This window comes from Pelodiscus sinensis, unplaced genomic scaffold, assembly GCF_049634645.1.
Source record: "Pelodiscus sinensis isolate JC-2024 unplaced genomic scaffold, ASM4963464v1 ctg38, whole genome shotgun sequence".
NCBI lineage: Eukaryota > Metazoa > Chordata > Testudines > Trionychidae > Pelodiscus > Pelodiscus sinensis.
The window spans coordinates 214247-356762 of record NW_027465857.1 but is presented as its reverse complement, the minus strand read 5'-3'; the positions used below and the strand labels follow the sequence as shown (position 1 = coordinate 356762).

The following is a 142516-nucleotide window of genomic DNA, read 5'->3' as shown; positions in this document are numbered from 1 at the left end:
GGCAGGGAAGTAATTGTTTATGTTATATGTAATAGAAAGGTATATATCTTGGCTTTTAATTGTTTTGTATTTGAAGAGCCGCTTATGGATAGCTTCCCTTGCAATATTGCTCGAATAAACTGCCTCTGGCTACTTGTTGCTTAAACACAACGCAGAGTGAAGGCTTGTTTTCTTCCACATAAATCAGGGTTACAACTGCAGTATTAGCAGTCTAAGATACATATGCTATTATTTCTATACGCAGCGGTTAATATACTCACACCCAATCTTAATAACCTGGTGATAAGACATGAAGGATGAGCCTTGCCGCTGGTACAGGAGCTCAGGTACAGGTTTTCGGCTGGGATTGGTGCAAAGGCTAATTCTAAAAGCTTAGTAAAGCTAACTTTAACAGTTTACCTAACTGACTGGCTACGTCTAGAATGGCACAATTTTCCGGCAGAGTTGGGATTCAAGCAGAGGGTCAAGTTGGAGTCAGGAGCCTGGGGTAGGCTGTAGAAGCAGGGATTTGAACAAGGAAGGACTCAGGAGTCAGGGAATAAGGCAAAGCACAGTGTAGCAGCAAAACAGGGAGCACCTAGTTCAGGGGTGGGGAACCTTTTTTAGGTTGGGGGGGCACTGACCCACAGCAAAATCAGTCAGGGGCCACACACAAGTGAGAAGCAAACACAGCCCTTACTGACCTGCCCCCCCCCCACGTGAAAAAAGAGGGGGGGGGGAAACCCTCACCAACATGGCCTCCACTGAGAAGCAGGAGGAAAAAAAAGACACTCCCCTTACTCCCCTGAAGCTCTAGCCCTGGATGGAGCGGGGAGTCACAGAAACTCAGGGCTTCCCCCAGGGCAGGATTAACTCTTTTGGGAGCCCAGGCCTAATGGGGGGGTGGGGCCAAAAAAGAGGGACTCAGCGTGCAGCAGGGGGCTGCTGGGGAGCGGTCTGGGTTTGGGGGCACAGGATCTGGTTGGGACACAGGATGCAAGAGCAGCCTGGAGGCATGCGTTTTGGGAGGGAGGTAGGGTATAGGAATGGGCTGGGGGTGGTGGGTCTGGCCAGCTAATGCTCCAGCCACGGTACCCCCTGCCCTGCTGCAGGGCAGGGGCAAGACCAAAGCCTTGCAGGCCACCTCAAGGCAAGCTGCATCTGGCCCATGGGACATAGGTTTCCCATTGCTGACCTTTTTTGCTTGGACAACTTCCTATGCCTCCTTCTGGCTGGAAAGGTGAGTCTGAGCCAGCTGCAAAGCTTGGACATCTCTAATGGGCAGCTTCGTAGGCGACATCTCTGGTGAGCTAGGGCCACAGTCCCTGCTTGCTGCTGGCATGAGGCAGCAGTCTAAAGGTTTCCTTGGGGGGGAAAACCTGTGAAGCCAAGTTTAGAACTCGTGAATCCCCCACATGAGCTCTGTATCAGCGGCCTGGAAACCTAGCCTGCTGGGCAGGCCTGTGTACATGCTGAATGCGGTGCAGGGAACTGCAGCTGCCTAACACCTGGTGCACAGGGGGATTTGCCTACCTAGCTCTCCCGCACTAGCAGCCTGAGCTCACTGCCTGGGGAACCATTCAGACACTTCAATGCCAAGCCTCCTTTAGCGTGCTGCAGCTCCATTTGTCCTGCAGCTCCATTTTCACCAGGATCCAGGCCCTAGTAGTCCAGGAGGTATCTGAGCCTTTAGCTATCATCTTTGAAAAAGCATAGAAGTCGGGAGAGATTCCAGAACCCTAGAAAAGGGCAAATCTAGTGCTGATATAAAAAAAGAGAAATAAGACCAACCCAGGAAAATACAGACCAGTCAGTTTAACGTCTGTGCCAGGGAAGATAATCAAGCAAGTAATCAAGGAATTCATCTACAAACATCTGGAAGATAATAAGGTGATAGGGAACAGCCAGCATGGATTTGTAAAGAACAAATCATGTCAAACCAATCTGATAGCTTTCTTTGATAAGCTAATGAGAATGGTGGATAAGGGAGAAGCGGTGGATGTGGTATACCTAGACTTTAGTAAGGCGTTTGATACGGTCTCGCATGATATTCTTATCAATAAACTAGGAAAATACAACTTATATGGGGAGACTATAAGGTGGGTGCATAACTGGCTGGATAATCGTTCTCAGAGAGTAGGTTATTGATGGTTCACAGTCACGCTGGAAGGGCATAACAAGCGGGGTTCTGTGGGGGTCCGTTTTGGGACCGGTTCTGTTCAATATCTTCATCAACGATTTAAATATCGGCATAGAGAGTATGCTTAGAAAGCTTACAGATAATACCAACTGGGGAGGGGTTGCAAGTGCTTTGGATGATAGGCTCAGAATTCAAAATTATCTGAACAAACTGAAGAAATGGTCTGAGGTAAACAGGATAAAGTTTAATAAGGACAAATGCAAAGTACTCCACTTAAGAAGGAACAATCCATTTCACACATACAGAATGGGAAGCGACTGTCTAGGAAGGAGAACGGCAGAAAGGGATCTAGGGGGTCATAGTGGACCACAAGCTAAATATGTGTCACGCTTTTGCAAAAAACCAAACATGATTCTGGGATGCATTAACAGGTGTGTTGTGAGCAAGACAAGAGAAGTCATTCTTCTGCTCTACTCTGCGCTGGTTAGGCCTCAGTTGGAGTATTGTGTCTGTAGTAAGTTGAGGTTCAGTAACATGGAGTCAGCAGGCCTAAGGCCTGTAACATGAAAACAGCAAAAGGCCTGCAATCTAGTGAGCAAGACTTTGGTTCAGTAACTCAGCTACTCGTAATTGTGTAAGTTAGGACACAGGGAGGCACGGAGAACACTGTAAGCCGAAAGGGAATAACGGACCATCTTAAGGAATGTCCTGGTACAAAAACTTCCTAAACACGAATGCACATACTGATCTAGGTTCAGGACTGGGTCGAGATTGACAGCATGAAGGATAGTAAGTAAGCCCCCCTTCCGTAAGGTGAGGGGTGGTAACTAGGCAACAGAGGGTGGTAACCTGGCATGTAAAGAAGTGATGTAAGTTGTTTGTACCTGTCTATAAAAGGACACCGCAGAGGGTGCTCTCCGGCCGACCTGTGGGGGGGGGGGGGGGGCGCACTAGGCGCCTGAACGGCAGGTGTCATTGCCTGAACTTACAAAACGCACAGTAGCTTAACTCTGACTAACTGCTGTTAGTATCTGTTATATGGCAATAGGCCTGCCCGGTGTTGGTACCTTGTCAACGCGGGCCATAGTGCCCAGTGGTGTAACATTGTACTGATCTGTTACCAACTGGTAGAGCTTCGCATTTGACAATAAACCTGCTCGATTGATTTCAAACCTTGCCTGCATCTGTCGTTTCCGGGGCCTCTCAGAGATCTCCTCTGTTGACCCAAGTGCACGGGGTCTAACACCCTAGATAAAGGGAGTACCGATTGTTACGCACGCAGCCGAAAGTTTATCATTACCGACGGAGTAGAGGTCCTGTCAGGAGCACGCCAGGACGACCCTGACCAGACGACGCTGACACTGACAGTTCAGACCACCGAAGGTACCAAGGTACGAAAACACCGAGGTATGACAGTTCTGGGCACCACATTTCAAGAAAGATGTGGAGAAATTGGAGAGGGTCCAGAGAAGAGCAACAAGAATGATTAAAGGTCTAGAGAACATGACCTATGAGGCAAGGCTGAAAGAATTGGGTTTGTTCAGTTTGTAAAGGAGCAGACTGAGGGGGAACATGCTAGCAGTTTTCAGGTATCTAAAAGGATGTTGTATGGAGGAGGGAGAAAATTTGTTCTCCTTGGCCTCTGAGGCTAGAACAAGAAGCAAGGGGCTTAAACTGCAGCAAGGGAGGTTTAGGTTGGACATTAGGAAAAACTTCCTAACTGTCAGGGTCGTTAACCACTGGAATAAATTGCCTAGGGAGGTTGTGGATTCTCCATCATTGGAGATATTTAAGAGCGGGTTAGACATCTAACAGGCATGATATAGACTGTGCTTGGTTCTGCTGTGAGGGCAGGGGACTGGACTCGATGAGCTCTCCAGGTCCCTACCGGTTCTAGTGTTCTATGAGTCTATGATTTAGTAAGCTTGGCAACCACATAAAATGGAGCTTCACAGCCAAGCACTGGCAGGGTTAGTCTTACACTCTGAACTACAGTTGGCTCCAAAGACACCGTTTCTGCAGCACTCATACACATTCAAACGTGGCTTCAAACACAATCAGACACATGCTTATGCCCCCCCCCCCACACACACACACATACAATTTGCCTTCAAACACACCCACTTGACCGCATGATGCCTCTGTTCTTACAGTGAACTCACAGAGCTTAGCTCTTGGGACACACATACCTCCAAGATCCCTTCCTCTCCGTACAGCATGGGCAGAAAGCCCAGGTTAACACCTGAGGGGCTGTGGGATAAATACCAAGGAGACTCAACAGCTGTGGGGGTAGGCCTCAATAGCTTGACCAAAATCTGATATTGTACGCAATGCGTCCTACATCAGAAGCAAGCTCCTTAAGCAAGTTGAGCAAGTAACCACAATGCCATTAAGCAAAAAAACCACACTGCTTGCAATGGGTTAAAAGGTCAAGCAGATGTTACCATTTAAGGGTAAAGTGGCTTACTTCCTCTTTTTCCCTGTAAATTTCCACTCTGTCTTTGTGAGAAGGTATAAATATATCAGACTTTTGAGTGTAAGGTGGGGCCTCGTATCGGTAAGGGCTGACTCCCTGCCGTCTGCAACAAACCCCCCCCCAAGCTGGGTTATTAAAGTGGTTTTGTCTGACTTGAACCCTAAAGCTAGCATGTGTTTATTCCACAACAAAGCCATTAACACTAATGCTTCAGCTCACACATCAGGTTTTACTGTCCAGATTTAGTCAATCATAATTGCATATTTACATGTAACTGTTGTGTGCCCCACCCCAACACACTTTACATGTCACTTGTTTCATTGAACCTGGGAGCTCCTAGAGGTAGGGACTGTTTCATGTTAAATGGCTGGTGCGTCCAGGTGCCCTCCAAATTAATCATATCAGCAGCAGATAGCGGCCCCACCCAAGGCCAGGCCCTTTGTGCTAAGTGCTGTGCACACACCTAGCAAGACTATCCCTGCCCCACAGAGTCTCCAGTCTAAACTGATAGGACAAGGATGGGAGGCATAGAGAGGTCACGTGACTTGCACAAGGTCACATAGCAGATTAGAGACAGGCTGAGGTGGGAACAGAACCGGTCTCCTGCTGCCCCAACCTATGTGCTAGCCACCAACCATGCTGGCTCCACAATAACAATCATGTTACATGTTTGGTGGACAATAAGTGACATAGCTTCACACTTCCCAAAGATGCAGGCAGACAGGGATTCTCAAGGTCTTAGGGGAATGTTCTGTGCTTCGCCAGAAAGCCACACAGTGCCAATTCTCAAGCCAGTCTATTTATTAATGCTCCTACCTCTCTGTCCTTGAGTTTCATGGCGAGCACCAGCTGATGTCTGTGGTTAGTAAGGCCTCCTGGTAATTTCCTTTGGAGAAGAATGCAGAGCCCAGATTCACATGAGCTTGGCATTCTCCTGTCTGGTCACATGCAAACAAAACAAAAGTGAGCTAACAAAGGGTCTTTGAAAGAGTCCAGACAAGAAAGTGGAACACATCATGCAATGGATGGCAAGAGCCAGGCTCAGAACAACCCTGACACACACAGTATGGAGTCAAAATTCTCCTCTTCCCAGTCCTTGAAGAGGGAAGGAACGTAATTGTCTAAATTAATCCCCAGACTCCACTTTAACCTCACCTCAGTCCCTTATTTGCCTTTTTCATGTTTCCTTTTGGATGAAGATGTGAGCAACCTGTGCCCGTGAAGGAGCAGGGCTACATTGCACAGGCTTGATCTAGGTATGGTATGGACAAGCCCTGGGCCAGCATTCTCAGCAAACACCCACACCTCTGCCAGCACCCCCAGGCCTGCCCTACTACAGGTTGGACCTCCCTGGCCCAACATCCTTGGGAGTCGATCAGTCCCAAACAGGGAAGCTGCCAGATCAGAGGAGCTCAATGGTGGCCCCTCTGCTGTCCCCGACAGCAAGTCTCCACTCCAGTAGCAGCAGAGCATCCAGCATTGACTGAGAGGGGACCAAAAAGGCGGGGTGGTTGGGGTTAGGGGCAGGGAAGAGGCAGGGCAGCTGCGGAGCCCTGTGGCTGGGGGCCAGGAGCAAAGCGACACGGGGCTCTGCAACCACCCTGCCTCTTCCCTGAGCATCCCCTGTCCCCACTCCTACCCCTCTCTTCCTGAGTTTGAGCACTGCAAATGAGCTATTAGCAGCACTCCAACAGCTCTGGGAGAATGGGTCAGAAGTTGCTGACTGTGGGGCCTCGCTTTTCCCTGGGAGTGCGCCAGCCCAGGCGCACCCATGGTGCCAGATGACAGATGTTGCCAGACGACAACTGTCTGGACTATCAATGTCCAACCTGTATCCCACTTGGGAGCCTTCATATAGCTCGTCCCACTCCCCTAACCACTTACAGCAGTGATACACCCCACACCGTGCTCCCACACCCTGCTGGACCTATAGCACCCCAAGTCATCTACATCCCACCTTGCATAGTTACCTTTACCCAGGGATTTTCCTCCATCTCCAACTCTGGAATGTGCCGCCTTCCCAACCTGTTCTGTCTCTTGCTAATACAGCCCTGTCAAACTGTGCCACAGGGTTTGGCAATTTCACCAGCAGACCAGGGCCGTAGTTCTGACAAGGGTCTGTCAGAAATTTCAGAGGGAGCTTTAAGAACGCACAAGTCAGGGAAATTCTATCCCTGCCAAGACGTTGTATTCAGCTTTGTCCAGCATGACCATGGCTGCGCACATCAGCATTTCTGTTTGTGGATCTGCTAAAAGTGATGTGCTTGTATTACATCTTGCAGTTTGGCTTACATCTAGGCTGTGTCTACATTGGCAAGATTTTGCACAAAAGCGGCTGCTTTTGCGCAAAAACTTCCTGCCCTGTCTACACTGGCCGCGAGTTCTTGTGCAAGAACACTGATGTTCTAATGTATGAAATCAGTGCTTCTCGCGCAAATACTCTGACACTCCTGCTCCGTAATAAGACCTCTTGCGCAAGAAGCCAGTGTAGACAGGCAGCCGAGACATTTTGCGCAAAAGCAGTCTAAATGGAAAAAAGCCCTTGTGGCCGCTTGGACGCTCCGTACCTGCAGGCAGCTTCCAGACTTCCTGGTAACCCGAGCCCCCTTAAAGGCAGACGCAGCCTGCGGAGGCCAAGAGGCAGAAGCAGCTTTGCCAGCTCTGCCACGTGGCTCTGCTCCCTGCAACAGCCACCAGACTACCCAGGCTGGCAGCTCCAGGGGGAGAACAACCCGCACCCCCAGCACAGGAGGCCCCAAGGGGCACAAAGCGGCGTGCCCCTTCCTGGTCCCCAGGGGAGATCAAGGCCCTCCTGGACCTCTGGGGAGAGGAAGAGGCCCTCCACAACATCCGTGCCCATCGGCGGAACGCGGACATCTTCCACCAAATGGCCCAGGCACTCTCTGACCAGGGTCATCCAGCCCGGACCCGTGAGCAGGTCCAGGCTAAGGTCAAAGAGCTGCTCCGGAGCTATGTGTGGGCCAGCGAGGGCCAGGGGGTAGGAGCCGACACCTGCCCCCATTACTACCGGCTCCACGCCATCCTGGGCCAGGTACCACCACCCCACGGACCCTCAATGCCGGTGGACACCTGCAGGCGCCCCCCCCCCCCCCCCCCATCACCAGGCCCAGTGAGGTGGAGGAGGAAGCACAGCTGCCCAGTGGGTCAGAGGATGAGGCGGACCAGGGGAGCAGCATCCTTGGAGGCTGAGGAAGGATCCACTGGTGAGTGTTGCACTTTGCACTCACAAGGGCGGGGGCAGGGTGGGGCGAGCCAGGCACCCGGAGGGGGAGAGCATGTCACTCAGGCCGCGTGAGCTGCACGCTGTGTAGCATTAGGCAGCAAGCAGCACGTGTAGCCTGGTGACCAAGCGGCACGTGGCCGCGGCAGGCAGCTGCAGGGCACGCCTGGGACCGTGCTGCTCACACACATGCGGCAGGACCAGGGGGAAGGGTGGATGCCGGCTGGAACCAGCCAGGGCCCCAGGGACTCAGCCCAGAGCCCGCACCTCCGCAAGGGTGCAGCACGCAGAACGGCAACACTGTCCCATGCCTGGCTGTGAGGCACAGTCCGCTGCTCCTGGGAAAACCGCAGCGTCACAGCCCTGTGAGCGTGGCCTCCACCGAGCCCCTCGCCTGCTCCCGGTGCCTTGGCTGGCTCCCCGAGGGAAGTCCCCACTGCGGCCGCACATGTCCCTGGGCTACGTGTGTGAGGGCTAGCGGGAGGGGGAGGGGGGGAAGCGCTCGGGCCGGCCCTAGGGTTGCCTGAGTTTTGATGCAAGGATGGGACACACCCCAATCACCCCTGGTTCCGTCCAGGAGACATCCCACGCGATGGGGATCTGAGAGCCCAGACCACGTCTGCCAGATGTGCTCCCAGGCACTGTGTGGGGATGCATCTCGCTCCCTGTCAAACACCAGTGATTAGCCCAAAGCCTCACAGCCTCCACCAGCAGGGAGTTCCACAGGTGAACACAACACAAGCACCCTCCCGCCCCCCACGGGGCCAGGACACAGACCGGTGGTTACAACACATGGAGGAGGACCCTACTCCGGGGCGGTCCTCCTTGCAAACATACAAGACGGGGGGCAGGGGGGTAACTGAGTGGGCCCAAGCCACACTACTGTGGGGTCACCTGGGCTCAGGGGTGGAGGGTATGAGGTGTGGGGACAGTGGCCGGCCTGCCTGCCTGACTCATCCTTTCTTCTCTTCCCTGCAGCGGGACCAAGCAGGAGCGGGGGACCCTTCAGCCCTGTGGCAGCGGCACCCCCAGCTGCCCAAGCACCAAGCTAGCGGGTCCAGCAGCGGGACCAGCTGCTTCAGCGCCACGTGCAGGCCGTCAAACGGGTGGAGGCAGCCATCGCGCTGGGTGGAGGCGGACCTGCAGTGGCGCCAACAGGCCTGGGGCCCCTTCCAGGCCCAGTGTGTGCACATGGCAGATGCCATCTCCACCCTCACCGTGCACATTGGCCATGCCATTCTTTATGGCATGGCATGGCATTGCCTCATGCACCCACCATCCCTCCCATAGCACTGCCCCTGCTCTCTCCTCATAGACTCATCGACTTTAAGGTCAGAAGGGACCATTATGATCATCTAGTCTGACCCCCTGCACAGTGCAGGCCACAGAATCTCACCCACCCCTCCTAGAATAATCCTCTCACCTATATCTCAGATATTGAAGCCTTCAAATAATTTGAAGACCCCAAGATGCAGAGAATCCTCCAACTGTGATCCGTGTCCCATGCTACAGAGGAAGGAGAAAAACCTCCAGGGCCTCTGCCCATCTACCCTGGAGGAAAATTCCTTCCAGACCCCAAATATGAACCCTGAGCATGTGGGCAAGACTCACCAGCCAGACACCCCGGAAAAGTTCTCTGTAGTAACTCCTATCATCCCACCATTGACCTATTTACCACCGATAGTGAAAGGTCACTTAGTTACCAAGATCATGTTATCCCATCAAACCATCCCCTTCATAAACCCATCTAGCTTAATCTTGAAGCCAGATAGATCTTCTGCCCGCTGCTCCTGCCCCTCCTCCTCCTGCAATGCCCCCTCCTGCTCCTGCCCCTCCTGCTCACCTCCCCGTGCTGCCTGCCCCCCCATGTGCAGGTCCGCCCCTGCAGAAGCAGTCGCAGGGGCCACCCCTCCCAGCGGTAGCTCCCCCTCCCAGTTAAGAGCCTTCCCCCTCACCCTACATCTCCCCCTCCCCATTGTAAATAAAAAGTTCAAACGTTATGATCCAAAAAAAACTGTGTTGGTTGTTAATTGGGAGGTAAGGAGAGGGGCGGGGATGTGAGGGAGTTGTCAAGGGAGACAGCGGTGACCCTACTATGGGGCCTGGGAGAACATGTCCGTCAGGGCCTCTCGGATGCGCACCCCATCGTGGTGCGCCTGGCGGATGGCAGCTGTGTGGGGCTGTTCGAAGGCCTGGCCCTCGCCTGCCATCCATGCAGGGAGGAAGGTGTGATGGACCGGGCCGTGTCTGGGCACAGCTGAGGGCGTCCGCTCAGGGCGAATTGCTCGAATCCGGGGCTTCTTACAGCCCCCGACTGGTGACCTTTCCACACAGGCCACAAACCAGTCCCACAGGGCGCTTCAGCTGCCTGCCTGAAGCCTCCCGAGCAAAACCCCTCCGACACCCCAGCAATATCCGTGCCCCAGATGGCCCCAGGCCTATACACAGGTGGGGGGGTCCTAGCACCCAATCCCACCTACCCCGAACAAGTCCTGTCCGGTTCCAAGAAACCAGCCACAGATCCCTGGTCAATTTACCCTCTGGACCTTACCCACAAATCACGCTGGGCCAATCCTTTAGAATCTATATCTAAAGGTTTATTATTACAATAAAGAAAAGCATGAGAGTAAGGTTATTAAAGTACAGTACGTTACATGCACCGAATCTCCCAGTTCTCGATGCAGGCTCTAGCAGAGATGTTGCAGCTGCTGGTTTAAAAGTTCTTATTGCACATCCTACGATCAGGATGGGTTCACAGGTCTTCCGGGCTCTTCAATCCCTGCAATGCTGCCTCTGGGATGAAGTGCTGAGCTGAGAACAAAATGGCATCGACCACATGGCCTCTTTATACCCCCTTCCTGGCCTCTTCTGGTCTCAGCCGGTCACCTGGTCCTCAGCCTCTCTCTGCTGGCCGCTCTTAGGTGTCCGCCCTCATGCTTTAGGTGTGTCTTTGGGCCATCAAGTGCCATTGTTCCACAGGGCTTCACTACTCAGCCTGTCCATAGCAATGCTTAACCACATTCAGAGAAATATTCAGCTTCCACACAGATTACAGATCTACACACACAGACATTATATACTTACATAAACAGCGTACACAGGATCAGAAAACAACAAGCTCCCATTCAATACCCCACATGGCTCCCTTTCATACCAATTTCTGGGGCCAACACCCCCACCTAGGGGTGCAGCAGCGATCTGGCTGCTTCCCTCCATTTCGGTAATGTGACAGAAGGCCTCCCCCCTCCGCTCCACAAGATTGTGGAGCACGCGGCCACTACTTCTGGGACATTCTGCTCACCCATCTCGAGATGGGTGAGCAAACAGCGGAAGTGGGCTTTCAGACGTCCGAAGGCGAGCTCCACTTGGTTGCGGGCCCGGTTGAGGCGGTTGTTGAACCGGGCCCAGTTCTGGTCCGGCCGCCCCATGTAGGGCCGCATTAGCGAGGGCAGCAGGGAGTAGGCCGCGTCCCCCACAATACACGTGGGCATTGGCACGTCCCAGACAGTAAATCACCACCGGGGGAAGTAAGTGCCCGCCTCCAGCCTCTCAAACAGGCCGGAGTTGCATTGTATGCGGGAGTCATGTGCCCTGCCGGACCAGCCTGCATAAATGTCCAGGAAGTGGCCATGGCGGGCCACGAGGGCCTGGAGTACGATGGCAAAGTACCCCTTTCTGTTTATAAAATGGGCCGCTCGATGCTCCGGGGCCCGGATGGGGATGTGGGTTGCATCCAGGGCTCCCCTGCAGTTGGGGAACCCGAGGGCAGCGAAGCTGGCCAGAGTAGCGTCCATGTTGCGCAACCAGATGACTCTCGGGAGCAGGACATCGCTGATGGCATGGACGACCTGCAGAAGGGTGCAGAGAAACACAAGGGAACACATCACATAAGGCAGGGTGAGTGTGCACTCCCTTGGCCCCCCCGTGATGCCCTCTGTCCTCACACACACACGCACCAGGGCCCCCATCGACCCACGGGCCCCGCCCCCCCACCAGCAGGCCTGTGCAAGGGAGGGACGCCCCAAACCTCTGGGTGACCCAGCCTGGAGTCTTGCCTGCCCCTGGGCATGGAGTGCAGCAGCCTACCCCCACCCCCCCCCCCCAACTCCCCCTGGGACTTACCTCCATGACGATGACACCGACGGTGGATCTGCCTACCCTGAACTGGTGTGCCACCGAGCGGTAGCTGTCCGGGGTGGCCAGCTTCCAGAGCGCGATGGCGACCCTCTTCTCAACGGGGATGGGCGCCCGCAGCCGGGTGGTGGCTCTCTGGAGCGCAGGGGCGAGCCAGGCACACAGCTCCAGGAACGCATGCGGAAGTTCCGGAGCCATTGCTGGTCGTCCCATTGCCCCAGGACCAGCCGGTCCCACCAGTCCATACTGGTGTCCAGTCTCCACAGTGGCCTCTCCACCCTGGGGTGGGGATGCCACAGGGACGCCATGGCCTCCCTGGTGAGGGAGTCCAGAGCGACCTGCTCTTCGAGGTCCTGGACGAGGCGCACAGCAACCTGGAGCAGCAGCTGCAGGCACTCGAAAATGGCCAGAAGGGGCCAGAGGAGGCACAAGGCCACCCCTGGCTCCATGGCACAAGAAACAAGCTGAGATAGAAAAATGAGCCAAAGGCACTAAAAGACACAAGGCAGTGGTGTCCAAAAAGGCATAGAGCAACCACAAATAGAACTGCTATGGCTGTCAGTCCCTGCAAGAGGTCCTATAGCACGGAGCAGGAGAGAAACAGCTGTCCGGGGAGATCCCTTTAAGCACGTGTCTCAAAGGAGCTCCAGCCCCGCCCCTGGAAAGGGCTCGTGCCCTTTTGCCCTCTTCAAAATGGTTCCGGGCTTCTGCTTTTGCGCAAAAGCGTCCCGCCAATGTAGATGCACTTTTGCGCAAAAGCGCATCGTTCGTAGAATGAGTCCCGGACCAATGTAGACGCTCTCTTGCGCAAATACTCTAACACAAAAAACTCTTGCGTTAAAAGTATTTGCGCAAAATTATGCCAGTGTAGACATAGCCCTAGTGATCTCAGCCAGTTCTGGATATACTGTGGTACGCAGTATTTCATTCTACCAATATCAAGGTTGTTGCTTTCAATGTTACTGCATATCCTTTCCTGTATTATGGGGCATAGTGAATAGCAGTGCCTAACCTACCTCCCCTGCATTGTTTGTTGCTGTGCACAATTAGCATGCCCCTTCTTTGTCTGCACTCTCACTAAACAATCACAGGTTTCACTCTCTCTCCATATGCCAGTCATTCCAGGCGTCTAATTCTTTCTGGCACACTCCTCAGAACGCTAGCTCTGCTTTCTCCTTTGAGATTGGAAAATTGGTAAGGAACACACCACTTAAGGTGAGAGCATGCCATTAATTTATAGAATGATTTTAAATCATTACTTTCCATCAAATGCCTGTGCACACTCATAGCTTGTTTGCTTTTTTGACAGCCACTGCACAATGAGCAGTGGTTTCCGTGAGCTGCCCACAATAATGCCCCATCTCTCTCCCAAGTTATTACAACTGGTTTAGAGGGAACACTGATGCAGACAGTCCTGCTGGCAAAAACACATTCCTTTGGGGGAATCTGGGTTAATTATGCCAACAGTAGAATGTTGGTCAGTTTAAGCTGCATCACCACTAGGACACATTGCCAGCATAGCTAGACTGGTAGAACTATGCCAGCAAAGTATTTGTAGTATAGATTATTTGAGCACACCCCCTGCAACCAACACACTGATGACCTAAGGAAATTTTGTGTTCAAGTCTCGAGGGGAAAAACCAGCTCACAGACACATGATGCCATAAAGACATCCCCTGAGTGTCCCTTTAGCACATACCTGGGAAAGCCCCGTCCCCCCAATAACCCACCCCACACATTTTTAATAGACAAGAATGGTTGTGTGGCTCAGTAGCCTGTGAAATGGCACAGCAGCTCCAACACTAACAATGCCACCTTTCATTTATCCCACTGCCATTCCTGTTAATTTGCACCATTTACATCAATTCCCCACTAACCCAGGAGGTTCTGCACACATGTGGGAGGGCGATTTCATGTAACAAGACTAAAAAGGGTTAGAAATGCAGCCAGCTTAACAAAGTGAGAATCATAGCATCATAGAGTACTAGGACTGGAAGGGATCTCGAGGGGTCATCGAGTCCAGTCCCCTGCCCTCATGGCAGGACCAAGTACTGACTAGACCATCCCTGATAGACATTTATCTAACCTACTCTTAAATATCTCCAGAAATGGGGATTCCACAACCTCCCTGGGCAATTTATTCCAGTGTTTAACCACCCTGACAGTTAGGAACTTTTTCCTAATGTCCAACCTAAACCTCCCTCGCTGCAGTTTAAGCCCATTGCTTCTTGTCCTATCCTCAGAGGCCAAGATGAACAAGTTTTCGCCCTCCTCCTCGTGACACCGTGATACCTGAAAAGTGCTATCATGTCCCCCCTCAATCTTCTCTTTTCTAAACTAAACAAACCCAATTCCTTCAGCCTTCCCTCATAGGTCATGTTCTCTAGACCTTTAATCATTCTTGTTGCTCTTCTCTGGACCCTCTCCAATTTCTCCACATCTTTCTTGAAATGCGGTGCCCAGAACTGGACACAATACTCCAACTGAGGCCTAACCAGCGCACAGTAGAGTGGAAGAATGACTTCTCTTGTCTTGTTCACAACACACCTGTTAATGCATCCCAGAATCATGTTTGCTTTTTTTGCAACAGCATCACACTGCTGACTCATATTCATCTTGTGGTCCACTATAACCCCTAGATCCCTTTCTGCCGTACTCCTTCCTAGACAGTCACTTCCCATTGTGTATGTGTGAAACTGATTGTTCCTTCCTAAGTGGAGCACTTTGCATTTGTCTTTATTAAACTTCATCCTGTTTACCTCAGACCATTTCTCCAGTTTGTCCAGATCATTTTGAATTATGACCCTATCCTTCAGAGCAGTCGCAACCCCTCCCATCTTGGTATCATCTACAAACTTAATAAACGTACTTTCTATGCCAATATCTAAATCGTTGATGAAGATATTGAACAGAGCCGGTCCCAAAACAGACCCCTGCGGAACCCCACTTGTTATACCTTTCCAGCAGGATTGTGAACCATTAATAACTACTCTCTGAGTACGGTTATCCAGCCAGTTATGCACCCACCTTATAGTAGCCCCATCTAAGTTGTATTTCCCTAGTTTATTGATAAGAATATCATGCGAGACCGTATCAAATGCCTTACTAAAGTCTAGGTATACCACATCCACCGCTTCTCCCTTATCCACAAGACTCGTTATCCTATCAAAGAAAGCTATCAGATTGGTTTGACATGATTTGTTCTTTACAAATCCATGCTGGCTGTTCCCTATCACCATGCCACCTTCCACGTGTTTACAGATGATTTCCTTAGTTACTTGCTCCATTATCTTCCCTGGCACAGAAGTTAAACTAACTGGTCTGTAGTTTCCTGGGTTGTTCTCATTTCCCTTTTTATAAATGGGCACTAGATTTGCCCTTTTCCAGTCTTCTGGAATCTCTCCTGTCTCCCATGATTTTCCGGAGATGATAGCTAGAGGCTCAGATACCCCCTCTATCAGCTCCTTGAGTATTCTAGGATGCATTTCATGAGGCCCTGGTGACTTGCAGGCATCTAACTTTTCTAGGTGATTTTTAACTTTTTCATTTTATCTTCTAAACCTCCCCCCTTCCCACTAGCATTCACTATGTTAGGCATTCCTTCAGACTTCTCGGTGAAGACTGAAACAAAGAAGTCATTAAGCATCTCTGCCATTTCCAAATTTCCTGTTACTGTTTCTCCCTCCTCACTGACCAGTGGGCCTAACCTCTCCTTGGTCTTTCTCTTGCTTCTAATGTATTTATAAAAAGTCTTCTTGTTTCCCTTTATTCCCATAGCTAGTTTGAGCTCGTTTTGTGCCTTTGCCTTTCTAATCTTGCCCTTTCATTCCTGTGTTGTTTGCCTATATTCATCCTTTGTAATTTAGCCTAGTTTCCTTTTTTTATATGACTCCTTTTTTATTTTTAGATCATGCAAGAGCTCATGGTTAAGCCAAGCTGGTCTTTTGCCATATTTTCTATCTTTCCAACGCAGCAGAATAGCTTGCTTTTGGGCCCTTAATGTCCCTTTGAAAAACTGCCAACATTCCTCAGTCTCGATTCCCATGGGACCTTACCTATCAGCTCTCTGAGCTTACCAAAATCCACCCTCCTGAAAGGAGTAGGAACAGGGGCAGAAGCCTCAGTGGAAGAGGCACCGGGATGCAGTGCCTCCTCACAGGGCAGGGGGATCAGTAGTGGTGGTAGGGGAAGTTAGTCTCTCCCCAGCGCCAGGCCCTGGTGGCACACGGAACGCTGCACAGGAAGCACATAGTGATGGGAAACAACTGGAACTCCCACCCACTAGAAGCACCCAGGGGCTCAGTGGCCAATGACTGAGGTGCTGCTGATGGCTGGTGTGACGGGGCACAATGACCCCACCACCGGGTCGGAGCCACGGTGGAGTGGCGCGGTCAGCTGCCCCCGCGCCACTGAGGCACATGCTCGAGCTGCGTGCCGGGCGTTTTAAATGCCGGCGTCGCGGAGAGCAGGGGGGAGGGAGGAGTCAGGCCGCCATCCGGGAGGACGCCAGCTTGCCCTACAGAGGACGGGAGCGTCCCGCCCTCCGAAACTACAGCCAAGCAGGCTGCGGTCGGCCCTGAAGGGGCCAGGCCCAGAGGAGGGCCAGAGGTGCGAGCGCCTGTTCCAGGAGCTATCCCAGCCGTCCGGACGCCAGGAGGACCTGCGGAAGCCACCAGGTGCGACCGGCTGGGGAGAGATCAGCCCACGGAAGGAGCGAAGAGCGGTGACCCTTGGCGTGGGTAGGAAGGGGCCCAGAGTGAGCAGAGTGACCCGAGTGGTTGGCAAGTTTCAGGGATTGTCCCCATCAGTCATGTAGCGGCGGCTGCCCCTACACCTTTAGGGCTCTGGGCTGGGACCCAGAGGAGTGGGAGGGCCCGGATTCCCCTACCCCCGCCCAGCAGTGAGACAGAGTCTGCGGAGATGGGCGGAACTGATAACCAACTGACTAGTTACTGCACACGTACTGTTCATAGGGCCGAACTGAGGACCCTGAGGGTGGTCAAGGGCAGCCAAGGGGTAAGGACTGGTGATTGCAGTAGACGGTGGACCCTGGGATTGTGCTAGGGGTCCGCACGGGGCAACTGAGGTAATCCCAATAGGGGGGCGGGGAGGAAAGGCACAGCGGGGCAATGCAGAGGTCCCTTGCAGGGAGGCCTAGGGGAGAGTGTCACAGTTGGCCTTGTCTGAAACTCTCCCTGAGGGCCTCCCGGATGCACACAGCCCCCGATGGGCTTGCCAGAAGGCAGCGGTGCACAGCTGCTCAAAGGCCCTTGCGAGCTGCTCGGCCTCTACCCTGCCACTCTGGCAGGAACGTCTCCCCCCTTGTTCTTGCTCAGATAGTGCAGGACACAGCAGGCCACCACCACCTGGGAATGTTCCACATGCTGAGGTCCAGGTGGGTGAGCCTGGTGTTGAAATGTTCCTTCACAAGGTCTAGGTGTCCAGTGCAGGGCTTCATCAGCCATGGGAGCAAAGGATAGGCTGCATGTGTCGTGGGGGATGCATGTCCACGTCCCTGATCCTGATGGTGCGGCCAGGGAAAAAGTGCCGGCGTGCATCTTCTGGAACAGACTGGAGCTCCTAAAGACGTGGGTGTCCTGCGCCTTCCCCGATTGCCCGATGTTGATGTTAGTGAACCAGCCTTGGTGGTCAACGAGGGCTGCAGGACCATTGAAAGGTACCCCTTCCAGTTGATATAATCGGAGGCCCGGTGGTCGGGGGCTGTCAATGCGGCCCCCCGTCCCACAGTTGGGGAAGCCCATGGCAGCAAAGACAGCCATGATGGGGTCCACATTGCGCAGGATGGTGTTGATGGCCCTCACCACCTGTAGAAGGATACAAACATAGAATCACATGGTTGCCATAGCCCTCAGGAGGTCCCTGAACCAAACCCCCTTCCCACACCAGGCCCAACCCCAGCTTACCCCATCCCCAGCAGGGCTTTGTGAAGGCGGGACTGCAAAAACTCCAGGGAGGGAGAGTCCACTCCCCCTTCCCTAGGGAACTCCATTCCAGCAGTTCACCACCCTCCTAGGACACTAGGAAGAGAGGCATACCTGCATGAGCACAGCCTTGACGGTCAATCTCCCCACACCGAACTGGTTCCTAAAGGAGCGGTATCTGTCCAGCGTGGTGAGCTTCTGAAGTACCACAACACGACGCTTCTGGTGGGGATGGCGGGTTGCATGTGGGTGTCCCATCGCCGGAGGGCAGGGGCAAGCCACTTGCACAGCTCCAGGAAGGTGTCCTTCTGCATACAGAAGTTCTGGAGCTACTGCTCCATGATGAGCCGGCCCCACCAGTCAAAACTGGTGTCCCAGAGTCAGAAGCAGCGGTGCACGGTGTGCAGGGGATGGTGGGAGGGGCTGTGGTGCATGAGCAGCATGTGGAGTGGAGTGAGGATGTGCCCCAGAGTGAGCTGCTGGTCCTGTTCCTGCAGTGCCATGTGGGCAGCCTGCAGTAACTGCACCAGGAGGTGCGGCAGCAGGTCCAAGAGCCAGTGAGTGCTTTGCAGCAGGTCCGGCTCCATGGCTGGAGTGCTGTGGTGTGCGCAAGGGCAAGCAGAGCAGGTAGTGAGAAGAGGTTGCTGTCCCTCGAGGAGGTAGGCAAAGGTGAAGCGCCCGAGACACGACTGTACAGGGGGGTCCCTTTAAGCACGAGCCTCAGCTAGCCTCAGGCAGCAGCTAGGAAGCGACTGCTGTCCTCATGCCCTGCCCGGAGTGCTTCTGAGGGGCTTTAAATGTGATTCAGGTGCCAGTCAATATGGACGCTCTATTTAGCTACAGCTCTGTGCTATTTCAATGGGCATTTGTAGTGTGGACGTGGTATTTCGAAATAGCTATTTTGGGAGTTGTTGTTCCGAAATAGTTTATTTCAAAATACGCGTGTAGTGGAGACAAACTCTCATTGTGTAGCTGCAAATTTTTCCATTAGAAAATCCAAATTCTAGCAGTTCCCAGGAAGACTAGCAGGAGAACCCTGCTGAGAAAAGGGGTAGCAATGGCAATGCCTTTCCCAGAGGAAAATCTGAATCTCTGTGCTTGGGTGTTGGTGAATCACAAAGATTCACTGAGAAAATGCAGGTATATTTGTAACAGTTACGTCTGCACACTCATTGTGATAATAATTCAAGACCTTCAGCTAGTTTTTTACACGGGTTTGCTGTTCACAGGTAACCCTTTAGTGTCCTCTTCAGTAAATAGCACCTTGATGCACGCTCTGCCACATTCACTGCACTGTTGCGTCTCTGGGAGGAGTTAAACAAAGCAAGCACAGTCCTGGTAAGAGGAAACACTCTCCAACTGCTCTGAGAACAGGATGCTGCCCTGTCAGCTCCACTCTTGTCTTTGGCTCTTGAGGGTATCACTGGTCTACAATTTTTTAGAAGTCGTCTGCTTCAGAGATACAATGTGCTATTTATTATGTATGTTGATGTGCTGAATTCAAATATGACAATTAAAACAACTGATTGGCTACTGTTTCCAAGATATTTAAGTTTTTACATTTTACGTCTATGTATATTGTGTAGATAGTAGAGTTTTAATCATAAATTGTAAACCTAGGTCTTTTCATGTGTTTATGGTTGCTTTATTTCATGTGTTTATGGTTGCATGATATTTCACCCGTCCTGTTTATGTAACACTTTAAAAATCAGCAAAAGGGTTATATAAATACCCTTCTCTGTGGGGTACTGGGCGTATAGCTGATGGAATGTTTGGATAATGCACAGTCCACTTTCTCTTCTTTGACACACCTTTCCCAACTGGAGGCACCATGCAGAAGTAACAATTGCTGGTATGATCTGTTGGCTCTCTCCAAATCATTGGCACTGCAAAAGGCATAGATTTCCTTTTCCTGTTCAGCCACTGGCGAAGATTTGTTGCACAAGTGTTGCAGCATATGTGTGGGGCCCACCTCTTGTCCTGATCGCCAATTTTGCAGCCAAAATAAAGGTGATAGGCTTTCTTAGCAGAAGTTATCTGCACTGTTCACACAAGTACGAGGCATCTCTGCTCACTTTGGCTAAACAGAAATGTGTCCCTTTGCAAAATCAAACATTGACAAATAAGAGAGCACGACACTGTATGATTTCTAGAGCTGATATAGGGCAATTTGTTCAGCGGAGTGATGCAAGCTTCGTTATGATTGCATCATCCATGACTTCTGGGAATAACATGATGCAATTCATATCATGTATGACGCAATACCAGCTTCAGATTGCATCATTCATTGTTTTGCCTAAAAAGCAAGTACTGTCCAAACCCAGTCATAGATTTATTCATAGATCCAGTCAAAGATGTATTTTAGTCATTTCTGGTTTAAATTGAGATCCCTTCCCTTTATAACTCACTTATCCTCCGCCATTCCCAAGTCAAGGGTCGTATATACTGACCCAATAGCATATCTTGAAAACTAGAGCCAATCAACAATTTTAAGCATCATTTTCGTTCTCAGTGACCCATAATTAGTAAAGTTTGACTGCATTTATTTCAGAAGGACAATATTAAGAAAAAATAAAAAATAATATGGGAAATGTATAGACATGAATATATACTCTCTTTTCCATTAGCAAGCGTTGATTGGGTCTATAATTTTAAATGAATTAGATGGAGGCAAAATTAATTTAATTAACCTTTAGTACAAATGTGTTCTTATTGAACCAAACAGGCAACTGCACTGGAAACCAAGTTCCATGTTAATTTGATTACAGGCTTGATTTAAATCAAAGAGAAACCCAAGCAACAAGGAGTGTTTGGTATGCAGTGGCCACCACTGTGTGATCTCAGAACACTGTCTTTTGCACCACCATGCACAATTTGGGGGTGGGGGGGGGGTGTCTCTGTTTCTGCATTGAGGCTTGGTCTACACCTAAAAATTAGGTTAACCTGGTTATGTCAGTCAAGGGTGTGAGAAAAACCACACCCCCAACCAAGACTGCTATGCTGACCTACTCTGCGTTCATGTGACACTAGAATGCTTTGGTTGATATAGCAACTGTTGTTCAGGAAGGCGGTGTTCCTACACAATGGAAAAACCTGTTTTGTCACTCTAGGCTGCATCTACAGTATGGGGTTATGCCAGCACTGTCTCCATAGTATACACAGCCTCAGTTTCCCTTCTGTATAGCAGCCAGAGACACCCTATAACCCAGTGCACCTGTGTCACACCAACTGGACTGCAACCTTTTTGCCTGAGGGAAGAGACCAAGGACATGGATTCTGTTTATACAGAAACCCAAACAATCAGCAGGGGTGAGAAAGGCTGTCCAGGAAAAGGACAGATTGTTCAATGGAGGGTTAGCAGAATAGCATGGTTAGACAGCTGGCCTGGGGACTCTTGCCCACTGAAGTATTTGCAGTGGGCATAGACTCACTTGACTCATACCGAATTGTGAGCCACATTATGATTGCTGTATCCACCCGTGGGACAATTGGCTCGCTAAATGCCTGCACATGCTTTAGCAAACCTTCTGCCAGACAGCACTACTGCTAAATCAGGTCTGGTGGACATCTGCCCCACTTCTTGCTTATCACAATGGAACACCAGAAAGGAAATTGGATGGTGCAGGACACACACACACACACAGGAATCTTTGAGCAGCTGAATGGAAGTAACCATATCTCAGTGAACCCACTCCTTACTACTGTCAAACTGCAGGTGTGGCAGCCATTGTTCACGAGTCCCTGGGAGGGAAGTGATGGAGAATGCAAGGGGATGAACCAGCTGGATGAGTCCTCAATAACACCCACTTCTCAGAAGTCCAAATAAAGTTGGATAGCCGGCCCCAAGACAGAAGGACCAGGCTGTCCAGCATGTTCTGAGAGAAACCAGGAGACAGGAGAGTGTCACACACTGTGCTTCTCAGTGGCCCCTCCGACAGCCCCCAAAGACCACTTCTGGAGGAGGGAAGTACCAACTGCTGCAGTAGCAGAAAGTAAAGCTGTTGAGAACCTGCACCCCCCCCCCAATTCTATTTGGGTGTGTCTAGACTACATGGCTCCGTTGACGGAGCCATGTAGATGAGTTTACTAGACATAGCAAAATGAAGCGGTGATTTAAATAATTGCACTTCATTTACATCAAAATGGCCTCCGCGCTGTGCCAACGATAAGCTGATCCAGGCATACCGGATCGGTCGACAAAGGCTTCCCTTATGCCTCCTGCAAGGAGGTTTACAGGATCTGTCGAAAAAGGCTTTCTTTCTCGACAGATCCCCCTCTAGACTGCCACTTTTTGCCGACAAAGTGCTGAGTTGGCAAAATGTGGTGGCCATTTTTATGCAAATTAGGCACGGGATATTTAAATCCCTGCCTCATTTGCAATGTCGACCTGCCTAATCTGCATCCCTCTGCCGACAGAGAGCTGCAGTCTAGACATACCCTACATGTGGAGCCCCACACCCAGCTAGATTTCATGAATGCGCCCAGACCCTCTCATGAATCAAAATAGTGCAGAGTTATAGCGCAATAGCGCGTCCACACTGATTAGCGCCTGAATCGCATTTAAAGCCCCCTGGAAGCACTCCGGGCAGGGCATGAGGGCAGCAGTCACTTCCTGTAACTGCTGCCTGAGGCTAGCTGGGGCTTGTACTTAAAGGGGCTCCCCTCTACAGTTATGTCTCAGGCTCTTCTCAGCTGTGTCTAGACTACATGGCTCCATCGATGGAGCCATGTAGATGAGGGTTGTAGGCAAAGGCAAATGAAGCGGCAATTTAAATGATCGCGGCTTCATTTAAATTTACATGGCTGCCGCGCTGAGCCGACAAACAGCTGATCAGCTGTTTGTCTGCTCAGCGCGCTAGTCTGGACGCTCTCCTGCCGCCATCAAAGCCCTTTGTCGGCAGCCCAGTTATTCCTCGTGGGATGAGGTTTACCGGGGCTGCCGACAAAGGGCTTTGATGTCAACAGGGAGAACGTCCAGACTAGCGCGCTGAGCGGACAAACAGCTGATCAGCTGTTTGTCGGCTCAGCACGGCAGCCATGTAAATGTAAATCGCGGCTTCATTTGCCTTTGCCAAAAAAACAAATCTACATGGCTCCGTCGACGGAGCCATGTATTCTAGACATACCCCTCCATTGCCTACCTGCTCCAGTTCCTGGCACTCCTCCTCGAAGTTCCTGTTCAGGGAACAGAGGCACTCAAGGTGTTCCTGTACAAGGTTGTTGCCTGGTCACCTTCTCCTGCAGCTCTTGCAGGGTCGGCAGGTGGTGGCAGCACACTCACAGCTGGTCCAGCTATGAAGAAAAGTGACAAGGGCAATCATCGCAGGAGACACTGTGCATGAAGCCTAGCCCTAATCTCTGAGCTGGCACCGAAGGTCTCAGTTCAGACACTGGCGATGTGCTTCCAGCAAGGCCATATGTTGCCTATGTAGCGGGCACTTTCCTGCAGGGTCACTGACATCCCAGGGGACCCTCACTACCCCCACGGCCCAGGGACAAGCAAGCATTGGAAGGTGCCAGTCAGGCCAGGAGCCTGCAGGTGGGAGCGATGGGGCGGCTCAGCTTCCCTCCATGTCCTGAACATCCGAGTTTAGCAGTGGTGAACTTCTATCCACAGTGAACTTCTATCCCTGCCCGCTGGATGGGGGGGAGAAATGGTGTTGGGGGTGTCTGTGAGTGGCAGATGCCACTTGCTGGAGAGAGTGCTACTGGGTTCCCCATCTCTTCCTCCCCTGGCAGATTCCCATTCAGTGGATTAGTGTGCGCTGCATCACCCCACTTGACCAGCAGTGGATGCTGCCTGAGAGTGCAGGCATGAGCCCTTGCCATGTGCAGTACTGCTGTGAGTTTCCAAGACCCCATCCTCCTTACTGGTGGCTTGTTGTGGGAAGGTGTCCCACCACAGAGGGCGGAGTAAGGCAGGCCTGTCCAGGAACCTTGTGAGAAGGAGCGAGGGGTGTGTGACAGTGTCATGGTGCTCAGTGCTCCGGACAGGCGCTCCATGTGCACCCACGTTCACAGGCGCGTTGTATGAGCCCCAGGCCAAGAAGGCCGAGCGAGGAGCATGCAGCTCCCTTGCCGCCCACCCCCACGTGTGTATAGGGGAACTGATAGAACGCACCTGAAATGCCTTTCTCGGCTTCGTCCAAGCCCTGGGAGACATCCTGGGAGGAGGAGACTAGCTCCAGGCAGATGACGAGCTCCTGGCTGGTGGGCATGGCGTCCTGGCTGGCCTGTTCCTCCTCCTCCTTGTCATCAATGTCATTCTCCTCCACAGTCCCGCTCTCATGCAGGCTGATGATGGGTGTGTCTTGGCTGGTGTCAGGAACAGGAGGAGTTCTGACCAGCACCCAGTGACTCAGAGTTTGCCTTGCACCCTGAATCTTCTCTGGCCCATCACAAAACCCCTTTCCAGGCAAACAGACAGACTCCTTAGGTAAATGGTTAGAGACGTTCTCCTTCCCTTTGCAGCTTTCCACACATATACTATGAAAGTTATGTGTCTCAGTACACACAAGGGTAGGATCCATTCCCTCTTTGATACAAGTTTCCACCTTTGCAATAGGCACCATAACTACCTCATGCTCTCCTTTTGCCCTAGCTAAGGTAACACCCCAATCACACAGAGTTGTTTCACCCTCTTCCAGCAACACACCAGCAACAGGCAAAATGCCAGGACCAGAATTGTTTGATCACCGGGATCCTGCCATGACACTAATTGGATTTAACCAGGTTACAGCATCATTCTCCGCAGCAGACACAAACTTAGGGCCATTCCCTTCCTGGACTTCAGCTGTATCCAGAACCAACTCTGGGACAACTGCACTATCCTCACACATCACAGGCTGAGAGGTACCGTCTTCAGACACAGGACTGGAAAGAAACCCTTCCCCCATAGGTATGCTGATCGTTTTCCGGGACAGTCCCAATTTTTAATCGCCTGTCCCGATGCAGCAGTGAAATGTCCCGGAAAGCCCCGAAGCTCCGAACGCAGCTAGAAGCAGCTGCACGTTGCTGATTCCCCTCCCCCTCCCTCTCCCTCGGCTGGGGCAATAGGAGCCTGGAACATTTCCTGGAGCCATTCCCTGTTGCTCAGGAATCTGCCAATAGGAGCAGTGCCTGTTGGAAGTACATGAAAGCAAGTCAGTGGCTGGAGGGAGAGGGAGGCGGTTGCAAGGAACTGGTGTGTGGTTCAGCTGGGCTGTGGGGGTGGGGGGTGGGAGGCGCAGTGCGGGAAACTGGCACGTGGCTCAGTTGGGCTACTGATGGTTCCTCTGATGCCGACAAGTCTGTCTTCACCCATGCCTCACCCTTCCTTTCTTGGCCATCTGGCTCTGAGGATAACCTTTGCACCTTTATCTCGACACATACATAACACTTTCACACATAAACAATCCTTACAAGGACTTTCAAAGAAAAGCATAATACCACAGCATCTCATATTGGGCAAAGCAAAAGGCATTGTAAATCAAACAATTAAAACTCCAGCCTTCAGCATTCCTCTAATCTCATTAACATAGACACAATACCAAAACTCTGTCTCTCTTTACTTACTAAACTCACTAAACTTAAAAAAAAAGAAATGCATATTTAACTAAAGGGCTTGCTTGATTAATAAAATGTTAAATATGTTACTTACATTACTACATTATTAAACCTAAAATGCAAATATAAAAAGATATAACATTCTCACTCCAACACCCCATCTCCCTCTCAAATCCTGCACTCCAGCCCTATCCCACTCACTGGCAGCCCTGTCCCACACACTGAACCCCTCATTTTTGTCCCCACCCCAGAACCTAAGGGGATCCATAAAAGCCAAGGCCAGTGAGCACAGCTCCTGCTCTGGGGCTGAACCCCACACCTGCCCCTTCTACTCTGACCTGCACCACATTCTAGGGGGCAGGTCAGTCCCTTCCCCCCCCAATAGTGGACTCAGGTCTGGAAATGCCCATCGTCGCCCTCCTGGGGGACAGAGACACAGAGGAGGAGGAAGAGGAGGAGTTGGACGAGGCCAACACCATCACGATGCTCACCCTGGAGCCGGTACTCCACACCCTGGATGTCTCCCAGGCATTGTCCAAGGCTGGGGAAGGCACATCAAGTGAGTGGCAATACTTTCCCTACACACACAGGGTGGAGGTGGTGGACGGTGAGGGGCTGGGACGTGCTCCTTGTTTGGACTTCTCAGCCTGGAGATCGTGCAGCAGGCTGTGCACGTGGGTGCATGTGGAATGTCAGTCTGGGGCACACAGCCCCAGGAGGCTGTACCAGAGGACCCTTGTGCTATTGGCCACAGGGTCTTGGGAGGCCTGCCACACTCCTGACACTGGGGTGGGACACCCTCCCATCACAAGCCACCACTAGAAGGAGGCTGGGGACATGGAGGCACACACACACTCAGGAGTGCTGAGCATGGCACACAGGCATGCTCGGGGCAGCACCTGCTCCCAGGGACAGCACAGCGAGGCACAGGAGCATCTGCTGCTCACACATACTTCCCCCCAGCACCCTGCCTCCCTCTCCTCCAGCAGGCAGGGATACAAGTTTTCTTCCCATGGGATGCTGCCACTGCTGGACCCAGCGTGTGCGTGGCATGGAGGAAAGCACAGCCACCCCATGGCCCCCCTCCCTCCTGCAGGATCCTGGTCTGCCTGGCACCTTCCCATGCCTGCTTGTCCCCAGTATGTGGGGATAGTGAGACTCCCCCCCCCCCCCCCCCGGACATCTGTGCCTCTGCAGGAAAGGGCCAACTGTCCAGGCCCCAGGTGGCCTTGCTCCAAGCACATTGCCTTCACCTGAGCCGAGAACAGTTGGTCTCAGCTCACAGATGAGGGCAAGGGTTCAGGAACAGTGTCTGCAGAGATGACTGACCGTCTCTCTCTTCTCCACAACTGGACCACCTTTGAGAGGGGGGCGGTCGACACCACCTGGGACAGCCTCCCAAACCCGAGTGACCCGCTGGTGCAGGAGAACCCAGGATGAATTTGAATGGGAGCACATCTCCACACAGTGAGCCCTGCAGCACACCATGGACTGGAGGACATCCAGCTTCTGTGAGAGACCTGGCAGGAGATGCTGGAGCAGGGCCGCACCATTTGCATAACTATACAAGCACTCATCACTGGCATTGTGCCTGCCCCAGCTCCTGCTTCTTCCCCTAGCCCCCCTCCCCCTCTCCATGGCCGCCAAGGTCCCTGCACCCAAGGTGGTGGGACCACCAGATCCAGGTGCTAGTCCCAGCCTCCCCTCTTTCCCCCCTCTCCTCCTCTCTCCAAGGTTCTTTCCCCAGTCCCTCCCCTGTTACTTCCAACCCCCCCCCCCCAAAAAAAAAACCCAAAGCATTTATTTTTTCCAAAACAAAAAGTGTGCTTTATTGTCTCTGTGGGATAGCAGGGGAAAGGGAGGGATATGGGAGGACAGGCACAGAAGGGCAATGCACAGGCCCCTAGTGGGGAGGTCCAGGGGAGAGTGTCACTGGGGACCTTGTGAGAAACTCTCCCTCAGGCCTCCCAGATGCGCACCCCCAGTTGATGGGCCTACCAGATGGCAGCTGTGCACAGCTACTCAAAGGCCCTACAGAGCCAGCCAGCCAGCCAGCCTCTGCCCCCGACCCTGGATTCATTATCCAGGGCAAGAGAGGGTAGGCTGCATCCCCTACAATGCACATCGGCGTATCCATGTCCCCGGCCCTAATGGTGTGGTCGGTGTTAGAGAAGAAACAGGCGACCCAGGAGTGGATGGAGTAAAAGGAACTGCTTTCTTGCCCACGCATGTTTACCTTGGACATTCAACACAATGTTCGAGTGGTCACATTGTTATTAGTCAGAATCTTTTATCTATTTTAGTATGTTAATTCACGTCTATCACTACTTTCCCTAAACCTTATTTAGTAATGTTAAATCCCATAAAATGAATATCAATAAGCAAATTACTATTTATAAATGTAAACAGGGTCAGGATAAGCTCTACCCTGACATCTGGTGGTGAATTGTGGCGAGTGGTGCAAAATGACTTCAGAGGTTGATCTTGTTTGCATAGGCACACCCACCCGGCCTAGTATGAGCTCACAGCAGTCCAAATGGTCACTTTGGCCACTGTGGGATCCCCAGTCTCTCTGTTCTTGAGGCAGGGGGGATAAAGTGTTGTTACCCTGATTATGTGAATCAAGGACAGTGGAATAGTGGAACTGTTTTATGACCGAGGGATTCGCCATCAACTAAGTAGCACTCGCTAGACAAGGGGCATGGGTTCCAAACCCAACAAAGGGGGAGAGGCTGGGGATAGGTGTTTGTATATGCCCCCCCCCCAAAAATCTGAGGGCCTGAAACATCAGCTGCACTCTTGTCTCTCTCCACTGTGGAATATCAGAGCTAATTTGGATTCTATTAGGAGTCTAGTTACAGGCTGCTGAGCTGACTTCACTTTGGGCTAATGGTGCACTAGCATTGAGGCTCCTCTACTACGAGCTGAAATTGCTAAAGAACTGAAATCTGCTATGAGCTGAAATCACTGAGTACTAAATTGCTGAGCTGCTAGCAGAGCAGTTTGTGGGAATGACCCAGCGGAGCAGCTGGCAGGAACAACCGGCTGGTGGAGTGGAATGAGACGGAGAGGCAGAGCAGGGCAGTTTGCAGGATGGCTGGAGTAGCTTGTGGGACAGCAGGTGGAGTGTGGCGGAGTGACTCATGTTAAAGGCAGCAGCAGAACCTTGCGGAGAGGCGGGGCCGTCGGCAGACCACGTAAGGTGTATCAACCCCCCGCCCCACCCAGGTTGGGAGGTAAAAACCCTGCCAGGTGAACTTTTGAACCCTGGGGCGCCACTGACCCAGGACAGAGACTTTTGGGGTGTCGGACTTTGGGTGATTTTTGGGATGCTGGACTCAAGAGACTCTTGGGCTGCGTCTAGACTGGCATGCTTTTGCACAAATACTTTTAGCAGAAAAGTTTTTCTGCTAAAAGTATTTGCACAAGAGAGCGTCTATACTGGCATGTATCTTTGTGCAAAAGATTTGCTTTTGTGCAAAAGCACCCGTGCCAGTGTAGATGCTCTCTTGCGCAAGAAAGCTCCAATGGCCACTTTAGCCATTGGGCTTTCTTGCGCAAGAAATTAACGTGTCTGTCTACACTGGCCCTCTTGCGCAAGAATACTTGTGCAAGAGGGCTTATCCCTGAGTGGGAGCGTCGGAGTATTTGCACAAGAACCACTGATTTTGTACAGTACAAATTCAGTGCTCTTGCGCAAATACTCGCGGCCAGTCTAGATGCAGCCCTGGACTATGTCTATACTGGCAGCTTCTTGCGGAAGAACAGTTGTTCTTCCGCAAAAACTTGCCGGCTGTCTACACTGCACGAGCATTCTTCCAGAAGTAAATTTACAGTCTAGCATTGTAAAACAGGGCTTCTTCCGGAAGAGTTATTCCTCTCCCCATGAGGAATAAGCCCTCATGTGCAAGAGTTTTTCCAGAAGAGGGCAGTGTAGACAGGCAACATGAATTTCTTGCACAAGAAAGCCCTGTGGTTAAAATGGCCATCAGAGCTTTCTTGCGGAAGAGAGCGTCTACACTGCCATGGATGCTCTTGCACAAAAGCACATGCCAGTGTAGACACTCTCTTGTGGACGAGTTTTTGCACAAGAACTCTTCTGCAAAAGAGTTCTTGTGCAAGAAGCTGCCAGTGTAGACGTAGCCTTGGGGTATTGGACTCTTGGGGACTTTGGGTGATTCTTGGCTGGTGGTGGGTCTTTGCTCATGGTTTGGTCTATGAATCCTAGTTGTGGTGTTTTCCCAATTTAATGCTGATGTCAGTTACCTCATGTTATTAAAGATTTGCTGCTATACCAAGGCTCTGTGCTTGGGAGATTGGAAGAATTGCCTCTTTGAAGCTCCCAGGGGTGTGTGTAAGATTTCCCAGGTCACTGGGTGGGGGCTCGAGCCGGTTTTGCATTACGTTGTTGGGAGGGGACCCCTAGGTACTGAACCCGGCCCTTGCTGCTATTAACTCGGCCTAGCAGAAGGGTTACATATAATTTCTAATTAAATCAATAATTTCCTATACTACAAACTAACAGGTTACAGAGATTACAAGGAATCTGACCCTGAAGATGTTATGCAGAGCCAATGCGGATAAGCAAAAGACACAACAAAGTAAAGCAGCTCCATACTTATCTGGTTTCCTAGGCTACAGAACAGAGAGAGCAAGGTTATATAGCAAAGATAATACTGGTCTCAACTGGACCCTATCTTCCCAAACTACAAAACAAAAAGAAAAGGCATGTTTAAGGATAATGCTGTGGCTGACACCTGAACGACTAATGGAGAGCCATTTCAGACCTATTAATTTTTTACACCCCCCCCCCCCAACAGTCAGGGAAAAAAGGGCCAGCATGCAGCTTCTGGAAGACGTGCAGTTTCTGAAGATGCGAGCATCGTGTACCTTCCCCAACCACCCAACGTAGATGTCCATGAACTGCCCGTGGTGGTCCGTGATGGCCTGCAGGACCATTGAAAAGTATCCCTTCCCATTGATGTATACAGATGCTGGTGGTCGGGGGCCTAGATGGGGATATGGGTGCCACCAATAGCACCCCTCCCGCAGTTGAGGAAGCCCATGGCAGCAAAGCCGGCAACGAGGGGGTCCATGTCACCCAGGTTGATGATCCTGCGCAGCAGGATGGTGATGATGGCCCTCACCACCTGCAGAAGGAGACAAACAAACAGAGAATCACAGGGTTGACAGACACACACACACACACACACACACAAAGGCACCAGGCTGAATGAAAAGAAATGCGTGGAGCAGGGACCAACTCAGTGCCTTTGCGCGCAGCTTCCCTAGGCTGTGCAATGCAGAGCAGCAGCTGGGGGGATGCAACGAATCAGTAAGCTCCTTGTAGCCCATTGGGGGGCTCGCGGAGGGGTTCCTCCCCCTCTGGGTCAGTGGGAGGCCACTCCGCCGATGTCCGTAGAGCCCCTTTTAGTCCTAGGCCTCAGGCCAATAGTGAATTGATTTTAGTATTGTGGACCAAGCCCCAGTTCATGGCGGGTTGTCAGGCAAACACAGTTTTAAAGTCCAGCCCTAGTTCAGGGAGGGGTAGCAGGCAAACAAACAGTTTTAAGGCCTGTTTGAAGCATCCAGTTGGATCCCTTTGCTCAGGGTCAGCAGTGATCCGCACTGCAACGTGCTGACCACCACTGTGGCCTCACTATACTGGGACCAGCTCTCCCTGGGCCACTTCCATCTCCCCCTCCGTGAGTACCTGGGTTTTCAACAGGTCTGCCAGGTGGCTGGGGTCTGTCGGCACTGTCAAGTCTGCTGATCCAGGCCACTCTTCAGTCCCCAGCCTCTGGTAGGCATGGGGATCTAGGCCAGTCCCCAGCCTCTGGCAGGTGCAGGAACACCAGGCAGTTATCCATTTCCTCTGCTGGCTGGGCCTTTACTGACCTCCTGGCCAGGCCTTTGATAGTCCTGGCCTTGCCTCCTAACTTCTGGTCAGGTGAGGGAGTGGGGCCAGGCTCTGCCCAAAAGGGCACGTGGAGGGGTTCCTCCCCATCTGGGTCCGTGGACACCCCCTCAGTGCTTGGCTCCAGCAGAAGAAAGAGGGTAGCTACTCCTTTCCTCCTGTGCTCTGGAGCACCCTCCCTTCTTCTCTACCCTGTCCTGCTACTGCTCCTGCTGTCTGGCACTCTCCCTGGCCAGCTCTCTCCTGTGGCTGCCTGCCTGCTTTCCTCCTGTTGCTGGCCCTCTCCCTCCAAAGACTGCTGTCACCACCCACAGCTTGCTGCTGTCGGGGGGGGGGGGCTGCCGGCCTGCCCCCCCCCCCCGAAGGGAGATGTGAGGAGGACCCCACCACCAGCACCCGCCACCCAGAGACCTCCCCTGGTTGATTGGCTGCCACCTGCCCGCTGCTGCCACAACACCTGCAACCCTGCCGAGGAGGAGGAGAACGACCACCATCTGGACTGTGGAGGGGGTTTGTTTTCTGAGACTGAGTTTTTTTAACATCTGTGCTCTAGGGGTGGTGGTAAATTGAATTGCTGTGGGGAGGGCTGGGGGCAGAGGCAGGGAGCCCTCCCCTCAGACATGGATCACTTCCATGTCGTAGTCCTGCAGGAGCCAGCTCCGCCTTGTTCTGCTGCTGGACGACTATGAGGGGGCCGGCGTAGGCCCACCCTCTGTGGTCATACCAGCCCTGCCACTCCCCTGTGGCTCTGCCCAGGGTCTCTCTGGGTGGGCCCATGAGCTCAGTGAGCCCTTCCCAGAAGGCCAGGACGTCCTTCACCCCCAACTCTCCATCCAGGGAGGTCTCCCTCTCCCATAACTCTCTCAGCAAGCCCAGGGGGCCCCTCCCCCTTCTGCACCATGGCTCAGTTGGGGAGAACCTGGTGGATCCTTGGGGTACATCCCTGTGTACAGACAGCAGGTGGGACAGGTACTCGTCCCAGTCCTGCGGGTGCCAGTGCATAAAGGCCTTCAGCATCTGCTTCAGGGTCCCCTGGAACCTCCCCACCAGCCTGTTAGACAGGGCACCATACGCTGGTGTCCAGGAGAACCAGGCCCCGTGCTTCTGCCACAAGCACCAGAGTGGGGCCGACATGAAGTTGGACCCCTGGTCCGTGAGGACCTCCTGGGGGAACCCCACCCTGCTGAAAATGGTCAGTAGTGTGTCTGCCACCGTGTCTGCCTTGATAGAGGGCAGAGCTACGGCCTCGGGGCAGTTGGTAGCCAAATTCACTGCTACCAGGATGTATTTTTTCCCTGTCCGGGTCGCCTTGCCTATAGGCCCCACTATATCTATTGCTGCCTTCCAGAAAGGATCCTCTATGATGGGCAGGTGCCTCAAGGCGGCTTTCCCCCACTCTTGGGCTTTCCGAGCCCTCTGGCAGGAGTGGCAGGCCCGGCAGTACCACTGCACAGCCGCAAATATCCCGGGCCAGTAAAAAGCCTGAAGCAGCCTCAGCCGGGTGCGCCGAATACCCCGATGCCCCGTGAATGGGACGTCATGGGCCAGGTGCAGCAGCCTGGGGCGATATTTTTGGGGAACCACCAGCTGCCGCTGGACCCTCCACATCCCCACCTTCCCTGGGGGGAGCCATTCCCAATACAGGAATCCCCTCTCCCACAGGAACCTTTCCTGGCAGCGTCTCCCCAGGGGTTGAGCTGCGCCGAGGGCAGTCTGGTCCCTCAGCTTCTGTAAGGAGGGATCTGCCTGCACCTCAGCCTGGAATTCAGCAGCTAGGGCAGGGACAGGGACCTGTTCCCCCCGCCCCCCACCTGGGTACAGAGTCCCAGCCCTGCTGGGCCCCGTGTCTGCTGGGATGGGGCCCTGCACCCCCTGCAGGGAGCCTTCCCCTGGGTCAGGGTCGCCAGCCCCTCGCTGCCTCTGGCTACGGGTGGTTACCAGAGCATTGCAGGGTGCTTCTGGCCAATCCTCTAGGTCTCCCCCCATTAGCACCTCAGTAGGCAAGTGCTGGTGCACCCCCACTTCCTTGGGGCCCTCCTTGGCCCCCCACTTCAGATGCACCCGGGCTACGGGCACCTTACACGGGGTTCTGTTTATGCCCTTCAGGGTCAGCTGGGTGTTGGGCACCATGTGGTCTGGGGCTACTACATTGGGCCGGGCCAGCGTCACCTCCGCCCCCATGTCCCAGTAGCCCGTCACCTTCCTGCCATCCACCTCCAGGGGCACAAGGCACTCGCTCCGCAGGGGCCACCCTGCCCCCACCCGGTACACAGAGAAATCCGCCTCTGGAGCATCAGGTCTCCCAGAGGAGCTGGACTGAGCAGCCTCACCCTCTGAGCTGAGAGTGACCTGGAAGCCTTTGCCCCTGGGGCAGCCTGCTCCTCTTCTAGCCCCACTCAGTTAACCCCAGGAAGTCTCGAGTTGTGGAGCCTGTCCTGGTGACTGGGGCACTGAGCCCTCTTGTGGCCCAGTTGCCCACAGCGATGGCAAGTCACATCCCGTGGGTCTCCTAGGGCTGGCTCCATCTGGGAACTGGCTGTCTCTCTGGGGGGGCAGATGGCTGGACCCTCTCTCTTGGGCTCGCTCTGTAGGTGATTTCCTCCATTGCTCAGCTGAGAACTGGTCTCTGCATGATTCCCTTTCTCTCTGGGACTCCCTTTCAGACCCGGACTGGTTATCCGTGAACTCATCAACCAGCCTCCCCGTGCCATGGGGGTCCTCTGGCTTCTGGTCCTTGAGCCACAGCCTCAGGTTGGGCAGGCATGCGTCATAGAACTGTTCCAGGATCATCAACTTAACCAGGTCCTCTGCGGTCTGGGCCCCCACCCCAGCAAGATATGACTCCACAGCAAGATACGACTCCGCCAGCCAATAGAATAGAGAGGGTTTATCGCTTCTCAGAGATACAGCACGGCCCGGGTTTGATGTGGATATAGGAGTAAGGGGCAGGCAGCCTTAGACCCCTTGAGGGCAGGGGTACACAGGCTCCTGATCCCCCAGTGCTTGACTTAGTCTGTTTTCTTCATGTTCAACATGGACAGCCCTTGGTGGGTAAAGAACAGGTTAGGAACTATTTAGAAAAGCTTAAACATACACAAACCCATGGGTCCGGACTTAATGCATCCGAGGGTGCTGAGGGAGTTGGCAAATGTCATTCAGGAGCCTTTGGCCATTATCTTTGAAAAGTCGTGGAGATCGGGAGAGATCCCAAATGATCGGAAAAAGGCAAATGTAGTGCCCATCTTCAAAAAAGGGAAGAAGGACGATCCAGGGAACTATAGGCCGGTCAGTCTTACCTCAGTTCCTGCAAAAATCATGGAGGGGATCCTCAAGGAATCCATTTTGAGGCACTTGGAAGAGAGGAAAGTGATCAGGAATAGTCAGCATGGATTCACAGGAGGGCAAGTCATGCCTGACCAATCTGATTAGCTTCTATGATGAGGTAACTGGCTCTGTGGACATGGGAAAGTCAGTGGATGTGATATACCTTGACTTGAGCAAGGCTTTTGATACGGTCTCCCACAATATTCTTGCCAGCAAGTTAAGGGAATGTGGATTGGATAAATGGATGGAAAGATGGATAGAAAGGTGGCTAGAAGGCCGGGCCCAGCGGGTAGTGATCAACGGCTCGATGTCAGGATGGCGGTCGGTTTCTAGCGGAGTGCCCCAAGGTTCGGTTCTGGGACCGGTTTTGTTCAACATCTTTATTAATGACCTGGATGAGGGGATGGATTGCATCCTCAGCAAGTTTGCGGATGACACCAAGCTAGGGGGAGAGGTAGATACGCTGGAGGGCAGAGATAGGGTCCAGAGTGACTTAGACAAATTGGAGGATTGGGCCACTAGAAATCTGATGAGGTTCAACAAGGACAAGTGTAGAGTCCTGCACTTGGGACGGAAGAATCCCAAGCATTGTTACAGGCTGGGGACCAACCAGTTAAGTAGTAGTTCTACAGAAAAGGACCTGGGGGTTACAGTGGATGAGAAGCTGGATATGAGTCAACAGTGTGCCCTTGTAGCCAAGAAGGCTAATGGCATATTAGGGTGCATTAAGAGGAGCATTGCCAGCAGATCCAGAGATGTCATTATTCCCCTTTATTTGGCTCTGGTGAGGGCACATCTGGAGTATTATGTCCAGTTCTGGACCCCCCCACTACAAAAAGGATGTGGCTGCATTGGAGAGGGTCCAGCGGAGGGCAACCAAAATGATTAGGGGGCTGGAGTGCATGACCTATGAGGAGAGGCTGAGGGACTTGGGTCTGTTTAGTCTGCAGAAGAGAGGAGTGAGGGGGGATTTGGTAGCAGCCTTCAACTTCCTGAAGGGAGGTTCCAAAGAGGATGGAGAGAGGCTGTTCTCAGTAGTGACAGATGGCAGAACAAGGAGCAATGGGCTCAAGTTGTGGTGGGAGAGGTCCAGATTGGATATTAGGAAAAACTATTTCCCTAGGAGGGTGGTGAAGCACTGGAATGGGTTACCTAGGGAAGTAGTGGAGTCTCCATCCCTAGAGGTGTTTAAGTCTCGGCTTGACAAAGCCCTGGCTGGGTTGATTTAATTGGGATTGGTCCTGCCTAGAGCAGAGGGCTGGACTTGATGACCTTCTGAGGTCTCTTCCAGCTCTATGGTTCTATGTTTGCTCAGCCAAGACTAAACACAAACCCCCAGCAACTGGTCCCTTAGCCCCCAGGCAGCTCCGCCTCCTCCATTGTCCTGCTCCCAGACCCAAGGTGAATCTTTTGTCACCTGGACCCCAGGAGGTGAGACTCTGACATACTTCCACAGTGAGTCATGCCTGGCCTCTCCCCCCTCATGCAGAGATAGCTGCAAAGGGGGGGGAGACTGAGGTACACCCCCCCACACACACACTACAGCACCCCCCACTACATCACACCCTCCTCCTCTGCCTCCAACCTTGCAGAGAGGAGTGGATGCTGGCTCCTGATGCCATTGGTTTCCCATTCATGTCTTGCCTCCTCTGGCGCCCTCCCTCCCTGCAAACAGTCCAGCAGGAGGGAGTGGTTGCCTTACCCATCCCCCTCCCTCCCCAATCGTGACCCCCCCTTTTGCACCCCTGCCCTCCCTTTGGCACCCCTCTCCTCTGCTTCAGGTTCACAGAGAGGAGTGGTTGCTAGTTTCCCCTTCCTCAGATTCCCATCTGTACCCTGCCTCTGCTGGCACCCTCCAGTGGGAGGGAGTGGTTGCTTTCCCCAATCGCAAACCTGCCCCCCCACGTCCCCCTGCATCCCTGCCCCTCTCTCTAGCACCCTCCTTCTCTGCCTGCAGCTAAGCAGGGAGGAGCGGTCACTGTTCCCTTCCCTCAGTCTCCCTCCAATTTGGCACCCTCTTCCCCTGCATCAGTCTTAGCAAGGAGGAGTGGTTAGCCTGCCCCCATCCACTTCTCCAACCTTACCCCTCCCTTCCATTGACACCCCTCCCTCCCCTGCCTGTTGCCCGGTGGGGAGGAGTGGTTGATCCACGCCCTCCTTCCATATGATCTGTGCCTCCTCCACCCCACCCCCCGCTGTGATGGAGAAGATCCCTGCCCCCTCTCCCAACCCCATTGACCCCAAGGTTCCCCTAGTGCCACTGAAGATCACTGCAGCTAACCTCCCGACCCCCGGCCCAGGCTCCACCGCTGCCATGGCCAATGCTCCCCCTGATTCAGGAGGACCCTCCATTTTGGCCAGTAAAAAGGGCCATGGGAAGAAAAACGGCAAAGGCCCTGCCCGGAAGGCCAAACCCTCTGTGGCTGAGGCTGCTCTGCCTACTGTGGCCCCAACACCCGCTGCAGCCCCTCCTTCCCCTGTCGTTCCCCCAACCAGCTCTGGGGGGCGTTCCACCTGCAGCCCCCAGAGCGTATGCCTAGGTGGCTGCTGCCACCCCCCCATGTGCCGCCGCATCTTCAGCCCTGATCGCCACCTCCAGCTCCATCCCTGGTGGCCAGGGCCCCTTCCCCACCCTCACCAGGAAGCACAGTGTCCACTGCCTCCTGGTCACCACCTTGCCCCACGTTGAAACATACATGTGGGCGTTGACGAGGGTGGTGGGGTCCTCGGCCATGGTGGCAGCCTCCAAATGTATAGAAAGGTCGTCTTCTTCCTTTCCTCGGTGACTGCCACCCAGGAGGCTGTGGAGAGGGGCCTGGTGGTCGGGGGGGGAGGGGGGGTGAATGTGCTCCTCGAGCCACTGGAGGACCTGGGCGTACGGGTGGTCCTCACCTCCGTCCCACTCTTCCTCCCCAGTGCTGCCCTGCTGCCTGCCCTCTCCACCCTGGGAAGGCCCTGTGACGGACCAGGCCGAGTCTTGGCACAGCTGAGGGCCTCCGCTCAGGGTGAATTGCTCAAATTTGGGGCTCCTTACAGCCCCCAGACTGGTGACCTCTCCAAACAGGCCACAAACCAGTCCCACAGAGCACTTCAGCAGCCTGCCTGAAGCCTCACGAGCAAAACCCCTCTGACACCCCAGCAATATCCATGCCCCAGATGGCCCCGGGCCTATACACAGGTGGGGGGTCTTAGCACCCAATCCCACCTACCCCGAACAAGTTCTGTCCGGTTCCAAGAAACCAGCCACAGATCCCTGGTCAATTTACCCTCTGGACCTTACCCACAAATCACGCTGGGCCAATCCTTTAGAATCTATATCTAAAGGTTTATTATTACAAGAAAGAAAAGCCTGAGAGTAAGGTTATTAAAGTACAGTACGTTACATGCACCGAATCTCCCAGTCCTCGATGCAGGCTCTAGCAGAGATGTTGCAGTTGCTGGCTTAAAAGTCCTTGTTGCGCATCCCAGGATCAGGATGGGTCCACAGTTCTTTCCGGCCCTTCGATCCCTGCATTGCTGCCTCTGGGATGAAGTGCTGAGCTGAGTCAGCCACATGGCATCTTGTGGCGGGGACCACCCGCCTCCGCTCCCTTTCCCCTGGGGAACAAAGCGTTAACCCCCTGCCCAGCGGCCTAGTCCAGCGCTCGCAGCAGGCCCAGCGGCCTAGTCCAGCACTGCGGGGTGGGGTAGGGGGGTCCGGGCCCTCCCTCTCCACTGGACCCCAACCCAGGGCCCTGATAGTGGTGGGTGGTTCCCACCACTGGCTCAGCGGGGGATCCTCCCCCAAAACATGCTAAGCCCACTGGGGGGGGGGGTTTCCCGGCCCCTTGCCCTGGGTTGCTTCCTACCCCCAATCTGGTAGCCGACGGAGGTCCCACCTGGCGATGCTGGGTTGCCGGCAGCGTCTTCGTCCGACGGGCTTGTCCCTGGGGCAGCAGCACCGGGCGTTCTGCAGCGGGGCGGGTGGCCAACGGGCGTCGGTGTTGAGGGCGGGCTCGCCCCGGGGCTGGTGGCAGAAGCAGCAGCGCCTCCTCCGGCTCTGGATCTGGCGGCAGGTCCGGCGGCGGGCCTGCAGCTTGGGCCGGAGCTCCTGCCTCCCCAGCGTTCTGCCTCAACTGAGCAGCCCAGCAGTCTTTTATAGCGAGGCTGCACTTCGAGCATGCCCAGTAGGGCTGTGGGGGAGGGGCGTGTTCTGCCCAATAAATGGGCTCCCCTTCCTCCTGCTCAGTGCGGGGCAGGTTAGCCCTGTCACACATCTTTATACATCCTTCCTGGTCTCTTCTTGGCTACAGCAGGTCACCTGGCTAGCGGCCTATCCCTGGGTATGTCTACACTACAACGTTAATTCGAACTAACTTAGTTCGAATTAGTTAATTCGAACTAAGATAATTCGAACTAACGGATCTAGACTAAAAAAACCAGTTCGAATTAGCGTTTTGCTAATTCGAACTAGCATGTCCACATTAAGTGGACCCTGAACCAGGCTTAAGGATGGCCAGAAGCAGTGCTGGCAGGGCATCAGAGGAGGACTTAGAGCGTGAAGATGCTGTCTCAGGCTAGCCGAGGGCTGCGCTTAAAGGGTCCCGACCCCCACCCCGGACAGACAGTTCTCAGGGGTGCCCCGCTTGCAAAGCAGTCCTGGCTTGGAGTGCCCGGAGTACCCATACTGGGCACATCACACCACTCGGCCATCAGCCCGGCTGCACTTGCCGCAGGCTGCCATCTGGAGAGAGGGGGCAATCGGGGGGCTGCAGGAGAGATTCCACCCCAAAAGCCCGCAGAGCCAGCCCAGTCCTCCCCATCGGGGGCTCGTACCCCATTCCTCCCTCACCTCCTTCCACTTACCCTTCCCTAGCCCCCCTTCCTGATGTACAAAATAAAGGACAATTGTGTTCAAAAATAGAATCTGTCTTTATTGAACAAAACTGGGGGAGACTGGGAAAAGGAGGTGGGAGAGGGGAAGAGAGAGGCTGGGAGAGGGGAGGGCAACTAAAATGATCAGGGGTTGGGAACAGGTCCCATATGAAGAGAGGCTAAAGAGACTGGGACTTTTCAGCTTAGAAAAGAGGAGACGAAGGGGGGATAGGATAGAGGTCTCTAAAAGCAGGAGTGGGGTGGAGAGGGTGCATACAGAAAAGTTCTTCATTAGTTCCCATAAAGAAGGACTAGAGGACACCAAAGGAAAGGAATGGGTAGCAGGCTTCAAACTAGTAACAGAAAGTTGTTCTTCACAAAGCAAAGAGTCAACCTGCGGAACTCCTTGCTGCAGGAGGCTGTGAAGGCTAGAACTAGAACAGAGTTTAAAGGGAAGTGAGATCAAGTCATGGAGGTTGGGTCCATGGAGTGGTACTAGCCAGGGGGTAGGAGTGGTGTCCCTGCCCAAGGTTTGTGGAAGGCTGGAGAGGGATGGCACGAGACAAATGGCTTGGTCACTGTCTTCGGTCCATCCCCTCCAGGGTCCCTAGGGTTGGCCGCTGTCGGCAGACAGGCTACTGGGCTAGCTGGACCTTTGGTCTGACCCAGGACGGCCATTGTAAGCTCAGGGCTCATAGTCGGGGGTCTCAGTGGACCCCCTTGATTTTCATGCACACCTGCTCCTGGGTGGCCAGGCTGGCAGCTCTCCTGCCCTAGACGGCCACTTTCCTGTGCCTAGTGCGGAGGTCGTGGACGAGGTCCACGATGTCCGCACTAGACCAGGCGGGTGCCCGCCTCGTGCGGCCCCGGGCAGGCTCCTGGGAGCCGCCAGCCTGGTCCCGGGAAGAGGCGGAGGGCTGGGTGGCAGCGGGTAGCTGGTTCGTGCCATGCCAGGTGCAGGGTCTGCTGGCTGGGTGCTGGCAGGCTTGCACCTGGCACGGGCACCGTAGCCAGCCCGTGCCCCTTTAAGAGGTCCGGGGCCGGGAGGGGGGCAGAAGAGTTTCCCTGGTGGTGCCCAGAGTGGCCACCAGGGAAAGCTGGGGAGGGCTACCCTCCCACTAGTTCGAATTAAGGGGCTACACACCCCTTAATTCGAACTAGTAAGTTCGAACTAGGCGTTAGTCCTCGTAGAATGAGGTTTACCTAGTTCGAACTAAGCGCTCCGCTAGTTTGAATTAAGTTCGAACTAGCGGTTTGCCTGTGTAGCGCCTATCAAAGTTAATTCGATCTAACGTCCGTTAGTTCGAATTAACTTTGTAGTGTAGACATACCCTTGGTTAGGTGGATCCCATCTCTTCCTAACAATCCTTGTGCCTGAACAGCGTCCCATGGTCGAAGAAACCAAAGCCCTCTCTGCGACACCACCTGCGCAACCACACATTTACGTCCTCAACTCGACGATCCCTACCTGGACCTTTTCCTTCAACAGGGAGGATGGACAAGAACACCACTTGCATTTCAAATTCCTTGATCCTTCTTCCCAGCGCTACATAATCTTCAGTGACCTGCTCAATGTCATTCTTGGCTGTATCATTAGTTCCTACATGGAGAAGTGGGAAGGGGTTGCAATCCGAAGGTTTGATCAGTTTTGGAAGACTTATTAGTTATCTTTTTTTCTTGGATCTCAGGGAAATTGAGACCGGACAAGTGTCTGGAAGTCACAGAGATAGGTTTTACAGAGTTTACTCTACTGGCCGGCTCCCCATCTCTGCACTCAGAGTGTTAGGCTGGGGAAATGAGCCATGACAACCCCACTTTGTATCTGAGCCATAAGCTGTACCCATGAGAGGTGCTGTACTCCATAATAGAAAAGGATGCTCTTGAGGTGAAATGGTCTGTGGAGGCCCTGAGGTATTACCTTTTAGGGAGTCAATTCATGCTAGTTACAGACCATGCACCATTAAAATGGCTCCACACCATGAAAGACACCGATGCGTGAATCATGTGCTGGTACCTGTCACTCCAGTCTTATGCTCTTCAGGTGGCACACCGGCCAGGGAAGGCTCACACTGTCAACTTCTTTTCACAGGCTGGGGAGGACAGTGAAGGGGCATACAACCAGGAACCCCTCTTAAGGTGGAGGGTGTGTGACAGGGTGTAGAAGCCCCACACCGGGAAAGCTAGGCTTAACCAGGCTCACCTGACTGAAGGAGCCCTGCCTGCACAGCCCTGCTGGGCATGCTCAGACTGCAGCCCAGGTATAAAAGCCTGGAGAGTGGCTGAGTCAGGGCTGGCTGCCGAGGAAGCAGGAGGGGCTGCTGGAGCTCTTGCAGGTGAACCACCAGAGGGACTGGAGCTGGGAACCAGCCAGCAGGTCACTGGCGCCACAGAGGACCTGGAGGAAGGACCCTGGGAGGGAGTTCAGTGGAGTACGGTAGGAAGTAGTCCAGGGGAGAGATTGTGTCCTGAGAAGCACAGTGTGTTGCCATGGGATTCCCTGCTGAGCGAGCAGCGGCCACTGCGGAGGAGAGGGCGGCAGGGTTAGCGATGGGACTCAAGACAGGGCTTACCCCAGGGAGAGGTTCTCTCTTCCCCTGCTGTCCAGCCCCTGTCTTCCCTCACCCTCCTACGGCTGCCCTTGTCTCCTGGCTCTTCTCCTATTCAAATCCAGCCCTCCTCCTCCGAGAGCTGGGAGCTTGTCATGGGGAGGTGCCGCAAGCGAGCCTGGCATTCCACCCCATCTACTGAAGGGGAGGATACCCTCCTTGTTCCTCTAGTGGTGGACATCAGAGCTGGCCCCTCCTGAGCCCCCAGACGCTTCACAGTGCCAGGGGGTGACCGCGGTGGGTGAATGCCTCCCTCCCGGAGTCCCTGCAGGGGGAGACCATGGAGGATACTCCCTCTGCCCCCTCTTTTACTGTGCCTGCTGTACCTCCAGGTTTGGGTAGAGGGACTAACGTCACACCACCTTAATGTTTACACCCTGACATCTGGCCCGGAGAGGCTCCGCTTCTTCCAGCGGGAGTCTGCCTTCCTCAACTCCCTGGATCCTCATGAGTGCCTGGTCCTGGGCGGGGATTTCAACTGCACCCTCAAGGACCAGGACCGCACGGGGACCGAGCAGTGCCAGGCCACTGCAGACATCCTCAGGGAGATAATAGACCAACACTCCCTGGTGGATGTCTGGCGTGACCTCCACCCGGACGAGGATGTGGCATTTACCTTTGTCCGGGTGGAGTGTCAAGTGTCGTTTCACTCCCGATTGGACCGCATTTATCTCTCTCGTCGTCATCTCTCTCAAGCCAACTCATCCAGCCGGCCCCATTCTTGGACCACCACTTGGTGGCAGTGACGGCCTCTAATTCTTCAGAGAGGAATTTCCACAGTAGCTTGCTGGAGGATAGTGATAGAGATGTAGCCGTGTTAGTCTGGGGTAGCTGAAGCAAAATGCAGGACAATGTAGCACTTTAAAGACTAACAAGATGGTTTATTAGATGATGAGCTTTCGTGGGCCAGACCCACTTCCTCAGATCAAATAGTGGAAGAAAATAGTCACAACCATATATACCAAAGGATACAATTAAAAAAAATGAACGCATATGCAAAGGACAAATCACATTTCAGAACAGGAGGGGGATGCGGGGGGGGGGGGGGGGGGAGGAAGGAAGGTAAGTGTCTGTGAATTGATGATATTAGAGGTGGGGAGACTGGGATGTTTGTGAGCTAATGGTATTAGAGGTGATAATTGGGGAAGCTATCTTGGTAATGGGTAAGATAGTTCGAGTGTTTGTTCATTCCTTCCAGGAGAGTGTCGAATTTTAACATGAATGACAGTTCAGAGGATTCCCTTTCAAGTGCAGATGTAAAAGGTCTTTGCTGGAGCATGTGGGCTTTGTAGTATCCTTCTGGGAATTCTGGCTGGCCTGGTGGGGGCAGCAGCCTGCCTTTCCCTCGGCACACCGGTGGTAGGATGTTGGAAAGGTGCACGTGTGGCTCTTCTGTCGCGACTACACCTGGGGGGCCAGGGGGTTTTAGAGCTGAAGAGGCATCTGGCCACCGGCCCCAGAGATCCATCCCTCTGCAAGAGAAGCGGGAGGAACTCCGGGCCCTCGACGACCTTTGTGCCCGGGGCGCTTTTGTTCGATCCTGCATCCATCTCCTCCGGGACATGGATCGCGGCTCCTGCTTCTTCTATGCGCTGGAGAAAAAGAGGGGGGCTAAAAAGCACATTGTCTGCCTTCTAGCAGAAGATGGCACCCCCCTCACGGATCCGGTGGAGAAGCACGAGAGAGTTCGAGCCTTCTACGCCTCCCTTTTCTCCCTGGATCCAATTGACACCCACAGTGTTCTCTGGGACAAACTCCCCGCAATCAGCGCGGGCAACCAGGACTGGCTGGAGCTGCCTCTCCTCTCTGGCCAAGTTCTCGGAAGCCCTCCGTCTCATGCCCGCCAACAAATCCACGGGAGTTCTACCCAGTGTTCTGGGACGTCCTCGGCCCAGACCTTGCCAGCATCTGGCCCGAGTCCTTGGAGAGCGGGGTCCTCCCTTTATCATGCAGGCGAGCCGTGCTCACCTTGCTGCCTAAGAAGGGGGACCTCCACAACCTTCGCAATTGGCATCCCATCCCACTCCTCAGCACGGACTATAAAATCATCACCAAGGCCATCTCACTAAGGTTGCGGTCCATGCTGGCGGACATGGTCCATCCAGACCAGACCTACATGGTCCTGGGCCGCACCATCTTTGATAACCTTTATCTGGTCTGGGATCTCCGAGGGTATGTCCGAACTAGGGGGCTAGTGTAGGCGTTCGAAGTTGCAAATGAAGCCCGGGATTTAAATGTCCCGGGCTTCATTTGCATCTTCCCGGGCGCTGCCATTTTTAAATGTCCCTTAGTCCGAAGTCCATGCCTGCGGCTACACGTGGCATGGAGTAGGTAGTTTGAATTAGAGATCCTAATTCGAACTACCTACTCCATGCCGCGTGTAGCCGCGGGCACGGACTTCGGACTAAGGGACATTTAAAAATGGCGGCGCCCGGGAAGATGCAAATGAAGCCCGGGACATTTAAATCGCGGGCTTCATTTGCAACTTCGAACGCCTACATTAGCCTCCCTAGTTTGAACTAGGGGGCTAGTGTAGACATACCCCTAGAGCTCGGGTGTAGGGATGGTCTGCCGTTCGCCCTCCTGTCCTTGCATCAGGAGAAGGCGTTCGACCGGATGGACCACGGGTATTTCCCGGGCACCCTGCAGGCTTTCGGCTTTGGGCCCCCCTTTGTGGGGTTTCTCCAGGTGCTGTAAGCTTCTGCGGAGTGCTTGGTCAAACTCAACCGGACCCTAACGGCACCGATCAGCTTCGGGCAGGGAGTACGTCAAGGCTGTCTGCTGTCGGGTCAACTGTATACTCTGGCCATCGAGCCCTTCCTCCGTCTCCTTCACAAGAGGTTGACAGGGTTGGTGCTCTGTGAGCTGGAGATGTGGCTGGCCCTTTAAGCATATGCTGATGACATGCTCTTTGTGGTCCAGGACCCGGGCAACCTGGCACAGGTGGAGTCCTGCCAAGCGGTCTATTTGGCAGCCTCCTCCGCCCAGGTTAACTGGGTCAAGAGCTCTGGCCTGGTGGTTGGGCTGGGTGGCAGGCGAGCTCCCTCCCACCCATGCTTCAGGCCATCCGGTGGAGCGTGGGTCTGCCGCTCTATCTTGGTGTCTCGCTGCTCTGACCCTGTCTCAGCCTCTGTGAGGTCATATTCTCACTGTAATTGTATTAAGGGACTGATTTTTTACTGTTTGCAATTACAGTGGAGTCTCGATTATCCAACCTAAACGGGACTGAAGGATGGTCGGATAATCGAAATGTCGGATAATACGGAAAATACCTTGCGGGGTCCAAGGTATTTTCCCCATCGGCTGCAGCTCTGCAGACGCTCAGCTGCTTCATGGGGAGCCGCGCTGCCCCCGACCTCCCTTATCTCTCCCGTCCAGCTGCGGGGCACAATTGCCTTGGGTGGCCACAGGCAGGTCGGATAACACAGAATGTCAGATAATCGAACTCTAGAGTACCAAGATTACTTTTTCCTCCTTTTGTGTGTCCCATGTACTGTTTGTTTTTTTAAAATCTTGGTTTCCTCCCCAGTCCTCTCTTCTCATTGGTTCAGTCAATGAGTGGACTCCCTTTGCACTCTACAATACAGGTTTGTAGTCGGTTTGCCTGTCCGGAGGGGTTCCTCCTCCTCCGTGTCAGTGGGCAGCCAGTCAGTGCCCCACTCCACTCCCAAGAAGGAGAAGAGGCAGCAGGGAGTAAGAGCTGCCCTCTTCCTTCTCCCCCTGCTCCTGCTCCTGCCTCTGCACCGGCCGGAGCCCTCCCCACCCAGCTGCCTGCCTGCCCGTCTGCTGAGGCCTGCTCCCCCAGATACCGCTCCAGCCACTGCTCCTTACCACCACCACTGCTACCACCACCACCAGCTGCTGCTGCTGCCTGAGGGGAGAGGGGGGGCCTACCGGCCGCCCTCCCTCTCCCCTCCACCACTCCGGAGGAGAAGGACCCCACCAGCACCCACCACCCAGAGGCCTGCCCCACCTGGCTGTTGCCCGCCTGCTGCTGCTGCTGCACCACCTGCACCCCGCCGAGGAGGACAAGGACTGCCAGTCGGACTGTGGAGGGGGTTTGTTTGTTAAGACTGAGCCTTTTATCTGCTCCTGGGGTGGTGGTGGACAGAGACACCAAGAGGGGGGCTGGGGGAGAGGCGCAGAGCCCTCCCCCTAGTCCAGCTGCCCCCCCCCCATACCACCACCCCCCACCAACCCTTGCACCACCAGGACTCGCCCCTCGGTGGGGCTGGCTGTTCCCCCCGTTTGTATCACCTGGGACTGTCTTGCTGCAGCAGTGGGCGAGGACTGAGCCTCCCACAAGCTCTTGTGGGTGTGCTCCCCCCCCTTGGACTTGGCCCCCCCTACCTTAGTAGTGTCTGGTTGGGGGCCCCCCTCACCCTTGGTTTCCTCGCCCTATTCCCCTTTGTAGCAGCCTTGCCCACCCCACTCTGTTAGCCAGTTCTGTTCTCTCCTCCCTCCCTCCGTTTGCTGACCAGCCCCGCCCAGCTTCAGTTTGTTCTACCCGCCCCGCCCACATTTGGCCGGTGCTCTGTTTCCCAGCCCTTGCTTGCCTTGCCCCGCCTTGTTCACCCAATACCCCTGCCCCCAGCCTCCCAGTAGTCCTGTAGCCCCACCCAGAGTTCCGGTCCCCGCCCCGAGTGCTTGTGCGCCCCCCGCTTTTTAGTTAGTCCCCCCCCTGCACATCCCCCCCCTCAACAGCCCCATAGTCCCCTTTGTACCCCAGTGCAGCCGGCCCCCACCCTGCACCCACTACCTTGCTTCCTGTCTGCCCTGCTAGCACCCTCCTCCTCTGCTCCCAGCCTTGCAGGGAGGAGTGACTGCTGGTCTTTCAGGCTCCCTAGTCTATTACCCCTGGTAGGACCCTCCCTCCCAGAAATGGGTCGGTGGGAGGGAGTGGTTGGTTCCCCCCTCCCCCGCCTATTCCTTCCCCCTCCCTCCCCAATTGTGTACCCCCTCTCCTCGGGTGTCCCTCCCCTACAATAGCGCCCTCCTCCTCTGCCATAGTCTCAGCAGGGAGGAGCGGCTGCTAACCCTCCCTTTCCACGGTTGCCTTCCCCTCAAACTCAGTGCCCTCCCCTCTTCCACAACCTCTCCTTTCACTGACGTCCTCCTCCCCTGCCTGCTGCTTGGCGAGGCGGAGTGGCTAGTCCTCACCCTTCCTCCTTGTCATCTGTGCCTCCTTCCACCCTCTCCCCATGATGGAGGAGGCCCCTGCCCCTAGTGGCCCTCAAACGACCGCTGCGGCTGACCTCCCGCCCCCTGGCCCGAGCCCCGCCGCTGCCACGGCCGATGCCCGCCCGGTGCAGGTGGACCTTCTACCTCGGCCGGTAAGAAGGGCCGGGGAGGGAAAAAGGGTAAAGGCCAGGCCCAGAAAGCTACACCTCCTGTGGCCGTGGCCGTCCCGCCCACTGCGGCCCAAACGACTGCTGCAGCCCCTCCACCCCGTTGTTCCCTCCACCGGCTCTGGGGGTGATCCACCTACAGCCCCCAGAGCGTACGCCCAGGTGGCCGCTGCCGCCCCCCCACGTGCCGGGTCATCTACCCCTACTGCCGCCTCCAGCTCCATCCCTGGTGGCCGGGGCCCCTTTCCCACCTTGACCAGGAGGCACGGCGTCCACTGCCTCCTGGTAGCCGCCTCGCCCCACATGGAAACGTACGTGCGGGCGTTGGCGAGGGTGGTGGGGGCCTCGGCCGTGGTGGCGGCCTCCAAAATGTACGGCAAGGCGGTGTTCTTCCTTGCCTCGGAGGCCACCGCCCCGGAGGCAGTGGAGAGGGGCCTGGCGGTGGGGGGCGTGCACGTGCCCCTCGAACTGCTGGAGGACCTGGGTGTATGGGTGGTCCTCACCTCCGTCCCGCCCTTCCTCCCTAATGCTGCCCTGCTACCTTCCCTCTCCACACTAGGGAAACCCATCTTGACCATCAGCCCTCTCCTGCTGGGCTGTAAGGACCCCGCCCTCCGCCACGTCCTGTCCTTCCGCCGGCAGGTACAGCTGCAGCTGCTGCCGGCGGCGCGTGGCGGGGAGGCGCTCGAGGGGTCCTTCCTGGTGCCCTACCAGGGGGCCCTCTACCGAGTCCACTACTCCTCGGGGGAGACCCGATGCTTCCTCTGCCGGGCGATGGGGCACGTCCGGAGGGACTGTCCCTTGGCCGAGTCGGAGGAGGCGTCCAGGCCCCCCGGGGCCCGTAAGGGCACCGGTCCCCCTGGTAGTCCGGCCTCCGCAGACGCCCCTCCTTCAACCGACGGCCCTGCTCGGGAGCCGGAGGTGTCCCCTCCGGCGTGCCCGAGCGGGCAGGCGGGCCCCGCCTGCCTCCATTCGATCTGTGGCGCAGTTGCTGCTGGGCGAGGGAGAGGGCCCCCTCCAGGTGGAGGTGCCCCCCTTTCCCAACCCTTACCACAACGCGTGTAGCTGCGCGGCACGGGGTCCGAACTAGCCGGCATTTAAAAATGGCGCCGGCCGGCTTCATGCAAATGAAGCCCGGGAAATTCAAATCCAGGCTTCATTTGTAACTGCGGATGACTACATTACCCCGCTAGTTCGAACTAGCGGGGTAGTGTAGACATACCCTGGGAGAGTTCTCTGCAGCTACAGAGAGGGACAAGCATGTCTCTCTCTCTCTCCAAGACACCATTCCTCATTTTCTGTAAGTAGGGTAAAGTTTAGGTAGTTAAGTAGATAAGGCTTTGGTATAAAACTTCCCCCAAAATCTTAAAAACCTAGATCTTGGGAATAAAACTTCCGCTGCCACCACCCAAATGTTGATAAAGAAATCAGGGGAAAGATCATTTGGGAAATCTCACCCCTATTATAAAAATCAGGGCACACAATTAACCACTGCCAGGTTAATAAAAAGAAACGAAAGAACTTTTATTATTGCAACAATATTCCTGTTGCAAACATAATGACTAGATGGGAAGGTAACAAAATATACTCATGGAGAAACTCCATGGGCCTAGAACTTAGTTACAAAGAAAAGCCAAACATCTCTTAAGCAGTGCCAGATATCGGATCCCATACCCAACCCTTAAAACAATAAAGCCTAACGAAACTACCTAAACTTTTCCCTACTTACAGAAAATGAAGAATGGTGTCTTGGAGAGAGAGAGACATGCTTGTCCCTCTCTGTAGCTGCAGAGAACACACCCAGAGAGCCAAAAGGGAGAAAGGAAAAAACCCAAAATCCTTTGTCCCAGTTTGAAAGTCCCACCTACATTCCTACTGGTCACTCTTCTGCCGTGATTACTCCCGGGGCGCCAGCCGGCGGAGGGATGCGGTGATAGAGCAGTTGGAACGGGAGGTCTTGAAGCTTGAGAGGCGCCTGGCGTCCGCCCCCGAGGATCCACTCCTCCGCGAGGCGTACCGGGAGAAGCGGGAGGAGCTCCGAGCCCTGGAAGATCACAGGGCCCGGGGCGCTTTTGTCCGATCCCGCATCCACCTCCTTCGGGAGATGGATCGCAGCTCCCACTTCTTCTATGCCCTGGAGAAAAGGAGGGGGGCAAAAAAGCACGTCACCTGCCTCTTGGCGGAGGACGGCGCCCCCCTCACGGATCCGGCGGAGATGCGTGGAAGGGCCAGGGCCTTCTACGCCAGTTTGTTCTCCCCGGATCCGACCGAAGCTGACGCCTGCAGGGCGCTCTGGACCGAGCTCCCGACGGTCAGCGCGGGCGACCGAGACCGGCTGGAGCTGCCTCTCACTCTGGCCGAGTTCTCGGAAGCCCTCCGTCTCATGCCCAACAACAAAACCCCGGGCATGGACGGGCTGACCGTGGAGTTCTACCACGTGTTCTGGGACGTCCTCGGCCCAGACCTCGTCACCGTCTGGGCCGAGTCCCTGGAGAGCGGGGTCCTCCCTCTGTCGTGCAGGCGAGTGGTGCTCGCCCTGCTACCGAAGAAGGGGGACCTCCGCGACCTACGGAACTGGCGTCCCGTCTCGCTCCTCAGCACAGACTACATGGTCGTAGCAAAAGCCATCTCGCTGCGACTGCGGTCCGTGCTGGCGGACGTGATCCATCCCGACCAGACCTACACCGTCCCGGGCCGTAGTATTTTTGACAACTTGTATCTGGTCCGGGATCTCTTAGAGCTCGGGTTTAGGGACGGCTTGTCGTTCTCCCTCCTGTCCCTGGACCAGGAGAAGGCGGTCGACAGGATGGACCACGGGTATCTCCTGAGCACCCTGCAGGCCTTCGGCTTCGTGCCCCATTTTGTGGGTTTTCTCCGGGTGCTGTACGCCCTCGCGGAGTGTTTGGTCAGGCTCAACTGGACCCTGACCGAGCCGGTCAGCTTCGGGCGGGGGGTACGTCAGGGGTGTCCGCTGTCGGGCCAGCTGTACGCTCTGGCGATCGAGCCCTTCCTCTGTCTCCAACGTAGGAGGTTGACGGGGTTGGTGCTTCGGGAGCCGGAGCTGCGGCTGGTCCTGTCGGCGTACGCCGATGACGTGCTCCTCGTGGTCCAGGACCCGGGCGACCTGGCGCGGGTGGAGGCTTGCCAAGCCGTCTACTCGGCAGCCTCCTCCGCCCGGGTCAACTGGGTCAAGAGCTCTGGCCTGGTGGTCGGGGACGGGTGGCGGGCCAGCTCCCTCCCACCCGCGCTACAGGCCATCAGGTGGAGCGCGGGTCCGCTGCTCTATCTGGGCGTCTATTTATCCGCCACGCATCCTTCGCCGCCGGAAAACTGGCAGGGTTTGGAGGCCAGGGTGGGTGAGCGGTTGCGGAGATGGGCAGGACTGCTCCGGTGTCTCTCCCTTCGCGGGAGAGCGCTGGTACTCAATCAGCTGGTCCTGTCCATGCTCTGGCACCGGCTCAACACCCTGCGCCCGGCCCCGGAGGTCCTGGCCAAGCTCCAGAGGGCAGCTTTGGGGTTCTTCTGGCCAGGACTGCACTGGGTCTCTGCAGGGGTCCTGTCCCTCCCCCTGGAGGAGGGGGGTCAGGGCCTGGTCTGCATGCGTAGCCAGGTCCGGACCTTCCGCCTCCAGGCCCTGCAGAGACTCCTCTTCAGTGCAGGTAGTCCGGCATGGGGCACCTTGGCACGCGCCTTCCTCCGCCGCCTCCGAGGGCTCCGATACGACCGGCAGCTCTTTTTTATCCACCCGAGGGGTCTTCCGCGAGACCTCTCAGAGCTGCCGGAATTCTACCAGGACCTCCTCCAGACCTGGAAGCTGTTCTCGGCGACCAGGTCTGTTGTGGCCACCGAGGGAGCAGACCTCCTCGCGGAGCCCCTGCTCCACAATCCAGCCTTGTGCGTGCAGGTGGCGGAGTCTCCCTCGGTGCGCCGGAGGCTGATCCTGGCAGAAACCACCATGGTTGGAGACGTCCTGGACTACGACAGGGGGGACTGGGTGGACCCCCGAGCGCTCGCTCAACGCGTGGGGCTCTCCACCCCCCGAACCCCTCTGCGCCTACTCCAGGAGGTGAAGGCGGCTTTGCCGCGGCCCGCTCTCGACTTCCTGCAGCGGTCCTTGCGAGAGGGTACGCCCCGCCCCCCCCCTTCCTGCAAAGCCTCCGTCCCTTATTATCGGGTCCCTGTTCCTCAGGCCCCCCCGGCCTCCCCATCCTTGGACCCCCAGCCGGCTGTAAAATCTGCAGCCGGTCTGTTTTCAAACCGCGCCAAGGCAACATTTGTACACACTCGTGCTCCACACCCTGCATTTCCCCACCCTCGTGTCCCGCCCTGATACCAAATGGCGGGACTATCTAAGACCCATAGAGGGTGGGGAACCCCGGTGGGCCAGCGTCTATTCCGATCAAATCCCGCGGCCCATCGGGGATATTAGTTGGCGGCTCCTTCACGGAGCCGTGAGCACGGGCGTGTACTTGGCGCGGTTTACCCCAATCCTGGATGCCTGCCCCTTTTGCGGCGTGAGGGAGAACCTGGCGCACGTTTATCTAGAATGCGCCAGGTTGCAGCCCCTATTCCGGCCCCTCCAGAACCTCTTATTGAGGTTCTGGCTGCACTTTTCCCCTCACCTTTTTATTTATGCACACCCAATCCGTGGCCCCACAAAGTCGCGAGACCTCCTCGTCAACCTACTTCTGGCCCTAGCAAAGGCTTCCATTTACAACAGCAGGAGTAGGATGTTGGACGAGGGGGTTCTCTGCGACTGTGGGGCCTATTTCCGCTCCTCCCTTGTGTCACGAATCCGGGCAGAGTTCCTCTGGGCGGCGTCCACTGGCTCCATCGACAGCTTTGAGGAGCAGTGGGCGCTGTCCGGGGTTCTCTGCTCGGTGTCCCCATCCGGTTCCCTAGTTATAAACCTTTAGCCCGCACTCCTTGCCCCTTTCGTTATTATTTGTCCCCAGTAATTAATTGGACACGGGTCCAGTCGTTCCTCCCGCAAGGCTGGGGGAGGGGCTTTTAGAAAGTGGGCGGGCAAAGCCCGCCCACTCGCCCGTCCATCAAATACCCCACTACAAGGTTATTCAGAGTATTTGCTTAATATGTGTTCATTTTCCAAGTATTCTCTTCCCTGCTTTTCATCAACTCACATTTCAAGACTCATGACACAATTATCCAAATGTCTCCTTTACTGAAGCCAGATTTAAAACAATTCACTCTCAGCTGCTCTAGAATCACCATTAATTTCACCTTTTCCCCATTGACTGTATTTCCCTCTACTATTTTTACTTTTGGTTGGTACATCTATTTTTGTGTGTCCCATGTGCACAAGGCCCACATGGGGCAAGGGTACAATTCAAGGTTCTGAGCACTTGTGCTAGGTTAGTTCCAGACAACCAATCTTAGCATATCGGAAAGTGAGCTAGTGACACCAAACAAGGGAAACAGGATACATTTCAGTTTGTCACTGATGGTGTCATAAATGGGAACGGCTAAGGAGAGTCTGACTTATCTGAAGAGTGAGGAAAGGGTTAAGCAACTGGAGGATTGCTACTGGGGAGGGGGGATTCGAGCAGTCAGCCATTAAAAATGGGAAAGAGGGGTTTTTCTCTCTCTTCTTTGTTTGAGATCAGAGCAGCTTCTCTCAGGTATTGAGGGAGATGGGAAACGCTTCTCTCTCTCCAAGAACCGACTTCTTGAAATGTGTAAGCAGGGAAAAGTTTAGATAGCCCATTAGGGTTTATTGTTTTCCTTGTTTGGGGGTTTGGAAATCATTTCTGAGCTGGTTAATTGTTTTCTCTATTGTAATTAAGGATTACAGCCCAGGGACTTTCCCTGAGTCTAAGTTAATTCATGGCTAACTACCACCTAGCCAATTTACTATGCTTGCAACAGTAGTTTTGTTTTGATGATAAGAGTTTTCTTTTGATTTTGATTAACCGGTATTGGTTGATTGTTGTATCCTTAGGACTAAAGTGCCTAGTGACCCGGGAGGAGTCCATTGTTCTCTGCGGATTCCCTCTTTGTTTTCCCAACTCCAAGCAAAACGGAGGTTGGGGGCAGAGCTTTACCTTAGGGGAGGAGATTCCCAAGTGATCTCTCTCCCAGGAAAAGGGTTTTTATTTTATATTTTCTTTTAATCACTTGGGTGGTAACAGCGCAGAACCAGGTTTTTTTTGGTTTTTTTAATATCAGGGGGACTGAGATTGAATAAGTTTGTCTTTGGGAATCAGAGACAGGGTTTGCAGTGTTTATTCTGCTAGCCGGCCCCCATCTCTGTATGCAGAGTGCCAGGTTGGGGGATTGAGCCGTGACAGATGGTGTCATGAATAGGAGCTGCTAAGGAGAGTCTGACTTACCTGGAGAGTGAGGAAAAGGTTAAGCAAGTCTGGAGATGCACCTGAGGGAGGGGGCTTTGGGCATTCAGCCAATGAAATGCAGATAGGAATTTCAAACCGAGAGGGTTTTTTTTTCCCCTCCCCCTCTTCCTTTCTTTTGAGATCAGAGCAATTTTCCCCAGGTAATAGGAGAGATGGGCTCTCCCAGGAACAGACTTCTTGAAATGTGTAAGTAGGGGAAAGTTTAGCTAGTCCATCAGGGTTTATTGTTTTCCTTGTTCGGGGGTTTGGAAATCATGTCTGTGCTGGTTTAATTGTTTTCTCTTTTGTAACTAACCATTACAACCCAGGGATTTCCCCTGAGTCTATTTCACTCCGTGGCTTTTAACACCCAGTCATTTATTATGCTTGCAACAGTAGTCTTGTTTTGATAATAAAAGTGTTTTCTTTTTGTTTTGATTAACTGGTATTGGTTGATTTTTGTGTCCTTAAACCTATGTGTCTAAGTTACCCGGGAGAAACAGAGCCCCATTGTTCTCTGTGGATTACCTCTGTTTGTTTTCCCAACTCCAAGCAAAATGGAAGTTGGGGCAGGGGGGAGAGTTTTGCCTCAGAGAGGGGGGTTCAAGTGACCTCTTCCCTGGAAAGGGGCTTTTTTTTTTTTTAAATTTACACTTGATGGTGGCAGCAAACCAACAGTCTTTCTTTTGGGTCTCAGGGAAACTGAGACCAGACAAGTTTGTCTCTGGGAGGTACAGAGACAGGTTCTTACAGAGTTTATTCTGCTAGCTAGCCCCCATATCTACATTAGAAGTGCCAGGTTGGGGAACTGAGATGTGACAGATGGATACTAGATTAAAGCTATGGTCACTATGAATCAGTCTCTCCCAAAGTCTCCCACTTTTATAGTCAGCTGTGATAATACAGCAGCATTTCCATTATTAAATGCAGACTCCATCAGAATTCTTGAGGTTACTTTTATCAACTGATTTTTTTAATAGTGTTTCATTAAAGTACACTAGCTGCTTATTGTTTGCGTTCTTCTCTTAGCAGCATTGTGGCCTGTTGTGTATTATTAGAGTGCTTTTGGGCATCCCCGATTTTCTTCTATGATGGCAGATTTTAATATTTCCTCCCAGTGCTCTTTACTTGCTAGATTTCTTCATTCTTCACAACTTACTGTCTTGCAATCTCACTCACTTGTACTGCTGTGTTCAGCAAATCCAAAGAATAGCACCAGGCTTTTTGATTTCCTGGTGTTTCTCCCTTCCTGGAATCCACAGACATCCATGCACAACTCTTGTGAGGTGGGGAAGAATTATCATCTCTGTTTTACTGATGGGGAACAGATGCTGAAAAGAGTTAAGTGATGTACCAGAGCTGGGATTTGAATACCAGGACTGTAGCTCTGTAGCTACCAGGTTCTGCCAACCACAAGGCAAGATTTCCAGCACCCCCAAGCCTAGGTGAAACCTTTTCCAAATTCAGAGCCACTCATATATATAGACAGACACACACACACACACACACCACAACAGAGGGGTCATTTTCAAATTATTTATTAGGAATTTAAAACTGAAATCTAGAAAAAGGGTTACAGGTGTGGCGAGAACAAACACTGGAGTATAATAACTTAAAGCTATGTTTTGAAGTCAGTATTTCTTTTTAAAAAAATGCCCACCCTCAAACTGAAACCCCAGCCTCTGGGCAGCAGCAGCACTGGCTGGAGAGTGAATCACAGCCCAGTGGCAATACAGTGGAGCTGGGAGGTGTGTGGAAGGGGGCACAGAAGCAGCTCGGCGCATGTACCAAGAGGGAGGAAAGCGCTGTCTGCAGACCCAAATTTAAGTATACAGAATAAAAATAAACCCAATAAAATTCAGCTCTTCTTTCATTAGGAAATATTAAAAAAACAGAAACAAAAACCACACAGACTCTTGCCTTGGTAACAAAAATTATTGCTTTGTGTTTTCAGTACTAACCCATTAAAGTACCTCTTACTAAACAGAACTCTCCAAAAGTATTGCTGGGTCAGGCACGGCCCATGCTGCTGGCCTCGGAGCTAGCCACAAGGCTGCAAGGAAAGCGGGAAATGGAAGGGGGAAAAGGGGTCCATGTGGATACTATTGTTAGGCCCTAGAAAAATAGGCCTAGTGCAGTTATGCTAAAGCAAATGTAACAAAGATTTCTGGGTAGTCCCTGGGCAGAACTGGAGATAGGTTCAGTCAGGGATGCACCCTACACACTTGCTCAAGTTGCAAAATGAGATAAGTAAGAAGCTGCATTTTTGTACCTGCTATGATGAGGAACAGCTTGTTTTGAGAACTGATAAGGAGACTCCCTGTTTCTGCTCTCCCCGTTTGTTCCAAACTCCCTGTTTATGTTCTCCTTTGGCCATAACAAACTGTCTCCTTATTGCCCAGTACCTGTCTTTTGGGCTGATAAGAAATTGCTGATGCATTATGAATTGCTTAAGGCCATGATGTATAGTTGACCAGGTGTGCATGGATACTAAAAGTTTCTAACCAATAAAGGGGGGTGGGTCGCTTGGGCAAATAGTCTATGACGCGACGGAACTGTCTATATAAGCCTACCCGTTAATGAAATCGTGGCTGGTTCTCTTTGGAGACAGGCCAATCTCTAGTGTAAGTGCGCACTATTCAATAAAGAGCTTGTGATTGGATCTTGCTGATGTTGCCTGTCTCTTTGTGGTCAGACAACGAACAGAGGCCGTCCGGGTTCGAATCCCCGACACTATAGACCAGGGCTACTCAACACGCGGTCTGCGGCCCGTTTGTTTGTGGCCCGCGGTGCAGTTTAGGTTTATGTGGAGCTCAATACGCGGCCCGCGGGTGGGAGCCAAAACAAAAAAGGAGTCAATATAATGGTCTTCTGTTGAGATGCATTTTAGTAGTTAAATTCCTGGACTGTCATTGCTCATGAAAAGTGCTGTCATATGGGTAGAAATCGGGGAAATGTTGCATTTCATTAATATCAGCAGAACTGACGTAAATGGGGCCTGTGTGTTGTGTAGTCCTGCCTTAATCTTTGTATTCATGCCTGTCAGTGTGAGAGAAGCTATTTGCATATACATACAGCCACACTTAAGTTGCAGCCCTTGGCATGTGCTGTGAGTGTCATTGTGGCCCCTGGGGCTTCCAAAGTTGAGTAGCCCTGTTATAGCCTCTTCTCCCAATCCTCACTTACTGGGGCTTACTTTGGGCGAAGAGAGGGAATGATTTTTAAAATTTAAGATGAAGCTGCATTATTTCCTTGGGAAAAGTGTTAGGCTGCATCTTAATAAAACACTTAATCACCCCACCCTTAACAAGGTCTTTGGTTCACTTGAAACAAATCCAGACCCAAACATGCCCCTTAAATTCCTCCTTTGAGGCAACCCCACAGCAGAGGCCACTTGTTAACAAGGGCTTGGGCAGCCTCAGGAGAAGGGACCATATAATCAGTTTACAGAACAGAGGACAAACTCCCACAGATTCCAGAACACAGAGGAAAGCAAAATGGAAAGCCGTGATTCTAGAATTCATATGATCCCTGAGAAGCCCTTTTCTCACCTTTCCCCCATAGATCACCACCCCTAGCACTTTTTTCTTCCTAATTAAAAAAAAGACTTTTCCCCACACAATGCTGTGCAATTCAGAGAACAACCACCCCACCATCCCATCCCCCTGACAGTGAGCCCTTCCCAATGCCCTGCCCCCTAGAGGATGATTCCCTTTCCCACCACCTTGACACAAGCAATACTACTTGGAGAGTCAATCCTTTCAAAGTAATGAAGACAGACAGGCAGTAAGTCCTTTGCCTAGCCAAACCAGATGCTGGCACTTAGGGAGCCCACTGGTGGAGTCTGTACATCAAGCAGCTGAAATCAGCTTTAACCGGCTCAGCAAAATAGCCGATGGCTGGTAAGTTTCATTCCCTTCTCCCCCTGATTCATATCAGAGGTCTTAAAATCTTACAGTAAAAGGTGTACAAAAAAGAAAGGAGTCCTGTCACAGTTCTGCTGGAGAATATTGCTCACACTGAGGTGCCAGGTTCAAGAACCTGGAGCTGCTCCTTGGAGTCAGGCTGCAACTAGGTTCACCTCACAATATTTACATATTATACACTAGGAAAAATACAACCCAATGTAAAACTAAATCTAGGAAAACAAAAATACTTTCAGCTGTAAGGGTAGTGTTTTTACTTAGCAAAATATACATTTGTTTTGTTCTGAAACCATGTCCTGCCTTTTCAGATCCTTGGAGCTTCACACATTTGAAAGCCTCACATTTAGAAAACAAAAACTAAAAAATGGTTTCTTTAACAAACAAAAAAAAGTGTCAGTTCTGCTCAGCCTTCTTTCTCTCTCTCTTACCTTCAGCACTGCATTCACATTACATACTGTCCTTTAAAAAGGTTGACAACAACAGAATTGAAAAGATTCAAAACAATTTCAAAGCCAAATAAAAATACTAATTAAAAACTACCTAACACGATCACAAAAAGTCAATTTATAAAATGTGTCTACTAGTTCAGGAAAGAGCAAACAATGAAGAGGAGGGTCAACCCACCCCCCAAAAATCTCTCTCTCTATATATACATTTTTTTTCCTGCAGGACAACAGCGTGATGTCATCATGTCCTTTGTGTTGTCCCCCCCCGCATTCAGAGGGAGAAGTGGTGTCCGTGGGTCAGGGCAGAACAGGAACCCTTCACCATTGGGACTGGGGTGATTTCTCCCCGCCCTTCAAGAGCAAGGCTGGGGCTTGGTGTGGGTGTGGCAGGTGGCAGGGCTCCAGTGGGAGAGGGTCCCAGCCCAGCCTGGTCATTCTCCTGGCCCCTCCTCAAGGGTTACCCTGGGCTCCCTGCTGGCCCCCTGCTCCCCTGCAAGAGGGTCAGGGGACGGTGGCAGCGTCTCATGACACTCTGGGGCCCTGGCAGGAAGCGGCTCCAGCTCCCCGCTCCACCGCCTGCTGCCGGGCTCTGACTCCTGTCCCAGTTCCCAAAACCCTGCACCCCCAGCCTGCTCAGTCATGCCCCCCAAGCTGAGATCCCACATCCCCAGCCTACTCACTTACCACCCTCTTGAGACCTTGCACCCTGAGCCCCCTCACAGACCCCCTCCACTGAGACCCCGCACCCCCAGCCCACTCCTGCTCCCTCCCCCCCAGCCAGACACCTACCCCTAGCCTGCCCCCTCCCCCCTGGCCAGAGACCTACCCGCAGATAGAGGGGGGCTGGCTAGCATAGCGAGCAGGGGGCACAGCCCCCTAGTAAATATTTAAAAAAACCCTACTAGCTAATAAAATAAATAAAGAAGAATCGGTGGGCTGGGGGAGGGAGAAACATAAACCATCAGTGGTTAGGAAGAAAGTGAGATGATCTCTGTGGGTTCAGTCCAGTGTGGTCTGTTCAATGGGAGAGATCAGGTCAGCAGGAGCCTGGCAGCCAGCCGGCAGTGTGCAGTTTTATTCAGTAAAAAGGAAACCTTGGCTCATCTCCCAAGGCTCACCAGATCCTCCAGCCCGCTGTCCTTGGTTAGGTCACTGGGGAATCTGCAGGAGACCAGCAGAGGTGGAGGGTACAGGGGTTGGAGATAAACCAACAAACACTAACAACTTATTTTTTGTCTTGTCTGACACAGCCATGGGGGTTACCCAAACTTTCCCCAACACACGATTGTGCTGGCACCTGGGCAGTAGCATGAAGATTGCGCCTGACTGGCAATGAAGTGGAACACAATGCAACTGCCCCTATTTTTAACCTGAAGGTGTGGGCCAAAGGGACAAGCCCCAGCATTGCAATGCAGCCTGGCTTCTTGGGTCAAGGAGCACTGTATGCTAAGACCTGTGGGCTCCCTGCATCAAACTTCTGTATTTAAAGAAGAGGCTAATTACATGCTGCAAACTGAACTCAAGCTATCCCTGGATGAAGAGAGGCAGTCACACCTTTTCCCTGGAAACATCTGCCCTACTCATTTCAGCCACCAAACTTCTGACACTTTTGAGGCATGCACCAGTATCCTCCAATAGCTTCTCTTCACCCCCTTCTAATGAACACTGCTGGAACTGCACGTAGGGTTTCCCCCTCTCCCACCTGGGTGTGGAAGCCTCTTTTCTCTCCACAGACTGCCTCAATGGAGAGGAAACACCATTCCAGAGATGCAGCACTCTCAGCAGCAGAGAGATTTGCAGAGTTAGTGGCATGCAGGGCAGTGCTAAAGGTGGAAGGGGCATGTCCTTCCAGAGTGCCAGGGAGAGCGCTCACATTGCCTTAGGATTTTGGCCAGTTGTGCATGTCTATTTCCTGTCTCCATCAACTCCCCAATTTCTACCAGGTCTCCATACTATCCCCTCCATTTCCCCCACTCCACACCCTTCCCACCTACTGCTCCCCCTTCTCCCTGCCACCACTGGGCACAGCCACTTATTCTTTTGGCCTCAGAGACCTGGCCTCCTTGCCCTCACCTTCAGATGAAGTCCCTGAATGTCAGCCCAACTAACAGGAAACTCTGTCACTGAATAAAATCCCCTCCTTTGCAGGCTCAGGACAGGCCAGTCCTATAGCTTCACTCCTCTCACACCCCTCCTACACCCTTCTGTTCAAACATCTTACCTCCCGCCTCCTTGGTCGCTAGCTTCAGTGGTACCCATTGGTAAAAGCTGTTGCAATCAAGGGACCCTACGGAGAAAGGGTTCAAATTCCACGATTAGACAAACAAAAGGAAAAGGGTTGAGTTCATGACTGTGATTTGTCCATCCTTCCCTCCCCCCACAGGCCTGACTGGGATGTCAGTCAGCTCCCTGAATGTACTATTCCTAAGGACGCTGCAACCTCCTTTAGGGTATGTCTACACTACAAAGTTAATTCGAACTAACGGACGTTAGTTTGAATTAACTTTGATAGGCGCTACACTAGCGCTCCGCTAGTTCGAATTTGAATCGAACTAGCGGAGCGCTTAGTTCGAACTAGGTAAACCTCATTCTACGAGGACTAACGCCTAGTTCGAACTTACTAGTTCGAATTAAGGGCTGTGTAGCCCCTTAATTCGAACTAGTGGGAGGCTAGACCTCCCCAGCTTTCCCTGGTGGCCACTCTGGCCAACACAAGGGAAACTCTATTGCCCCCCTCCTGGCCCCGGAGCCCTTAACGGGGCACGGGCTGGCTACAATGCCCGTGCCAGGTGCAAGCCTGCCAGCACCCAGCTAGCAGACCCTGCACCTGGCATGGCTCGAGCCAGCCACCCGATGCCCCCCAGCCCTCCCCCTCTTCCTGGGACCAGGCTGGCGGCTCCCGGGAGCTTGCCCGGGACCGCAAGAGGCGAGCACCCGCCTGGTCTAGTGCAGACATCGTGGACCTCGTCCACGACCTCCGCACTAGGCACAGGAAAGTGGCCGTCTAGGGCAGGAGAGCTGCCAGCCTGGCCACCCAGGAGCAGGTGTGCATGAAAATCAAGGGGGTCCACTGAGACCCCCGACCCTGAGCCCTGAGCTTATAATGGCCGTACTGGGTCAGACCAAAGGTCCATCTAGCCCAGTAGCCTGTCTGCCGACAGCGGCCAACCCTAGGGACCCTGGAGGGGATGGACCAAAGACAGTGACCAAGCCATTTGTCTTGTGCCATCCCTCTCCAGCCTTCCACAAACTTTGGTCAGGGACACCACTCCTACCCCCTGGCTAATACCACTCCATGGACCCAACCTCCATGACTTTATCTCACTTCTCTTTAAACTCTGTTCTAGTTGTAGCCTTCAGAGCCTCCTGCAGCAAGGAGTTCCACAGGTTGACTATTTGCTTTGTGAAGAACAACTTTCTGTTACTAGTTTGAAGCCTGCTACCCATTCCTTTCCTTTGGTGTCCTCTAGTCCTTCTTTATGGGAACTCAGGAAGAACTTTTCTTGATGCACCTTCTCCACCCCACTCATGCTTTTATAGACCTCTATCATATCCCCCCCTCCATCTCCTCTTTTCTAAGCTGAAAAGTCCCAGTCTCTTTAGCCTCTCTTCATATAGGACCTGTTCCAAACCCCTGATCATTTTAGTTGCCCTCCCCCTCCCACCCTCTCTCTTCCCCTCTCTCACCTCCTTTTTCCAGTCTCCCCGAGTTTTGTTCAATAAAGAGAGATTCTATTTTTGACCACACGTTTTCTTTATTTTGTTCATCAGGAAGGGGGGCTAGGGAGGGGTAAGTGGAAGGAGGTGAGGGAGGAATGGGGTACGAGCCCCCGATTGGGAGGACTGGGCTGGCTCTGCGGGCTTCTGGGGGTGGAAGCTCTCCTGCAGCCCCCCAATTGCCCCCTCTCCCCAGATGGCAGCCTGCGGCAAGTGCAGCTGGTCTGATGGCCGAGTGGTGTGATGTGCCGAGTGTGGGCACTCAGGGCACTCCAAGCCAAGACTGCTTTGCAAGCGGGGCACCCCTGAGAACTGTCTCTCCGGGGTGGGGCTCGGGTCCCTTTAAGCACAGCCCTCGGCTAGCCTGAGACAGCAGCTCCACACTCTAAGTCCTCATCTGATGCCCTGCCAGCACTGCTTCCGGCCATCCTTAACCCCTGTTCAGGGTTCACTTAATGTGGACATGCTAGTTCGAATTAGCAAAATGCTAATTCGAACTAGTTTTTAGGTCTAGATGCGTTAGTTCGAATTAGCTTAGTTCGAATTAACTAATTCGAACTAAGTTAGTTCGAATTAGCGCTGTAGTGTAGACATACCCTTAGATATCTAACTGGAATCAGGTGGCCCCCATGCCACTGTGTGGAGGGCTCTCAGCACCCTGAGATTTACATGGAGTGATACAGCCCTCACTGTACAGATCTCCCACTCAGTGGAAATATGCACTCACTGGACTGTCTCTTCAGAGCTACCTAATATCCCCCAGCAGAGTCATATGGAATCCCCAGGCCTCTCCCAGCTGTAGTCCCACATTCTATAGGAAAACATGTAGTTAGCAGATGTTTACTCTGCACTCTCCCCCTCCCTGCCCAAACATTTATTATTCCTGGGGATCCATGTGCGTTCTACCCTGGGGAGTTGTGGGTTTCATTCTGACGATGAGGATGGTTGTGGTCTTTCTGAACACTTAGGGGCACGGAGTCCGAACTAGCGGACATTTAAAAATGGCACCGGGCGGAATCCCGGGCTTCATTTGCAACTTGGGTTGATTACATTACCACCCTAGTTTGAATTAGGGTGGTAGTGTAGACATACCCTTAGGGTGATCAGCTGAGTCATGACCAAATGCTGGGAAAGCTGTTTCCACAACTCATGAGTCTCACCCTTGAGGTGCGCGTTCCATCTACCCAGAGAAGTGTAGCTGTCATGACCAGGCTATGATCAGAGTGAGGTAACAAGCCCTTGGGTAGCTTGGACCAATTCTGTGGAGGGCTTGGATGACTGGGACCAAGACCTAGCACTTGACTTGGTGTTCAGTGGGGAAGCAGTGTCGAGAGCACAGAGCTGGGGTGATATGCATGCAGCAGCCTGTTCAGTAAGCCAAGTAGGTTGTTGCATTAGGAACCAATTGGGATTTTTTTAAGCTTAGTGTTTTTAAGCTTACAAACAGTATATTGCAGTAACCAAGCCTTGAGGTTGCCTGCAGCCCTCGTGGTTTGGGTATTCAGAGCTGTAGCAATCACCATCCCAATTTCATGACTGATACACACCTCACCTCCTTCTACTCCCCAACCTCAACAGCTGGTGTGAAACACTCACCCCTAAGCTGTGGCCAAAGCCAGTACTTGGAGCTGGACTTGCAGCACTGATGTAACTGCTAAGCCCTGAATCCTGATTGGCTGCTCCATAAAGCTCTGCCATTGGCCCAGGACTGGTAGTGCCCAGAAACCCACCAGTGCGGCTCACAGTAGAACCTAAGGGAGGAAGCAAAACTATATGGTTAAGATACCAAAAATGCAACCCCGTCCCACCCCCCTCCTGTAGCCCAATGCAAACCTCGGTCAGGTTGCTTCACCAGGTAGGAAAGTGGCAGTTACCTGTCCCTCGCACTACTGCTGCTGCAGCTGTGGCCGCCGCCATTGGTCCATACGCAGTAAGAGGAATTGCTGAAAGAGAAGGAACAGTCATCTCATAGTGGCAACAGGGCAGCTTCCTTAGCAGGCATCTTCAATTCTCTCTGGGAAAGAGAGCTGCCAAAAAGGCGCATTAGCTTGGCATATGTTACCTACTGTACTTGGGGTGGATAAGTGGGAGAAGCGTCATACATGATATGAATTGCATCATGTTATTCCCAGAAGTCATGGATGATGCAATCATAACGAAGCTTGCATCACTCCACTGAACAAATTGCCCTATATCAGCTCTAGAAATCGTACAGTGTCGTGCTCTCTTATTTGTCAATGTTTGATTTTGCAAAGGGACACATTTCTGTTTAGCCAAAGTGAGCAGAGATGCCTCGTACTTGTGTGAACAGTGCAGATAACTTCTGCTATGTTTGTGGTGAAGTGACTTTTGGGTTAAGAAAGCCTATCACCTTTATTTTGGCTGCAAAATTGGCGATCAGGACAAGAGGTGGGCCCCATACATAGGCTGCAACACTTGTGCAACAAATCTTCGCCAGTGGCTGAACAGGAAAAGGAAATCTATGCCTTTTGCAGTGCCAATGATTTGGAGAGAGCCAACAGACCATACCAGCAATTGTTACTTCTGCATGGTGCCTCCAGTTGGGAAAGGTGTGTCAAAGAAGAGAAAGTGGACTGTGCATTATCCAAACATTCCATCAGCTATACGCCCAGTACCCCACGGAGAAGGACTGCCGGTTCCTGATGCACCAGAATCATTCTCACTTGAGTCAGACGAGGAAGAGGAAGAGGATGAAACTTCTGGTCCTGAACCATCAGTGTCACAGGACCCACATTTTCTCCCATCCTCCTCCTCTGAACCACACCTCATAACACAAGGTGAACTGAATGACCTTGTCAGGGATTTGGAACTACCCAAGAGTAAGGCAGAGCTCTTGGGCTCCAGACTACAGCAGTGGAATCTCCTGGCAGGTGATATTAGGGTTTCCATGTTCCGTGACCGTCAAAAGGATCTTGTCCCATTCTTCTTCATGGAAGGTGATCTTGTAGCCTGCAACAACATCGATGGTGTGATGGCAGCCCTCAACATCGTTCACGATCCAGATGAGTGGAGACTGTTCATTGATTCATCGAAGACGAGTCTTAACGCTGTTTTGCTGCATAATGGCAATGTTTTGCCATCGATTCCAGTTGGTCATGCAGTCCATATGAAGGAAACCTATGACAACATGAAACAACTTTTGAGGTGTGCGAGGGGTTCGGGGTGCGATCACCCCCTCTCCGCCCGAGAGGGGGGGTCTGCGGACCCTTTCGTCCTCTTTTGGTCCCTCGTCGGGCCCTGGGTCCCCGCTATGGGGCCCGAGCCCTTGGGTGCGATCACCCCCTCCCAGATGGAAGGGGGGGGTCAGTGAACGCTAAAGTATTTACCCGTCCTTGCGGGATGGGGCCGGAGCCCCTAGTCCGAGGTCTCCCCCCTCGCGGGGTCCCGACTCGTGCTTTGCTCTCGCTACGGTTTTTAGGAGCGGGATGCTCCTCCTGGAGAGGGAGGGGGACCCGGTCCCACCCTCTCTCCGGGTCCCAGCCCGGGGCCCTAAGCGTCGGGGCCTGCTAGCGCCCCAGCGTGGTGGACGGGGGTCACTCCCTCCGTCACTCCGCCCCGACCCCCAGAACTTACCCTGGCTCGGTAGCTCGGATCCTGGGTCGTCCGGGCAAAGTCGCTGGGGAGAGCTCCCTTGGCCGTGTTCACTCTCGGCTTGGCCGTTCCCTCTGAGTCCGGCGTGGTGGGGTTTGGCCCTCGGCGGAGGAGGGGCTGGTTGACCGCCGGCGGTGATGGCTGTCCCTATGGCCCCGGGGCCAAGGTCTGGCCGACCGCCGGCCTGGGTGGCGCTCGGAGTCCGTCCTCGGTCGGGGGCCGCTCCTCCACCGCTGCGAGAAGGCTGCCCCCAACCGCGCCGGCGGCGAGCCTTTTCAAAACGGCCCACCGCGCCGGCCGCTGCCCGGGGCCCCTCCCCTTCCGGCAGCGCGCTGGCCTCCGCCCCCACCGCACGCCTGTCTCGCTCCACCTCGCCCCGCCCCCGCCCCGCGGGGCCTCAAGGGAGGGGCCAACGCTTCCCTGCCAGCACAGGCGCGGTGGCAGGTGGGCCTGCTAGCTCCTCTGGCAACGCTGGGGGGCTTGGGACCAGCCGCCAGTACCCGGTGGGTGGTGGCTCCGGCCGGCCTCCCGCCGGGGCAGTGACGGCCTGTCACAAGGTGCATAAACTATGACCAACATCAGTGGCAGCTTTGTGGCGATTTGAAGGTTGTTGCTCTCTTGCTTGGTCTGCAGACTGGATACACAAAGTACTGCTGTTTTCTCTGCGAATGGGATAGTCGTGCAAGAGATTCCCACTACATCAAGATAGATTGGCCACTCTGACAGTCATTGGAGCCTGGGAGGAAAAGTGTTCAGCATCCACCACTTGTTGAATCAAGGAAGATTTTGTTACCACCCTTACACATCAGGCTGGGTCTGATGAAGAACTTTGTCAAGGCCATGGACAAAACACAAGCAGCTTTCAAGTACCTCTGTGGAAAATTTCCAAGGTTAAGTGAAGCTAAGATAAAGGAAGGTGTCTTTGTTGGTCCTCAGATTCGTGAACTTCTTCAAGATGATGCATTTGACCACTTGAAAGTAGGAATAAGAGATCCTCCGGAATAGGGCTTTATTCTGGAGGATCGCGCCAGTCTGGACGCTCTTTTCCGGCTTTTCCCCAAACCGGAAAAAAAGCGGCGGCCATGTTTATTTAAATCCCGCAGGGGATATTTAAATCCCCCGTGCATTTCCCTATTCCAAAGTTCTAAATTAGCATGGCTATTCCGAAGAAGGGGCCAGTGTAGATATAGCCATACTGTGCATTCTACAGACCTTTAAAAATGTGGCCATGGAAGGAAGATTCTATGGGAAAAGCAGCACCAAGAATACACAGTACACAAACTCAGAGGTCTGAGGAGCTGGGAGAAAAATTAGGTGTTTATACTTTGGGGAAATAGTCTTTTGACCAGTCCTTACAGAAATCTATCACCCGGCCCCCCATTACACTGTGCTCAACAACCACTACTGAGGAGTGTAGCTGGGAGCTCCACCACACTCAGGGTATGTCTACACTGCAGCATTTTTCTGGAAAAACTATACTTACGTCCACACTGCTATTGCGTTCTTTCGACAGAAAGTCAAAAGAATGGAGGTGTTTTTCCGACAGCGGTAAACCTCTTTCTGTAGGTTTACAGAAGAAGCCTTTTTCTGAAAAAGTTTTTTTGGAAAAAGAAGTGTGTGGACGCAGAAGAGGGAGTTTTTTCGAAAGAAGAGGCCTCCAGGAAATAACACAGGTGCCCTGGTGGCCACTCCATCCATACTAATCACAACTTACATGAGAGATAGTGTCCAATCAATGTGGACGCTATCTTTCGAAAAAGCAGATTGCTTTTTTGTTGCGCTTTTGCTGTGTGGATGCTCTCTTTCAAAATAAGCTTTTCCGGAAGAGCTCTTTCAGAAAAGCTTCTTCCGAAAGAAGCTTGCAGTCTAGACATAGCCTCAGTGCTCCTATACCATTTCCTGCATAGAGAACCTGGGACTTAGGTAGCTGTGAACTTCACCATACCCAGTGCTGAAATATTATTCCCTAGATTAACTCCCAGGATCAAAGTAGCTGCAAGACCCCCCAGCTCCAGTGCCCTGCGCTACAACAACTCAGGCTGGGACTAGAGTAGTGGATTTCTGAGAATTCACCTTGCTAGCAAGAAGTTTGCACAAATGATTTAGAATAGAGATTAACACCTGGCTACAGAACGAAAACAGTAGGGAACAGCAGCAGCTCAGAAGCTAGAGAATCTGGGGATTCAAGCCCACTTGCCCTCATCATACATGACTTGCATCTCTCATCTGCTCCTGTGGGATATGCATGGTTAGTCCCCTCTCCACCCCTCGCCCCCAGACCCTGCTTTTGATGTAGCTAGTGCAGATGGAAGAGGAAATGAAGAATGTTTCCAGTCTCACTGCACCAAGCTATGAGGCAGCGACACCACTTGAATAACCCAAAACCCCTTCTCCCCTTCCAGCTCGTGAGTTTTAGGAAATCAGTGGGACTGACCTGTGAGCTCGGGGAGGACGGGGGCACTCGGGAGAGGGGTCCGCTCTACACGGAATTCTAAAAACGAAATGTAAGACAATTTAGGAACTTGTAAAAACTCCCCCGAGGGGGATCTCGCAGAGACACAGCAGAACTGGGACTTTCTGGATGAAGCCCAAGGCCAGAGTTGGACAAAGTCACTTCAGCTCTTGACCTTTAACTCCTTATTTTCAATGAATTTCAAGTTGGTATAAGGTGCTGGATTGACCGCGCTGGAGACTGAAAGCCTTTGCTTACCCCAGAACAGAAACAGCACATGCAGGAGCAGTGGAAGCTTTCCTTACACTGCCCAGCCCAGACGATACACCTTAACTCTGCCCTGGAAGCACCATCTCTAGGGTTGAAAGGGGAGCTGTCTGTTTGGCCCAGCCAATCCTTGATCTCTCAGCCACAACTGCCAGTTGAGCTGGTGGTGACTGTGACAAGAACACCTGGTTCACTAGGATTGAGACCCAGTGCCTGGATTCACGCAAACAACCAGACAGCAACTCTCAGTCGCCACCAGTGTAGGCTGGACTCAGACTGTCAGCCTAGAGGTGAAAGGTGCCAGAGCCTGTTGCCAGTCCCCTAATGTGAGGCCTTTCTACACAATCCACTGGGGGTTAGGGACAGAGGAGGGCAGTGGACAGAGTTGCCACTTGTCCTGAGAACAGCACGGCAGTCTTTTATAGGATGGCGCTGCATTCCACTCTGCTTGTGTGGGAAGGGGAGGGAGAGCAGGCAGCCAGCAGGAAGTTCAGAGCAGCTGCAGAGCATCATCAGGGTCATAGAAGTCATAGAATCATAGAATCAAGGGGTTTGGTTCGAACTAACGTGTCCCGGCGCGCACTTCCTGGTTCGAATCAGCTGTTGAGCGGAGCAACGTGCCGGCAAAATCATGCTAATGAAGTGCAGGATATTTAAATCCCCGCTTCATTAGCAATTTCGGTCGCCTACATCTGCATCCCTAGCTCGAACTAGAGAGCAAGTGTAGACGTACCCTCAGTCTCTCCTCATAGGTCATGCGCTCCAGCCCCCTAATCATTGTGGTCACCCTCCGCTGGACCCTCTCCAATGCGTCCATATCCTTTCTATAATGTGGGGCCCAGAACTGGACACAATACTCCAGATGTGGCCTCACCAGAGCCGAATAAAGAGGAATAATCACTTCTCTAGATTTGCTGGCAATGCTCCTCTTAATGCAACCTAATATGCCATTAGCCTTCTTGGCTACAAGGGCACACTGTTGACTCATATCCAGCTTCTCATCCACTGTAACCCCCAGGTCCTTTTCCGCAGAACTGCTACTTAGCCATTCAGTCTCCAGCCTGTAACAATGCTTGGGATTCTTCAGATTGTTGAACCTCATCAGATTTCTTGTGGCCCAATCCTCTAATCTGTCTAGGTCACTCTGGACCCTCTCCCTGCCCTCCAGCGTATCTACCTCTCCCCCTAGGTTAGTGTCATCTGCAAACTTGCTGAGGGTGCAATCCATCCCCTCATCCAGGTCATTAATAAAGATATTGAACAAAAGTGGTCCAAGAACAGATCCTGGGGCACTCCGCTAGAAACCGACCGCCATCCTGACATCGAGCCGTTGATCACTATCCGCTGGGCCCGACAGTCTAGCCAGCTTTCTATCCGTCTTACAGTCCATTTATCCAATCCATGCTCCCTTAACTTGCTGGCAAGAATATTGTGGGAGACCGTATCAAAAGCCTTGCTAAAGTCAAGGTATATCACAACCACTGACTTTCCCATGTCCACAGAGCCAGTTACCTCATCACAGAAGCTAATCAGATTGGTCAGGCACGACTTGCCCTTCGTGAATCCTGATCACTTTCCCCTCTTCCAAGTGCTTCAAAATGGATTCCTTGAGGATCCCCTCCATGATTTTTCCGGGGACTGAGGTAAGGCTGACTGGTCTGTAGTTCCCTGGATCGTCCTTCTTCCCTTTTTTGAAGATGGGCACTACATTTGCCTTTTTCCAGTCATCCGGGATCTCTTCTGATCTCCACAAGTTTTCAAAGATAATGGCCAAAGGCTCCTCAATGACATTTGCCAACTCCCTCAGTACCCTCGGATGCATTAAATCCGGACCCATGGATTTGTGTATGTTTAGCTTTTCTAAATAGTTCCTGACTTGTCCAGGCAGTGATGACCTTATCTGGGCTTCAACATGAGGCACGGGGTAGGTTGGGGAATTTACACATAGGTAGTGGTTTGAAGAGGGGTTTACTGGGGCTCTATGAGGTCTGGGATACAGCTCATGGCATTTCCGACTCTCACATTTAGGGAACGTCAAGCCCATTTCATGCCTGCAGGGTTCAAGTTCTGTACTCTGTTTTCAGAAAGGTGGTGACTCTGGCAAAGACACAGACACATAGAGGCAGCAAGACAGGCAAAGCTGCAAGGACCTTCTGTGTAACAGCAGCCCCACAGAGGAGCCTAGCAGAGAGGGGGCAGTGCATGAACCTGGGACTTTTCCTGTCATAGGAGTGAGAGGATAACAGCAGCAGGCATTCACATGGTGGCAGCCTCCTTTCTAACTAGCCAGTTCCCACTGATTCCAGGCCTCCTCCCCCTCCCATCTTCACAGATTCAGAGAAAGACCAAACTAGGGCAAGGGTAAAACAGGCAGAGTGGGTCACATTCCATGGGTTTCCCTTAGCATCAGGAGAAACTGGAGGAATGGGCAGGAAGAGGCACTTACCAGGAAACTGATAAGTGTAGCCAGGCGCAAGGCCCGTGTAACTCCGAGTGGCGTAAGTGGCAGGTTGAAAACCTGGATAACCTGCCAGCAGAGAAGAGGGGATTGTTACACAAAACCCCACAATGCCACTTGCCAGCCCCAGTTCTGGGTGTTTTCCTATAGCCTGGACCAATGAACTAGGAAAGAACCAAGTGACATGGCAGTTGAACAACACACATTTGCACACGTGCATGTGTACAGTGCAGAAATGTAGGTCAAGAATTTAAAGACATTGCCTTGTTGTGGTTCCAGACATTGTTACCCTGAAAGGATATGTACAGATTGGAAGGGCTTAGGTTGCAAGTGATGATGTTCAAGCAAGAAAGAACCAAGACTGACTCTCAGACCCTAAAAGGAGTTAATTGAGCTGGAAACCTGGGATGTGGGGGGAACCCATAGCTTTTCCTTTGTAACCTGAACACATCTGCTCTGAAGTCACGGAGAACAGGTCCCCACAATGCCACACATAGACGATCCCTTAAGGAGCATCCCACATTAAGTGGCTGGTTTGATTTGTGACCTGGAATGGTTGCTTTCCCTACAGGAGGGAAGTTGATGGTATACAGATTGCACTGGATTCTCAAGGACATTTTTATCTCCTTTGAAAACGAGTGAGCCTTTTCATTAGGATGATACAGAGAGAACATGCTCTGCCTGTGTATCTGAAGTGATTATGCTCTCCCTGCTAGCCAACAGGAGGAGGATGACAAATACTATTTGGGGCTTTTGAAGCAAACATTTGTGGTAAAAGTCTGACCTAGTACAGCAGTAATACACCTGGGCTGTGTCTACACTGGCATGAATTTCCGGAAATGCTTAAAACAGAATAGTTTTCGTTATAAGTATTTCCAGAAAAAGAGCGTCTACATTGGCAGGCTGCTTTTCCGGAAAAGCCCTTTTTCCGGAAAAGCGTTTGTGGCCAATGTAGACGTGCTTTTCCGGAAAAGAGCCCCGACTGCCATTTTCGCGATCGGGGCTCTTTTCCGGAAAAGACTACTGGGCTGTCTACACTGGCCCTTTTCCGGAACAGTGTTCCGGAATAAGGACTTATGCCCGAGCGGGAGCAGAATAGTTTTTCCGGAATAGCGGCTGATTTTGTACAGTAGAGCGTCGTTGCTTTTCCAGAAATTCAAGGGCCAGTGTAGACAGCTCGCAGCTTATTCCGGAAAAGCGGCTGATTTTCCGGAATAAGTGACCCAGTGTAGAGACAGCCCTGGACGTGGAAAACTCAGCTTTTGGCTCAACTGTGTTGCCAAGGCACATATAGCCCTTTATTTGTGTCAAGCCATAGTGTATATCTTGTCCTATACATCTTGTTTAAATAAATTACAAAAAGGACAGGAATTCCAATTACACGTTAGAACGGGAATGCAGTTGGGAGAAATTCTTTTTGTGACTCCAGCTCTAGAACCGTGTATCTACAGTTCTACTGTGCTGCCACCAGGTGGTGAACTGTGATCATAAATTAATCCCAACCCTCATCCCACCTTCAATGTGGCTTTTCAAAATGGGGTCTGATGTCACAGATCCCATCTCTTCTTGAACAGCCTGAGCTACCTCCCACATTGTAGCAGAGCCGCACTGTCGCTGCTGAGTCTGATTGGGGGGGGGGGCGCTAGAGAGAAGGGTGCTCTATTGCAACACTCACCCAGCATGCCAATCCCAAGCATGAAGGCATCCATCCCATAAGGCATCACTCGGGACCGCCCTCTCGCAGAGCCAGTGGGGGACATCACTTCCTTTGGCTGAGCTTTTTTACATTCCACCTGCCAGAAAAGAGAAAGTATTGGGCCGCAGCCTGGACTTGCACAACTCAGAGCACATACAGTCCTGCAGGCCAGAAGGATAGCCTTATTGCATTAAAATGCTGCGCGTGCTCTGTCCCATACACCATTCCCAACCCTTACTCGCACCCTAAAACCACTAACCCTGCCCATAGCCTCCCCTGCACTGTTAGGGTATGTCTACACTGCCTCCTTGCAGGAGAAATAACGGTAGTTCGAATTAGGAGCTTTAATTCAAACTACCTAGTCCGTGCCGTGTGTAGCTGCGGGCAGGTAGTTCGAACTACGGGGCATTTAAAAATGGCGGTGCCCGGGAACATGCAAATGAAGCCCGGGATATTTAAATCCCGGGCTTTATTTGCAAGTTTGATTGCCTACATTAGCCACCCTAGTTCTAACTAGGGTGGCAGTGTAGACATACCCTTACTCTGCTAGAGAAGCAGCATGGTGGAGTAATTAAAACAGGAGACAGGTTCTGTCCTTGCCTTTCTCTGTGACTTTTGGCAAGCACAGCCTCAGTGTCCTCATTTGTTAAATGAAGATACCTGTCTCGCAGGGTTGGAGAGAGGTTTAGCAAAAACTTGCACAGCACTCAGGGGTCACAAAGTTACAATTTCCAGTTATGGTTCAACTACACTTCCTTTTGAGCTCCAAATACCAGCAGTGGCTCTCCTCCTTTTTGAACTTCTCCTCCCTAAATCTGTGGCAGTGATTTCAGGGGTCCCATCTGCCTCCTAACTGTCCTAGTACTTCTCCCCATCCCTCCATTGCTGGCTTTGCTCTCCACAGAATTGCACAATTGGAAGGGACCTCAAGAAGTCATCAAATCCAGTCCCCTGCACTCACAGCAAGACCAAGCACTGTCTAGATCAAGGGCGAGCAATAATGTTTAAAGGGGAGCCAGAAATTTATGAAGTCAAGTGGCAGGGGGCGACGCTGCCTCAGGCAGAAGGGGTGGGGCAAGGACACTTCCTGTGCTCCCCTGCCCACAGACCCTGATTGGCCTGGGGATGGGGGAGCACGTGAAGTCTTTGCCCCCTCCCCCACCCTGCAAGGGGCATGCGATGCCTAGAGTGAACCGCCAGCTGTTTTGAACAGCTGGTGGTTCACTCTAGGCGCCGTGCATCCCTGGCGGCAGGAGGAGACTTTGCATGCTCCCCCCACCCCCAGGCCAATCAGGGCCTGGGGGCGTGGGAGCACATGAAGTCTCTTGCCCCTGGTGCCCGCCCTGCAATGGTTGCGCAATGCCTCATTGGCCTGGGGAGCAACAGGGTGGCTGTGGGCTGGATTTGGCCCATGGAGGCTCTCTTGCCCACCCCTGATCTAGATCATCCCTGACAATGATGAAGATTCTGCAATCTCCCTAAGCAATTTATTCCAGTGTTTGACCACCCTGACAGTTAGGAACTTTTTCCTAATGTCCAACCTAAACCTCCCTTGCTGCAGTTTAAGCCCATTGCACACTCACCATTTTGTTATTGATCTCATGGAAGTGGATTTCACACACCTTCTCCACAATATCTTCACTCTCAAATGTGATGAATCCAAACCCTAAAGAAAAGGGGAACACTTCCTGTTCAGGGCATAATTCTGTGTGATCAGTGCCTGCCACCTGCCTGTCCCACATGACCAGAACAGGAGAAGGCAATCTAGAGGTTACTGGGGTGGGACAGTAGGGTCTTGGCAATATTTCCACTTCTCTGGCTCCAGCAATTCCTGCACACATGCAGCAGTCATATAAGCAGCAGGGAAATCACTGTCCTCTCCCAGATTTCCCGCTCCCCCCAGCTCTATTTTGTTGCCTCCCAACTTCATTAAAGCCCACACCACTTGTTGCTGATGGATTTATTCTACTAAGCTTTGCTATTTTTCCAAGATAAACTAAATGGCTTAATGATGAATACTACAATAGTGAGTTCCAAACTAGGTTCAATCCAGCAGACATCCATATGAACAAAACTGTTGCCTACCCATGCCTGTTCACTATCGAAATGAGTTTGGTGGGTCCTAGTCCAATCCCCAATAGACAAGCACCCACATCACAAACACCACCACCCCAAAAGGTGATAATCAGCATGTCATCTTCCAAGTCCTAGCTGTACATTCACTAGTCCTTACAGCCCTGCATATGACAGGCAAGTATCAGCAGCACTATTACTGGGGAAAAAAACCAGGCATGGAAAGGTTAAGTGATTTGCTCAGGTCCACCCCATCCATCAGTATCTGAGGTAGGACTAGAACTTGGAAGTTCTTGATTCCTGACCCTATGCTCAGAGGGCATCCCTAACTGACCCCTCTGTTGCCAGTCTCGGCAAAGGACTGACTGGGCTCTGGAGCCCAAACTTTATTTTCACAGTCAGGGTGGCCCTTTATGGGAAGAGCTGTGGCATGACAGTGAGGGACTTTGATTGAGTTTGCACTGCAGCTGCCCCAGCTGTGGCTAGATGGCTTTCAGCCTCTAGGGCTGCTGAGTCAACTTCACCAGGGCTAAAAACCAATTAAACACAAACACACTTTTCTATTTTTCTGTATGTTCCAAGCTGGACTGCAAGAAACGTCTCTTTCTGTGGGTATGTCTACACTACAAAGTTAGTTCGAACTAACTTTCCTAGGCGCTACACTAGCGCTCCGTTAGTTCGAACTTAATTCGAACTAACGGAGCGCTTAGTTCGAACTAGGTAAACCTCATTTTACGAGGATTAAGCCTAGTTCGAACTAGCTAGTTCGAATTAAGGGCTGTGTAGACCCTTAATTCGAACTAGTGGGAGGCTAGCCCTCCCCAGCTTGCCCTGGTGGCCACTCTGGCCAACACCAGGGAAACTCTATTGCCCCCCTCCCGGCCCCGGAGCCCTTAAAGGGCCACGGGCTGGCTACACAGTTTGTGCCAGTTGCAAGGCTGCAAGCACCCGTGCCAGCAGACCATGCACCTGCCACACGATGAGCCAGCCACCCGAGGACACCCAGCCCTCCACTGCTCCCCAGGACCAGCCTGGCAGCTCCCAGGAGCCTGCCCGGGGCCGCAAGAGGAGGGCGCCCGCTTGGTCAAGTGCGGAGATCGTGGACCTCATCGAGGTTTGGGGGGAAGCCTCCAATGTCCACGATCTCCGCACTAGCCACAGGAACGCGGCCGTCTACGGCCGCATGGCTGCCAGCCTGGCCGCCAGGGGCCACCAGCGCAGCCGGGAGCAGGTCCACTGCAAAATTAAGGACTTGCGGCAGTCTTACTCCCGGGCCTGCCAGCCAGGGGCCGACCCGGAGGCCTGCCCCCACTTCCATGCCCTGGACTGCCTCCTGGGGGCTCATGCCGTCCCTGCCCCCCGGGACGTGATTGACCCCGGGGCAGAGGGCCCGCTCCTGGAGACGGAGGAGGAGGAGGAGGGCTCTGAGAGCCAGGAGCCTGCCGCCAGCCTGCCCGGGACCCGGGACCCCCGAGGCACCCCACAGAGCCGCTCGCCTGCATCGTCTGAGGCCGGGGAGGCGTCCACCTGTGAGTACCATCGTGTTCCCCTTATGTGTACGGGGGCTGGGGCGAGAGGGAGCCCCGGGACCGTGCGCCTGGGCCTTGCCCACCAAGGAGCAGCAGCTGGGGATCCTGCAGGGGCCCTGGCCTTGCAGAGGGGAGCTGGGTTTCACACACCTGGGCCCCTGGGGTAATTGACCGCTGGTCTTGTTGCACCACAGCTGCAGCACCTGGGCCTGCAGGGCGCACCACACCGCCTGCAGCAGCTGCCCATGCCCGGGCAAGCAGGAGAGCCAGGAACGAGGAGGAGTTCCAAAGGCGGCACCTCCGGTTCATGGATCACCAGCTCCGCACCCAGGACCACTGGGTCCAGGAGGACCTGAGGCTGCGCCGGAGGAGTCTGGAGGCCCTGGAGGAGCAGGGCCGTGCCCTGCGATGCCGCCTCCAGAGCCTGCTCGACCGCTTCCCATTTCCTCCTCCTCCTGCTCCCCCTGCTCCCCCTCCTGCTCCCGCTCCCGCTCCTGCTTCCTCCACACCCCCTGTCCCTCCTGCCCCCCCCTCCACAACCATTTCCCACCGACGCCCCCAGACCCGCAGTGTGGCGAGACGGGAGAGGAAGCCGGACTCCCACCCCTGAGCTTTCCTTTCCCTTCCTCCCTTCTCTCCACTTCCCTTCCAGCTCCCTCGTCCCAGGTTTCCCCCTCCCCTCTCCCACCCTCATTCCTCCCTTCCACCACCCACTTATGTGAAATAAACAGACATTTTTGTTTGAAAAACAGGTGTCTTTATTTGACAGTAGGTAGGGAGGGGAAAGGGGAAGGGGGGTAGGGTGGAAGAAGGCCCCAGTGGGGCATGCAGGGAGCGTTCAGTCCTCCTCCTCCACCAGGAAGCTCTCCCGCAGGGCTTCCCGGATCCGGACGGCCCCCCGCTGGGCTTCCCGGATGGCGGCGGTGCGGGGCTGACCGTAGTGTCCAGCCATGCGGTCAGCCTCAGCCATCCAGGCTGGCAGGAAAGCCTCCCCCTTTCGCTCACACAAATTGTGGAGCACACAACATGCTGCCACCACGGGAGGGATGTTGTGCTCGGCCAGGTCCAGACGGGTGAGGAGGCATCGAAAGCGGGCTTTCAGTCGTCCGAAGGCCCCCTCCACCATGATGCGGGCCCTGCTCAGCCTGGCATTGAAGGCCTGGCGGGAGGGATTGAGATGCCCCGTGTAGGGCTTCATGAGCCAGGGCTGCAGTGGGTAGGCGGCATCCCCCACCAGGCACACGGGCATGTCCACGTCCCCGACCCTGATGTGGCGGTCGGGGAAGAAGGTCCCGGCCTGCAGCCGCTGGCACACGGAGGAGTTGCGGTACACCCGGGCGTCATGTGCTTTGCCGGACCAGCCCACATTAATGTCCGTGAACTGTCCCCGGTGGTCACACATGGCCTGCAGGATCACGGAGAAGTACCCCTTGCGGTTGACGTACCGGGACGCCTGGTGTTCCGGGGCACGGATGGGGATGTGCGTCCCGTCGATGGCCCCCCCGCAGTTGGGGAAGCCGAGGGCGCCGAAGCCCCGGATGACGGCGTCCGGGTCGGCGAGGCGAACCACCCTGCGGAGCAGCACCCGGTTGATGGCCTTGAACACCTGCGGAGAGAGACACAGCAAAGCGCCAATCAGTGGGGCTCCCGGGTGGCTGGGAGCGTTCGTGCCCTGGCAGTGCCCCGCGCCGCACTCCCGGAAGCAACCCCCCTGGCGGCGTGTAGTACGGCCGGGACAGCCCGACCCCTCCGGTGCGGGGCGCTTTCGCCTCCTCCCGCCCCCCCTTTGTCCCTGGGGCGGCCCATCCCCTCCTCGTAGCCCCCCTCCCCCCCGTCTCGGTGGCCGACGAGTGCCGTACCTGCATGAGCACCGCTCCGACGGTGGATCTCCCCACGCCGAACTGGTTCCCGACGGATCGGTAGCTGTCCGGCGTGGAGAGCTTCCAGAGGGCGATGGCCACCCGCTTCTGGAGGGGGATGGCGGGTCTCATGCGAGTTTCCCTTCTGCGCAGGGCAGGGGCGAGCCACTCGCAGAGCTCCAGGAAGGTGTCCCTCCTCATCCTGAAGTTCTGGGTCCACTGTCGGTCCTCCCAGCTCTCCAGGACGATGTGGTCCCACCAGTCGGTGCTGGTGTCCAGACGCCAGATGCGTCGGGGCACGCCGGTGCCGGGGCGCCGCCGCGGCTCCTCCACGGCCCCCAGGGCGGCCAGGCGGAGAGGCAGGGGGCTGACGTTCACCAGGTGGTGCCAGGCAGCCTCGAGCCATTGGTGGCAGGCTTGCAGCAGCAAGTCCAGAAAGTGCACCAGAAGGTGCAGGGCGAGCTGTGGCTCCATGTTGCCACCTGCGGCGGCCCCCCCGAAGGGAAGCACCGACACAGACGGGAACAGAGACCAACGCTTTGCTGTCCCTCGGCGAGGTTGGCAAGCAAGCAGGAAAAGCTGAGAACCGGCTGTCCGGGGGGGTCCCTTTAAGCTCGAGCCTCAGATAGCCTCAGACAGCAGCCACACAAAGCAACTACTGACCTGATGCCCTGCCAGAACCGGTTTCAGCTGCCCTTAAATGCCCCCCTGCGTCCAATCAGTGTGGACGCGCTAGTTCGAATTAGCAAAACGCTAATTCGAACTAGTTTTTAGTTCTAGATGCGTTAGTTCGAGTTAGCTTAGTTCGAATTAACTAATTCAAACTAAGTTAGTTCGAATTAGCGCTGTAGTGTAGACGTACCCCCAGAGCTTCTCCTTTCTCTCCAAGTAGACATTTATATAGCCCCATCACAAGCTGGTATCTGGGTGCCTTGGGAACTCAAGAGAAAGTACTCTACATTAAAGCCAAGAAGTTGCCAATACCAGATCAGGTTATTGGTCCATCTAGCCCTAGTATCCTGCCTTAGGCAAGGACCTGGTGGTTTCAGGGGTGGGGAACCATTTTTGAGTTGGGGGGCCACTGATCCACAGAAAAATCAGTCAGGGGCCCCACACAAGTGAGAAGCAAAATATAAAGAAAAACAAACCCTCACTGACGTGGCCCCCAACTAAGAAGGAGAAAGACACTCCCCACATTCCCCTCACACACCAGAGCCTAGGGAGCCCAGGCTAGATTTTGTGTGCTTCAGCTCTGCAGGGGAATGGAGCGCCAGCATGGGCTCCCAATGCTGGGGGGGGGGGTCCCTGAGCCTCAGGGGTCAGATTAAGGCAAACTGGGGACCGCATCTGGCCCCTGGGCCTCCGGTTTCCCACCCCTGGTTTAGAAAAAAGCAGTCCTTCCTACCTCTTCTGTATTGCTCTACATAAGAGCATAAGAATGGCCATGCTAAGTCAGACCAGTGGTTCATTTAGTCCAGTATCCTGTCTTCCAACAGTGGCTGGTGGCAGATGCTTCATAGGGCATGAATAGCACATGGCAATTACTGAGTGTGATCCATCCTCAGTCATTAAGTCCCAGCTTCTGGCAGTTGGAGATTTAAGGACACCCAGAACATGGGGTTGCACCCATGACCATCTTGACTAATAGCCATTGATGGACTTATTCTTTATGAACATATCTAATTATTTTTTGAACCCCGTTATATTTTTTGCTTCCACAGCTTCCCTTGGTAATGAGTTCCACAGGTTCACTGTGCCTTGTGTGAATTATTTCTTTATATTTATTTTAAACACTTGATGCCTATTAATTTTAGTGCATGGCTCCTGTTTCTTGCATTACATGAAGGGGTAAATAACACTTCTTTATTCACTTTCTCCACACCATTCATGATTTTATAGACCCCTATCTTTTTAATCTTTCCTAGTCTGTTTTTGTTGCCCTTCACTGTATCTTTTTCTAATTCTAATGCATTTTTAAAAGATGGGGCATGCAGTACTCAAGGTGTAAGAATGCCATGGATTTATATATAGTGGTATTATATTTTCTGTCTTATTATTTATCTTTTTCCTAATAGTTCCTAACATTGTTAGCTTTTTTGACTGCCGCTGCACACTGAGTTTTGAGAGAACCAACTACAATGATTCCAATATCTTTTTCTTGAGTGGTAATAGCTAATTTAGACCCCAACATGTATGTATGTATAGTTAGGATTATGTTTTCCAATGTGCATTACTTTGCATTTGTCAACACTGAATTTCATCTGCCATTTCATTACCCAGACACCCAGTTTTGTGAGATCCCTTTGTAACTCTTTGCAGTCAATTTTGGAGGTCACTATATTGAGTAATTTCGTACCAACTGCAAACTTTGGCACCTCACTGTTTACCTCTTTTCTATATCATTTGTTAATATGTCAAACTGCACTGGTCCCAGCACAGATCATTGCGAGACCCTGCTACATACTCTTCTCCATTGTGAAAACAAATCATCCATTCCCACCCTATCTTTTAACCAGTTACTGCTCAATGCGAGGACCCCCTCCTTTTCTTATGACTGCTTTCTTTGCTCTAGTGCCAATTCCTGTAGAGGCCAGAAGTGAAGGATCTGATCATTTATTATGGGGCTAGCCATCCCACTCCCCCCAGGGTGGGGCTGCAGTGGTACATCTCTAAAACCAGGCAAAAAAAATCACTTGAAGAGTAAGAAAATAGGATGCGCTGAAGGGCACCCTGGACAGCAAGAGTGAGCATGTAAAGCTGGGAGAGAGCCACAAGCAGAAAGAGCTTCTGAAGCAGACAGACACACGATGTAAGTGCTTAGTGCTGTACATGAACATGTGATTGGCCCAGAAGAGGAGGAGGCTGAAGGAGGCTTGCAGAACCCTTTAGCTGTGTCCTCAGGTTGGTGCACACCACTGTGGTGTACTCCCAAGAATGGTAGCCAATTAGAGGGCACGTGTACAAGAGAATTGGGCACCTCCAGAGCTGAGTCTCTAACTCCTGTGTGACCTGAAGAGCTTGAATACCAGGCTCCCACTCTGTAACCAAACTCCACAAATGGGATTTGACAAAAAGGTGACGTGGGAGCACAACTAGGCCTAGGGCTGAGGAAGGGGTCAGCGGCAGGCCCTCTTCTGGGTCTTGCGTCAGCTTCCCCAGGGTTCAGATTACTCAGTGGAAGGTAAGATGCACAAGACACACACAGATGACTGGAGCCACATAGGTAGCTGGGGAGGGGAGGACACTGCTTCCTCTCACATATCAGCCACTTGGCAAGTTTACAGCACAGGAAACGGTCTGGACAAAAGCTCTCTGTGCTGCGAGGTACTCTGCGAAAGGATGCAGATGCTAAGGGATGGGGTGATGGGAGGTGAAATAAAGAGCAGCTGGGACCGTCATGCCCTGCTGCTGGCTCCTGGACGCTAGCTCCCCTACATCCCCATCACCATAAGCACACATGCTGCTCCTCTCGTTACGCAATCCCCTGCCAGCTCTCCCCAGCCACCCCCCATGCCGCCAGGGGCCTGTCCTCACCTCGGTGTCGGTTGGTCGTCTTGTCAAACATCAGCATCGCATCATCCACCTGCAAGGGGCACAAAAGAGGAAAGGGCTCAGATGAGGTTATTACTGAGAAAGAGCTCTCCCCTGCTTTCCTTCCTTCTGGCCAGCCCAATGCCAGAGAGAAATAAGATGTCCCCAAAGCAGAACCTGACACAAAAATTAACTAATTGTGTACCTCTGGGAGGCCTCAACCCAACAACAGGACAGGATTTCCCCCCACATTAAAGCTTTCCCGTTGTACTGAAGGCAGGGGCTCCCAGCCTGAACTAATAGGCCCATCACCATCCAAACATTAGGATGCTAGAACAGGCTCCCACCTAGTCATGACTGCCCCTCGGAAGGGGAGGCACTTTGCTTCCCACTGAGCCAGGAAGTGCCCTGGACAATTTGCCTGCAACTCCACAGAGGGGCACAAAGCACAAAACATATTGTTCTGAAACCAGGGTCTCAAAATGGAGAGCGAGCGAGTCTGTCTCTGCGTGTGTGTCTGTGTGCATGCACTGAAGCCTGAGAGGAGAGAAGGAACACAGGGCCTCACAGAAACAGGGAAAATGGAGGCCTCAAGACAACAGAGACTCTGCTTGGGGACTCTGGGAAACCACCTCCACCCCAAAGGAGCTTTCCTTTTAGTGAGGTTTCCCACTGCTGGAGGGTGTAATTAGAGCACATTTACTGCAAAGACAGAGCTAGTGCTGCCTACTGCACGGCGGGAGGGGAGACATCAACCATCCCCCTCCCCCCAAACCTGAGGCCACTCTCCCCTAGGGACGTAAGTGACTAGTCGACTATACGATAAGCATAAGCTTATAGGATAGTCAACTACTGATGCGACCAGTTGCTTCCTCCCCTTGCTGCCTCTATCACAGAGAGGCGGGGGGGGGGGGGGGGGGGAGGAGCAGGAGCCGGTGCTGGGGGAGCCGGCTAAAAAGCCGGATCCCCCCAGCACCGGCTCTGTGGGGGGCAGGGACAGTAGAGGCACAGTGGGAAACAGCATGAGTGGGGACTGAAGCAGTCTCTGCTTGTGCCACTTCTGCTGCAATTCTGCTTTTGAAATGTACAAGAGCCCTGCAGGATCTCTTGTATATTTCAAACGCTGAGGGGCCGCAGGGAGCACAGGGTCCTCGTTGGTCCCACACTTCCAGCGGCGCTGATAGAATCATAGAATCATAGAACCATAGAGCTGGAAGAGACCTCAGAAGGTCATCAAGTCCAGCCCCCTGCTCTGGGCAGGACCAATCCCAACTAAATCAACCCGGCCAGGGCTTTGTCAAGCCGAGACTTAAACACCTCTAGGGATGGAGACTCCACTACTTCCCTAGGTAACCCATTCCAGTGCTTCACCACCCTCCTAGGGAAATAGTTTTTCCTAATATCCAACCTGGACCTCTCCCACCACAACTTGAGACCATTGCTCCTTGTTCTACCATCTGTCACTGCTGAGAACAGCCTCTCTCCAGCCTCTTTGGAACCTCCCTTCAGGAAGTTGAAGGCTGCTATCAAATCCCCCCTCACTCTTCGCTTCTGCAGACTGAACAGACCCAACTCCCTCAGCCTCTCCTTGTAAGTCATATGATCCAGCCCCCTTGTCATTTTGGTCGCCCTCCGCTGGACCCTCTCCAACGTATCCACATCGTTCCTATAATTGGGGGCCCAGAACTGGACACAATACTCCAGATGTGGCCTCACCAGAGCCAAATAAAGAGGAATAATGACATCTCTGGATCTACTGGCAATGCTCCTCTTAATGCAACCTAATATGCCATTAGCCTTCTTGGCTACAAGGGCACACTGTTGACTCATATCCAGCTTCTCATCCACTGTAACCCCCAGGTCCTTTTCTGCAGAAATGCTACTTAGACCAGTAGTCCCCAACCTTTAGAGGCTCCCGGGCGCCCGGGGGCGGAGCCACTCACGCGCCGGGCGCCCAGGGGCAGGGCCGCGCGTCCTGGGGCACGCCAGGGGCGGGGATGCCCTTGCACCCGGCGCCTGCATGTGCCCCGGGGCTGGGGCCGCCCAAGCGCCGCGCACCAGGCGCTGGTGCGTGTCGCGTGCCTGGGGCTGGCGCCTCCAGTGCGCCACGCGCCGGGGGCGGGGCCGGCCCAGGTTGTCGACGGGCGCACACAAATGCGTTGGGGACCACTGACTTAGACCATCGGTCCCCAGCCTGTAACACTGCTTGGGATTCTTCCGTACCAAGTGCAGGACTCTGCACTTCTCCTTGTTGAACCTCATCACATTTTTGTGGCCCAATCCTCCAATTTCTCTAAGTCACTCTGGACTCTATCCCTGCCCTCCAGCGTATCTACCTCTCCCCCCAGCTTAGTGTCATCTGCAAACTTGCTGAGGGTGTGTGACGGACCGGGCTGTGTCTGGGCACAGCTGAGGGCGTCCGCTCAGGGCGAATTGCTCAAATCCGGGGCTCCTTACAGCCCCCAGACTGGTGACCTCTCCAAACAGGCCACAAACCAGTCCCACAGAGCGCTTCAGCAGCCTGCCTGAAGCCTCCCGAGCAAAACCCCTCCGACACCCCAGCAATATCCGTGCCCCAGATGGCCCCGGGCCTATACACAGGTGGGGGGTCCTAGCACCCAATCCCACCTACCCCGAACAAGTTCTGTCCGGTTCCAAGAAACCAGCCACAGATCCCTGGTCAATTTACCCTCTGGACCTTACCCACAAATCACGCTGGGCCAATCCTTTAGCATCTAACAACTAAAGGTTTATTAACACAAGAAAGAAAAGCCTGAGAGTAAGGTTGTTAAAGGATAGTACGTTACATGCACCGAATCTCCCAGTCCTCGATGCAGGCTCTAGCAGAGATGTTACAGCTGCTGGTTTAAAAGTTCTTGTTGCACATCCTATCATCAGGATGGGTTCACAGGTCTTCCAGGCTCTTCGATCCCTGCAGTGCTGCCTCTGGGATGAAGTGCTGAGCTGAGAACCAAAATGGCATCGACCACATGGCCTCTTTATACCCCCTTCCTGGCCTCTTCTGGGCTCAGCTGGTCACCTGGTCCTCAGCCTCTCTCTGCTGGCAGCTCTTAGGTCTCCGCCCTCACGCTTTAGGTGTGTCCTTGGCCCATCAAGTGCGATTGTTCCACAGGGCTTTGCTAATCAGCCTGTCCATAGCAATGCTTAACCACATTCAGAGAAATATTCAGCTTCCACACAGATTACAGATTCCTATCTACTCACACAGACATTATACACTCACATAAATAGCGTACACAGGATCAGCAAACAATAAGCTCCCATTCAATACCCCACACGGCTCCCTTTTATACCAATTTCTGGGACCAACACCCCCACCTAGGGGTGCAGCAGCGATCTGGCTGCTTCCCTCCAATTCGGTAATGTGACAGGGTGCAATCCATCCCCTCATCCAGGTCATTAATAAGAATGTTGAACAAAACCGGCCCCAGAACCGAACCTTGGGGCACTCCGCTAGAAACCGACCGCCATCCTGACATCGAGCCGTTGATCACTACCCGCTGGGCCCAGTCTTCTAGCCATCTTTCTAGCCATCTTACCGTCCATTTATCCAATCCACATTCCCTTAACTTGCTGGCAAGAATATTGTGGGAGACCGTATCAAAAGCTTTGCTAAAGTCAAGGTATATCACATCCACTGACTTTCCCATGTCCACAGAGCCAGTTACCTCATCATAGAAGCTAATCAGATTGGTCAGGCACGACTTGCCCTTGGTGAATCCATGCTGACTATTCCTGATCACTTTCCTCTCTTCCAAGTGCCTCAAAATGGATTCCTTAAGGATCCCCTCCATGACTTTTCCAGGAACCGAGGTAAGACTGACCGGCCTATAGTTCCCTGGATCGTCCTTCTTCCCTTTTTTGAAGATGGGCACTACATTTGCCTTTTTCCAATCATCTGGGATTTCTCCCGATCTCCACAACTTTTCAAAGCTAATGGCCAAAGGCTCCACAATGACATTTGCCAACTCCCTCAGTACCCTCAGATGTATTAAGTCCGGACCCATGGATTTATGTACGTTTAGCTTTTTTAAATAATTCCTAACTTGTTCTTTCCCCACCAAGGGCTGTCCACCTCCTTCCCATACTGCACTGCCTAATGCATTAGTCCAGGAGCCGACCTTGTCCGTGAATACAGAGGCAAAGAAAGCATTGAGTACTTCAGCTTTCCCCACATCATCTGTCACTAGGTTACCCCCCTCATCCAGTAAGGGCCCCACACCCTCTCTGATCACCTTTGTCATGTATGTTTAGCAGCTCTTTAAAATTAAGCCATAGCAAAGGCACAGACAGCTATGTTTAAGAGGAAGTAGCCTAACCGCAGACTACATGGATTGCCTTTTTTGCTGTTAAGGAGGAGTGTATTAGGGAATGTGTTATGAAACATGATAATTTAGGATAAGCAGTAAAATTTGTAAGAGTAAAAATCGTCATCTAATTCTCTAGCTCTTAAGCAACACACCAAATTTCATCTAAGAGAAAAACATTTTTTGCATCTACTTACAACATCCTCAGCTAATTCACTAGCCCTTAAGGGAAAAAAATTTTTTGCATCTCAAATTAACCACAGAACTGAATAGACAATGAGAGATTAGGCCATAAATACCCTGCAGTAACAACTGCGGGTACCTCATAATCTACAACTCATTCTGGAAACTGAACTCATGTGCTGCTCTCTGACAACAAGAGGCAGGAGGTCCATACCGAGGCAGGCATCATAACAGCATTCGTCGTCCTCTACCTGGCCAGTAGAGAGATGCTGCTACACGTGATCGGGTGAGTCAAAAAACTTAACAAAAGACACTGAAAAACTTAACAAAAAGAGTTTAAAAACCTAACAAAAAGATTCTAAAAAAATCAAGAGAAACAAAATAATCTCGATAAGCTATAAGATCAAGGATCCTTATAGTTGCAGTTCTTTTAAAAGTTAATCTAGAAGAAATTAAAAAACTAAATAACGAATTAGCTGACGTCACTAAGTATCCTTGTAATCACACTAGCAGAAACAATTTGTTTTTTGTATTTTTCTTTTATTCGTTTTCTTTTAAGCCTTAGCTGTTATCTTTTGACTTTGTTATTCATTAAGTGGCAACATCAATAAAGTTATGCTCATTGATTAAGACACAAATTGGTATTTGGTCTAAATTTATTGACGACTTCCCAAGTAAGTAAGGGGCCAGACTAGAGTTCTGCACAGTCCTAGCGAACCCAAGGGAAGGGGGCGGTTTGCTTAAACGTGACCACTCACGGCAACCTTCTTCTTGCTAACATGCCTGTAGAAACCTTTCTTGTTATCCTTCACATGCCTTGCGAGTTGCAATTCCAATTGTGCTTTCGCCTTCCTGATAACCCCCCGGCATTCTCGAGCTAGACATTTAAACACCTCCCTGGTCATTTGTCCAAGTTTCCACTTTCTGTAAGCTTCCTTTTTGTGCTTAAGTTCACCAAGGATTTCCCCTGTAAGCCAATCTGGTCTCCTACCATGTTTGCCTCTCTTGCTACGCGTTGGGATGGTTTCTTTCTGTGCCTTCAATAAGGCTTCTTTAAAATACTGCCAGCTGTCCTGGACTCCTTTCCCCTTCATGTTAGCGTCCCAGGGGATTCTGCCCATCAGGTCTCTGAGGGAGTCGAAGTCTGCTTTTCTGAAGTCCAAGGTGTGTATTTTACTACTCTTTTGAAATGGCTTCCTTTTGAAATGTACAAGAGCCCCACTGTGCTCTTGTACATTTCAAAGGCAGAGGTACCCTTATAGAGTAATCAAATAGTTGCTGGAAATCCCACTGGCTATTCGATCAGTTAATTAATCTACATTAAACATCCCTACTCTCCCCACCCCCTTAGCCTTCCCTTGCATATGCTCTGCTTGGTATTTCCTTGTAGAGAAGCAAATCTGTGCAGCTCCAAGTCAGATCAAGCAGATTTAAAAATACACTCTAAGCCCCTGTGCATAAACCACTACGTAAACCTGCCCCACTGACCCATGCTCCTCGCTAATACCACTGCCTTAATCTAATTATGAAATTGGATGTGCAAGTGCTCAAGGGAGGGGCAACTGTATCTGTCCAGCAGTGAGCCAAGGCCTATCACCACCTATGTCAACGACAGCTAGTGCCACAGAAATAAAAACTAAGCAATCCAAATGTAGTGGGGCACTATTTTGAACACTGGGAGTGGGAAGTCATCAGCCCGCCCACTTCTAAAGCACCTCCCACAGCCTCATGGGAGGGGCGACTAGACCCAGGACCAACTGATTACGGGGGACAAACGATGAAAAAAGGTCAGGGTGTGTGGGTCACAGGTGCAAAATGAGGGAACCAGACAGGGACACCGAGCAGAGAACCCCGGACAGCGCCCACTGCTCCTCAAAGCTGTCGATGGAGCCAGTGGACGCCGCCCAGAGGAACTCTGCCCGGATACGTGATACAAGGGAGAAACGGAAATAGGCCCCACAGTCGCAGAGAACCCTCTCACCCAGCATCCTCCTCCTGGTATTGTATATGGTGGCTTTCGCCAGGGCCAGGAGCAGGTTGACGAGGAGGTCTCGCGACTTTGCGGGGCCACGGATGGGGTGCATATAAATAAACAAGTGAGGGGAAAAGTGCAGCCAGAACCTCAATAAGAGGTTCTGGAGGAGCCGGAATAGGGGCTGCAACCTGGTGCATTCAAGGTACGTGTGCTCCAGGTTTTCCCTCGTGCCACAAAAGGGACAGGCATCCAGGATGGGAGTTAACTGCGCCAAGCACACACCCGTGCTCACAGCTCCATGAAGGAGCTGCTAACTGATGTCTCTGATGGGCCATGGGATTAAGGTGGAATATATGCTGGCCCATCGGGGATCCCCACCCTCTATAGGTCTAAGATAGTCCCGCCACTTAGTGTCGGGGCGGGACACAAGGGTGAGGAAACGTATCGTATGGAGCACGAGCGTGTACAGGTGTTTCCTAGGTGAGGTTCAAAAGAAGACCAGCTGCAGATCTTGCAGCTGGCTGGGGGCCCACGGAACAGCGGCCCGATAACAAGGGACGGAGGATTTGCAGGAAGGGAGGGGCCCTCTCGCAGGGCTCTCTGCAGGAAATTGAGAGCGGGCTGTGGCAAAGCCGCCTTCACCTCCTGGAGTAGGCACAGAGAGGTTCTGGGGATGGAGTGCCCCATGCACTGAGCGAGCGCTTGGGGATCCACCCAGTCTCCTGTCGTAATCCAGGAGGTCCCCAACCTTGGTGGTTTCTGCCAGGATCAGCCTCCGGCGCACCGAAGGAGACGCCGCCACCTGCATGCAGAAGGCTGGATTGTGGAGCAGGGGCTGCATGAGGTCTGCCCCCTTGGTGGCCACAATGGACCTGGTCGCCGAGAACAGCTTCCAGGTCTGGAGGAGGTCCTGATAGAATTCCGGCAGCTCTGAGAGGTCTCGCCGAAGGCCCCTCGGATGGATGAAAAAGAGCTGCTGGTCGTATCGGAGCCCTCGGAGGCGGCGGAGGAAGGCGTGCGCCAAAGTGCTCCATGCCGGACTACCTGCACTAAACAGGAGTCTCTGCAGGGCCTGGAGGCGGAAGGTCTGGACCTGGCTGCACAGGCAGACCAGGCCCTGGTCCCCCTCCTAAAGGGAAAGACACAAGACCCATGCAGAGACCCAGGGCATTCCTGGCCAGAAGAACTCCAGAGCTATCCTCTGGAGTCTGGCCAGGACCTCCGGGGCCGGGCTCAGGGTGTTGAGTTGGTGCCAGACCATGGACAGGGCCAGTTGGTTCAGCACCAGCGCTCTCCCATGCAGGGAGAGACACTAGACCAATCCTGTCCATCTCCACAGCCGCTCACCCACCCTGGCCTCCAAATCTTGCCAGTTCTCCGGTGGACCCGTGCTCCACCTGATGGCCTGAAGCACGGGTTGGAGGGAGCCTCCTTGCCACGTGTCCCCAACTGCCAGACCAGAGCTATTGACCCAGTTGACCCGGGCAGAGGAGGTCATCGAGTAGACCACTTAAGAGGCCTCCACCCACTCCAGGTCGCCCGGGTCCTGCACGACGAGGAACACATCATCAGCGTATGTTGAAAGGACCAGCCACAGCCCCGGCTCTCGGAGCACCAACCTCGTCAACCTCCAACGGAGAAGACAGAGGAAAGGCTCGATCACCAGGCCGTACAGCTGGCCCGACAGCGGACACCCCTAAGGTACCCCCCGCCCGAAGCTGACCGACTCGGTCAGGGTCCAGTTGAGCCTGACCAAACACTCCACGAGGGCGTACAGCACCCGGAGAAAACCCACAAAACGGGGCCCAAAGCTGAAGGCCTGCAGAGTGCCCAGGAAATACCCATGGTCCACCCTGTCCAACGCCTTCTCCTGGTCCAAGGACAGGAGGGTGAACAACAGACCGTCCCTACACCAGAGCTCTAGTAGATCCTGGGCCAAGTACAAATTATCAAAGATGCTACGGCCCAGGACAGTGTAGGTCTGGTTGGGGTGGATCACGTCTGCCAACATGGACTGCAGCCGCAGTGAGATGGCTTTCGCTACGGCCTTGTAGTCCATGCTGATGAGCAAGACGGGATGCCAGTTGCGAAGGTCGTGGAGGCAAATAGGCAAAGAGGATGTTAGGAATTAAGAAAGGGATAGAAAATAAGACACAGAATAGCTATGGTATGCCCACATCTTGAGTACTGTGTACAGATGTGGTCTCCTCACCTCAAAAAAGATATTTTGGCCTTGGAAAGGGTTCAGAAAAGGGCAACTAAAATGATTAGGGGTTTGGAATGGGTCCCATATGAAGAGAGGCTAAAGCGATGGGACTTTTCAGTTTAGAAAAGAGGAGACTAAGGGGGGATATGATAGATGTATATAAAATCATGAGTGGTGTGGAGAGGGTGAATAAGAAGAAGTTACTCACCTTCGTGCAGTAACGATGGTTCTTCGAGGTGTGTCCCCATGGGTGCTCCACGTCTGGTGTCGGGCTGGTCCTGGCGCCGCAAATCGGAGCTTTCCAGAGCTGTATTCAGCCGGACCGCGCGCACGAGCCGGTTTCGCGCCTTTCATCTGCCGCACGCAGTCCGGCGCCCACCAGTTCCTCTCACCGCCTATCTGCAAGACAGAAAAGACGAGATTCCGAAGCGGGGAGAAGGGCGGGTCGTGGAGCACCCACGGGGACACACCTCGAAGAACCATCGTTACTGCACGAAGGTGAGTAACTTCTTCTTCTTCTTCGGGTAGTCCCCGTGGGTGCTCCATGTCTGGTGACTCCGAAGCAGTAATCCCAATTAGACATGGGCTTCGGAATCACGATTCTGATGACCAGGCAGTACTGCTAGAGCTACCGCCGAATCGGAGGCGAGATGCTGCACGATTGCGTAATGCTTTGAAAAGGTGGTGCTAGAAGACCAGGTCGCCGCCCGTCAAATGTCACGTAAAGGGACTCCTTTCACAAAGGCCACTGACGCAGCAACTGCTCGTGTCAAATGAGCCCTAGGGTGCGATAAGAGCGGCTTTTTACGAATAGTATAACAAGTCGTGATACAAGAGACAACGAGTTTGGAAATACGTTGGGCCGATAGGGGCTGACCCTTGGAAGGCCCTGATGTGGAAACAATGAGGCGATCCGTCTTGCGAAGAGTGCGGGTTCTATCTATATAGAATGCCAAGGCTCGATGGACATCCAGAGTATGTAGGAGAGCATCACGGTGCGAAGCATGAGGTTTTGGATAGAAACATGGTAAAACGATTGGCTCATTTATATGAAATTCTGTGCAGACTTTAGGCAGAAAGGCTGGATGGGATCTTAATATTACGGATTCCTTATTAAAGACTGTATAGGGGGGCGTAGACATCAATGCAGCTAACTCGCTCACCCTACATGCCGATGTTACCGCAAGGAGGAAGAGTACTTTCATTGTAAGCATTGGCATAGGTACCGTAGCCAGTGGTTCAAACGGTGGCCTAGTTAGGACATCCAGAACCAGGTCAAGACTCCATGTAGGTGGCGGAGGCCTACGTGGTGGGTTAAGGTTAGCCAGGCCTTTAAGAAATCTAGTCATCATGGGATGGGAGAAAACCGACCAGCCTTCGACGGGGTAGTGAAAAGCAGTAATCGCTGCCACATGGACTTTAAGTGATGACATGGAGAGTCCAGTCGCCTGTAGATGGAGTACATAGTTCAGTAAAATATGTAGTGGTGAAATAACGGGATCTAGGTGCTTAGGAGCGCACCATCGAGCAAAACTGGACCACTTGGACAGGTAGGTTTTTCTGGTGGAGTCCTTTCTGCTGTGTAGCAGGACACGCTTCACCTGGTCTGAGCAAAGATTCTCAGATGTGCTGAACCATCTATCATCCACGCTGTTAGGTGCAGAGTGTCCAGCTTCGGATGCATAAGGGAGCCTTTCTGTTGTGTCAGTAAGTCTGGCAGGTAAGGAAATCGGTACGGTGCTCGGACAGAAAACTGTAGGAGAATTGAGTACCATGGCTGTCTGGGCCACGCTGGGGCTATGAGTATCACTCGTGCCTTGTCCATCACGATCTTCTCGAGTACTCTGGGAATGAGCACAACAGGGGGAAATGCATACAGAAGTGATGTCCCCCAGTGGAGGAGAAATGCATCTCCCAGGGAGTGACTGCCCACTCCTGCTCTGGAGCAGTAAGCTCTGCATTTCGCGTTGGTACGTGTGGCGAACAGATCTATCGCCGGACAACCCCGGAGAGGTAAGAGGACGTCCGTGTGAATTACCCACTCGTGGTCCTGATGAAAATGTCTGCTCAGCGCATCCGCAATGGTATTGTTCACACCGGGTAAGTATGACTATAAAAGTAAGACAGACTATAAAAATGTCGTTTCGAATGCACCACGTCCAAAGGCGGATCACTTCTGCACAAAGGGAGCGAGAGCGGGTGCCTCCCTGCCTGTTCACATAATACATCACCACGATGTTGTCGGTGAGAATCCTGGTGACAGTGCCCCTTATATGCAACTTGAAGTGTCTGCAGGCCCGAAACACCGCTCGGAGTTCGAGAAGGTTGATATGGAGCATCATCTCCGTCGTGGACCAACGGCCTTGGATTGTTTCTACGCCCATGTGGGCACCCCAGCCGATGAGAGAAGTGTCTGTGGTAATCTCCCTTGACGGCTGTGGCGTATGGAAGGGGACTCCTGACATCATGTTGTTGGGGTTGGTCCACCAATGCAGGGAGTCCTTGACATGTACGGGTAGCGCTACGGTTTTGCTGATGCTGTGCTTGGCAGGATTGTATACTGTTCTCAACCAGTGTTGCAGGAACCACAGATGTAACCTTGCGTGGCACACAATGATTGTAGTCGCCACCATATGACCCAAGAGCTGTAGGCATACGCGCACTGGGAGCATCGGAGACTGCAAAACCGTTCTTACCAAGTCTTGTATGATTTGAAAGCGCTCGGCTGGCAGGTGAACTCTCTCTGACCGGGAGTCGAGCCGTGCTCCTATGAAGGTTAGGGTTTGTGTGGGTTGCGGACGTGATTTTTGAATGTTTACGATGAAGCCGAGGGAGCCGAACAGATGTAGAGTTGCGGCTACCATGTGATGAGTCTCCGACTGAGTGCGGCCCTTGATGAGGCAGTCGTCGAGATAGGGGAAAATTGAGACCCCTGTCCTGCACAGATGGGCAGCCACTACCGCCAGCATTTTGGAGAATACTCTTGGGGCTGAGACAAGGCCAAACAGAAGTACCCTGTACTGAAAGTGGTCGTCCCCCACTACGAATCGCAGAAATCGTCTGTGAGCTATGTGTATTGTCACATGAAAATATGCGTCTTGTAAATCTAGGACTGCGAACCAGTCTCCTCTGTTTAGTGCTGGTATGATCTTGGCCAGCGTGGTCATTTTGAAGCGCTGCTTCCGTATGAAATGATTTAGGCCTCTCAGATCGAGGATAGGTCTCCACCCCCCGGACTTCTTGGGAACTAGGAAATACCTGGAGTAGAAACCTTTCCCCCGGAACTCTGCAGGTACTCGTTCTATGGCTCCGATCTCTAGGAGGTGAAGAACTTCTCCTTGAAGAGCAGCCCCGTGAGATGGGTCCCTGAGCAGAGACGGGGTGGGAGGGGTAGTGGGAGGAACTGAGGTGAAGGGGATCGTTAGGCCTGATGATATGACCTCTAGGACCCATCGGTCCAAAGTAATGGTGGCCCATTGGTGAAGATATGGCCTCAGACGGTGATAGAAGAGGCCGTCGGCAGGCTTTTGTGTGTTGACCACTGGAGACGTGTTCGAGTCCTTCGCACAGAAGTCAAACCTGCTGTTTCTGAACAGGGTGAGCTGATGGGCGATTCTGTTGCTGGCGTTTGCGTTGAGGACACTGCCTAAACCTAGATTGGTCAGGTCCGTATTGCTGTTGCTGCTTGTAGGATGAATAATCATATCTCCTCTGAAAGGGGTAATACCGCCTGCGTTTGAAAGGCGGCGTGTACATCCCTAGAGTTCGGAGGGTAGTACAAGAGTCCTTGCCAGAATGAAGAATGTCATCTGTAGTGGAGGCAAACAGCTTTTGGCGGTCAAAGGGCAAATCTTCCACTTTAGACTGCAACTCCTTAGGGGCTCCCGCCGACAGTAGCCAGGAGGCTCTACGCATCGCAATACCTGTTGCCATGGCCTGGTTGGCTGTATCCGCAACATCAGCGGCGATTTGAAGCGATGTTCTGCATGCCGTGAACCCCTCTTGGACGACTGCCCTAAGAAGAGGTCTCTTGTTCTCGGGAAGGTGCTGCATAAGTTCCGGAAGCTTGGAATAATTGTCAAAATTATGATTTGACAACAGGGCAGCATAATTGGCAATTTGGAGGAGCAAGGTTGAGGAAGAATAAACCTTACGCCCAAAAAGGTCTAATTTCTTAGTATCCCTATCCGGTAGGGCATTCTTGAAGTGGGGCATCTTACTCTTGTGGCGAACCATGTCCACTATCAATGAATTAGGCTGTGGGTGATTGAAAAGGAAGCCTAAACCCTTGGACAGAATGAAATACTTTTTATCTGCTTTTTTGTTGGTAGGCGGTATTGATGTTGGGGTTTGCCAGATTTCCTCTGCTACCTCCAAAATAGCATCATCTATTGGGAGGGCAATCCTTCGCTGCTGTTTAGGGTGTAAGTTCTTGAACAGCTTATGTTGTTTCACCTGGTCCTCGATAAGTTGTACCTCCTGAGATTGCGCGACTTGTTTAAAGAGATCTTGAAATTCCTTCAGGTCGTCGGGAGGTGTCATCTCCACCGAAGTTACCGGTTCATCCCTGGCCGGCACAGATGAGCGGGCATCAGGAGAAAAGTCTGGGTCAGTTTCTGAGAGTTGCCCTTCCTCAAAGTCTGACATTTGAGATCTAGGGAGCGGAGAACATGGAGGTAGCGTATCCCGGAGCGGAGACTGCTTCCGAAGCTCGGATTGTACGGAGCGTGGGCTGAACGACTGACAGGAGCAAGGCGATCTGTGGTGAGATCGAGAGTGCCTGTGATGAGATGACTCAGCGTAGTAAGGTCCATGATAGTGCAAATAACGTCGGTCAGAGCCTGCAGGTGATGGCCGTCTGGGAGACCTAACACTGCTATGCTTGTCATAATAAGCGCCCTGCGGTGAACGGATCGGTGAGTGCGAACATCTTGACGGAGAACAAGATCTAGAGCATCTGTGGAGTGAGCAGCTGCGGTCCCTATAATAATGACGGCGAGATGACACGCTTCGTCCATGGTATTCCTTCTGAGCCCTTGTATGGTATGTGGACGTAGAAGGGTGAGGGGACGGTTCAGGAGAAAAAACCGGGGAGGGAGAAAGAGAGACCTCCTGGATATTTGATATAGGTGCTGCTGAACGCTGCTCTGAGCATGCAGAGTGATCTGCTGGCTGCAATGAAGGAGGCACCTGGGCAGCAGCATGCTCCTCTGGTGCCGGTGCTGCGGACAGCTCCTTGTGAGGAGGAGTGACTACAGGGATCCCCCAGGCGGATGCGGAAGTCCTCGGTGCTGTTGTAACTGGCCCTTTAAGAGGCTCTGCTGAAGGCATCGGTGCTGAGGGCTGTCGGCACCGGGAGGAGCAGGCCGGCTTTTTTGAAGTAGGTGCACGGGTCAATCTGGAGCCCGAGGTGCCCGGCTTATCACCTGCGCTCACCCACGATTGCGGAGCCATTGGCAGGGAACGAGCAGGAGAAGCTCTCTTCCTTTCAGGGGACGGCACAGCTGGGGAAGGAGCTCTCCGTTTTTCTGGCGTGGGGTCCGAGGCAGACGAGCCTGTTATGTTTGCAGGCATGAGAGCCTTATTAAAGAGGATCTCTTTCAGACGTCGCTCCTGCTCCTTGCGGGCTCTCGTCGTCAGGCTGGCACAGTGTGTGCACTTTGGGGGATATGAGCCTCCCCCAGGCAGAGGACACAAGCAGAGTGCCCATCAGAGACCGGCATTGGCTCCCCGCACGTAGAACATTTTTTAAACCCAGGGGAGCCCGGCATTTTAGCACCGCAGAGGAGTGTGCGTTCGCAGCTCCTTGAATCTGCCGGGTTTTTTTTTTTAACTACTAAGTTAAACCGCAACAGTAATGAAGCAAAACAGTGTAAACTCAAACTGAGAGGAAACGTCTCTCTTCCCTCCGTCTGTTAGATGTTTCAGGTTCTCTCTATTTTTTTTTTTTTAAACAAAGAGCCCGCGACTAAGGGCTAAACAAGAAACGGGATAAGCAAAGAAATACTAATTAAATGGTTCTAAACTTCCCCTCAGCTAGCTGCCTGAGGAGACAGGGGGAGCTCCGTGTGCGACCCAAGGTGGATGAGAGGAAACTGGCGGGCGCCGGACCGCACGCGGCAGATTAAAGGTGCGAAACCGGCTCGTGCGCGTGGTCCAGCTGAATACAGCTCTGGAAAGCTCCGATTTGCGGCGCTGGGACCAGCCCGACACCAGACGTGGCGCACCCACAGGGACTACCCGAAGAAGAAAGAAAAGTTATTTATTAGTTCCCATAATAGAAGAACTAGAGGACACCAAATGAAATTAATGGGTAGCAGGTTTAAAAGTAATAGAAGAAAGTTCTTCTTCACACAGCGTGTAGTCAACCTGTGGAACTCCTTGCCAGAGGAGGCTGTGAAGGCTAGGACTATAACAGAGTTTAAAGAGAAGCTAGATAATTTCATGGAGGTTAGGTCCATAAAAGGCTATTAGCCAGGGGATAGAAACGGTGTCCCTGGCCTCTGTTTGTCAGAGTCTGGAGATGGATGGCACGAGACAAATCGCTTGATCATTGTCTTTGGTCCACCCCCTCTGGGGCACCTGGTGCTGGAACAAGGCAGCCCCTAAGGAACTGGGGACACGAATACCACCCTGAGGGCCACCCGCAGCTAGCAGGAATGTGACGGCCCCCACGGGGGTGGCAATAACAGGGGGATGGGGAGACAGTGGAGGGGGAGCGGGCAACGCGATGGGGTGGAAGAGGGAGTAGGATCGGGGCCGGACAATAGGTCGGGAGCGGAGATGGGGATGAGGGTGGTAGTGGGAGAGGGGCTTGGAACGGGACTCGATTCGGGGCTCCATAAGGGCTCATACAAAGCGGTGAGATTGGGACCGAGGGGATGAACGGGGATGACGGGAGGGTCAGGACAGGGAGGGGGACCCAAGCTTTGGACAGGGGCTAAGGGAGGGTCCCGCAGGTCTAGGCCACCGGGCTGCGGCACCTCCCAAACAGGGTTGGGGACTCGAGAGGCAGAGGTGAGGAGGGGACCCGCACCGACACCGGGTGCAGATGGCAGGGCAAAGTGTATCTCTGCAGCCACAGCATCTCCTAGGACCTAGAGTATTGTTTTCTGGGTCCCCAACAGGGAGGAAAGGTGACCGACCCGCCTCAAGGGTGGAGGAGGGGGCACCCTCAAGCCTGGGACCCGGCCGCTCGGTGCCAGCCATCACCACTGATGTCTCAGCGGCCTCAGACGCAGCGCCCGAGTAGGCCGGGCCAATGGGCAACACCAGGGGCACCCCAAGAGTGAGGACGAGGTAAGCTGTCTGAGGCATGGGGGGAGGGGAGGGGGCGGCACAACAGAGTCACCACCCAGAATGAGGCCCGTTGGCAGGAGGTCGTCCTTCACCTGAGTGAGCAGGGTCAGACCCAGGGCCTCAATCTCCTCCAAGATGGAGCTGCTCTCCATCCCCACAGCCCCAGAGTCCTCCCTGTCAGTCGCCCAGGCAACAATTACCTCGGCAGTGACGATGGGGGGCACAGATGGGACAGGGGCCAGGGGAACTCCACCTGAGGCCTCCTTGAGAATGGGCTCCATAGGGGGGACAGTGCCGACCCCCTCGCTGCCATGGCTTCCTCCTCGGCCGGAAGCTCCCGCTGGAGACCATCAAGGGCGTTTTCGGCAGCACTGGCCCCACTCGGTATTTTGCGGAGGGGGGCCTTCCCGCCCTACTCGTCAGAGGGGGGAGATTGAGCCCGTGGGCCACGGGCTCTGCGCTTCCCCCGGACGAGCGTCCAGCCCTCCAAGGTGTAGGGCTGGTCAGCAGGGGCAAGGCCGGGGGCTGCAGATGTTTTCCGAGGGAGTTGGGGAGGCAAGGGAGGGAGAGAGAGGGGGTAGGGAAACCTCCCCCTGGGGGAGCCCTCTCCCTCGCCCAGCAGCAACTGCATCACCCTCTCCTCGGGCCCCGCCAAGTTGGGTTCTATGGAGGTGGGGCCCGCCTGCTCGCTTGGGGGTATCGGTGGAGGGGCGCCTCGGGCACCTGAGCAGATCCGTCGGTTGGAAGGGCAGCTGCAGAGGCCGGACTACTGGGGGGATGGTGCCCTCCTGGGCCCCAGGGGGCCAAGACACCTCCACCCGGGCCAGAGGGCAGTCCCTCCGGACGTGCCCCATCTCCTGGCAGAGAAAGCACCGTGTCTCCCCAGTGGGATAGTGGACCCGGTAGAGGGCCCCCTGGTAGGGTACCAGAAAGGACCCCTCCAGTACCACCCCGTAACGCGCCGCCAGCGGCATCTGCAGTTGTACCTGCCGGCGGAAGGATACTACATGACGAAGGGTGGGGTCCTTACAGCCCAACATGAGAGAGCTGATGGTGGAGATAGGCCTCCCCAGCATGGAGAGAGCAGGCAACAGGGTGGGACTGGGGAGGAAGGGCGGGACGGAGATGAGAACCACCCGTATGCCCAGGTCCTCCAGCGGCTCGAGGGGCACGTGCACGCCCCCCACCGCCAGGCCCCTCTCCACCGCCTCCTGAGCGGCGGCCTCCAAGACACGGAAGAACACGACCTTGCCGTACATTTTGGAGGCCGCCACCACGGCCGAGGACCCCACCACCCTCGCCAACGCCCGCATGTACGTTTCCACGTGGGGCGAAGAGGGTACCAGGAGGATGGAGCTGGAGACGGCAGTCAGGGCCGATGATGCGGCGGCACATGGGGGGGCGGCAGCGGCCACCGGGGCATACGCTCTGAGGGCTGCAGGTGGATCGCCCCCAGAGCTGGTGGGGGGAACAACAGGGGAAGGAGGGGCTGCGGCAGATGGCGGAACCGCAGTGGGCGGGGCGGGCTCGGCTGCGAAGGGTTTGGCCTTCTGGGCCGGGCCTTTGCCCTTTTTACCAGCCGAGGTGGAGGCTGCTCCTGAATCTGAGGGAGTGGCGGCCATGGGAGTGGCGGAGCCCGGGCCGGGGGCCGTGAGGTCAGCTGCAGCGGTCTGCGGGGTCGCTGGTGGGGGGGCCGTGGAGTTAGTGGCATTGGGGGCAGGGGCCTCCTCCATCCTGAGGGAAAGGTTGGACGGGAACACGGGCAGGAAAGAAGGGGGGTAAAGGTTAACTCCTCCACCCTGCCACTCAGCAGGAAGAGGAGGGGTGTGGGTCAGTGGAAGGGAAGGGTTGGGAGGGAGGAGGTCAAGCCAACCACTCCCCCTGCTGGGATAAAGGTAGGGAAGGAGGGTGCTCAATTGGAAGGTGGGGGGGGTCAGGCGAGGGGTATCAGCCACTCCTCCCCGCTAGATTGAACGTTGGGGAGGAGGGCACCGGGCTCGGGGGGGAGAGGACGTCCAAGGGAAGGGAGCAGCAGCCACTCCTCCCCACTGGCTGTAGGTGGAGGAAGAGGGTGCACGAGAGAGGAGCAGGAAGGGGGGGGGGTCGCAATCGGGGGCAAGGGGGAGACAACCACTGCCTCCCACTAAGTTGATTGTAGGGAGGGAGGGTTGTGGAGGCAGGAAAAGGGAATAAGGGAATTTGTGAGCAGCCATCTTGGTCTTGTTAACAAGAGAGCAAGAGTCAGGCTAAGTCTGTGGCCTGACAACGCGAGATCTGTAATTAGACGCTGCCTTCGCCTCTCGCCTCCATACGGAGATAAGGATAGAATGCTGACTCTGGTAGGGACCTTGAGATAAGGAGCATCTGGGAAGAACTAAGAGATAATTGTTAGCCATTGTTGCATAGTATATAAGCTGCTTCATAACTGTTTGTATTCGAAGATCTGCCGGGGGCTTCCCCCCGTCCCAATCAGGCTCCCATTGCAATATTGCTTGAATAAACTGCCTCTGGCTACTTGTTGCTTACAAACGCAGCGTGAAGGCTTGTTTTCTTCCACAGGGTGCTAGTGGAGGAAGGGCACGGGTGGGAAACTGAGGAAGGGGGAACTAGCAGCCACTCCTCTCTGCGAGACTGCAGCAGAGGAGGGTGCTAGAGGAAGGGGTAGGGACAAAAAGAGGGGAGTTTGCGATTGGGGAGGGAGGGGTGTGGGGAAAGCAACCACTCCCTCCCGCTGGACTGTTTGCAGGGAGGGAGGGCGCTAGCGAAGGCAGGACACAGATGGGGAACCCAGGGAGTCAGGAGCCAGCAACCACTCCTCCCTGCAAGGCTGGAGACACAGGAGGAGGGCGCTGGTGGGATGTGGCAGGGGACTTGGTAGCGGGTGCAGGGCAGGGACCAGCTCCTCGGGCTGCACTGTGGTACAGGGGGAACTATGTGGCCATCAAGGGGAGTACAGTGTATGGGGCGGGGGGGTGGGCCAGGTGCACTGGGCAGCAACAAAGGGCTGCTGGGAGGCTGGGGGAAGGAATAACGCTGGGTGAGCAACAGGTGGGCCAGGGCAGAGCAGCAGCTGGGAGGGCGGGGCACACACTACAGCAGACTAACCCGGGGCGTGGCGGGCAAGGGAACTGTGCAGAGCTTGGGTGGGACAGGCAACAAACAGACTCTGGGCCTGGGTGGGGCAGGTGAGCAAACTCAGGCAGGGAGGGAGGGAGGGAGGGAGAAAAACTGGGTTGGCAGGGCCGAAGGGAAAAACAAAACAGGCTAACAGGGTCAGGCAGACGGGGACGGGGGAGGCCAACTGCTGTAGTGCGGGGTGAACAAGGGTGAGGGGACCTCCCAGCCAAATGTAGCCGAGGGAGGGGCCCAAGACCAAGGGAGGTGAACACGCCCACAAGCAGTTGTGGGGGCTCGGACCCTCACCTGCTGCTTCAGGGAGGCAGTCTCAGTTATTAATTGGGCGGAGCAGCAAGCCCTGCCGAGGAGTGAAGACAAGTCCAGGTATCAAGGGGGGGAGGGGGCAGCTGGACTGGGGGGAGAGCTCCGTGCCTCTCTTAGCAACTCAGTCCACCACCACCCCAAGAATGTAGATGGTACAGCTCAGTCCCTAGAAGCCCCCTCCACAAGTCCAGGTGGTGGGTCTCTCCTCTTCTTCCTCCTCGACGAGGCTGGTGATGCAGCAGCAGCGGGTGAGTGGTGACTGACCGAGGCAGGGGGTGCTGGTGGAGGAGTCCTCTTCCCTCTCCCTCTGGAGTGGGGGGAGGCAGGCTGGCAGGCCCCCCCACCCAGGCAGCAGCAGCAGCAGCGGTGGTGGTAGAAAGCAGCAGCAGCTCCAGGGGAGAACGTCCAGCAGGGGTCTCAGCAAGTAGATGGTGGCTGCGCAGAGCAGGGCAAGCTCCAGCCCTTGGGGCAGGGGCAGGAGCAGGAACAGGGTGGGGGGGAAGAGAACCAGGAGTGACAGCGAGACCCTGCTCCTCCTCCTCTGGAGCCAGGCACTGAGGGGGTGCCCACTGACCCGGAGGAACCCCTCTGGGGCTATGTCTAGACTGCAAGCCTCTTTCGAAAGAGAGCGTCTAGACTGCACACGGAACTTTCGAAAAAGCAAGCCGCTTTTTCGAAAGAAAGCAGCGAGTGAGTCTGGATGCTCTCTTTCTAAAAAGCCCTGTTGGCATTCAAGAACGCCTTTTTTCGAAAGAGCACTTTCCAAAAAAGGCGTTCTTCCTCGTGGAATGAGGTTTACCGCCGTCGAAAGAAAAGCCGCATTCTTTCGATTTAATTTCGAAGGAACGCAGCTGCAGTCTAGACGCAGGTGAAGTTTTTTCGAAAAAAACCCTGAGTCTGGACACAGCCTGGGTGGCCTTCCTGGCTACACCAGACAATATGGTAGAGATGCAGGGACACCCGGGTGGGAAGTGCCTAGCCATGTGCTCAACTGCTGTCACTAGGCAGGGCTGGGGGTTTAGACAGGGGGCTCACACTCTGCTAGGAATGCCAATCCCCCAGCCTATTTATGAGGTGAGTCAAGATTATTTGTCCCTTTCCACAGATAAAGAAACTGAGGCACAGAGCAGCAAAGTGACTTGTTCAAGATCAGTGGCAGGAATGGAAGCCAGGGGATGCTGAGTTTGTAGCTCCTGCGGAACCAAAGACCAGGCTCCTTTTCAGCCCTGAGCACATTCCCAGCGGCTCAGGCCTTTCCTAGCACTAGGCACACATTTAACTCACAAACAGCTAAGTCAGGGGTGGGCAATAATTTTTGACAGGGGAGCTACTCCAAGATTTTGGGAAGAGGTCGAGGGCTGCACTCTTCCATGATATTAATGGAGGAGGTGCAGGGTCTGGGATGGAGGTTGGGTCCAGAGGGGAGCTTGGGGTAAGGGACTGGGGTGCAGGAGGGAGACTGGAGTCTGGGAGGGAGTTGGGTGGAGCAGGTGGTTGTGACCTAGGGCAGGGGGCTGGGATGTGACCTAGGGTAGGAGGGGATTGTGATCTGGGGCAGGAGATGGGGGGGGGGCAGATCTGGGAGGGGGTGTGGGTGTAAGAGGGGGACAGAGGGTTTGGGTATGTTGGGGGGGGGGGGGGCAGAGAGTTGGGGCAGGAAAGGGGTGGGGTGCCAGAAGCAGGCTGTGGCCAAGAGACTTACTTGCCAGCTGCCAAACGAGCCTGCCTGCCTGCAGACTTAAAATGTTTCCCTGCCTGCTTGCCTGGCCATGTGCTTCAACTGAGCCCAGGAGAGGGGGTGTGATTCTTCTTAGCTGCCTGTTGTTCTAACAAGCAGTTCCCATTGGCCAGTTTCTGCCAGAAACCGGCCAATAGGAATGTGCTGGGGGCGGGGCGGCTCCTAAAACTTCCCCCCCTCCAGTTTTAACACAGAAAGGGAGCCCTGCAGCCACATTTCTGCCCGGCACGCAGAGCTGCTGGGGAGCCTGCCTGGGGCTCCCTGCTGCCTCCGTGGGACGCATCTGGTCTGCGGGCTGTATTTTGCCCAGGCCTGGACTAACGTGTGTCCTTAATAGGTTTCTGTGTCCACAGCAACACAGGGCAGGGGAGGCAGGATAAGTAGGGCCAACTGGCCCCAGCAGCCAAGTTCACATGGCCAAATGCTAAGTGTGAGTGGCAGCCCCCTTGGCAGGCAGCTATTGTTGTGGCTGGCTGTTGGGTGCCTCTCTGGGCGGAGCCCCCGCTGGGATCCTTGCCACTCCCCGGCCCATTCTCCTGAGCCTTTCTTCTCCTGGTTGAACAAAAGAGGCTGCCTGGGGACAGCTCCTCTTGGGGCCTGATCACCATGGTAACCCTGGCCCCTCCAATCCCAGCTGCTGGATCAAATTAGTGTGAGCTCTAATGCTCTTCTGCGAAGCGCTCAGCACAGACACAAAGACACCCTGCTGCAGCCAGTCCCACCAGGGGCCGGCCTCGCAGACCTGTGTGAGAGAGGGCCTGCACCCCTCCCCCAGATGCACACAAAAAAAGCCTTTCAGTGTCACCTCATTCACCTGCTGACACCTGTGCACACAGTGCTTGTGCAGTACTACACCTCATAGGGAAGTGGTTCTTAACCTGGGGGTAATTTGGCATATTTCAAGGGGTAATAAGTTTAAAATACAACGTGTTCAATTTTGTTCAACATAATGTATGAGGAAACAAAATACAATAAAAATGATTAATCATAATTTTTTTTGTCTATTGCCATTTTAAAAAGGAGGAGGGGTACTTTTGGTTTATTGGTTAAGCTTAAGGGGGAACAGTGCCAAAGAGGTTAAGAATCACTGTCAGAGAGCATACCCAGCACAGATCTATCCTCATACCCTATGCTCATACCCTATGATTAGGGGTTTGGAACGGGTCCCATATGAAGAGAGGTTAAAACGACTGGGACTTTTCAGCTTAGAAAAGAGGAGACTGAGGGGGGATATTGTGGAGGCAGGAAAAGGGAATAAGGGAATTTGTGTGCAGCCATCTTGGTCTTGTTAACAAGAGAGCAAGAGTCAGGCTAAGTCTGTGGCCTGACAACGCGAGATCTGTAATTAGACGCTGCCTTCGCCTCTCGTCTCCATACGGAGATAAGGATAGAATGCTGACTCTGGCAGGGACCTTGAGATAAGGAGCATCTGGGTGGAACTAAATAACTGTTAGCCATTGGTGTTTGTAATGGGAAGGAGACTAATTGTTATTGTTATTATATCTAATAGACAGTATAGAAACTTCTTCATAATTGCTTGTATTCGAAGATCTGCCTCGGAGGGGGGGGGCTTCCCCCCTGTCTGAACCAGTTTTTCCCTTGCTGCAGCTCATAATAAAACTGCCTCTGGCTACTTGTTGCTTACAAACTCAGAGTGAGGACAATGTTTTCTTCCACAATTTGGTGCCGTGACTCGGATGGCAACGCCCGACTGAAGACAGCGACAGCGGCTGCAGACCATCCCCCTTCACCCCCATGGCGCCAAACGAGAGGTAAGAGACCTTTTGAAATCTCTACTGGGGTGTGGAGGAGGACTGCCTGTAGGGTCGTCTGCTTCTTGTGGGCTCACGCCAGCCGAACTTCTTGAATCTGCAACAAGGTCAGACGCAAAACGGTTCCAGGGAGGTTGTTTTGTTATCCCCGAGTAGGCCTAAGTTTACGCAGTGCTGGGAACTGCTGTGGTATTGGTGGTGCCGCCCCGGGTACGGGAAGAAGGTTGTATTGCGTCCGGACATAAGGCACCTAAGTTTATGCAGTGCTGGGAACTGCTGTGGTTCTGGGGGGAAACGTGTCGTTTGCCACCCAAAATATGGACGAGGTCCATAATGAGAGATGCATCTAAAAGTGGGAAAATTTCTGTGTGAAAAGCATGCTGAGTGTGAATGTAATGAGTGGAGTGTGAATGCCGCTGCCCAGGTCTCTGAGAAGTAAGCTGATTCCAGCCACACCAGGGCTCTCCCACAAGGGAGTTCTGAACACAAGGGGGGTCAGCCGAACCTCGAGACCGAGCGGATATGTGAGGGAGTGACGACTCCCCTTATTTCATGAGCTGCTGATAAGGTCTGACACTCTAGACCAGGCATGTCCAAAGTCCGGCCCGCGGGCCAAATGCGGCCCGCGGTCGGATTTAATACGGCCCCCCGCTTCTCCTGGCTCCCCGGTGCTTTTTCTAACTGGCGCGCTCAGCGCGCCGCTTCGGGCCGCCGCCGCCGCCGCTGCCACGGTCCCAAACCCTGCCCCTGCACTCCGCTTTGGGGCTGAGAGTGCAGGGACAGCCCCCGCTTCCTCCCCCTCTCCTGGCTCCCCGGCACTCCTCTGACTGACGCCGCTTCCGGCCGCTCTGCCGCCGTCCATGGCGGCCGCTGCGGTCCTAAAGTCCACCATGTAGGGCACGTCCACAGCCCTGCTCCCCCGCTTGGCTACGGGTTCGCCCTGCCCCCGGGCCGCCGTGAGGCCAGCGTGCCCTGCGCTCTCCACCCGCCTCTGACCCTGCAAGCCCTCTACCTTGGGGCTGAGAGTGCAGGGACGGACTCCGCAGCTGCTGAGATCAGGGACGGACTCCGCAGCTGCTCAAGCTCAGTATCTGCGATTGGCCCTGCGCACTGTCAGCTTCCTGGCGGGCTCAGGCACGTGGAGCTCATCATTAGAGACTTCGCCACAAACAGCCACAAAGGCAAGAGAATTCTTGTTGGGCAGTGTATTAGTGCAGTGTATTACTTGGGCAGTGTATTAAACCTCTGGCACTGCGCTCACATGATCCCTTCCCCTTCTGGTCAATTTTAAAAAATGGCGACTGTAAATAAGAGAAGGAAAGTTGACAGTGAGGGCCGCCGCTTCCAGGACAGGTGGAAAGTGGAATATTTCTTCACTGAAATAGAGAATCACTGTGTTTGTCTGATATGCCAAGAGACTGTGGCTGTTTATAAGGAATTTAATGTCAAGAGACACTACCAGTCGAGACATAGCACATACGATAAGCTTACAGGGCACGACCGCAGTGAAAAGTTGAAGCAACTTGAAGCTGTTTTAATGTCACAACAGAAATTTTTCATAAGAGCCCGTGAGTCAAATGAAAATGCCACAAGGGCGAGCTATGAGGTGGCAACGTTAATTGCTAAAAATTGCAAATCTTTTGCTGAGGGTGACTTTATCAAAGAATGCGTTATGAAAATGGTTGAGAATATCTGTCCCGAGAAGAAGCAAGAGTTTGCCAACATTTGCCTGGCTCGTAACACTGTAGCACGGAGAATTGAGGAGATTTCATCAGATATTAAGAGACAGTTGACATCCAAAGGAGTGGATTTTGACTTCTTTTCAATAGCCTGTGATGAAAGCACGGACCTATCTGACACAGCTCAGTTGCTGATTTTTATGAGAGGGGTGGACGATGAAATGAATGTGACTGAAGAGCTACTTGACCTCCAGAGCCTTACGGACCAAACAAGAGGAAAAGATTTATTTGTTTCTGTTAGTTCCGCCATAGATGACATGAAACTGCCTTGGAACAAAGTTACTGGGATTATTACTGATGGGGCACCTGCCATGGTTGGTGAACGAAGTGGATTATCAACCCTAATCTGTAACAAGGTGATCGAAGAAGGAGGCAAAGCTATTAAACTCCATTGTATCATTCATCAGCAAGTTCTCTGTGCTAAACATCTCAAATATGATCATGTTATGAAACCGGTGCTAAAGACTATTAATTTTATTCGCTCTAAAGCCCTGTGCCACCGCCAGTTTAAACAGTTTCTACTGGACATCCAGGCTGAATACGAAGATGTTTTATATCACAACGATGTAAGATGGCTCAGTCGGGGGTCTGCACTGCAGCGTTTCTACTCTCTCAGAAAGGAAATCGGAGAATTCTTGGAAACAAAGGGACAACCAATGCGAGAACTATCTGATCCTATTTGGCTGGCTGATTTGGGGTTTCTAGTTGATATAACAAAGCATCTGAATGTACTGAACACGAGTCTTCAGGGGAAAGATGCAGCGGTGAACCAGCTTTATTCACACCTCAAAGCCTTTGGGACAAAGCTGCAACTTTTCATAAGGCAGTTGTCACAAACACAGCCCAATACCATACATTTTTCAGCGTTGCAGGAAATAATGAACAGTTTTCCACAGGACAATATCAGTGCGCAAACGAGCAGGTATGCAGCAGACATTGCATCTCTGGCTGGGGAGTTTAAACGGCGCTTTCAGGACTTTGCAGCTATTGAAAAGGAGATCAGCCTTTTCTCCTCTCCATTCTCTGTTGACCCCGATGATGCTCCAGATCAGCTGCAGCTCGAGCTCATTGAGCTGCATTGTGACAGCGAGTTACGCAGTCGTCACCAACAGCTCTCTCTTGTGAACTTTTACCGCCAACTGGATAAGAGCCGGTTTCAAGAGATTCGAACATTGGCTAAGAAAATGCTGAGCTTGTTTGGCTCAACATATATGTGTGAGAAGACATTCTCTGCTATGAACTGTAACAAGAACCGCGTGAGGACAAGACAGTGGGTGTGTCTAGACTACATGCCTCCTTCGACGGAGGCATGTAGATTAGCCAGATCGGAAGAGGGAAATGAAGCCGCGATTAAAATAATCGCGGCTTCATTTAAATTTAAATGGCTGCCCCGATCTGCCGATCAGCTGTTTGTCGGCAGATCGGGGGAGTCTGGACGCGATGCGCCGACAAAGAAGCCTTTCTTCATCGACACAGGTAAGCCTGGTTTCACGAGGCTTACCTGTGTCGATTAAGAAAGGCTTCTTTGTCGGGGCATCGCGTCCAGACTCCCCCGATCTGCCGACAAACAGCTGATCGGCAGATCGGGGCAGCCATTTAAATTTAAATGAAGCCGCGATTATTTTAATCGCGGCTTCATTTCCCTCTTCCGATCTGGCTAATCTACATGCCTCCGTCAAAGGAGGCATGTAGTCTAGACACACCCTAAGTGACTCTCACCTGCGTGACATTTTGCGCATCAAAACCACTGCCTTTGAACCAGACCTAGCCTATGTACTGCAGTCCAGATCTCAGTTTCACCCTTCACATTAGTGTAGGCAAGTTTTTTTTTCAATTGAGATGAATACATTGTAAAATCTCAGTTAATGTCAGTTGGTCTAAATCAGTTATAAATATATTTGGACACAACATGTATAGTTGGTGTTATGTCGTTTGCCGTTTGCAATAAACTTTGCATAAAATAGTTAATTTGCATTTAATTTTAATGGTTCAAAGAATGTCAGGCAAAATGGTCGGCCCTCACGCATGTTTACTTCATCAAATCTGGCCCTCTTTGAAAAAAGTTTGGACACCCCTGCTCTAGACCCAGCAGACCCCTTCTTCGGAGTGTGTAGATTTAGTTTCCTATAAGCCACTGAACGGACGGGGAGTGGACAGGATGCTCCCCTGAATGACTAAAATGGATGGGGATCAGTCTAAGCATACCCCCCAGACCGCCGAAAGGCACCCCTGCGTACTACATGTATGTGCATCATGGTCCAAGGACCTGTAAGCATTTGACAGATTGACAGAGAAAGTAATTAAAGCCCTGAGGGATGAGATTGAAGCTCAGAAAAGCAAAAATCCGTCCTGCAATGAGAAATGTAACTTACATGCAAGTGCACAGCCTCTCCCAAGCTTAGGGGGGAATTTGGCCCAACATTACCCCCTCCACTCCTTTCTATGCCCAGCCCTATATGGGCCCTTACCACACATTACTGAAGATAGAGAGGAGGCACAGAAGATAATTGAAAGTTGTCAGATCTTCCCTCTGGAAGAACGGGCTCTAGTTACAAATCTGTCCGATCCAAAGCAAAACACTGAATTTTGGAATAGACTTAACAGCTTGTGGGAAGTATTCCTCCAAATTCTCAAGGAAGGAATGCCTGCCGACCATCAAGCCATATTGGCCCTAGGCATTTTGGTTGGAAACATATACACGGAACACAACGCAGGAGTAGGAAAGGGCTGCCAAGCAACTTTAGGAGACTCTCAAGCCCTTGTTAGCGAATAGATAACTACAGCCTCTCTGGCTGGAATCGCAGGCTACCCAAGGATGTTTCTCAACGCACAAGTGGGGGCCGTCCAGAAAAAAAAAAACAGTTAAAACCTTTCCCTCACATACTGTTATAATTAGCTTGAGGGTGTGGGAGGACGTAACCTAAAAGCCACCCTAAAAGCCAACTAGTGGGAATTGAATTTGAAGATGTAATTACTAGAAGCTAAATCTGCCCTAACAAGGAGACACATTCTGCAAAATAAATCTCCTTACAGAGCATGGTCAAGTGATCCACCCCAGAGTCAGCAGCATAGATCAACTGCTGCAGCATGGATGTTATGAAAACCCTATACTGAGAAGTTTAAAATTAGTAATAGCTGACTGCAATAATACACATTTGGATTTACCTACTGAAAAGAATTAGGAGGTGAGGGGGCTAATGGGAAAGCCACCCTCCTTACCAAATTAATACTGGACAAACATGTGTCATTGAGAAGGGTCATTTAGCAGGAATCAGGACAGATCATAAGAAGGAATTAAGCGATTGTTGTAATATATGAAGGGAAACCTGCTTTAAAAAGTGACTCCTTGTTTCTTGCAGCCTTTTTCAATAATCCAGGCAAAGAAACAATCAAATTTAACTATTTGGCTACAGACTCTTTTGTTAAATCTGCAAAAGGAAAAGAAGGAATTCTATTGACACTTAACTGGTTAACTGTATAAAAGAATGAAATCTATACATTCAATCCTTAAGGTTAAATTTACTCTTTAGGAAAACAAATCTTTGTTTTAAGAATCCAAGCCCTGAAACTTCACTGTCTCTCTGTTCAAGGCTGAGTTGATAACACTTTTGGCTTGCTTTCAAATCCAACATTATATGTGAATACAGGCTGCCTGGCTATTTCAAAGGAATATAAAACACCTGTCCCCTCAAGTAAATTGTCCAAATACAAACAAAATATTTATAAGCGCCCATTTAACAAAATTTAATGTCAATATTATTATTACTATAGTCTTAATAAGTAACAGTGTATATGATTCTTTTCAGGAAAAGAAAAGCTTTTTGCTTGCTGGAACAATAACTAACCAACACCTTGTGCTAAGGAAAAGCATTATAGCTTCACACATTAAGCCTGATCTGTGGTACCAGAGGGAAACTGAGGCATGCCACTGTTGGGGAGGGCTAGCAACTCAGAGGTAATTCCAGGGAGTGGAAGGTCACAAGTACCGATGAAGCGCCCTTGTTCTCGTAAAGTTATAGCTCACTCGCCCATGGAAGTGGTAAGGAACTACCTGTAACCGGTTCCCCTAACAGATCTTAGGCAGTATTTTAAGTTATAATAGGCCACCCCGACGGAGGTAGAAATGTTTTCTTGTCTTTCAGATCATCAGAAAGCGCTGTTGCCAGCTGAAGAAAAACAAACAAACAACAACAACAACAAAAAACCATGGTTCTGTGTCATGACACAATAAGTTTGTGTTCTGTCCAAGTTTGTCTTGTGTGTCTTAATTGTAATACGTATTGCAAATATTGTTGTGTGTAGGATATTGTTTTAATAAAAGGATCATTTGAGTAAAGCAGAAGCATTAATTTAAACCATCAAAATTAATAATTAGGCCCAATCAATTGGCAACTTTAAAATTCAGTGAAAAGATAATAGTTTGGAAATTGTTTAGGCTAGGAGAATGTTAACAATGTCTCCACAGGTGAACAAAAAAGGAACTAGAAAGAAGCAACGAGTGCATCACGTGAACAGAAGGACTGGAAGTAAAGTACCAGGCCCTCCCGCACCGGACTGGTTTTGCTTTAATGGCTACACAAATGAAATATTTAGCTTCTGCAAATTTGCACACCAACCATAAAGTGGTTTGGCCAGAGATAATAAGAAATCTATAAGTAACAACACGGGCAAGTGGGACATCAGCATTTTTAAGTAAAGATGCCCACAACAATGAGGAAACTAGTAACCTCACCATTGCAATAACAGCTACTTGCCCTGCTACTCATTGGTGCCTGATGCCTTAAAAGGCCTCAAGAATTATGGAATTGCATGGGTCCTATTAACAATTAAACATCTGTGAACCATGCTTGGTCCTATAAGAGAAACAGTGACTCTAGTCAACGTAACCTCCTTCAAGTCACATACATAGAACAAATACACGCTAATAGCAATGGGGAATACACGGCCTTGGGCCGCCCCTCATTCACATAATTATTTTGTTTATTGTAACAACATGAACACTACGAGGACAAAGAATACACAGTCCTCTGAGTTAAAGTTTGTATGGAATATTGTGAGAAAGAAGCTAAACACTGACATTAGGCTACTGAAGTTGGACCTACTGACTCCCACTGGGGCTTACCACTTAAAGCCCAGACAAGGTAACCCCTGAGGCATGGCTGTCATTTGTTAAACAATAGCCATTGCTAACTTGCCCTCATTTAGATATTATTAACCAGGTCCTTAAGGACAAAATAGAGCCTCCCAATTGTGCATCATGCCCTGAACAGACCCGTCTCAGAACCAGGACAACTGTCACTGGTCCTTACCTTGGTGATGTTCCACACTGGTATAGACCAGCTGTGCGCTAGACTGGCTAATCAAATTAGCAAGTGCCTGATTAAGCAACAAAGAAGCTTAGCAGATACCATCGCAGATTGGTTTAGGCCTGGAAACTCTGTCAGCAACACTTATGTCATAGCCCAGAAATTGTATAAGAATCCAAGCTGGTAGATACAGTAATATCCAATGCCTGTAAAGGCCTAGACACCAGCCAAGCCAACCGATTGATCCTGAATAGTTTGAAGGATCTGTCCAGCTCTGTGTCCATTTCACTAAACCTAACCAGATATTTGGACCAGAGATTAATTAGATTGTTAATTAATAGAACTAAATTAAAGGTATTAGAAAGCCAGTATTGAAGAATAGGATAGCTTTGACCACCCAGCCCTTATGGTGGTGAGTCCCCATCTCCCCCGTGCCTACCCATGGGAGTGGGGAAGTAGAGAATCCATGAGGACCCAAAGGCCCACCTGGACAGGGCATAGTATAACAGTTTGTTTTTAGCCCCTCTGGAGATTCCTCACTCAGATCAGATCAGAATACTAACCTCCCTGCCTGTACCAAAGCAGGAGCATATAGATAGATCGAGAGTATTGCTTATTCTGAAGGTGTGGGAGCCTTCCTATACCCAGAGATTGTTGCACCCACTTTGATAAGGAAATTTTATGTACCTGCCCATTTAACATCATGACGAATCTGCCTAGGTTTAATGTAGTTGTCTCAGAGAAACAAAAACATCGAGCTGGTCCAAATAAACGGTACCTACTGGTGTTTGACTACCCAGACAGATCACTCCATCCTGCCCCTCTACATATCCATCTGTGTGTATAACAGCCCCTCGCTGGATGATCCTGACCGTTGATGGAATGTGGCTCTATCGCACTTCGGCAGTGATGAGTAACCTAACATGAGATTCTGAGTAGCATAGCAGAAGTAAGTACCTAAAGGAAAGTTTACTAGCCCTGCAGGCGAAGATCGAAGAGTTAGTAGCCAATGCCCAAAGATATGTCGGGGCTGGCAGTCTGAGGTACACACAGATAGAGAAACACCGTAGACCATGCCAAACACCTACCTCTGCAGCACTCAACCAGGCAGTAGAAGTCAAACCTATAATGATGGGCAGCGCCAGTAAAGCGATGAAATATCTTAAAGATGGATTTAAATAGTGTTTGCCAAATTATGTGAGAAGTTTTGATTTTAACATTTATAATAATGCTGGTGCTGTACTCTTACTTCCAGAGTAAATTAAAACCCCTTAAATTGTATTTAACCTTGTAGGTTAAAGAGAACCCCAAAGTCAAAAGAAAAGAACTATAGGAGTAAACTGAGGCAGTCCATGGTATCTTGCTGAGAACTGACAAACTCAAAGTATTAAGCCAGCTTGGGAAGTAAAACAGTTCAACAGTTACTGTGACCCTGGTTCCCCTGGCAACCACATTCCAAAAGAGCCTCACTTTGATAAAGCTGGTACCAAACAACCAAACAACCGCACGGGATTGTTTTTATAGGTTTTTTTTATTCCTAAGAAATAACCTTGGTTCCAAAGGAGCTAGCTGGCTTTTAGCTCAGAGAATAGAGACTCGTATGTCCATCAGCGAAAGACCGCTCTAGAAAGACCTTTACCAAGTTTTGCTAACCACCAACACCGCTGTGAAGTGCCAAGAACTGACTGTTGGCCAATGCTTCTCACTGCAAAAAGATCCCTCCATCTCGAAATGATCCTACCCCGATTGCTGATAAGCCTCTCTCTTCTGGTCCTGCTTTCCTACCTGCTGGACACCAGAAGAACCAAAATATTACAGGGTGATGTGCTGGTAACCTCTCCCCTGCATGATGCTGAACCACGACTGTTTCAAGAAAACAAAGAGGAAAAGTCCGCTCCTCTGACACCGCCAAAGCCCAAAGATTTCTGACTACAAAAGGACGTTAAGAACTGACCTTGGTGAAAGAAGTGAAGTATTGTATATTGCCAAGGAGAAACTTGTGGGAGTGGTTTGGGTTTCTCCCTTTGATCTAGACTCTGTGCTTATGGACAGGTACCATCAGCATGTACCTGCCCTCCCTAATTTGGTTACTAATTATGATATGTTGTATGATGTTACTAAAATTAGAGAACAGCCCCATCATAGAGTTATATTGAGGATATTAATGATTATATTGCTTTTGCTTATTAAAAGTTTCATATTTGATTGTTGTAAAAGATGTAGTAATAGAAATAGCTTTTATGTTTGTACTAATTATGTAACGTTTAATGAAAATAAAGGTTTAGATAGTTGTGCTGTAAGCACAAAAGGGAGGATTGTGGAGGCAGGAAAAGGGAATAAGGGAATTTGTGTGCAGCCATCTTGGTCTTGTTAACAAGAGAGCAAGAGTCAGGCTAAGTCTGTGGCCTGACAACGCGAGATCTGTAATTAAACGCTGCCTTCGCCTCTCGCCTCCATACGGAGATAAGGATAGAATGCTGACTCTGGTAGGGACCTTGAGATAAGGAGCATCTGGGTGGAACTAAATAACTGTTAGCCATTGGTGTTTGTAATGGGAAGGAGACTAATTGTTATTGTTATTATATTTAATAGACAGTATATAAACTGCTTCATAATTGCTTGTATGCGAAGATCTGCCTCGGGGGGGGGGGGCTTCCCCCCTGTCTGAACCAGTTTTTCCCGTGCTGCAGCTCGTAATAAAACTGCCTCTGGCTACTTGTTGCTTACAAACTCAGAGTGAAGACAATGTTTTCTTCCACACCCATAATAAATATTCGTAAGATACCCAAAGATTTCTTCCAATCAAAGATGGTACCCTCAGCAATCTTGGGGTGTTAGGCCCAGTTATGGAAAATGGGTTGCATATCCGGAGCGCTTTGGCACCAAAAGGGGTATTTAGGCCTAGTGACTCAGGAGATTGGGCCTGCAGAATCGGCATGCAGCTGAGAAAGCTATCTGCCCCAGGATGCTTACTTTATATAAGCAGGTTCAGGATAAGCTCTACCCTGACATCTGTTGGTGAACTGTGGCGAGTGGTGCAAAAAGACTTCAGGGGCTGATTCATTTGCATAGGCACACCCACCCTGCCTAGTATGTGCTCTCAGCAGCCAAATGGTCACTTTGGCCACTGTGGGATCTCAAGTTTCTCTGTTATTGAGGCAGAGGGGATAAAGTGTTGTTACCCTGATTATGTGAATCAAATAGTGGAACTGTTTCGCCATAAACAAAGTAGCACTCACTAGACAAGGGGCATGGCTTCCAAACCCAGTCTGATTGAGAGAGGCTGAAGATAGGTCTTTGCACTGGGAGGAAAGTGGATTTCCTGTGTCTGAGAACCCAACACACACCACTTGCTCCTTCTCTTCTTTTGCTGGTTTCACTGTAGGCCAATGGTGTACTTGCACTGAGGTTCTTCTACTGCAAGCTGAAATCACTGTGTACTGAGGGGAGCCTGGTGCCATACTGCTGAAGAGCTGAAATCTACTATGAGCTACTAGCAAAGCAGATCATGGGACAGCTAGTAGAACAGTATGTGGGGGTCACTGGTGGATGCAGGTGAGTGGCTGGTGGGGATGACCGACGGGCAGCCAGTGGAGCAGCTGCAGGACCTACCAGCTGGTGGCCGGGGAGCATGGACTGAGGGGGGCTGGCGGAGCAGACACTGGCGGAGTGGCTCACAGGACAGCAGGTGGAGTGTAGCGGAGTGATTTGCGTCAACAGCGGCAGCAGAAACCTACGGAGAGGCAGAGCCACCGGTGGACCACATAAGGTGTATCAAACCCTGCCCCCTCCATTGCACCCAGGTTGGGATGGTAAAACCCTGCCAGGTGAACTTTTGAACCCTGGGGCGGCACTGACCCAGGACAGAGACTTTTGGGGTGTTAGACTTTTGGGGACCTTGCGTGATTTGTGGCTGGGGGGTGGGTCTTTGCTCATATCTGGTTTATGAATCTGAGTTGTGGTGTTTTCCCACTTCAATGCTGATGTCGGCTACCTTGTGTTATTAAAGATTTGCTGCTATACCAAGGCTCTGTGCTTGCGAGAGGGGAAGAATTGCCTCTCTGAGGCACCCAGGGGTGTGTGTAAGATTTCGCAGGTCACTGGGTGGGGGCTCGATCCGGCGTTGTATTATGTTGGTAGGAGGAGACCCCTAGATATTGAACCTGGCCCTTGATGCAATTAACTCGTCCTGGCAGAAGGGTTACATTTTTGGGGGCTCGTCTGGGATTATCTGGGTCAGTACCCCTCGCCAGCACATTATGGGCAATCCGTTAAATTGGGAAAACCAAAAATTATTGTTGTTGGTGTTTTAATCGGTTAGATTCGGGAAAATTTACAGTTTGCATAATGGCCTTACACTTGCTAGAGGTCTGGTGCAAGGGGATGACTCTTAATCCTTAGAACTGTCTTCTGGCCGGGGGTGTCAGAGATGTTTGATGAGGGCTCGATAGAACCTATGTTAAGGACATCCACTGAGTACCTGAGTAAGTGCAAAATGCGTGGGCGTATGTTTGTGAGGGAGCAGGGGGCTTTTGCTGTATTATGTGAGCTGCAATCGGCTGTAGACCCTCTGCAGGTCCCAGGCACAATAGCAGTGGAAGAAAGCGAGTGGACAGTGATAACCACTAGGAGCCAGCCCTTACCTGCCCCTGCCTCAGATGTAGAGTTTTTAAAGAAAATGTCAGCCTGTTTGTGCAAAGAGGGAAAGACTTTGGCTGATATGCCAGGTCTGCTGGGCCTTGACCCGGGAGTCCCACCCCGGGTGGCTACTCCATCACCTGATGACTGGGTGAAGGCTCTGGGGCAGGCATTAGAGAAGGTTGTGCCACCCCACCCTGAGTCAGGCCCCTATCACAAACTGAGGTTGTTTTCTAGGGGTCCCACCCCAATACCTGGGGAGGAGGCATTTGAACCTTGGCTGGAACACACCACTGAGATGCTGCAGGAGTGGGCGGTGCCTGATGCTGAAGAGAGAAGGCGATTAAGAGTGCCTCAGGGGACCAACCCTAGATGTGATTCTCACCCTGAAGCTCAGTAACCCTGGGGTCAAGGTGAAGGACTGTCTAGAGGCCCTTGATCATGCCTTTGGGAGAACCGAGGGCTCAGAGGATGTTTATTGCAAGTTCCTCAGTGCCAAGCAACAAAAGGGGGAGAAGGTTTCTGCCTCTATCCAGAGGTTGGAGAAATTGTTACAGAGAGCCATCATGAGGGGAGCAGTAGCAGTAGAGCAAATGGACCGGACTAGATTGACTCAGATTGTGAGAGGAATTCAATATCAGAACCCGATCCTTCTTCACCTTCGATTGAGGGAACGGTAAGACAATCCACCCAGTTACTCTCGGCTGATAAAAGAGGTCCGAGAGGAAGAGGAGAGGCAGGCAGCTGGTGTGGTTTGGGAGGTGCAGCCACACCTGGCGACAGGCACAATACCCATACAAACGCCCACAGTACTGATGGGCTGTGTCCACACTGTCCAGTTTTTCCCGGAAAATCAGCCGCTTTTCCGGAAAAACTTGCCAGCTGTCTACACTGGCGCTTGAATTTCCGCAAAAGCACTGACTTCCTACTGTAAGAAATCAGTGCTTCTTGCGGAAATACTATTCTGCTCCCGTTCAGGCAAAAGTCCCTTTTGCGCAAAGCTTTTGCGCAAAAGGGCCAGTGTAGACAGCTCAGATTTGTTTTCCGCAAAAAAGCCCCAATTGCGAAAATGGTGATCGGGGCTTTTTTGCAGAAGAGTGCATCTAGATTGGCACGGACGCTTTTCCACAAAAAGTGCTTTTGCAGAAAAGCGTCCGTGCCAATCTAGACGCTCTGTTCCGAAAATGCTTTTAACGGAAAACTTTTCCGTTAAAAGCATTTCCGGAAAATCATGCCAATCTAGACGCAGCCATGGTGAATTCTCAAGAGTAACTTACCCAACGATTGCAGGCCCTGACACAGCAAGTGGCCAAACTAGAGAATACCATTGATTCAGCCAATATCTCAAGGTACAAGGCACCTTCTGCTACCACAGTCCAGAAGACTATATTTAGAGCCTCTGCCCCACCCAGGCAACAAGGGAGAGGACAATCCTTCTTCTGCTACCAGTGTGGCCAGGGTGGGCACATCGCCTCAAGGTGTCTCAATGCAGAGAATCCCACGCTAGTTTATCAAAAGCTGAAGACCATTTGGGGAGAGTCGGGAAATGGCCCCAGGGCCTGGGAAGGGAGCTGCCCAGGCCTGCAGGGTGTGGAGGCTCCCCTGGAAAGAGCCATGCAGCCCGAATCCCACCAGGATTGATAGGACCTCGGGCGGAGGTCACTGTAAAGGTTGAAAGGACAGAATGTAGAGCCATGCTTGACACGGGATCCCAAGTGACTATCATATTCCAGTCTTTCTACCGGTAGGTGCTTAGGCATCTGCCTATACAGCCCCTTAAAGGGCTTGGCCTGTGTGGCCTCAGCCTGGATGAATACCCCTATCAGGGATATATCCTAGTACACCTGGAATTCCCAGAAGATATCGCTGGGGTAAGACAGGAGGTGGATACTGCTGCTTTAATATGCCCTGACCCTAAAGGGGCCTCTGAGGTGTCCGTGCTAATAGGGACCAACTGCAGCCTTTTCAAGGTCCTTGCAGATTACTGCCGACAGCGAGCAGGGGACCAATATCTGAACACCCTGGTGATACACACCCATTGTGCTGCAGCCTATAGAAAAATTGAGGACACAAGAAAAGCAATGCCTGACTGGCCAGTGGGAGCATTGAGGTATGCGCGCCCGGTCCCCTTAGTAGTGCCTGCAATGACAGAAAAAGAAGCGATTGTCATGAGTACCTGCCTGAGAGGCAGTAAGTGAACATTGGCAGTGGAAGAACAGCCGACCGAGGGAGGGCTCCCTGAAGGAGTACTGGTCCTCAGTGGTGTCATAAGCCTGCCTGCTGAAACCCAGGAAGAGGTGACTATACTGATTGCTAATGAAACGAGCCGTGAAGTGTTTGTAAGACCAGGGCAGAAGATTGCAGACATATTTGAGCCTGAAACCATTGAGAGACCCCAGTGTGAAGCTGAAGCACCGCTGTTGGATCCTGCAAAGTTTGACTTCGGGGACTCACCGTTGCCTGAGGAGTGGAAGGATCGCCTGACGAAGAAGCTTGGCGAGAGATCCAAGGTATTCTCACTGCATGAGTGGGATGTGCCAAGGGGATGGAACACCACATCAGGCTTCAAGATCCCCGACCCTTCAGGGAGAGGTCTAGGAGGATCGCTCTCTCAGAGATGGAAGATGTACACCATCATCTTCAAGAGCTGATCGCGAATGGTATCATTACAGAGTCCCACAGCCCCTATGCCTCACCTATTGTGGTGGTTCGTAAGAAGAGTGGGAAAATCCGGATGTGTATCGACTACCGCACCCTAAACGGGCGCACTACAGTTGATCAATACACCATGCCTCGAGTACAAGACGCCTTGGACTGTCTGTTGGGTAGCCAGTGGTTCTCTGTATTGGATCTTCGGAGTAGATACTACCAGAGCCCTCTGGGAGAAGAGGATAAGGAGAAGACAGCCTTCATCTGTCCATTAGGGTTCTACCAGTTCGAACGCATGCCCCAAGGGATTTCTGGGGCCCCTGCCACATTTCAACGTCTTATGGAGAAAGTAGTGGGAGACATGAATCTACTGCAAGTGTTAGTTTACTTGGATGACCTGATTGTGTTTGGAAGAACCTTGGAGGAGCATGAGGAAAGACTTCTTAAAGTGCTTGATAGGTTGGGAGGTGTATGGTTTGAAGTTTTCAATTGACAAATGCCAGTTCTGCCAAACCTTGGTGAAGTATGTGGGTCACATCGTGTCCCAAGAGGGTGTGAGTACTGATCCCAATAAAATAGAAGCTCTCACTACCTGGCCGCATCCACAAAACTACAGAGAACTCAAGACCTTCCTTGGATTCAGTGGCTACTACCACAGATTTGTGAAGAACTACGCTACGATTGTAAAACCGCTGAATGATCTTACCAGGGGATACCAGTCCAGCAAGAACAAATCTAAGACCAAGAATAAGAGGAGACCTCCAAAGCCTCCTGTGCAGAGACACTATGGCCCTTTTGAACCGCTTGGGCCACGGTGGGATGAGAGTTGTGAAAGGGCTTTTCGGGAAATCATTACTCGCCTAACTCAGGCTCCCGTCCTAGTCTTTGCTGATCCAAGCAGACCGTTTCTCCTACATACTGATGCCAGTTTGGAGGGTCTGGGGGCTGTGCTGTACCAGGAAGTGGAAGGCCAACGTAAACCCGTAGCCTTTGCCAGCCGAGGACTGTCTGACAGTGAATCTCGCTATCCCATCCACAAGCTGGAGTTCTTGGCCTTGAAGTGGGCCATCACTGATAAATTTCGGGACTACTTGTATGGTGCTCAGTTCCAGGTATGGACGGACAACAACCCTCTGACTTATGTGTTAACAAGTGCTAAGCTGGATGCTACAGGGCAGCGATGGGTGGCCGCCTTGGCTAGCTACGAGTTCAGCATTCAATACTGATCAGGGAGAAGCAATGTAGATGAAGATACATTGTCCAGGCGTCCGCAGGCATCCGAAGTTGCTGTGATACCCCCGGATGGGGTGAGAGCTATCTGCAGTGTGAGTCGCCGAGAGCCCGAGGCCCCTGAGAGCCTCCATGGGTGTGCTGCAGAAGCTTTGGGCCTGCCCCCTGAATGCGTGTCCTCTGCGTTAGTGAACTACATTGCCCTGAACCAATCTCCCTTGCCCATGCTCCGTGTGGCTGATTGGCAAGAAGCCCAGCTGCGAGATGCCAACATTTGTGATACGCTACTTGCCAAAAGGGATGAGCGAAGCCCAGCGGCGGTTGTCACACCTAACCCAGAGGGTAAACTACTATTGAGAGAATGGACCAAACTAAAACTGATTCGGGGAGTGCTGCACCAAATGACCACCGACCCTTTACAAAAGCAACGGACACAACTAGTGCTACCTAAAGAGTACAGAGCCCTGGCCATGAGGGCCCTTCATGATGACTTTGGACACTTAGGGATGGAGAGGACCCTGGAACTTGTTCGTAGTAGGTTCTATTGGCCCCAGATGGCTGCAGATGTTCGCAGGAAATGTGAGACTTGCGCTCGATGTGTTCAAAGGAAAACACTGCCCACGAGGGCTGCATATCCCAAGAACATCACCAGCAACAAACCTTTGGAACTGGTATGCATTGATTTCTTGTCTCTAGAAGTAGACAGGAGGAACATTGGGAACATCCTAGTAGTGACCGACCATTTTACGCGGTATGCACAGGCATACCCCACACGTGATCAGAGGGCCACCACTGTTGCTAGAGTACTGTGGGAAAAATATTTCTCAGTTTATGGATTCCCAGCCCGGATACATTCAGATCAGGGGCGGGACTTTGAGAGTCACCTTCTAAAAGAGGTACTCAGGATAGCAGGAATTAAAAAGTCTAGGACGACGCCCTATCACCCACAAGGGGATCCTCAGCCAGAGAGGTTCAATCGAACCCTATTAGATATGTTGGGGGACTTTGCGACCAGAGCAGAAGGCAAGTTGGAGCCAACATGTCGCATTTCTGGTGCATGCCTACAGTGCCACAAGGAATGATGCTACGGAAGCCACACCATATTTTTTTATGTTTGGGCGAGAACCAAGATGACCCATAGACCTGTGCTTTGGTGTATCAGAGGATGGAGATAGTTATGAAACTCATCAGCAATACGCATCCCAACTAAGAGAAAAGCTGCAGGATGCTTATCGCTTAGCTACAGCTGCGGCTCGGAAGAACGCAGACCGCAATAAACATCGCTACGATGCCAGGGTACGTTCGCAAGAGCTCCAGCCCGGGGACAGAGTCCTGCTGCAAAATTTGGGTATTGCTGGCAAACACAAGATAGCTGACAGATGGAAGGCAATGCCCTACTTGGTGATAGAACAGCTGGGGGATCTGCCGGTCTACAAGATCAAACCTGAAGAGGGTCCAGGGCACACAAAGACAGTACACAGGAACCTTTTGCTCCCTGTGGGGGAATTGGTAAGCACCCCTTATGAGATTAGCCACGACAGGGCAAACGGGCAGACCAAAGGTGCTAGGCCGAAGCCACCCTCCGCCATGGACAGCCATCCCCCTGCAGTTAACCTACCCCTATGCAGCACACCCGAGAGTGAGTCTGAGGAGGAAGATGCAAGCATGGTGTATCCTGGAAGGGACACAAGATCTCAGGCTCGATCAACTAAACCAAACAAGAGCTCCCCCTCTGCCGCCCTAAACCCCATGGCGGAAGTATTTAGGCCCATTTCTGACATCCCTGTGCCGCTGGTGGGACCCCCGTGTGATGACACAAACAGGTTATTGGACAGTGGAGACATACAGGGGGAGGATGTCCAGGGCACCCTTGACCCTCCACTGTTAGAACTAGAAATGCACGGGCCTATGCCAATAGCCGAGGGGCCAGCAGAGGTAACCTCACCATCCATCACTCAAGAGGATGTTCCTCCCCACCATGGGAACAGATTCTCGACAGGGTAATAAGACCAGTAAAACGGTTAACTTATGATGCACCTGGGGTGATTAGTGAGGAGCCCATACATTTAGCACACAGGCTTGTACAAGCTAAAGTGGGCTTCCTGAGGCCCTTTGCGGGGAACCAGTGAGTGGGTATAGTAGGGGGTGTGATTTGTCGGGACAACAAATTCTTGGCTGGGGGGGGGAGGATGTAAGCAGGTTCAGGATAAGCTCTACCCTGACATCTGTTGGTGAACTGTGGCAAGTGGTGCAAAAAGACTTCAGGGGCTGATTCATTTGCATAGGCACGCCCACCCTGCCTAGTATGTGCTCTCAGCAGCCAAATGGTCACTTTGACCACTGTGGGATCTCAAGTTTCTCGGTTATTGAGGCAGGGGGGATAGAGTGTTGTTACCCTGATTATGTGAATCAAATAGTGGAACTGTTTCACCATAAACTAAGTAGCACTTGCTAGACAAGGGGCATGGCTTCCAAACCCAGTCAGAGAGGTTGGGGATAGGTCTTTGTACCTGGTTGTGGGGGCCCTGTCTGAGGGCCCAAAACACACTGGCTAGATATTCTGAAAATGCTTTTAATGGAAAAGTTTTCTGTTAAAAGCATTTTTGGAAAAGCAGGTCTAGCTTGGCAGGATGCTTTTCCGCAAACGCACGTTTTGCAGAAAAGCATCCGTGGCCAATCTAGACACAGTTTTCTGCAAAAAAGCCCTGATTGCCATTTTTGCGATTGGGGCTTTTTTGCAAAAAAACAGTACTGTGCTGTCTACACTGGCCCTTTTACGCAAAAGTCTTTTGGAAAAAGACTTTTGCCCAAATGGGAGCAGCATAGTATTTCCGGAAAAGCATTGATGATCTTACATAAGATCGTCAGTGCTTTTCCAGAAATTCAAATGGCCAGTGTAGACAGCTGGCAAGTTTTTCCACAAAAGCAGATGATTTTGCAGAAAAACTTGCCAGTCTAGACACAGCCCCCAATTCCTCCTCCTTCCCTCCTCTTGCTGGCTTCACTGTGGGCCAATGGTGCACTTGCACTGAGGCTCTTCTACTGTGAGCTGAAATCACTGTTGCTGAGCTACTAGCAAAGCAGAGCAGTTTGCGGGGGCGACTGGTGGACGCAGGTGAGCGGCTGGTGGGGATGACCGACGGGCGGCCGGTGGAGCAGCTGCGGGACCTACCAGCTGGTGGCCGGGGAGCGTGGACTGAGGCAGGCTGGTGGAACAGACACTGCTCCGTGGAACGGCTGGAGCGGCTCACAGGACAGCAGGTGGAGTGATTTGCGTCAACGGCAGCAGCAGAAACCTACGGAGAGGCGGAGCCACCGGTGGACCACATAAGGGCTGTGTCTACACTGGGCCACTTATTCCGGAAAATCAGCCGCTTTTCCGGAATAAGCTGCGAGCTGTCTACACTGGCCCTTGAATTTCCGGAAAAGCAACGACGCTCTACTGTACAAAATCAGCCACTATTCCAGAAAAACTATTCTGCTCCCGCTCGGGCATAAGTCCTTATTCCGGAACACTGTTCCAGAAAAGGGCCAGTGTAGACAGCCCAGTAGTCTTTTCCAGAAAAAAGCCCCGATCGCGAAAATGGCGATCGGGGCTCTTTTCTGGAAAAGCGCGTCTACATTGGCCACAGACGCTTTTCCGGAAAAGCAGCCTGCCAATGTAGACGCTCCTTTTCCGGAAATACTTATAACGAAAACTATTCTGTTTTAAGCATTTCCGGAAATTCATGCCAGTGTGGACACAGCCAAGGTGTATCAAACCCTGCCCCCTCCATTGCACCCACGTTGGGATGGAAAAACCCTGCCAGGTGAACTTTTGAACCCTGGGGCGGCACTGACCCAGGACAGAGACTTTTGGGGACCTTGGGTCATTTGTGGCTGGGGGGTGGGTCTTTGCTCACGTCTGGTTTATGAATCTGAGTTGTGGTGTTTTCCCACTTCAATGCTGATGTCGGTTACCTTGTGTTATTAAAGATTCCTGCTATACCGAGGCTCTGTGCTTGCGAGAGGGGAAGAATTGCCTCTTTGAGGCACCCAGGGGTGTGTGTAAGATTTCCCAGGTCACTGGGTGGGGGCTCGAGCCGGCATTGTATTATGTTGTTGGGAGGAGACCCCTAGATACTGAACCTGGCCCTTGCTGCAATTAACTTGTCCTGGCAGAAGGGTTACACTTATAAGGTCAGAGAAACTAAGGACTTATTTCTATTTCTCTCTTTTATAATGGCTTCTTTTCCTTTCTTTAATCTTGCTTAAGTCTGCTTTTAGGAATCCTACTAACACTTGCTCCCAGGTCTCCAGGGGAAGGGAAGCCACCCTTCTCCATCCAACCCTAGGATCCTTGTGGCTATGTCTACACTGGCCCCTTCTTCGGAAGGGGCATGCTAATTTTGAACTTGGGAATAGGGAAATTCGCGGGGGATTTAAATATCCCCCACGGGATTAAAATAAACATGGCCGCCGCTTTTTTTCCGGCTTGGGGAAAAGCCGAAAAAAAGCATCTAGACTGGCGCGATCCTCCGGAATAAAGCCCTTTTCCGGAGGATCTCTTATTCCTACTTCGAAGTAGGAATAAGAGATCCTCCGGAAAAGGGCTTTATTCCAGAGGATCGCGCCAGTCTAGATGCTTTTTTCCGGCTTTTCCCCAAGCTGGAAAAAAAGTGGCGGCCATGTTTATTTAAATCCCACGGGGGATATTTAAATCCCCCGCGGATTTCCCTATTCCCAAATTCAAAATTAGCATGCCCCTTCCGAAGAAGGGGCCAGTGTAGACATAGCCTGTGTGTGTAGGAATTATTATGATTATTATTACTCTTTGTACACTTAGATAAGTTTTGAGTTGACTGTGTTAATGACATCTTGGGAAGGATGTCATGTGATTTGTGTTCTTACTATTGTTTTTGCTGTGGTGATCATAATCAATATTCCATTATCAATAAAGCTGTTTTCTATTTAATTCCCTGAGTTAAGGTGTGGTTGCTGTCCATCACCTGTTGACCCTCAAGAGAGGGAGCCTTGTGGTTCCACTGAACTGTGACTGGGGATAGAGGATGCACTTTGATCTTTTTCTGATCAGATTGGCAGGCCTTACCCATCCAAATTTTACTAAACTCCTTCTCAGGCAACAAAGTGAACTCACAACCCTGGGTTTAGTAGGCCAATGCTCAAACCACTGAGCTATCCCTCTCTCCCCCTCCCCATCCCCATCCATTGCACTCGGTGTGCCAGAGTGAGGAACAGCACTGACAATGACCTTGGCTTGTATCGTAGTAGAGATAAGAGTTTGAGCCAAGAGTGATGAGGAGTCCTGTGGCACCTTGTAGACTAACAGATTTTTTGAAGCATAAGCTTTCATGGGCAGCTGACGAAGCACCAATGTGTTCGCTTTATAGACTATGTCTACACTTGCGGCTTCTTGCACGAGCAATATGCAAATGAGGCTAAGTATGGAATATTGCTGAGCCTCATTTGCATACCTAATGAGCCGCCATTTTGCAGAAGAGCCTCTTGTGCCAGAAGGAGCTGTCTACACTACCCCTTCTTGCACAAGAAAAACCCTTTTGCGCAATGCCATTATTCCTGAAAATAATCAGCGTAGCGGCATTGCGCAAGAGGGGTTTTCTTGGGCAAGAAGGGGCAGTATAGACAGCTCCTTCTAGCGCAAGAGCCTCTTCCGCAAAAATGGCGGCTCATTAGATATGCAAATGAGGCTCTGCGATATTCCACGCTTAACCTCATTTGTGTATTTCTCACACAAGAAGCCTCGAGTGTAGACATAGCTTAACAGTGTTTCCTAAACTTTTTAAGACCGAGGAACAACAAACAATTTTTTTTAAATGAGGAACACCAAGGATTTTTTTGTGGAGAAGGGAAAAAAAAAAAAAAAAAAAAAAAAAAAGAAGGTTGAGGGGAAAAACGGTCAGGGGGAAGTTATTGAGAAAAAAAGGTTGCCTGCCCCTTTAAGGGTGGCCATTTTGAATTCTGTTTTCCACAGCACACCAGTGTACTGCGGAACAGTTTAAGAAACACTGGTCTATAAGGTGCCACAGGACTCCTCGTCGCTTTTGCAGATTCAGACTAACACGGCTACCCCTCGGATACTTGAGCTAAGTGTGTTTCCTAAGGAACCCAAGCATGTTCAGAGTCCTAGTATGGTGGTATCTGAGACATCAATGAACTCTTTGGGGGTATGCTGAGACATCTGGGCTTCCTCAAACAATTCCACACAATCCTGCATCTTGTCCTTAATAAAGGGAGCTGGTCAACATTTGTTCACAGCATTTTGTATAAAAAGAAGAAAAAAGCCTTTGAAAGGAAAAGCTTTTTTATATTTATTTGTAATTTTCCATTTTGTGTCCAAAAAATTCAAATATTTGAAGGGGTTTTTTTTTGGGGGGGGGGGGGGGTTGCTTGTACCTCACCCTCCCTGGTTTTTCCTTAAATCCCTTTATTCTTGACCAATGGCTAAGATTTTCCCCATGTGCACTTTCATTTTTACTTATGCCAAAGGCAGAGAAAAATCATTCATATTCTTGTTCTCAGCAGCAAAAAGGAGAAAGTGAGGGAGAAAAATTTCAAAGAAAATTTCAGAACACTGATCAAAATGGGAAGATCAGTACAGTGTTGCTGGCTTTGAAACGGGACTCAAGATACTGCCTTTGATTAGACAAACTTACATCTTGCAATAGCTACCTTGGCAGTCTTGACAGCTGGCAATTCACAGATTTTAAGACCAGAAAAAAACACTGTGATAATCTAACCTGACTTCCTGCAGAACACAGGCCATAGGAACTCACCTAGTAATTCCTGCATCATGCCCATGCCTTCTGGCTGAGTTAGAACCTGTCTTAAATAGGCACCCAATCCTGATTTAAAGTAACAGAGAATCATAGAGCTGGAAGAGACCTCATGAGGTCATCAAGTCCAGCCCCCTGCTCCAGGCAAGACCAATCCCAACTAAATCAACCCGGCCAGGGCTTTGTCAAGCCGAGACAAACACCTCTAGGGATGGAGACTCCACTACTTCCCTAGGTAACCCATCCCAGTGCTTCACCACCCTCCTAGGGAAATAGTTTTTCCTAATATCCAACCTGGACCTCTCCCACCACAACCTGAGACCATTGCTCCTTGTTCTGCCATCTGTCACTACTGAGAACAGCCTCTCTCCATCCTCTTTGGAACCTCTTTCAGGAAGTTGAAGGCTGCTATCAAATCCCCCCTCGTTCTTCACTTCTGCAGACTAAACAGACCCAACTCCCTCAGCCTCTCCTCATAAGTCATATGCTCCAGCCCCCTAATCATTTTGGTTGCCCTCCGCTGGACCCTCTCCAATGCGTCCACATCCTTTTTGTAGTGGGGGGCCCAGAACTGGACACAATACTCCAGATGTGCCCTCACCAGAGCCGAATCAAGGGGAATAATGACATCTCTGGATCTGCTGGCAATGCTCCTCCCAATGCAACCTAATATGCCATTAGCCTTCTTGGCTACAAGGGCACAATGTTGACTCATATCCAGCTTCTCATCCACTGTAACCCCCAGGTCCTTTTCTGCAGAACTACTACTTAACTGGTTGGTCCCCAGCCTGTAACAGTGCTTGGGATTCTTCCGTCCCAAGTGCAGGACTCTGCACTTCTCCTTGTTGAACCTCATCAGATTTCTTGTGGCCCAATCCTCCAATTTGTCTAAGTCACTCTGGACCCTATCTCTGCCCTCCAGCATATCTACCTCTCCCCCTAGCTTAGTGTCATCCGCAAACTTGCTGAGGGTGCAATCCATCCCCTCATCCAGGTCATTAATAAAGATGTTGAACAAAACCGGTCCTAGAACCGAACCTTGGGGCACTCCGCTAGAAACCGACCACCATCCTGACATCTAGCCGTAGATCACTACCCGCTGGGCCCGGCCTTCTAGCCACCTTTCTATCCATCTTTCCGTCCATTTATCCAATCCATATTCCCTTAACTTGCTGGCAAGAATATTGTGGGAGACCGTATCAAATGCCTTGCTTGAGTCAAGGTATATCACATCCACTGACTTTCCCACGTCCACCGAGCCAGTTACCTCATCATAGAAGCTAATCAGATTGGTCAGGCACGACTTGCCCTTGGTGAATCCATGCTGACTATTCCTAATCACTTTCCTCTCTTCCAAGTGCCTCAAAATGGATTCCTTAAGGATCCCTTCCATGATTTTTCCAGGAACCGAGGTAAGACTGACCGGCCTATAGTTCCCTGGATCGTCCTTCTTCCCTTTTTTGAAGATGGGCACTACATTTGCCTTTTTCCAATCATCCGGGATTTTTCCCGATCTTCACGACTTTTCAAAAATAATGGCCAAAGGCTCCTCAATGACATTTGCCAACTCCCTCGGTACCCTCGGATGCATTAAGTCCGGACCCATGGATGTGTGTACGTTTAGCTTTTCTCAATAGTTCCTAACCTGAATGAGAATCTATCACATTCCTAGGCTTGTAGTGTCAGGCTTGACTAGCAATTAATCTTCCACCTCAACACATTCAGTTGTTTGAACCTCTTGCCCCAGAAGTAGATGACAACTTCCCAGCTTTAAAATGTTTCACTTGCAGCTGAGAGCATGCTTGAGCTTGATGTAGGATTTTGGAAGAACAATCCAAATCTTTCCCTGGGAACGGGCAGAAGGATCTAGGAGTCTGACAAATCGAAGCCACATAGTGTCTGACAAACCCTGGGAGACACTGGTGTCACAGCAGAGGGGGAGTAGTAGTAAAGGCTGTTGTTAAGGTACAAGGGGGACCTTAGAGGACAGTCCTCACCAATTCCTGCCTCTCAAAGTACCAATGTGCTGTGGATCACTGGTGCTGCTAGATATGGAGTCAGAGAGGGGCCAGGTAGTCCCGAAGGAGACTGCCTTCTTTGGAGAAGACTTTCTGGGCAGAGGAGACAACCTAGGTCACCTCAGTTTCTTAAACTGAAGATGTGGGAGAACCACAGAACCAGACAAAAAAGAGGCAGGGTACCCCTAAGGAGGAGATCCTGTGTAACACTTTAATGGGGTTCTCCAGGAGAACACATAAGGTTCCAAAGATGTCACTGTATTAAAATAAGTCTCCCCAGGAAGAGGAACAATAGCTGACTGTTGTGGAACAGTATTTCCTAGGCCTGGATACCATACCATGCTGAACTCAGATCTCATGGGAGCTGAGAACCCTCCAGTCCTGAGGGAGGCACTGGCTTGCCTCAGAATCGCAACACCAAGGAATCATCCCCACCAATAGGATGGCCAGTAGGAGACTATTTTGGAGAGAGCCTCTTTGGAAATGACCCCTCCCCCCAGGAGAAGCAGCTGGGGCTTGGCTTTGAGAATGGGGACATTCCTTGCACAAGAGCTCTGAGGGTGTATATTTCTGTTGGAGTGGCCAGGTGAATCAGAAGGATGCCCTGAAGCTGAGGATCACTCCAATCAACCCAGATCTAAGAGGCCCCTTCCTTGTGGGGAAACTCCTATGATCCAAGCAGGCCAATTACATCAGAGAGTTAACCTAGGTCCAACTACAGGATGCTTTCTGGAACATTCCTTTTTTCCCCAGGAGGCTCACTGTATGAACTTCTCCCTTCAGTCCTGTCCAAGGAACCTGGCATCTTAGCTGGGGGAACCAATCTTTTAAACTTTGGACATTCCCTTTCTGCCTCTGAATTCTCTCTTGGCCTCCACTCTAAGGGTGAGTCTACACAGCAGAGCTTAATTCGAAATAAACTACGCAAATTGAGCTATGTCAACTGCGTAGCTTGTTTCAAAACAGCTTATTTCGAAATAGGGAGCATCTACATGGCACTTACTTCAAAATAGAGCACTCTTCCTCCGACTTCCCTTACCCCTTGTACAATGAGGGTTACAGGAGTTGGAATCAGAAGTCTTCCAGCTTGACAGTATTTTGACATTATTTCGAAATAACTGCCTGCTGTGTAGATGTGGGCTATGTTATTTTAAAATAACACTCATTATTTCAAAATAATGTTGCTGTGTAGACATACCCTAAGGAAGATTTCAAAAGACACATTAACACAGCCCTAGACACTCCTCCACAGAAGGTCTCCTAGAATACTGTGCCGCCAAAGCCTATGACAGTAAAAAGTTCTACTGTTTTCTCTTTTGGTCCTTTTAGAAGGGGCCCTTACAAGCCATCACAGGATTTCCCCAGGCATGAAAGTCACTTTTTGTGTTTTTATGAAGCAGGAAACATAGGCCAAGAGGAACATTATTTAAAGCCAATCTTTTTATAGCATTTTCTCTCCAGCAAGGCCCAAGATAACCCTGATAAAACAGTCAAAAAGTTAGAAAGGAGAAGTGTGCATTCTCCAAACTAAAACAAACTATACAAATATATTAAGACATGTACAAATGCTCTAAGTCTTACATGACCGAAGGGAGAGGTTGGTTCTGTGATACTCCATTTGGAAGGCAGAGGGACGATTACCAGATATGGAGTATTTGTGCTCTATGGAACTTAAGGCTAAATGGAGAGGAATGTGCCCCTGACTTTTAACTACTGATCAAAACAGTTCTGTGGCCATTGTGCAGGCTCATGACTCCTGCAATGGTACTCTAGAGATATCACCATGGAACAGGACATATGGAGACAGCACATTTACTTTCTGTGTTAGACTACAGAAAAAAATGTAAAGAAGTGTCTAACGTATATATTGATTCCCAGAGCACTTCCCTTTTCTTACAAGACTGACTGGAAGCATTAAGTAGCTGCAAGTTACTGTGATGTATATTTTGTTCATCCCAGGATGCACATATCCATCAGTCCACAAGACAAAGCAAAGGTACCGGACAGCACCATTCCAAGAAGAAGAAGAAGAAGAAGAATCTAACTTTACAGGTGATAAAGAATTCCTGAAAGCAACATTGATATGACACAGCCAATTGGTGATGGCATCTTCTTCTGTTCCAAACCATTTTCTTCTCTCCAAAAGTTAAGGCATTCACACATCATAAAGCTATCTTATACCCTCCCCTGGGGTGCTGCTGGTGCCATCTTTTAGAAAAAAAAGACACAAATTCTGAAGTCCTCATCTGTCATGGTCATTCAACATTTCATGGCACTTTTTGCAAAAGTTAGGGTACTAACCCCTCTGTGCTGGCAAGATTCCAACATAATTACATTCTACCTTTCTAAAATACCCGACAAGTTCTAACTGCCTATGGTATCCTTCATTTCCTGTCCTAAGTAATTCTGTAATGGTTTTGTGCACTTTAACAGTTGCTGTGCTCTACCCCAGAAGTGGTGGCATAGCAGCAGTAGAGCAAAACACTGATCACCAGGAAACACCCCTTCCTTCCCAGCACAAAGACCACCCTGATTCAACCTCACTCATCAGACTTACCTTCCCAAACTGCTCAAAATACTGTTTCACATCCTCCACATTAGTGTTCACAGAGAGACCCCCCACAAATATCTTCTTTGTCTGTGTTACCATCTGGGAAAGGGGAGGACAGGGACAGAGTTAGCAGAAAACAAGATCTGTCTCTAAAAACCTCCCCTGCTGAAAGCTGAAGAACATGCTACGCACTGTATTCCATGGGAAGACTGTCCTGAGGAGCAGAGTCCCCTAACAAAACACTGTATCTAATGGAGGACATGTTTCAGGCCCCAGAAATTTCATGCTGTGAAACTCCATCGCTCAAGTGCAATCTCAGCACCATCCAAACATCCCCCAATAATGCTGTCTCTCCCCCCCCGCAGCATGCACAAGCTCACCAACTGCCTAGGGGACTTGCCAGGCACTGCCACTCTCTCCCCGCTAACCCCCTGGGGACAGATTTAGCATGTTAAAAAGCTCTCCCCTGCTAACCACTTTCACAAACCTCCTAGCAAACACACAGAGTGATGCCATCTCCTTCCCAACCCTCCTGTCACTCACACAGGGCACTGCTGTCACCCTGCCAATCCCCAACACACCCTCCCTCCCCACAGTTTCCTTGAAACGGGAAAGCAGAGCATGGCTGTGAAGTGAGGGGGAGATCTCCATGGCCCATAGGTCTGAAAATAGTGCAGCGTCCACTCCTACAAGCTTCACTCCACTCCCTTTCCTAAGATATCAGATTTAAGGAGCCAGAGCAAACTCCCAGTTAAGCCTTCCTGCGCATTTGGGAGAAGGCAAAGGAAGAAACCCTCCCCTTTCTTGTCCTCCACCCACAGGAACCAGAGGAGACACACGGCTGTTCTTTGAACTGATGCTCCAGCTGCATCCTCCCGTCAGCCCCTTGGCCACACCCCTGCTCTAGCAGGAACACATGGTCCTAATTATCCCAAGGAGCACAGGGCTAATGCGCAGCAATTCCATGGCTTGGAGAGCAGCCTGTTCTAACACTAAAGCACCTTCTGTCACCAAACTGCTTAATGGAATTAACCCAATTCCTACCATGTGCTTCTTGGCTCATTATTCAGGATACCTGCTCACTAATTGTTCTCAGCTCCTGTGCTCTCTCCCCCCCCCCCCCCCCCCAATCATTCTCTTCCTCCACTCTGCAATTCTCTCCTCCCCTTCTCTTCCTCACCAGTCCTTTCTCCCGCTGCAGTACTTGGGGGTGATTGTAGGCTCTCATTCCCCAGCCCAGTTAAATGAGACTTCCAAATCGCTACTCCACTTTGAAGGCAAGTTGCCAATTTGCTCTTCACTCCGCACTTACAAGTTTCCCATTGAGCATCTGAGAGAACCCCCACAGCTGCTCACTTCCACGGAGCATCCACCCTCCTAGTGCAGGTGAGGCCCAACGTCCTTCACTCTCTAGCCTTTTCTAGTGCTGGCACCTGGCCAGTCCACAAAACAAAGTCTTTTCTCCCACACTTTTCCCCAGGTCATCCTACACGTCTTCTGCCACAGATTGGAATGACTTCATGTTTCTTGCAGGCCCTAAGGTTCCAGATGCAGGCTACCAAAGAGCAGAAGGTGATATGTTCTTGAGCAGAGTTCTGCATTTCATCAGCTCCTTCCATGAAGCACACTCAAACCACAGTGAAGTGGAGCTTGAGCGGTTCCAACCCCACTCTGGCAATCACAAGAGCATCTCAAAGCTCCATAATGATTTAGATCATGCACAACAGAATGCAAATCTGGAGGTGGGGCACCAAAGCTCATCATTAAGGTTGGAAGAGATTAAGTCAGTGCCAGTAGATGCACCAAGACACCCTTCCAGCACCCTCTTGACAAAGGCACAAAGAGAATTCAAATTCCTTGAGTTGTCCCTTTTCAATTTGTAAAAGCTGCACATGCTACCTACCTTGGGCTGTGCTCGGCGGGGGAATGCTACTTTTGGGTCAATCTGAAAGAGACATGGGGGAGAGAGCAGGTGAACACACTTCAATTGCCTACATTTCATTCATGAATATAAGATCTCCACAAACTTTTCCCAACGGATCGCTTGCCAGAAACCCAAGGAAGATACCTAATGAGCATAAGTAGACTGCAGACATCTTTTTCATCTAATAGAGGTGCAATCCCTGGAGACTACAGTTCCCAGCATGCAACATTCTATACACATGTGAGCAGCAGCAGCAGTTCAGCACAAGATGGAACACCACAGGCTGGATTAGCAGTCTCTGTTAACCAGTCCTCTGTGTTCACACTGCACCTCAGCCACCCTGCACCAGCAATATCATATTCAAGCGCTCCTTATTCTCCCCTTCACTCTGGCTAAGTGTACAAGAGCTCACCTAGTTAATAGTGGAGCAGGAAATGGTCAGCACACAAAAAATCAAAGAACTTCATCCCCAAGAGCGTGGATTAACACCCCCCCCTCCCTTCACATGAGAAAGGAAGATGTGAATTAAACAGAAGAGTCCCAAGTACAAAAAGTTGCAATATGGACAGATATAGACTCCTGTCATCAAATCACACAGTAAACTACTGCCCCTTCTGCAGGTTATATGCTGTACAATAAACACAATCAGGTCCAATAATTCTACTGTGCTAGATATGCCTGTTTGGTTTATTAATAACCCTGCTGCCCACTGCAGTGCCTCTATCTCAGCACCAATATCCAGGTGGTGCACATTCTGCTGGCCTCAGCAGTGGATGAATGCATGGCTGTACTATTCTTAATACCTCCACAAAATAAACAAGGAAAAGACTAATGCACTGATAACCAAACACCCACAAAGTCGCCCCTTCTTCTGAGCCATGACCTCATTATTTACAGTCCCCACCCCCAGCAACTCTTGTAATGTTACCTTTACACTAGAAATGATCCACATCTACAAATCCACATCGAAAGACCTGTGCTAAAGGAGGGTCTGGTTCAGCCCACAGTTGGAAAGACTGCAGCTGACAGAGGAGCTGAGAAGACTGTCCCATTAACCCAACAACTCAAACAGCCCACAAAGAAACTCCATCTCTCTAGCTCCTCTCCATGCTATTTGTTCCACTTTCCAGGCTGGTTTTTCTCGCTTCCTTCATCCTTTCATCTGTCATACAGAATCCAAAGCTCAGTACCTCTTCAAATCACTCCCCTTTACCTTCCCATTGCCACTCTGATTCACAAACTAGAATAAACTCAGCACATAAGTAAACAGAGGTAAAAGTGAAGGACATAAATAAACCTCCCCTTATGAGTGCCAAACACAGAGTGACATACCCTCTTGGTGCCTCATAGGGACATCTGAGCACTTTTCCCTTCTCCTCCCACTTCCTCCCATTCCAATCCTCTGGCTTCCTGGCTAGTACAGAAATCCTCAGTGAATTCTGGGGACAGAGGACAGCGGCTACACGGGGCTCGAACTAGGTAGTTCGGACTAGGGTCCTATTCCGTTACTTCACGAGGAGTAACGGTAGTTCGGAATAGGACCCTAGTCCGAACTACCTAGTTCGAGCCCCGTGTAGCCGCGCTACACGGGGTTCGAAGCAGCGGGGATTTAAAAATGGCGGCTCCCCGCTTATGCTAATGAAGCCCGGGAAATTCAAATCCCGGGCTTCATTAGCAAGTGCGGTATGCATACATTACCCTCCTAGTTCGAACTAGGAGGGTAGTGTAGACATACCCTTAGTTCTCAGCCAGTGTCATTCAGTTCCTGCCAAGAAGATGCTTTCATACATGGCAAAGTTAAGCCCAGGCCTCATTTTCTCATTACCCTGAGTGTGATAAACTGGGCAGAGATAACATAGCCACCTGGCTAGAGGGGGCAGGCAGTAATTTCACAAATTCTTCTGTACAACTAGCTATTGCTGTTGGCAAACCGAGGCCCGACCAACCAACTACAAATGCATAACTGAAGTTGCTCAGAAGGGAGAGAGTCCAATACAAGACACAAGGTACTAGAAAGGGGCAATTCTTCAAATGCAGGAATTTTCATAATTAAAGGAGAAGTGGTGGTAGCCTCTTCCTATAACCCTGGTATTAAAGCCAAAAATCTGGTAAAGTTTTACTTCAGTATCACTTATGGATGTGATAAAGATTTGAACACAAGGTCTTCAGAGTTCCTCAGATAATGTCCTAAAACAATTAAACCAGTATCAGATAAGGGTTGGGGGTGTTAATTAAATGTCTGTCACTTTAATTGCAAGTTACTAAGCTTTATGGTTATATTCATGGAAGCCCACTGACCTCACAAGTGTAAATGAGGGCACAACTGGGCCCTTCATGACCACTCTTCAGGCCACAGAACATTGTTTAATTCCCATGTAAGCTCATGCAACTCCGTTTAACTTGCGGACATCATTATCTGTGTTATCTATATCCAGTAGCTGGGATCTGAAGTGATTCAAAAAGGCGTAACTGTCATATCTCTAGTGCCAGCTTTGTTACATCAGTTACTAGTGAATCTGAAAATGCCAACAGCATCGCCCCCCTCTCTCTCTCACATATTACTGTTTCTAGAGCACAGAGAGAAACTGAAGGCAGCAACCGGCTGCAGCTTTACAAAGGCATGCAAATCTGTTACCTTGAGCTAGCAAAGCCAACTCTGGTATCAAGCATTTCCATAAATAACCCCTGTAGGCTGCTATCTAGCTTACAAAGAGACATCTGAAATGCACAAGGTTCCCTCCAGAGAATCAGGCCAACAACATTAATTACAATAGGACGAATTGGAAAACAAGCAACAAGTTGTGCAGACATTGTCTACCAAGTGCTGTTTACCAGGACTCCAAAGACAGAGAATGGGCTGTAGTTTCAGGACACTGAGCCTTTTCCCACAAAGTTTTATAAAAGCCTAAGTTAGGATTCAGATGAGTTGGTGTCATTTAGTCCATGACTAACTGCAGAGATTTTCAACTAAAGAGGGAAAAAAAAAAACATACCTAAGGCTCCACACAGGACTACAAAATCAGCATATTTTAGGGGTACTGAGCAACTGAACCACACATACAAATCAGACTTAGATCCTAACCAAGCAATTACCAGGCAACATACCCCAAAATATTCAGCCTAGATTTAAACTAAAAAAAAAAGTTCCTGATAAAGAAAGGACCCTAGAGAACCTGCCACCATTCTTACTGCTTCCTCAACACACAATCAGCAAGCCAGGTGCAATAGAGAATTTCAATGGATGGCCAGCTCCACATGTTCTTTACACCACCTTTGTCCCAGAAATGCTGCTGCCGCCATTGACATCCATCACTCGCCTTTAAGAGAGAGCTGGGCCAATCCCACAGAGTCATCATCAGAGCCCATGTTTACAGACTATAAAATAAAACAAGCCGGCTCCCATCCCAAAACATTGCATCATAATCAAAGCAAAACTAACTTTGCACCACTCTCATGAGAGGATGAGATCTTTGGGGGTGCATCTACACAGCACCTTGAACTCAAAATAAGATATGCAAATTGTGTATCTTATTTTGAATTATTTTGAAATTTGGCACATCTACACAGTGCCAAATTTCAAAATAACGCGCTATTTTGAGACATCTAGACGTACCCTAAGACTCCTGGCAATCTGCACGCTGCAAAGGCAGCTGGAATAGGTTTAAGCAGGAGCTCTCATGGGGAGGGAGGTCCTGTATACAAAGGGAATGATCCATGCAGTTAAACAGGAACAGACATAAATCTCACCGCTGCTCATGCTGTAAGCCTCAAGAAAGGGATCTCCCTCTCCCGCTCTCTCTATTCAACTCAGATAAAGAATTTGAAGTCTGAACTGCCTCACTAGAGTTCAAGTTACATGTGGACTTCTCATTAGTTCAGAACTGGAGCTTCCCCCCCTCCCCCGCCCCAAATGTGCCCCCACCACTTGCATCCCCACTCCTGGGGGCAGTATTAAGAAAGAGGAATTTAACAGCACAAAAATAATGAAAACTATTCAGACAAAAGATCTCTAACAATCACACTCAGACATCTAACAACCATCCCCCATATATGGATCCTACATATCTCCCTGATGCCAAGGGCTTACAATACAGAAACTGACAGTCTATGTTGAGAGACCCGAGGATTCTACAAAGAACTGTCTACAAGTTCACCAAGGGTACATATACACAGCACCATTATTTCAGAATAACTGACATTATTTCAAAATAAAGTGTGCTTCTACACACAAAGTTATTTTGACAAAGTCGAAATAATGTCCAGCCAGAGGACTACTTACTCCAACTCCTGTAACCCTCATTGGACGAGAAGTAAGGGAAGTCAGAGGAAAAGTGCTCTATTTAGAAATAAGTGCTATGTAGATGCTCCCAATTTTGAAATAAGCTATTTCAACTTAAGCTACGCAATTAGCATAGCTCAAGTTGCATAGCTTATTTCGAATTTAGCCCTGCTGTGTAGACGTACAGCAAGTGGCTAGAGCAGCCAGTATTTGCAAGAACTGATGCACAACCCTGGGGAATGGAAGCACCTCTGATATCTCAGAGCAGAAGATGGCCCAAAAATGCACCTTCTGAGCACACTAGGACATGATAAACTTCAGGAATTCATAGTCATTGCAAACCTGTATCCTGGGGAAGTCATAAGAGAGCATGAGACAACAACTCCTCAACAATGAGGGGGACATGGGTCTATCTATAGCATCATCAGAGACAACAGGCCTAGTTCTTTGTAAGGGTTAAGTGCCCATCATGGAGGGGGTACATTTATGGCAAAATAGCAGATGACTGGTGCATGCAAGAGATGAGAAAAGCCTACCAAAGGTTGTGGGGTGCTGTATTTCTATAAGGGACTAAGAGAGGCCCTCACCCAAGAGTGTAAGGCTCTGCATGTCCTCTCCACTTAGGGACAGTTGTCCCCATAGACACGGTTACACGGTTAGTTTCACATGGACACATTTTTTCTTGTGCAGTCCTGAATGTATTCAGTCTTTTCAACTCTTCAAGTGCCACAATCAGTTTCTCAAAAGGGATCTTGCAATCAATAGGCAGAATGGAAAATTATAACATGGGATTCATAATCAATACACCAACATTCACAAATCAATCCATACTTGGTAATCCAGAGCTCAGAAGAGCATCGAGTTAACAAACCATCACTGGAATGTAGAAAGGAGGGATAATTCTTTATCTGTAATTAATAGTTTATAACCCCTTATTGGGAATCAAACCACAATCAATTGGTGCTCTAAGTACTGAAGCTCAGTCAACAAATGAATCCACTTAGATGGGAGAAGAAACCTCACCGTCTTGGAGTCCAGTTCATGTCTGGATTGGGCCAGCACCTTGTTCACACCGGCCTGGTCCATGAATGTGATGAACCCAAACCCCCTGCACCCCGAATCCAAGGCAGGAGATGGGAGAGGAAGATGGAAAGAAGGGAGAAAGTTGGTTAAAATCAGGCCTGGCTCTGGTGGGGACCAAAGGAGAAGCAGGGGCCAATCTTCTCACCTGGATCTCTTTGTCAGCGGATCCCTCATCACCAGACACTCCTTCACCTCCCCGAATTGGCTGAAGTATTCCCACAAGCCCTCTGCAACCAGAACACAAGGCCATGGACCCCTGCCCAGCACCAGCCCCAGCCCCATGGGGCCTTCTGCCCACCATGCAGCCCAACCCATGGAGAAAGCACCTGAAGCCAGGAGCAGACCCTTGGTGGCAAAAAGAGATGCACACACATACACATGGGACTCCCCACCACCACCTTTCCTGGAAAGAGGCATCAAGGGAGCCCTGCAAATTGGGGGCCCGCAGGAGTAACAACCCTGGGCCAGGCAGAGCAGAGCCCAGGGAGTTGGAAAAGTTTGGGTGGCGGGTGCCAGGTCCGAAGTTCGGCCGGGGCTCACGGGGAGCGGCGGCTGTCCGGCGAGCTTCACCTTGCGTGGTTTGCCAGCTCAGTCCCCCGATGAACATTTTGCTGTGTAAGACACAAAATGAGTCGTAAATGGGCGGGCAGGGGGGCAGCAGGCGGGGCGGACTACCCGGATCCAGCGGAGGAGCTGACCCAGCGCGCCGGGTATGCGGGGCAAGGTCGGGAGCGGTTGCGGAAGGAGAGGGGTGCGCGGGAGCGCGTGGCCTAATGCCCAGCTCGGGAGAAGGGGGGCGGATGCGGTTCGCCGGCGGCAGGGTAAGCTCTCAGAGATCGGCCATGTTGGCAGCAGCCGCCACCGCGAAGCTTGTCCGGGCCACGAGCTCGTGGGGAGCCGGGGGCTGGCTAGAGCCCAGGGTGGTGGGGGTGGCTCGCTGCCGGGGGCGGCTCCCGCATGCCTACCCCCCGCCGCGCCAGGCGGAGCGGTACCAGGGATTGTGCGGGGAGTCCGGGAAGGCGAGGCCGGGCGGGCTGGCTTCTGTCTCCATTCGCACCGCGTCTCCCTACGAGAAGCAGAGCGACACTCCCGGGGCAGATGAGCGCTGGAGAAGGGGCTGGACGGACAGGCCATGCTGCCCCCTCCCCCGACCCCTCTTAGTCAGGTGGGGAGGGAGGAGGAGGAGGGCCCGGCGAGGACAATCTGCCCGACTCCTCCCACTCCTGGCGGACGGGCAGCCGACGTGCGCAGGAAACCCAGCCTGCTGCTGCCTGCACTGGGGACATGCAGCAAGTCGGGATCGGGAAGAGCTGCGCCTAGACCAGACAAGTCCAGCGGTGCCACAAAGAGAAGGGACGGGATCCACTATGTGCGCTCCCCATTTGCCCCCTTCTCTAGCCGGAGGGAGGGAGGGAGCGAGCGAGCTAGCCTGCCTGCCTGCGCACGGAGCCGCTACGGGGACGATTCTCACCTGGCCTTGCTGTGGAGACTGCCAAGACTCGTGCAGCTAGAAACAAAGGGGTGGGGGGGCAGGTGTAGCGTCACAAGCAGCTGCTCTCAAAATCGGCTCCCAGTAGCAGTTTCTGACATACGAGTACGTCCGTTGTTGTAACCCATCCATGTATGGTTACAGGGGGAGCTAATCCTGATTGATAGGGGTTCGCTGAGGCAGCCAAATATGACAGTGTGCCTGCCACTGGTCCAGAGGTGCCTTGGTATGTCTACACAGCAAAGTTATTTTAAAATAACTTTACTAACTTCTACACAGCCAAACCACTATTTTGAAATTAATTCAAAATAAATTCAAAATAGCTGAGAGCTTATTTCAAATGTGGTAAACCTCATTCTATGAGCAATAATGCTGAATTTGAAATAGCTATTTAGAAATAAGTGCTGTGTAGACACTTATTTCGAAATAGGGGGCCTCCAGCCCTTCCCAGGGAGCCCTGGTGGCCACTCCAGCCTCAACCAAGAACACTCCTCTCCCTCCCTGGAGCCCTTAAAGGGGTTGACTCTGGCCACAGTGCCTGTGCCAGCTCCAAGCCTGCCAGGGCCCAGAGAAGGCGGGTGCCTTTCTGGTCCAGGGTGGAAATCATGGGCCTTATTCAGGTTTGGGAGGATGCCCCCCAACATCCATGATATCCACACTAGACAGAGGAACGCGGCCATCTAGGGCAGGATAGCTGCCAGCCTGGCCACCAAAGGCCACATGCAAACCCAGGAGCAGGTTTGCATGAAAATCAAGTTGGTCTGGCGAGACCCCCAAACCTGAGCTTCCCCTCCCCCTTCTTCCCCTTGCTTCCCCCTTCCAGCTCCCTCCTCCCAGGTTTCCCCCTCCCCTTTCCCACCCTCTCTTCTCCCCTCTCCCGACTCCTTTCCCCAGTCTCACCACAGTTTCATTTCCCCCCCCCCCCCCCAGTTTTGTTAAATAAAGACAGTTTGTGTTAATGAAAATACATGTATTTTATTTGACATCAGGAAGGGGGCTTAGGGAGGGGTAAGTGGAAGGACGTGAGGGAGGAATGAGGCACAAGCCCCCAGAGGGGCAGACCAGGGAGGCTCTTAGTGCTCCTCAGGGTGGAAGCTGTCCCACAGGGCCTCCTGGATACTGACAGCCCCCTGATGGACCTCCCGGATAGCAGCCTGCAGCAAGTGCAGCCAGGCTCGCACCAACACATCCACAAGAAGCACCAGAGTGCCCAGGGGCAACTCTGGCTCCATGTTGCAGAGTGCTGTGGTGTCCCGAGTGATGGCAACCAGAGCACACAGAGACAAATGCTTTACTGTCCCTCATCAAGGTAGGCAAGCAGGCAGGGAAAGCTGAGAACTGGCTGTCTGGGAGGGGTCCCTTTAAGCACAGGCCTCAGATAGCCTCAGGCAGCAGCCATACAAAGTAACTCCTGACCTGATGCCCTGCCGGACCTGGTTCCGTCCAGCCTTAAATGCGATTCAGTATCCACTCAGTGTGGACGCGCTATTTTGAAATAGAAAAACGCTATTTCGAAATGCATTTTGTGTGTAGACATGTTATTTTGAAATATCTTATTTTGAATTAACTATTTCAAAATAAGATATTTCGAGATAACATTGTAATGTAGACATACCCTTTCGGAACAATTATTTTGAAATCTTATTTTGAAATAACGTGTTTACACAAAATGCATTTCAAAATAGTGTTTTGTTATTTTGAAATAGCGTCCAATCAGTGTGGACACGCTGAATAGCATTTAAGGATACCCAGAACCGGTTAATGCAGGGCATCAGGTGTAGAGAATCAACAAATATAGTGCTTTGGCCGCGTGACAGGGCATCCCAAGAACGAAACCAAGCAAGAGTCCTGAGCCAACAATAACAACATCTGCCTGAGTCAACAACCTTCGAGAATGCTGTGTTTGGGACTGGGAAAAAGCAGTTTGTAAAAAAGCAGGATGTGGACTTCTGGGGAGTTTAGAGGGTATAAAGATAGTTGTAATCTTGCAATAAAACGATTTTGTGCTTGCACCGGCCCGAGTCCGTGCTTTCATACACCACAAATGGCGCCCGATACAGGGCTTGAAGTGAACGAGTGATTCAAACTGGTGATGTACCCGCGGCTGGACGGAGGATAAGTTGTTGAGAGGAGCTCCTGAAATTACTGACATCACCATTCGCAGGACGAACAGGTGAGCAGCCGCGGACAGAATAACAGTATGGGGCAGTCTGCCACGAAAGAGCAAAAACTGCAGCTTGAGATCTTGCAGCGCATTGTGAAGGAACAGGGGTTTAAGGTTCCCCCTGTACAGCTGGTTCAGCTGTTGGTTTGGATACGAGACCACTGCCCGTGGTTCCCAGAAGGGGGTTCTTATGATTTGATCTTCTGGGAGAAGGTGGGCAAGGAATTGAGAACCTCTGAACATCTTGCATTATCCCTCCCAAAAGGGATCATAGTAACGTGGCGAACT

At 51.9% G+C, this 142516-nt stretch overlaps 2 protein-coding genes across 3 annotated transcripts; both read right to left on the bottom strand.

The window, feature by feature from the left end:
- Positions 1-15865: 15865 nt before the first annotated feature.
- On the bottom strand, positions 15866-18775 carry LOC142823918 (uncharacterized). Its single transcript, XM_075915687.1, has 2 exons — positions 18027-18775; positions 15866-17795 (listed from the first exon to the last, which is right to left on the bottom strand). The coding sequence occupies exons 1-2, from the start codon at positions 18168-18170 to the stop codon at positions 17259-17261; spliced, it is 681 nt and encodes a 226-aa protein (XP_075771802.1). The 5' UTR covers positions 18171-18775; the 3' UTR covers positions 15866-17258.
- A 36603-nt stretch (positions 18776-55378) lies between these two features.
- On the bottom strand, positions 55379-140022 carry LOC102456144 (RNA-binding protein Musashi homolog 1-like). Of its 2 annotated transcripts, XM_075915708.1 has the most exons (15): positions 139568-140022; positions 139146-139186; positions 138721-138802; positions 138516-138600; positions 133193-133234; positions 131296-131388; positions 81426-81474; positions 74014-74096; positions 72410-72527; positions 70723-70803; positions 67992-68048; positions 63820-63888; positions 63542-63696; positions 60450-60515; positions 55379-59389 (listed from the first exon to the last, which is right to left on the bottom strand). In XM_075915708.1, the coding sequence occupies exons 1-14, from the start codon at positions 139624-139626 to the stop codon at positions 60474-60476; spliced, it is 1056 nt and encodes a 351-aa protein (XP_075771823.1). In that variant the 5' UTR covers positions 139627-140022; the 3' UTR covers positions 55379-59389; positions 60450-60473. The 2 variants fall into 2 exon arrangements, with proteins under 2 accessions (XP_075771823.1, XP_075771824.1); XM_075915709.1 differs by lacking the exon at positions 67992-68048 and having other exon boundaries at positions 139568-140021.
- Positions 140023-142516: the final 2494 nt, after the last annotated feature.

Excerpts from the sequence above, each read along its gene's own strand:
- LOC142823918 (XM_075915687.1), bottom strand. The coding sequence starts at position 18,170 with ATGGGACACCCACATGCAACCCGCCATCCCCACCAGAAGCGTCGTGTT. Across the intron at positions 17,796-18,026 it reads TCAAGGCTGTGCTCATGCAG|GTGGTGAGGGCCATCAACAC; the intron begins GTATGCCTCTCT and ends ATCCTTCTACAG.
- LOC102456144 (XM_075915708.1), bottom strand. The coding sequence starts at position 139,626 with ATGGAGACAGAAGCCAGCCCGCCCGGCCTCGCCTTCCCGGACTCCCCG. Across the intron at positions 133,235-138,515 it reads ATGAACTGGACTCCAAGACG|ATTGACCCAAAAGTAGCATT; the intron begins GTGAGGTTTCTT and ends TGTCTCTTTCAG. Across the intron at positions 68,049-70,722 it reads CTACACTTATCAGTTTCCTG|AATTCCGTGTAGAGCGGACC; the intron begins GTAAGTGCCTCT and ends TTTCGTTTTTAG.